Raw genomic sequence first — 144,179 nt, forward strand, 5'->3', positions numbered from 1 at the left:
GTTCTGGGATTTGTTGATAGATGTATGATTAGGGATTTGCATTTATTGATGTTTAATTGGTCTTCGCTTTCATTTCCAAATTTTCCTTGTGGATGGTTGACAGTCCACCACCTCTTTTGGTTTTCCTGTTTGCTTGGATGCATTTGAAGGTATTGTGTAGGCAGTTATTGAGGGTGATCTTGTAGTTGTCATCTAGCCATGTTTTTGGTTATGAAAAGGATGTCGATGTCTCTGTCACTTAAGATGTTGCAGATTTCGGTGGCATGTTTGGACATTGATCTTGCGTTAATTAGATTGCAGTGGATTCTTTTGGTGTGATTTGGTTTATTTGTTGTTCTTGGTTTTGATTTGTGGGTGTTCAGTTGGGGTGTTTTTAGGTTGATCCCGATTGGTTGAGGTTCTGTGAAGGCGGCTTTGTTGAATCAGTCTGTGAGATTGATAATTGGGTTGCTGAATTCTATTGCTTCATCATCTCTTGTCATTTGATGTGGGTATCGATAGTGCCGTTCTGTTCTTGTGATGTAGGGAGAAAGGGGGTTGGCCTCATCCCATTTTCTTCTTGGGTCCACTCTTCTTTTGCTCCGTTGTTGGGGGGGGGGGGTCTTTATCCATCTGGAAATGTCAGTGTCATTGAAGTATTTAGGTTCTTTGGATGGTGTGAGGTACGGTGTAAGGTATAGGGATTTTTCTCTTACAATGTTTGTTCTGTTGATAGTATTGTTTGGCGGGGTGTGTTCTGTATTGAAGGCGTTTTCTGCTAGGAGCAGTTGAGCGTGTGGATCCGTATTATACCGTGTTCCTTTCTCTTTGTCGCGTCCAATTCTGCGTCTGGGCATTATGAAAGAGAAGACTGGCAAGAGAATACTAGGGGGAATGGGAGAAGAACAAAATTTGATGCAAATATAATAGGGATTGGATTGTTCTGTTTTTCAGTCATCTGTCTTCTCCTCCTCTTCTGGATCCTTATCTATACGAGTATACATGATGATGATGATGATGGCAGGGAAACACGCACCAAAAGAAGTATATCTAGTGTAGAGGTATTTTGCAGCGCTATTGAGGAGGGAGGGGACCTTGTATCTGAAAATGTAAGGCATAAAGAGATGAATAGGGTGGGGTGAGGAAGCACTAATGGCACATGCTATGTGTGCTCACTCATCCCACACCTCGCAGGGACACCAAAACAATTCCTGCCACAAGCGGTGACAGTAGAGGAAGGGGGATGTCTCATGCATATGTTCCCTGTCCAAAACAAGGGGGCTGTTCCAAGGGCACACCGTAGAAGTAAAATGGATGGATGGATGAGGGGGAGGAGATGTACGCAGATAGTGATATCCAACTACAAAGCATAGCCCAGGGGAAAACTACCAGGCACATAATATTAGAATATAACACTGAAGGGGATGTAATGAAGGCATGGTATCAAGAATAGACAGACACAAGTGACCCACGTTCAAGGGTTTTTATTAAACTGTATATATGGGTTGGAAAAAAGCCTAATCTAAACCTAAATCTAAGATTGGAGCAAGCTACGAACATCAAATAATAATAAGGCAGTCCTAGTGGCATCTTGTCAAAATAAATAGGGCCTAAACTAAGAAAAACCTATTGCTAATCCTTATGCTAAATACAAAAAAAGAGTGTGGGGTAAGGTTCACAAGAAAGAAAGAAGTGTTCACAAATGATAAATCAGGAAGTGGTAACCAGGGTTCTCACTTCCCCACGTTTTGAGCATTGGACAAAGCTGGACTCCTGAGCAGAGCACACGCTCAAGCCCTCCCAGCATGAGACAACAGTTCCACTTTCAGATATCGGGCCCATCAGTGTTTAAGTCTCTTTTAGTCCCTTGCCTTCGAGGGCCTGTTGAATTGAAAACAATTAACAAAAGTCCCTCCTGCTTGTATGTTGGGTGATGTCTTTTCACCCCTGGATCGCCCTCTTCGGGGCTCAGACCCTTGTGGACTGTTTGCCTCTCTCCATCGTGTTCACTACAGCTTTTCAACACAATCTCCTCTGTAATGTTCATGAATCGTGATGTGTTTTTAAACAGTTCACTGTGGACATCCCTATGCTGGGTTCACTCTTGTCGAAACACTATTTACTGGTATTTCAGACTCTGCCCCCTTTTCATCGACATCCCTCCACTGGGTTCACTCTTGCCAACTTTTGCAATTCACACAGTGCGGGATTAACTTCCCTTACCTTCACCTTCATTTGCCGGTCAAATACTTTTGAATGTACAGAGGATTTTACTAGACCCCCGTATGACCACTTTAACCCTCTTCTCACACCGTTCCCAAGGCCTTCTCGTAACAGTAGTTTTAATTATAGGATAATTGCACAGAGTTTCTCAAAAGAACACCCACGTGGCGTCTAACTCCTCTGTAACTGGTTTTCCCCTCTTGTATCAAAACAACAGTTCTTTGTACTTTCTTCAATTAGCTGCTTGCTACTTTTCAACACAGTTTGGTTTCTTATCTGCTCTCTCCTTGACTCACCGGCTGTGATGAAACGCTTGGCTTTTCTTCTATCTGAAGTCCAGGCCGGTACCACGGTGGCAAGCGTCTCTCCTCGGCTTGGTTATCAGTGGAGAAGGGCCCTGTGTACTGTTGACATCTGCTGCAACACATGCTGCTTATTGTTTGCAGTCTTATGATTCCTTCTGTGGAGGTTTCACGGGCCTTGGTAGGAAAGGGCAAGGTCGCTCCTCTCCTTGTCACCCTCTCGGTTCGTGCCGTCTTTCTCCTCCTCTTGAACTGTGTGCTGAGTTAGCTCTGTCATCATGTGGTCTTCCTTGCTCGTATTGTGCTCTTGTGCTCCCCCTTTTATCTCTGTGGGGAAGGGAAAGGGCCGTCAGGTGTGTGTGGTCCTCTTCAATTGCTTCCTTTGCCTGACCCTTGTGTTGGGACAGGCAGGTAACGGCTTTGGTGTTTGTCCGTTGTCTTTCGTGTTGTGCGGAGTGTTCATCTCTGAAAAGGAGCGGGGTAGAGTTTCTGAGCTTCCTATATAGCAGGATGGGGAAAAGGTATTAGAAGAAGGGGGATACAGCATCTTGCATGTCCCACTTCCACTCCCTGAGGACCATCCCCTCCAGGTGATCCTCCCTCATTAGTACATCCCCAGGAACTGGATACAATAGTGATGGCAGTGTCCTGGCCACCTGGGTGACAGATCCCCGGGGACTAGTCAGGGAGACACCTTCAGGGTTCTCACAGGGCGCAGAGGGGAAAACAGGTGGTCGCTGCCCACAAGACGATATTTCATAAGAATTCAACAGCACACGATATACTATGGTGCCACACCAGACCCTTCATGTGAATACAAGGCTCAATATACCACAATGGAAAATGGAAAGCAAAATGATACAATTTCGCGCAGAAGGGCTGCTGGGGTTTCAAGAGAGGGTGGTGAAGAAATGCAGGCGAATATGGGATGCCAATATACATGCTTTAACATGGATAGTTCATCCCATGCCTTCATCCTCTGTGGTGGCATCACAATCTTTCTTTCACAACATTCCTCCTCGGCCTCTTCTGTGGTGTAGTCCTCCAATCCTCCTGGTAAAGAAGACAGGCTGTTGTACGCCTTGGGCAGGAAGATGTATGCCAATTCAGCACGCTAACTGAGGATGCCAACACCAATGCTTTATTGGCTGCAGCGCCCTACGCCTTTGGAAGGAGCTCGCTGATTTTCAGGATTTCTTGCTGCAAGACAAGCAGGAGTCATTGCCCAGGACACAGGACCTCCTGCAGGGCTCCACCCACCATCAGGACACTGTAGCAATTAGAATGTACTACATGGAGTGAGAGATGCGGTGTGGCCCAGGTTCGAGCTGATTTGTGGCAGTCGCTGAAGAGGTCGCTTTCGGCTTTCACCTGTGAGTGCTGGCTGATTTGTTAACAAGGGCGGAAAAGGCGGGTAAGAAGTGCAGGGGAATACACGCATTTAAAACCCAGTAATATACAGGAGATCGGAGAGCATTGTTGGCCGCAGTTTGCCGCGGTCGGAAGCAGATGGAAAGCCGGTAAGCTCTCTGCAAAGCTTTATCTTGCTGGCTAAAACAGAAGTGACCCGTGACAAGGCGGTGGCTCTGAGTAATCTAATAAGAAGTGACCCGTGACAAGGCGGTGGCTCAAAGTAATCTAATAGTAATCATCAACTATTTATTCTCGTCTTTGAGCCTGTTGTAAACATAAAACTGTGGCGCTTCTGAAGTAGGGAACGGCTGCTTCATAGTGACCCGGCTGACTCCTCATTTGAATTTTGATTTGGTAATAGACTAAGAGAAGCTCTTTTACCAATTTGGAGCATTGCACTCAACAGCGTTTTACTACCTTGCACTGTACGTACGATCTGTGCAGTGGAGCCAAGGGCAAAAAGATGCAGATAATATATGAGAAAGCGCATATGTTGACAAGCTTAATAAACATGGCAACGGAAATTCATTTGCCCCTTTCTCCAGGGGAAGGAACGTCATGCAGTTTGGTTGCTGGTGCTCAAGCATTAAAGATACGCTAAGTAAATATTTCAAAAAAAGGCGGGAGAAACGGGAAACCAAATATGTCAAAAATCATAGCATTTTTTAACCCAATACAAACATTTCACATTAAAGGTTCTCTTGCGAAATCCAGTTCACCTGTAATATTAGAAGAACTTGTGCCAAGCCCGCCTATGTGTTGCCCGCCATCGGATGACATCTTGCTGAGTGTTCCAGACTATGAGGGTTCACTATCCGAGAATGACTCTCTTGGCAACACCCCTATATTAATGAATATGTCTACCCATGGCGCATATTCATCTATAACTCCTAATTCTTCAACACCAGGACCAGTGCCGCCTAGAAGATTGGCCACCTTGTTGAAAAAAATGGATAGCAAAATTTGTGAGCAAGCAAATGAGGGTCTTCTGACTGAAATAAGTCAGGTCCTTGTGTCCCGGTATCTTTATGTGAAGGGTTGAAATCGGAGTCCAGAATTTCATCGACCTTATCGGAATCGCTGTTGTTTAAATTTGAATGTGGTGCATTAAAAAATAGGTTAAAGGAATTTTCGGGCTGCAATCCTGACCCTCCCCAAGTTGATTCTGGTTTATTAAGTAACCATGAGTCAATTCAAAATGGACTCAAAACGATTCAAATGAGAAGGAATATGGAAGTGATAGAACAAGATGTCGACGTTTTGGGGGGAGACGTGGATGAAACCCTAACGCCACAGGAGCTTGATATCCAGGGTCAGCCGGAGGACCTTTCTTCCATGGTACCACCAAGCCTAAACCACTCCGAGCTTTGCTCACAGTTATAATCTGATCCTTGCCAAATGAAAATCTGCAATGGAATAACAGGGGACCACAATGACCAAAATGATGAGGATATTATTTGTTTCGACCCTGTGAGCTCAACTGATCAGACATCGCAGAGATGTAGAGCGAATACTAGAGATGCAAATAGAACAGATACAGCGCCAACACAAAAATAATCTAAAAATAAAGCAAGGGGAAAGGCCTCAGAAAAGCCATCATGTAAGTTCCTTCAGAATCTGGTTAATCAGCCTTCAGTTGCCATGATTCTTAAAAAGCTGGTTGTGGGGGAAAGGAGCCCAAACTGCATATGGCTCACAAACTGGGGATCCGCAATAGAACCGGAAATATTGACTGAATTTCCAATAGTCCCAACGGCAATGCTGACAATGACAGAATCACAAACTGACTTGCCTGATGTTTGTACAACATCAGAAAACATCAGGCATGAGCCTGCTGGGAAAACAAGCACACATCTAGGACTAAGCAATAACTCTGACATAAACAATAACATCTGTGCTGACAGGCTAGTAGTCCCTACTATTCTACATTCTGCCCCTTTCTTAGCCCACATCAGGTTGGTGCAGTTCAACAGGGTCGTATTCCCTGTGTTTTGAGATTTGCAATTGCTGCCACATCAAAGCAAGGTACATTAATCATGAATCAGCCAGTAACATTCCGAGATGTCAATACCAATTTTGAAGGTCGATCTCCTCCTGGACCAATAGAGGGTCAAATAACTCAAAGTTCACGATTATTTCAGAGTTTTCTGAGAAACTCTAAAGGCCCAGAAAAGGCACATCAATGGGAGCCCCATAACATCTCCAACACTCATAGATCAAATAGCCAAGTGGCTTGAAACGAAGGAGTGTCACTTTCAATACCGGGCCTGTATAAGATTGTGTTTGAGACCTATGAATCGCAAATACTGAATAGCTCAAACATCATGCATCTTATGAGAGAAATCCCTAATCTTCGGGCCTTGCCTTCAATGATACAAATATAATTGATTTTTATTGATTTGCCATCATGTACATATAACTCTCAAGTGGTTATTGACATTATACTGAGAGAAGGCAACTCTTTGAAGCAACTTGGTTTTGATGTGTCACTTTATTTGGGTGGGAGAATAGAAATAATTAACTGAACAATGACTCAGAGCCACTCCCAAGGGAGATCTTGGTATCCACAGACTGCAGGCGTCACTTGGGTAGAGGAGTTTCCCTCATAACAAACAATTCAGTTAATGTTACCCCAAATTACATTTGGTCTTGGTTAAATGGGGCCTTTCTTCATTCTGGAAGTCGTAGCCTGACTTGAAAGCCCTCTCATTTCTGTCTTGGAATTCTAGGGGCCATCGTAAGGTACCATCCTAAGGTATTAGCCAATAGTGAGTTAGGCAAACTCTTTCAAAAATATTTTCTTGTTTGACCTTCAAGAAGTGTGGCCAATGGAAAAACCGTAATTTGATGACTCAGTATCCCACTTCCAAGCATCTCTAAAAGGTACATGTGGCAGTCTTACAGGGGGTTTGCTCACATTGAATAAGTCTTGTCTGGGGATATTAATTGTAAGTATGGCTCAGGTTTTAAGAGGTTTTTTAGCGTCTCATATTAAAGTGAAGGAAGGGAGATTAGAACATGATTTTATATTTATAAATGTGCATTTGCACAATGGGATTTCTGAGTTGGATGAAACATTGGACAAATTGACTCATTTTGTAAATGGCTGGTGTAACAAATTTCAAAGCCATGAAACACTTGTGTATAGGCGCGTTATAAATTCCATATCAAATCATATCATATATGTGGCTCGCCAATTGACTTATGTGACTTCAATGCTCACTGTAAAGGTTTCGACCCAGCCACAACTGTTATTCAAAAGAGGGGTAATTCGAATAAGGGACTGGGAAATGGAGCAAAATGGGTGTGAGCTCTTAAAGGCTTGGGCCTAAAAATGTTAAATCATTCGGTTGTTGGTGACATCCCCCATAATTATACGCAGAGTAATGATATCTCATTTACTACCACTGACTATATATTTACTCCAGAGTGGGTATTCAATTTATTTATGTAATCGTCTGAAAGTGGTACAAACTAAGTTAAGTGATCATTGTCTGCTGCTTGCAGAAATAGATCTCGGGGACCCAAATGTAAGCATGGATGGGCTGAAAGAACTTGTGGTTAACTTGAAATACAACAAAATCTCTTGAAATCCCAGACATATTGACCGCGTCAATGACGCAATATCACAATACTTAGCAGAATCCTAGTTGCAATGGAAAATCAATACCTTCCCAGTCGATACATTCAAACCATTTATACACAGTTTCCTAAACTCTAGTTTGGTTAATTTTTCTACGAATAACTGGTTTAAATCTAAACATACTCATGTTTTCGACCAAGATGTTACTGACAGAAAACGTGAAATGAGAAATCAATCTAAAATTCCCCCAAAAAAGGAAGGAACAGCTGCTGTCAATTATGCTGGTTGAATCGGAAGAGTGAAAACCTATCTAAAAAACAGTTTGAGGGGGCACAGAACATTGTTGTAACAAAAATATGCAGAAACTATGCTTTAGTTACTGAGAAGCAAACTTTCCTCTGTATTCTGGAGAATGATAAATATTTATGGTACAACTTAGACTGAATTAAAAAAGGTATTCAGTGTCAGCATCAGATTGGGTATCCCATTAATCAAGCGTATTTGCAGTTAATACTCTGGAAGTTGTTGAAATGCCCCTCGACCTGAATTTTGGGGTTCCGATCTATCACATTCTAGTAAATCAGAAGGTTGTAGAAGAAATTCATGGTAAGATTAGCTCTTCTCGAGCTTCTGGTCCTGATAGGATCTTCAATTGACTGTTTAAAGGGGCAATAAGGGAGTGGTTGGTTATTTTAATTGAGCAGATTTTAGGAACTAATCAGTTTCCTGAATCATGGAAGGCAGCGCACATAGTACCAATATACAAAAAGGGCCCAAGGTGCGACACAAAGAATTACAGACCAATATCTATATTGGATGCAGATACTAACGTTTTTGCTGCCCTTATTTTTGGTCATCAAGAGTCATGGGCAACACAGACTGGTAGACTTCAAAAATGGCTGACAGGCTTTCGTAAACATATGAATACGGTGTAGTGTTGCAGCCTGGTGTTGAACATCTAAGTCTATTTTTACTGTCACTATCGACTTGTCTACCGCCTTTGATGTAGTAGATAGAAAATTGCTCTTGAAGAAATTACAAAGATGGGGTCTTCTGGGAGGTCTATTGCGTATACAAATCAGTCTTCATGAAGGAACAGTAGTTCAGGTAAGGTTAAATGCTGATGAGGGGTTATCAACAAAATGTTCAACATCTAAGGGCATCATACAGAGGTGCATTCCTGCCCCCTGTCTGTTTAATTTATATGTTTTAATAAAGGAGATGGCCCTCCAGGATTTGATTCAACTGTCTCTAGCGGGGCTTGTTTACTGTACAGAATTTCCGAGGATCCTCTTCCCAACAGGAAGCTTGGTCAGTAGGCTCCTGAAAGCTTTACCCTGGCTCATCTCCGTTTGTTAGAAGATACTTTAAAGATCATTCAGGCATCCCGCCAAACTTGCTCGCAGGCTTAGTGCAAGAGCAAGTAACTCTGTGTTTGCTACTGGTCCTTGTAAAAGGAGACTCACTCAGTAAAAGGCAGCATGGGCTACGCTCTTTCTTTCATTTTGCGCATGGCAGAGTCAGGTATTGTTATTGCAGTGGAGTCCTGTCATAGATATCTAGCCTCTATAGTTGCATCTAGAAATACCCAGGATCACTCTTCTCTGTTTCAACCTTGTTATGCAAAGGCACTTTGAAGGGCTACTGTGCTAAGACCCCACAATAACTGCGAGACCTCAATAAAGTTCTTTCAGCTGTTGCCCATAAACCTTTAAAGCCTTTAGCCACAGCATACATGAATTTAGTCACTTGGAAGGTGGCCTTCTTGTTGGCAGTGACTTCAACTAGAAGAATAAGCAAGATTCAGACACTGGCACAGTGATAGCAAAAAAGTAGTGGAACTGTGATTCTGGAAGAGAACAGAGTAGGTAGTAAGGAAGCAGCGTGTAACATATTTTTCAAGGGTTGCAGTCATGCTGGTTGACAGCCAATTGAGTTGTTCTAACTTCACAAAGAACAGTTCTCAAATGGTAAAAATGGTTACAAAAAGTAGTGGAGTTGTTAACAGTAAAAAATAAAAGTAGTGGAACACCGCTCCTGAGCGTTCCGTTTGACTACTGCACCGGCCTGGTCAGAACCCTGTACGCTCTTCCACTAGGCTAAGGTTGTCTTTAGGACTAATACTAAGGCCGTGCCTAAAATAGTCTCTTCTTTCCACATCAACTAGGAATTTCGGCTGCCCTTCTTTTTTCCCGAACCCACAGTATGTGGCTGAGAAGGTTCAGCATAGTCTGGATGCCCGGAGAGCCTTGAAATTCTATGTTTAGAGAATGAAAGACTTTAGGATGGATGTCAGTTTTTTGGTGGCGTTTGGAGGGACACACCAGGAACCAAGGCTTCCATAGCTTACTGGATAATGGCCTTCATTATAGAGGCTTATGTTTGCTGATGCAAACCTGCCTCTAAGGCTATTCATGCGCATACAGTCGGGGCAAAGGCGCCCTCTGTAGCGCTACCATGTAAATATGGCAGAAATCTGAGCAGTCCATCTGGTTCAGGAGTCTCCCTTTCCGCTGATTTGGGAAAAATGATGTTATTCAGATAACAACATAAAAAAATTCACTATGTCAGGGGGCGGAGAGGTCCACCATCAAGACATGTGACCAAAGTCACTGAAAGGGGACTATGAGTTTGTACCGCCTCCACTCTACCTGAAAACCCAATTCGTTGAATCCCACCCACGAGTTCCTGCACCAATCAGCGCTCCCATGTCGAATCCTGGTACCCTGAATATGCTTCGCTATCTGTTCCTTCACCCCACATACTTATATCCCCCTGCTCCACATACTCCATGCCCCCTTCCAAACCTCTCCCCCACCTCTGCCTGCGACCACGAGGACTCCACTACCTGCACCTCCTACCAGCCTTCTCCCAGCGTGATACATGTCCCTAACCTTGCTCCTCTGCCCCACCACCCATTCATTGCTTACCTCATCACCTCTGCTCCCCGTTCCTCTTCCTTGCTGTGTACTGTAAACATTAGTCATAGAAATCCGACCCTCCTTTTTATGACTGTGTTCGCTGAACATAGGGTTCCGCGGGCCATGTTTCTGGCCACTCATGTTCGCAGGGGATGGGTTTGGTGAATCCATCTTTGCAGAATATGTATAAATTCACTGAAGGGTATGGCATCAAAGAACAATTACTTATCCTCAATGAGTCCAAAAACACCAGAGCAGACACAATGATGAGGGGGGGAAATCGGTGTATAAGAAATTTGCAGATGGAAAAAGCTTCCTGATTAAAGCCAAATACCAAAGTAATTTTGGACCCTCAAAGTCTGCGATTACATGTCAGTTGGAAGTTTTGGCTAGGTTGTATTAGTCCACAAACTCCTGCAACTATTCAAGTGCATCAGGTTGCTATAAAGTCAATAGAATAAATAGCAAGCAATTTTATTACAAGATGTTGCACCACGAAATCACAAACCAAATTAGTCAAGGACAAATTTGTTTTTGCATTTCGGTACTGGTTCTACACTGGCATAAATGAAAGAAATGTGAGAAAAGGGGGAATACTTACGCTAACATTTATTTACTGATGACATTTCCAGATATGCAGAATTGTGAATCAGCAGCTATTCTATTTCAAGAAGCCGATTCAGATATGATTGCAAAGTACTACACATTTGCGTGAATTTATAGAGCAAACCCACATGGAGAAAGGATCTGATGCTCCCAAAGTTAGTTTTCATGGGGGTACACAACCACCATTAAGCAACAGGATATACATACAGGCTAAAAAAATGGATTTTAAAAGTGAAGGTATCTTACTTAGATATCATGAGGTCCACAAGAAAAGTAAAAATTATGGTCTGTGCATCAATATTAATAGAACACCAGAATATGTGTTAGAGGTGATCAGAAATGGTTTACTAGTAGTTGGATAGTTTTGGGGAACAGATGAAAATTATATCCAAAAACATGGTGTGTGTGTAATATCTTGAATAAGGAACAGTATATACTGTATTCCAGCTACAAAACTTGGCATATTAACTTCCTTTAGCAGAGAGAGATTAGCCCTAATCCTGAAAGGTATCATTTCCCAGGCTTCACGAAGGAGTTGAGTGAAAGATTCAATATAGACCACAATGAGAATGGGTGAAGGGTTTCATCCCTGCTGAGTCGCATGGGTGATAGGAAATTCTGTCAAAATTGGATTATTTAAAAAAATGAGTATGATGAATTCCTGTGGCTTTCTCATCTGATCCATGTATACCCACAGGCATTCCCTGCTGACCGCATCACAAGAAGTCTGAGCATGAATAAAGTTTTGACCCAGCGATGACACTTGTTAATGAGCAACATAAAAACTGGATAATGCAGGTTAGTGAGATAGACCATACTCTTGCTGTATATGAACATATCTTCAGATGCTTTAAGGACGCTATACCCTGAGCTAGACGAGAAGACAAGATAGATTTCTGCTGTTGCGGTTACTGGTGATATGGGACAATCCTGGGGGACATCCAGGTTTTAATCGCCAACCTTGTTTTGTCGAATTGAGGCTTTAAGAGTTTGAATGTTGAAAGCGTTGAAAAAAAAGAAAATAAACTGCAGTGTGAAACCTAGGCATTTTCTCCCCACTTAAGGACTCTCAAACTTAGGTGTGTTTTTCTCATGTCTAAAATTGCATTGTGATAGTATTTAAAAAGAAAAACTGCATTGTGAAACCTAGGCCTTTTCTCCCCACTTCAGCACTCTCAAACTTAGGTGTGTTTTTCTCCTGTTTTAAAATGGCATTGTGAAAGTAGGCCGTTCTGCGAGTGCTCCTAGCTAAGCACCCGCCTAGCAAACCTTCTACCATTATCTAAACCCTGTATATTGTCCAGTTGTCAACCTGTCTCAGCTCTCTCTCTCGTCTGCTTGCTCCCTGCCTGTGTCCTTCCCTAGTGTTCTCCCCCTTCCATCCCCACTGCCTCCTCTTCTCTCTTCTCCCTACTCTATGGTGCTCTCTGTCTCTCCCATCTTTTCTAACTGATTCTCTATCAACTATCCTGCTCTCCTCACTAAAACTGGTAAGAAGAAGTTTAAAAAGGACATCCTGGACTCCAACCCAGGCCTCTCTATCGCTGACACCTATACCAGTGCCTCCTCCAGGCAAACTTTCACCGACATCCTCTTTGTCTTTCCCTCGCCGGACCTATGGACGCTACATATGGCCTCTGTGCTCTCTCCCTTCTCCTCCTCTCCCATTAATGGTGGCACCCGGTGGGAGGCCCTCTTGGACTTCTTCCACTCCTCTAAGGTCATCATTAATGTTTACTTGAATGGTAATGTCTTGGTCCAAGGCCCTCAAGCCAACATTCTCTTCTTTGATAGACGCTTCCCGTGCCTCATCAATTTCCATTCTTCTCCTGCTGTCCCCTCTCTCCCCTCCACATCTTCCTTGCCTCCCCCTCCTGTCTCCTCCTTGTACACCTTGCCCTCTCCTCCTTCCTCTTCTGCCCCCGCTTGGGCTGCTTCTACACCTCCGCCGGGCGTACCTCTGATTTGTACCCCTCCCCAGAAGTCTTTCAAGGATGGCAACATTCTCCATATTGCCACTCTCAACTCTCGCTCTGCTGTCAAAAACTCCTCTGACATCTACCGTCTCCTGGAAGAACTTGTCCTTGATGTCCTTGGTCTCACCGAGACATGGTTTACGGCGAGCTCTGTCACAAGCTTTGACACTCTCCTCCCTGATGGCTACAAGATCCTCTCCGTGCCCAGATCCAACCATTCCGGAGGAGGTGTACCCCTGATCTTCCCTGAGTGGATTCCTGTCTCTGTCATTCCTAAACAAGCATACTCCTCTTTCGAATGCCTCGTCTGCAGTCTCTCTCCTTCTCTCCTGGCCATTCCTTCACTGTGGCTACCATCTATCGGCCACCTGGTCAGATCTCTTCCTTCCTCTCTGAGTGGGCGGAACTCTCCACTTCCCTCCTGGTCTCGACCACTCAACTCCTCCTTCTCAGAGACTTTAACATCCACGTGGATGCTTCCTGTCGTTCCTCTGGACTCTTTCGTGACCTCTGCGACTCTCTCTCACTCTCTATTCTCCCCTTCGGCCCAACTCACTCCGCCGGGCACACTCTGGACGTTCTTATCTCTTCAGACCTTCCCCTTTCGATCCCTCTCACCACTCCTCTCTCCTGAAGTGATCACTTTCTCCTTTACTCCCATCTCACCCTCTCTACCCCTCAGGCCAAGCCAACTCCAGCACTACCACCTTCCTTCTCGGTCATCCGACCCATGAAGCGTGTGTCAGTTGAGGCTTTCGCCGCCACTTTCTCACGCCCTCCTCCACCCTTGGCTGACTCACACCCTGACACATCCATTTCCATCCTCCACTCTGCTATATCTGACACTCTCGATGCTCTTGCCCCTGTCATGGGGATTCATTTGAAGCCCAAAGACAAGTGCAACTCTTGGTATGACTCAGTCTTCGTCACCCTTAAACGCAAGCGCATGTGGCTGAGAGGAAATGGCGTGCTGCCGGTACATCCTCTGACAAACTGGCCTGCCGCCTGCTCCACAGACAATACCGGCTCTCTGTCTGCACCAAGAAGAGTGCTCACATCCAAACCCGCGTCTCTGCGGCTACTAACAGCTCGGCGGAACTCTTTAAAATCTTCAAGGAGCTGGCCATTCCTGCTGCAGTCTCCACCTCACCTGTCCCCTCCCTGGCCCTATGCACGGCCCTGGCTTCTCATTTCATCTCTAAAACTCAGGACATCCTGTCCTCTCTCTCTTCCTCTCCCCTCCTCCCCCTACTCCCTGCTCTTCCTCTGGCCCTACTTCGGCCACCTCTCCTCCCTCCTTCTCTGCCCTTCCGCTGTTCTCCTCAGACAAGGTTTCTAGACAAGTCCGATCTATGAAAGTCTCGTCAAAACAGGTTCACCCCTGTTCCTCCAAAACCATCAAGGACCACATCGACACCCTGGCTCCTGCTCTGGCTGATTTCTGCAACCACTTCTTCACCATTGGCGTCTTCCCCACCCCCCAAAGCACTCCCTTCTGCACCCTCTACATAAGAAACCCTCTGCCGACCCATCCAATCTCCATCACTCCTTTCGTAGGCAAACTCCTGGAAAAGCTGGCCATCTCCCAGCTTATTCTTCACTCTGAATCTGTTGGCTGCCTCCATGACCACCAGTCTGGCTTCAGAGCTACCAGAAGCACGAAACTGCTCTCCTGAACATCCGTGAAGACCTGCTCTCCAACCTTGACTCCAACACCCCCTGTGTCCTCATCTTACTTGACCTCCCTTTTGCCTTTGACACAGTCAACCATGCCATCCTGCTCAATCGTGTCCATGAAAACCTGTGCATCACAGATCAGGCCCAGGCTTGGCTGACCTCCTTCCTCTCTGATCAACCCTCCCAGGTCTAACTTGGGTCCTTCCTCTCCTCTATCTTTATCTCTACCTGTGGTGTTCCCCAGGGGTCTAACCTCTCTCTGTGGTTGTTCAACCAATATCTGGCACTTCTTGCCCACCGCATTGCCGCTCTCTGCCCCAACTTTCAGTGCTATGCGGATGACACTCAACTCACTTTCAGGCTCCCTTCTGCCACCTTTTCCCCATCACTCATCTCTGACTGTCCATCCAAGAGTGGTGTGCCACCAATGATCTCTGTCTTAATGCCAGTAAGACTGAGATTCTCCTCATCGGCACACATGCCCCTTCCTTTCCTGTCTCTCTCTGGCCAGCCTCACTTGGCCCTCTTCCTTCTCCCACCTGTGAGGCGAAAAACCTCGGGGTCATCTTCGACTCCACCCTTTCCTTCTCTCCTCATATCTCCGATGTATCTAAGAAGTCACACTACCAGCTGCACCTCCTCAGAGGTATTCTTCCTTTCCTCTACTTCCCCCAGAAGTTCACTGTCTCCAGAGCTCTGGTTCTCTCTAGGCTGGACTACTGCAACAGCCTCTTTCTAAATCTGCCTGCCTCTACTCTCTGCCCTCTGCAACTCATCCAAAACAGGACTGCAAGACTTGTCCTTGGCCTTAAGTCTAGGGATCGTATCTCTCCAAGACTGAAATCTCTCCACTGGCTCCCTGTGGCGGCGAGGATTAAGTTCAAAACCCTCTGCATTGTCCACAAGACCTTCTGGGGCCTGGGGCCTCAATACCTTCAACTCTCTCTTCCTAAATATCTTCCTTCTCAAGCTCTTCGCTCGTCCGCCTCCAACTCCCTCAGGGTTAGCCGCTTCTCCAAGCAGCGAGTTGGCAGTAGATCTCTTTCTTCTGCTGGGGCCTCCCTCTGGAACAGCCTCCCTGCCTCACTGAAACTTGAGGAGAGCCATCTCCGGTTCCGGAAGCACCCCAAGACCTTCCTCTTTGCTTCTGCATTCTCTCCTCCTCTCCCCTGCTGATCTCCTGGCTGAATCTGATACTGCACTGGTTACCTGGCTACCCTCTGATCTCGGGCCCAGGTCCTCTCCCTGCCAGTCGCACACCGCACTGCCTCCTTGGCAACCTTTGCACTCTGGGAATGTTTCTGTATCCCTACAGCCCCTACTAGCACTTGACACCTGTTACCTGCACTTACCCTTGCACTTGCCACCAGTTGGCTGCACATTTTATTCTATTTATTTTCTATATTTATTTCACTGTCATCCTATGTACTGCACTGCCCCCTCACCTTCCCCCTGCACTTGCGTGATCTCAATGTCACCTGGCCTAGTAGGATCGCTATCTTTGTCTTCCCTCTGTTTCCCCTCCCTTGCCTCGTGGCGCCTGAAACACTTGTGTATTTGCGCGTTATAAATGCCATATCATATCATATCATATCATAATGTGTGGAATTTCTTATAAACCTCACAGGGGGTCTTATTGGCTCGGTATTACCCAAGTCGACCGCAGATGATTTGCCCAAGGTCGATTTGACTGAATTTAGGGAGGTTTTTTTTACCACAAATATATGTGGAGGGTGGGTTCGGGTTAATAAATAATATAGGGGCTTTAGCGCTGGGGGCGGTGGGGGGAATTCCCCCGCATATATTTGCAGTCAAAACAACCATACAAAAAAACTCCATCAAATCGACCACAAGCAAATAAATGTGGTCCAACAACCCCAATCCATCATCCCCAAAGGTCTTTCCTATCAGAGGTCACTGTAAAGCAAAAAGTTAATGTTTGCCAGAGATAACATTGAAACGAGCTTGAGCCATAGGATATTCATGGCGCATGCATGTGTAGTTTACAATTTGAAGTATGCCTGAGAAGTATTTTATGGCCAAAATGGGCAAAACCTGTCTTCATGATCAAATGGATAGTGCGCCCCGATTGTGTTTCGCAAGTCTGTAATGGTTGAATGGCACCAATTTAATTCCTGAATTTATTATTTCTTTAGCTGGGTACATTTTATGAATAGATTTTAATTCAGCAGAAGTTGGGGCTAGCTAGGTTAGTAGGCTTTTGGAAGAATTGTTTTATTCATGTTGCATATGAATGCTATTGTTGCATTGCAAGCAAATGCCGCCATTCACAGGCCATATCTCGTTAGTTGGATTTCTTTGCATCTATTCAGTGAGATGCTGCCAGGCTATACGTAACTGGGCTGAAATAATGAACATCTGAGAAGATTCCTCCATGGCTGCCACTGCACGCCTCAAAGAACTGTTTGCTGTGCAATAATTTGCCGGGTCTGGAAAATCAGTCTCAGCAGGAGTTGACTGTCTGGAGATGACCTGCACAAGCTCACAGACTTGAAGCATCTCGAGCTAACAAAGATGAGTCATGTTGTGCTATATTTTGGGGAAGTGGCATTTGTCCAATAGAGACATTTTGGATAAGTTAACGCTGTTTTTGAATTCTAAGCAATCAATATTGGAATGTATGTATTCCCTGAAGGAAAATTACAATTGAACTTTATTTTTATCTAAATGGGAAAAAAGTAGCCTTTTTAATTTTCCCTTGATTGAAAGACTGATGAGAGGCCTACAGGTACATAAAAGAAATGTAAACCAATTCTCAACTCTCACGAAACGTCCCTGCTCTCACAGAGTCCCAGTCGCTCTATTTGAATGCTGGGAATACCAATATCATTCCGGTAAACTACCTTGTCTTTCATTGCAATATTCAGGTGTAGTGCAGATCAAGAATTAGAAAGCTGTGACACTGTCACATCGTGCTTAAGATCATTTGTGTGCTTTGGGGATTAACAAAACGGTTAAAGAGTATCTTGGAGGCACTGAACAATTATACACTGAACTATTATACACCAGGTACGATTCATCTAAGAGCAGAACTAAGATGGGGGATCAGTGGTACTGAACAATATTCAGAAATTACTAGGAAGATATTACTAGAAGAATTATCTTCTAACAGTCTATTTGAAGGTAATGTTAAACCTTCTCCAAAGCAAGAGTGAATGTAACAAAGAACAAGATGGTGTGGGGCTAAAACATTTGATGCACTTGTGACTGAGAGGATGACGAGTTGTCTAATCTTTTAGCTATAGCTATATCACAATCACTATTTATACAATCTATTAATACAAAATCCACATAATCACATTCTAAAACAATTGTTATGTAAAAAACATCAGTCCAAACAATTTATCAAATATATAATTTCTATACAATTCATTAAAACTGTACAAAACTCAATTTATCAAGAAACCTTTGCCACTGCTATTGTAAGAGAGGGATTCCGCCCACTGAACAACATTGCCCACCATGTTTCAGACTTCAGTGCAGTATGATTCGTTAAAAATCGATCAAATACCAAAGCCCTTCTCTCAGACAAGGAATTACAATTAAGTAAAATAAGTCTTATTGCTTCCAGTTCAGGCATGTGGTTACAAAAGTGACATCCTCTGTTTCCATCTCCCATTTCGATCTAGACTCCTGTACCTCACATGTAGGCAGAAGGTTTAGACGCATCTTTAATGTAACTATCATTAAGGTCTGATCTGGAAATTCTAATAAGTAAGGTGGTAGTTGATTAAAGGCCTTAGTTTCATTACTAAAGATTGGGAAAGCCCTATATTTCGTACATTTATTTTATTTATTGTTTGCATTTTTAAAGCGCTCACACAGCTTGGGGGCATTGAGGTGCTGTTACAGGAATATGTCTCTTAGTTGCGTATTTATAACACGCTTGATAAGCGCGGACCCGGGGATCGAACCTGTGTTGCTTCGTGTGGTCTTGTTTCTTTGGCGAGCATGTTGCACGTGAGCTATCCTCCCAGGACGCTCTAACGTAGTTATCCAGTCTTTTCTCCAAAGTTATTTTCATCTCCTGTGGATTCACAATGAGAGAGTCTTTAGTTGAGAATCCAGATCACTAATTATCTGAAGGCATTCATTTTTCCATTCCACCAAAACCCAGTCTGTACTCATACTTAAGGCCTTCCCAACAGTGGCAAAAAAGGAGTAATCTGCCATCAAGGACTTTCATAGTAACATTAATTGTTTCTAGTAAACCATTGTTTTCAGACATAATAACAATCCGAGTTCATATAGGATTCATTCTATCAGGGTACTCTTCGGGAGGCCCAATACTTTTTTCCGATAAAGCCCTTGCAAAAGTTTGCACTTGGTATATATGTTAGCCATATATATTTCAGATCCATAAGTTATTATCGGTACAATTTTTACCTTATACAATTGTACACTAGTAAAATGGTAAATTTTCCCCAAATTTCAACAAGATGCACAAACCCTGAGAGGCTAGAGACTCCACCCTTAATCTGAGAAATGTAGCATTTTTATTATCTTTTGGGCCAGGGATGTGACCTAGCAGTTCGGGCTGGACTGCCCCTTTTGGGTTGGGGCCAAGCCTGATTTGCATATGGTCTTTCCCCTTCTGTAATGGTTTGGCAGGCGAAGAACGATGGTCTGGAGGGTTGCCCCGAGCAATGCCAGTCGTTAAGATTCAGTCTAAACCTTCCAGCCATCACCTCTTTGTTTTTGCTTTGTCACCCCGAGTGGGACGGGTATGCCCAGACGTGGGTCCCGTGCCTACTGGGCCTAAAGACCCAAGCTACTCCTCACTGATGAGCCCCAACAAGGGCGAAACATGTTTGGGGATGCTTGCGGTCTCGTGCAGAAGGGATGTGACCTAGCAGTTCGGGCTGGACTGCCCCTTTTGGTTTGGGGCCTGCCTGATTTGCATATGGTCTTTCCCCTTCTGTAATGGCTTGGCAGGCGAAGAACGATAGTCTGGAGAGTTGGCCCGAGCAATGCCAGTGGTTAAGATTCAGTCTAAACCTTCCAATCATCACCTCTTTGTTTTTGCAGTGTTGATGTACAATATTTAGATATATTTGACACAATGTAGTATACTAGAATAACAAATCCTGACCTTTTCGAAATTTAAAAGCGTTGCTCAGAAACAGCCTGTACCGTAGGGATCAGTCCATAATGTAATAAATATTAGTATATAAGATAATGTATTGAAATGTGCAGTACATCTCAGCATTCAACAAATGTCACCTTGTGCACAATGAAGGATGTGACTTATTCCCTAAAAATATAACATGTAATGTCTTTGACGATAATTTTAGAAAATTATAGCGATTTTGCACATTTCAATATATGTCTTTGACAACTTAGTTTGTGTAACAATATATCAAGAATAGCAATGGCATTTTTGTCATTCAAGGTACATTCAGTCAGCTATTTGTGATCTCATCTTTGATGTCCTGGGTGTTAGTCTTAGCAATGCACGTAGATGGCGCGAGTTATGGTTGCTTAGCTTACTATAATGGGGGAATGTTCAGTGGTGTTTGGTTGCACTGTGAAGTATAACTTTCCTTTAGTGATTTTTTTTTACTGAATGTACATATATATATATATATGGCAAGGAAGGAAAAGAAAGGGGCTAAACAAGTGATGTCGTCATTGATGTGTCATTGACATTTGAGATGACTTCTTTCATGGTCTGGGTGTTAGTGTTAGCAGTTCACACAGGGGTGGTGGCAGGGTTGGGGGCTTAGTCTACCATAACTGTTGAATTTCAGGGGTTTTTCGGTTTTAATTTGAAGCATAAAGGGGAGGTGGAAAGTAATTTTTTTAGTGAAGTTTACAGGTTTTTGTTAGGGCAACTTAACCATAACGTCCCCTTAAAAAAGTTTTTTTGTAGTGAATTGTACAGGTTTTTGGAAAGGGGAACTTAAGCATGACATTGTGGCAATGAAGTTGTTGTGCAGATTATACACTGTAATCATATGATTTTGAGAGATATGTAGTGTACGTACTTGACATACATTTAACATAGAACATACAGAACCCCTTCCCTATTGATATTGGAAAGGGACGGACTGAGCACCTGTTTGCGGACGGGGCGGACAGAATCAACATTACCCAAAGAGACGTGGGGTCGCTGAAAATGTACTTTTGTCTTACACAAAAAGTGTGCAACGTAGAAGAAGGACATAAAGGTATTATAAGTAGTAATAAGTTAATATGGAAACCCGAAGCTGGGAAAAGAAAACAACACATTTAATAACCATGTAGAATGAAGTGGATGGTAAAAAAAAGGATGCCTCCAGCGTAATCACTTCACAGAAACTCGGGCAGCATGGAACGACAGTGGACGGTTGCAGTAAGACGAAGGGAGATTACAGCAAAAGAGTGAGTGCAGGTAATTTTTTTTTATATGGGTGTGGTTTTATTGGTTGTAGGTCAACTGGTCAAATCTAAATGGTCGACAGGACAAATGGTCGACACCAAAAGGTCGACAGGTCAAATGATCGTATTTTTCTTTTTTTTTTCACTTTTTTTTTTTTTGGGGGGGGGGTCCCCCCTAAACCCCTTTTTTTTGCTAAAAACCCCCTTTTTTCCCTAAACGAAAACCTAAAAAATATATACAACAACCATTTGACTAGTCACCGTTTTATTTTGGTATGTGGTGCAGAAATAATAATTTCTTTCTGTTGTTTTGACTCAGAAATGGCTAGTACTTTGGAGTGGCTGGAGGAGTATTTCCCACATGGGGAAATGTCTGAAGACAGCAACAATAATGGTACATATTGCTCTGCATATGGAAAATAGTGACCAGTGTTTTATAGGCATTTAACTTATGTATTTTTTTTTCAACAGACCAGGAAAAAACGAGACAGAAGAAGACAGGATAAAAAGGATAGAGCAGAAAATGGACATATTGAACGAGAATTTTAAAAGTTTACGGGAGTTTGTGGAGGACTGTGTGAGTGGAAAAGTTTGTTACCATTGCCCCACCTGCAGCTGCCCTGCTTCTCCATTCCCTAGTGACCCATCCCCAAACCTTCAAGAGGAAAAAAGACGTTTTGACGAAATATCCATCCCTTCTTCCCCTCACAAATCTTTTCCTCATAACCAGCCCATGTTGAATCCTAATTCCCCCATATTTGTTTCAGTGTCCGCTTCCCCCGCTATTTCTTTAGAATGATGTGTGTGTGTGTTTTAAATGTTTTTGTACAGTAGTTGTAGAGAAAGAGTTTGTGTTTAAATTTTTTTTTTTAAAAGACATAAAATGTTCGCGAACAGCTCGCCTGTTCGACCTATCCGCAAGGAATGGAATGTGGGTGCTGTAAAGGCAGTACACCTACCCTTACCAATGTTAAGTAAGATGGATTTGATGTTTGACTGCACCATCTGTTGAAATTGTGCGTACATAAACAGAAAGGGGTGTCCAAAGGATATTATACCTTGCTGTACCGCTTGGAAACGAGATGATACATGTTCGTAGAACACACCAGATGTCTGGAATGGGTGTAAATGAGCAAAATGGGAGTGTGTGAAGGACAGTATAGCTGTATCGGGCACAGCCAAAATGATGCCATCCGTAGAACAGGCGCGGTGGCCGGCAAGTTCGTAGGCAAACAAAATGGAGTTGTCCTAAGGACACTGGAACTGTCCGTACAGTGAACATAGCATGCGTGTACATGTGCAGTACAAACGTAAGTATAGCGAACATCGCGCCTGTCCCTAACTGTCCATCTCACTTGAGAACCTTGAGAACTTGAGAATTACTTTGAGAACCCGAACACTGTCCTTAGGACACTTGCGCGCATGCGCACGTTTGATTCTTTGCATTTGCTGTCCAGGGGACTTTCATTACTGGCGCAGATGTGTTGAGGACGTCATCATGTGACCGTACCCATGCTGACTGTGGGGACTAATTTGCGTGGTTGGTGTGCTTCAGCAACAGTACAAAAGAACTTCTATACACAAGGCAAAGTATTGTAGAGTGTAAAAATGTAATTTCACACATCCCAGACAATAGCTGACCTCAGGACTTGCTGTGTAAAATTTTTGTACCACTGTGTAGGGATGAAGACGGTCACGAGGCACACCCCTCCACCCCTACAAATGGCCACACCCCCGAGCACATCTTCATTGTCCTTCTAGCTATAGCAGATTGAGGTGTACTGCCTTTACTACTGTAGTGACCAAAAGGAAACTAATCGGTATGGCTTCCATGTCTGCTGTTGGGTCATTAGCCTCTGCACCACCCCCAAACCCGCCACCACCACCACCTTCCCAAGGGCCTGCAGAGAGATATATGGGTGAGGATGTAGAGAACGAGGAAGAAGAGGAGGAAGAGAATGAAGTGGAGGAACTTCGCACTAGGAGCACTCGGCGGGAGTAGTGGGTGTGGCGGTTGTTTTCTGTTTATGGGAATGTACCAACCTATTGAAGTGTAACCAGTGCGAGGTGGTGCTGAGTCGCGGGAGACAGTGCAAGGTGGTGCCATGTGAAGAGCGTAGTCGATTGAGTTCCTCCACAGCATCCTCCCACCACAAGAGACACTCCTGTGGGGGAGCGCCTCCCTCCGGCTGCCTCACAAGCCATTCGCAATGCTATTGACCCTTACCTTTCAAAGCTGACAGTAGTGTGCACGTATTGTGATGCAGTACTCTGCAGGGGGGAGAGTTTTCGAAGTGCTTTTGAGGCTGCAGTCACAGAGCACCAGAAGATCTGCTCCTTACCTAAATAAAGCTCACCCTAAATCTTTCGCTGTTCATTTGTCCTTTCTTATACCCGTGGCTGGTGTCCCTTCTTTACCCTCCTTTGGCCTCTTCTCTTAGTGTGCCGTGTGCTGTTAAGCAATAAATGTAAAAACAACAACAATTACAGAAAAGGCTCTTTTCAGAGCCGCCTTTCTCAGTATAACAATAGAACTATGAAGTGACGGTCATAGACCCCCGCGGAGTTCTGAAAAAGTTTGCAGACAGTCGTAGGGGAAAAAAGGGAGGGTGCAAGCGGAGCAAACACAATGAAGTGTACGCTGGGAGTAAGTGGCAGCTCTGAAAAGAGCCTTTCGGTGGTGTGTTGTGCGGGTCAAAAACTGTGGATTGGTGAAAACGGATTGTCAGATAGTTTAGTGTGATTGCAAAAGAGGTTGCAATGCATTTTGTACATTGCAAAGAAAAATCTTATTGCCAGCATATGTGAGGTGGACTCCATCTCTGCGGAAAATGAAAGTGCTGCGAAATAAAATGTTTTCATTGTGGAAAGAGGACATGCCAACACCTCTTAAAAAGGCACACACAACCTTATTCACATTGCGTCTCGCTTTCTCCATTTGTGGACCAAACGCAGAAGAACGCAGCCATATTTGTCTTTGGGCAATACAGGGAAAAAGTATTTGACAATTTGGAAACATGTCCATGAGCTTCGCGAGTCCTTCCTTCATTGCAAATTGCAAAGAAATTCCAGATACATGGCCTAAACTGTTTCCTCCGCAATGAATGATCAGTATATTTGGAGGACGCTCTGTCAGTAAAGTAACACAGAGAGGTACCAGGTCCAGCCATCTCATGCCACGCACGCCATGCCAGTGCACTTCCACATGAGGAAATCCGAGATTTGGAGATAAACTGCAGCTTTCTGCATGCACCTTCAACCAATGTATCCATGAGTCTCCCAAAATCCAGATAATCTGTTTTCGCGCATGGAAAGCCATGGCTGTGTGGTCTCCTGTTAGGGAGAAGCCGGTCTTACTAAAGTACGTCGGTCAGAACACACCTTCTGAACTTTATGGACCAATCCCTAGCTCCGCTCATTCTCATTTACATGCGTCTCCACCCCTGAATCCCCGTTGGTGATATGTGCTGGCTACAAACTACCGCCATGTTCGCGGACATGTACAGGATCAGAGCGTGACGACGGTACATTAAAGTACTATTCCTCTGTTTCCCCTTTAAGGTAGGGTCTGAAAAGAGCCGTTTTTTTTTCTTGGCCAGATACCATACATACATCTGGTATTTTATGTATTTTTTTGTATTTTTTGTCCTTGCTTTACTCTTGCAAACATTACAGAACCTTCTCTAAAGCAAGCCTTACGTTCCAAAAGAACATCGCATTTCCCAAGGAAGATAGCGCAACACCATCTCCTTCAAAGTAATCCACATTGCTTGGAGCAATGTTATTGTGGCAGCAAAAAAACATAAAAACATACCAGCTCGTAGCATGAATGCACGCATGCCGCGATTGATGATACACATCCCGATACTTTGATCAGGACAGAAAACAGAATTGTTGTTCCATTGTACTCTAGGGACTAAAGCAGAAAAAATTACTTTCGTTGTTGGGAAGATGGTCATGAGTGCTTCAAACAACTGTGCCAAATCTGCCAACAAAGTACGTGAAGTCACGTATCCCAAATGGCAAGCACCGGAGTCCAAAATTACCACATGAAGAGCAGTCATTGTACGCATGTCTCTACAAACTTGCAGAATTGCCGCAGCATTGGCATCAGTGTCAGCGTCCACACCACCTCCACTCCTCTCACATCGAAATGGTGTGCCACATGCCTACTCTCGGCATAGTGTTGTAAGCCTTGCACAAAAATGTCTCCAAGCATCAAAACCCTGACCCTCTCCACCTCTGCCATCTTCAGTGTGCGCACTGTCTTTTGACACAAAAGAGTCATCTGAACATCTGATTGGCTGATCCCTACAGTCGCCTTTCCATGCAGGATTTGCTGTAGAAACCCGTATGTGATATGCCCTACCAGCTGACAAGAGTTACCTACGTGCGGCACGTAACTCTTACCCAGTCCTTGCACCCTTTCTACAGCAGTACCAAAGCGAGTCCCTCATTGGACACAACTAAGCAGTCGCACAATCATCCACCAATCACATTGAACATCGCTAATTTTAACTCTGTCATCAAAATTGCGCACTTCAAAATTACTGTCGATGATTCTGAATGGAAGTCGCATATCATTGCAAAGCACCTACGTCACAAGCTACTGTGCAAATATTGCGAATTTCTACGTACAGCTCTATGCATGTGCACATGCATGAGTATAGAGAACAGGTATGTCTATTTTAATCAGAGAACATGTGGAACCCTTATGATTTAATTTAGAAAAAATAATGCTGCTAAATGTCCATAGGGAATACATAACAACGCTCCCCCTTTAAAGTGCAAGATGTCTGATTTGTCATTCAGAAATCGCACAACTGCTTACTGTCGTCCGCATAACCTGTACATACGTTGCAAGCATGCCTATTTAGGGCAGAACTCAATTTTGTATGTGAAAATGTCAGAGTTCTGTACTCTGTACGGCCTACAGTAATGCTACTTGCAATGTGATCGTATGAGAATACAAAGCGCTCCCGATTGCGGTGGTGACATTTCCTTCTGAGGGTCTCCCGATTTTTCGGCATTGTGCTTTTAATATACAAGTAGAAAATGTTTACCCATCTAGTACTGTGCCCTATCGCTTACAAACCTCTCTCCTATGCATAGTACACTTTGTAAACAACAAGGCATTTCCATACCCTTCAAAGTTTTAGCTATTTTGAAGGACTTTCAAGTACCATATTGCAAGTACCATGCAAAGACTGCACAGAGTGAAGTGAAATGTACACTGGGTTGAAATATGAAAGTTGAATGCTCTGACGAAAGAAGCACAATTAATGGGTGTTGTATCATCATTGCTGCAAACACACAAAGTAATTGAGTTTGTTTTTTTGAATCGCAGTGAAGACTACTCTCCTGAGAATCAACAGCATCTACACTGCAGACGACATATTCGAAGAAACCTGCTCATCTTGTACAAAAAAGTAAGTACAGTACAACCTTTATATTGTAATTACTCCTCAAAGAGGCTGCGTGGGTCATTTGTTTTTTTTGGGCACCTAAGCAAGCATTGATTTGTAAACCATTCTACCTACAAATATCCATTTATCGAACAAAGAATAACAGGCAGAATGGCTGACAAATCCCTGTGTGTTGGGTACTCAAATAACATACGTAATCCTTAGAAGGTTAGATTATGAAAAGAAGTTGCTGTAGCAAGTTTTTGGCATTTCGGTTATTAATAATGGTTCTCGCCACAAGTAGGCCACTTTGCACTCTCATCTGAAGCACATTGTAGTAGTATACAAACAGTAAAGTAGCCTGACCAAAGCATTGCAAGCGTTCAATGCAAGTTAACACACCATGACACAGAGCTTCCCCATCAGATTCATGCACACATGCACACTGCACATGTACATTGGACAACAGACCAAAGTATATATTTTTTCTCAACAGGCACCAAAGAATGCCTACCAAAAAGCAACTCCGTAGAAAGGAACGCAGAAGTAGAGCAAATAAAAATAAAGGTGCCCAATGTAAGCCTCCACCTGTTGTAGAGTTTGTAGAGAATGTTGGTTCAAACCAGCTAATGCAGTTGGGTAACAAAATAAAGGAAGTCTCAACTACCGAAACTGTACCTCCTCCATCAAAAAGTGTCACAAAACACAAAAATGTTGTCAAAAAAACACCTATCAGTACAGCTAATAATGCTCCTAATAATCCTGATAGTGTAAGAAGAACCCATAGTAAAAAAAGTATTTTAGCAAAAATGTTTCGTCACAGAGTCCTTCAGAATCTACTAAGAAGAGGACCGAAATCATCCTCACCCCTTAAAACCTACCGTAGAAAGTTAATCCTACAAGCTCTCGTGGACAGTGCAATCCTTCTCAAAAGGAAGTTGTTCATATTAGTGTTAAATAGGATGAAAGCACTAACAAAACTAAGTACCAAACTACAAAAGAAACTCAGCAATGAACGGAATGCGAACAAAAATCATTTCTTACATGTTTGTGGTGATGAATGAAGTCACACAACAACCACAGAGCCATATTTTAATGAAGAAGCATACAAACAAAATCAAACAAACACAATTGCCATCCATAGCAGTGGACGAGGGTATGAGAAAATCAATACTACCATTATGGAACAAGAAACACTGCTTACAAAACTATCCCCTGAAAACTCAGAATTACATCTCCATTCAGCAGAACCACACCGTCCAGTATACAAATGGCCATGCACATCAATGTGTGCCATTCCAAACAAAGCTTTCAAATCTTTACGTCAGATCCTCAATCAATATGTAATAGGCAAAGACAAAAGTAAAATGAAAGTGCTGCAAAATATGGATATTTGTCCAGTGCGGAAGGACACAGGCCCAGAAATGCAGGCTAATGACTGTCCTTTTAATCCTATTTGCAAAAGTACCTTCCATGATATCAAAAGAATATCAATACATCATTCCAATGTAAGAAATTTAGGGGGTAATTCATGGAATATTTGCGCCGAAAAAAACGGGATTTGTGCGCCATTCTGCCTGCAAATCCCTGTTACCAAATGGGGATTTGCAGGCAGAATGGCGCACAAATCCTGTTTTTTTCGGTGCAAATAATCCATGAATTACCCCTTAAGTGTATAAAATATACTAGCAAAAAGTCCAGCTTCAGAATTAAGCAATTTAAATACCACTCTTCTGCATGGTACACCCAAATACTTACAATAAGAAATTGACCGTATTCAGAAAAACTATTTTGGAAGTGAGAGCTACTTACAAAATGCAACAGTTTTAGAGCATAGTAGCAACAATTCTGCACCTAACAACCTTCTATTACACACATACAGAAAAGAAATAGTAACATTTTAATAGTCATCGGCTGAAGTACCTAACCATGTGTGTGTGTGTTGCCGCAGAACGTTTTACAAAAGGAACACAAAAAATGTGGACATATCATACAAAATAGAAGACAATGAAGACTCTCACAGGGTAATTCATAGAATTTCGCACAAAAGTGGCGCACGCGGTTGGCGCACAGTGTGCGCGTGCGAATGTCTGCGCCAGCCGCGTGCGCTAAAATCGATATCCGCGCACAGCGTATTCATGGATTTCAGCCTCCAAAACCAGCCGTGGCGCAGAGTGGCGCAGCGACCCTGCAGCTGCGCCAGTTACGCCCCTAAGAACGCCCTCGTGCAAGGAAAAGCCATCAAAATTCCCAATTCATTGCAGAGGGCTGCGATAACCCTGGACCAGTATACAGGGCTGCCAAACAGCAAACGGCGAGCGGGGAACGTGTATTACTGGGGTGCGCGGGAAGTTCCACACGCGATTTCAGCAGGGTACGTGTATTTCTGGGGTGCGGGGAAGTTCAACACGCGATTACAGCAGGGTACGTGTATTATAGGGGTGCGCGGGAAGTTCCACACGCGATTCCAGCAGGGTACGTGTATTTCTGGGGTGCAGGGAATTTTACTCGCGATTTCAGCAGGGTACCAGTATTACTGGGGTGCGCGGGAAGTTCCACACGCGATTTCAGCAGGGTACGTGTATTTCTGGGGTGCGGGGGAAGTTACACACGCGATTTCAGCAGGGTACATGTATTTCTGGGGTGCGGGGAAGTTTAACACGCGATTTCAGCAGGGTAGGTGTCTTACTGGTGTGCGCGGGAAGTTACACACGCGATTTCAGCAGGGTACGTGCATTTCTGGGGTGCGGGGAAGTTTGACACGTGATTTCAGCAGGGCATGTGTATTACAGGGGTGCGCGGGAAGTTACACACGCGATTTCAGCAGGGTATGTCTATTTCTGGGGTACGGGGAAGTTCAACACGCGATTACAGCAGGGTACGGGTATAACAGGGGTGCAGGGAAGTTTTACACGCGATTTCAGCAGGGTACGTGTATTTCTAGGGTGCGGGGAACTTTTACACGCGATTTCAGCAGGGTACGTGTATTTCTAGGGTGCGGGGAACTTTTACACGCAATTTCAGCAGGGTATGTCTATTTCTGGGGTACGGGGAAGTTCAACACGCGATTACAGCAGGGTACGAGTATAACAGGGGTGCGCGGGAAGTTCCACACGCGATTCCAGCAGGGTATGTGTATTTCTGGGGTGCAGGGAAGTTTTACACGCGATTTCAGCAGGGTACGTGTATTTCTAGGGTGCAGGGAACTTTTACACGCGATTTCAGCAGGGTACCTGTATTATTGGGGTGCGCGGGAAGTTACACACGCGATTTCTGCAGGGTATGTGTATTTCTGGGGTGCGGGGAAGTTTAACACGCGATTTCAGCAGGGTAGGTGTCTTACTGGTGTGCGCGGGAAGTTACACACGCGATTTCAGCAGGGTATGTGTATTTCTGGGGTGCGGGGAAGTTCAACACGCGATTACAGCAGGGTATGTGTATTACAGGGGTGCGCGGGAAGTCCCACAGGCGATTCCAGCAGGGTACGTGTATTTCTGGGGTGTGGGGAAGTTTTACATGCTATTTCAGCAGGGTACCTGTATTACTGGGGTGCGCGGGAAGTTCCACACGCGATTTCAGCAGGGTACGTGTATTTCTGGGGTGCGTGGAAGTGTAACACGCGATCACACAAGGGTGCCTGTATTACTGGGGTGCGCAGGAAGTTCCACACGCGATTTCAGCAGGGTGCGTGTATTACTGGGGTGCGCGGGAAGTTCCACACGCGATTTCAGCAGGGTGCGTGTATTACTGGGGTGCGAGGGAAGTTCCACACGCGATAGGCCCTATGCGAGTGGGGTACGTGTATTTCGGGGGTGCAGGGGAGTCCAACACGTGAATTGGCAGTGTGGGTCCTCCCAGGTGTTCCGTCTACACCCTCCACTGCCCCTGCAGGCAGACCACACCACAGGGGACTACCCTGCACCCCTGGTCATGTCCCGCAGGCAGCCCATCCACCATGGGCATGCCCCCCCAGCCAAGCCACATGTCACCTTGCACTAGTGATCACCAACGCATTACCCCCTTGCACCCCCACCCCCCAGCAGTGCAGGGCACCTGCCAGCAGGCCCCCACTCATGTCCCCTTGCACCCCCACCCCCAGCACTGAGGGTCACCTGCCAGCAGGCCCCCACTCATGTCCCCTTGCACACCCACCCCCCAGCAGTGCGGGGCACCTGCCAGCAGGCCCCCACTCATGTACCACTCATGTCCCCTTGCACCCCCACCCCCCAGCAGTCAGGGGCACCTGGCAGCAGGCCCCCACTCATGTCCCCTTGCAGCACCACCCCCCAGCAGTGCAGGGCACCTGCCAGCAGGCCCCCACTCATGTCCCACTCATGTCCCCCTGCACCCCCACCCCCCAGCAGTGCAGGGCACCTGCCAGCAGGCCCCCACTCATGTCCAACTCATGTTCCTTTGCACCCCCACCCCCCAGCAGTGCAGGGCACCTGCCAGCAGGCCCCCACTCATGTCCCCTTGCACCCCCACCCCCCAGCAGTGAGGGTCACCTGCCAGCAGGCCCCCACTCATGTCCCCTTGCACACCCACCCCCCAGCAGTGCGGGTCACCTGCCAGCAGGCCCCCACTCATGTACCACTCATGTCCCCTTGCACCCCCACCCCCCAGCAGCCAGGGGCACCTGGCAGCAGGCCCCCACTCATGTCCCCTTGCAGCGCCACCCCCCAGCAGTGCAGGGCACCTGCCAGCAGGCCCCCACTCATGTATCACTCATGTCCCCTTGCACACCCACCCCCCAGCAGTCAGGGGCACCTGCCAGCAGGCCCCCACTCATGTTCCCTTGCACATCCACCCCCCAGCAGTGTGGGGCACCTGCCAACAGGCCCCCACTCATGTCCCCTTGCACCCCCAGCACTGAGGGGCACCTGCCAGCAGGCCCCCACTCATGTCCCCTTGCACCCCCACCCCCCAGCACTGAGGGGCACCTGGCAGCAGGCCCCCACTCATGTCCCACTCATGTACCCTTGCACCCCCACCCCCCAGCAGTGTGGGGCACCTGCCAGCAGGCCCCCACTCATGTCCCACTCATGTCCCCTTGCACCCCCACTCCCCAGCAGTGCAGGGCACCTGCCAGCAGGCCCCCACTCATGTCCCCTTGCACCCCCACCCCCCAGCACTGAGGGTCACCTGCCAGCAGGCCTCCACTCATGTCCCCTTGCACACCCACCCCCCCAGCAGTGCGGGGCACCTGCCAGCAGGCCCCCACTCATGTCCCCTTGGACCCCCACGCCCCAGCACTGGGGGGCACCTGCCAGCAGGCCCCCACTCATGTCCCACTCATGTCCCCTTGGACCCTCACCCCCGAGCACTGAGGGGCACCTGCCAACAGGCCCCGACACATGTCCCCTGCACCCCCACCCCCCAGCAGTGCGGGGCACCTGCCTGCAGGCCCTGACACATGTCCCCCAGCCAACACGTCATCACAATCTAGATCCCTGGCCCTTATGGCCAGCCTCCACATGCCAAAGACCCACCCAAGTATTGCATCCACCCACATAGAAAAGCCAATTACATGATACAACCCGAATGGCAAGTATGTAAATGAACACATGTCCGTCACACACACACAATGGGTGCAAGTGAATCTCAAAACCTATATCATGACATGCATGAAACCAATGAGATAATACCACACATCGAAGTTTGAAGAAAAAATGTATTAAAAGCAACATGAATGGAATTCAAATCAAACAAACGACAATGGAAATTAAAAAAGAAAAGCTGCATGTCCGTAAAATAATGAAAAACAACTAATCATAATCCAAAGGAAAGCTGTCCAAAGTCACAGTTCCAAAGATGAAATCCAAGGGAAAAACAAAAGTGAAAACCATTGCTCCATGAGGAAATCCAAAAAAACAAAAAGTAGAATCCAACAGTTAAATATACAGATGAACAATCCAGGGTCCATGATCCCAACTGAAGAAATGAAACCTATCAATAACTACTACCTAATAAAAAAACTATATACAAAAATGTGGTCCATTGTCCAAAAGGTCCAAAATAAAGAAAAAACCAAAGGAAACCTAATACTAACCAAATAACTATTTACAAGGGCAGCGGGCAAGTCCAACGGCTCACATGTTAATGTTACAGGCCAGGGCATCATCGAACTCCTGCTCGATCTTCCGGAGGCGGTCCTCTTCCATGGCCCAGAGGGTTCGCAGGGACGATGACAACTGGAACTCCAGGTCCCTGCGAATGGCCTCGAGGCACTCGGCCCGCCTCAGGGCCCTACGCATGGAGTTTTCCGCCCTGACCATCATGAGCCGTTCCTCTTCCGCCCGCTGCCGCTCTGCATCTATCGCATGGCCCAACCGCTGCCACACGGAAGACACTTCCCGTCCAGGGTCCTCCTGCCCTCCGGCCGATGCCTGCCCCTCCGATGTTGATGGCCCGAGCCATCATTGCTCCCACCTACAGCCTGCTCCTGCTGCTGCTGCTGCTGCTGTCCATGTGCCCTGTCCGATGGTGCCTTCACATCCTCCATCTGCTGGTCTCCAATTGTGGTGTCCACCCCTGCTGGACCGCCAACTCCCGACTGTGGCAGGGATGGGATCTCCACCAAGCTGGCTGTGTTGGTCAGGCCAGGTCCACAGGTGGCCCTGGTGGAATCTGGGCCGGAAGACGATGTGGAGAACGACCGGCGCATAGCCTCCACAGAGGAGGAGAGGTCCGCCAGAGTGCGCGTCACATGTACGAAACCCTCCAACCAGGGCCCCTCCCAGCAGTGCCACGTCACGACGCTGCTCTTCATGATGGCGTGAGTTCTCCGCCCAGGAAGAACGCACTTCATCACGAATGACACGGGTGCGCAACGCGACACCCACCAGGACGGATCCCATACGGTCGCGGGACCCCTCGCCCGCAGGTAGTAGAGAGGCAGGTGATATGGCACTCTCCCCTACCTGCGGACAGACCTGGGACGGGGCCTCCCTGCTGGTGCATGATGGTGCAGTCACAGGGTCAAGGACAGTGACATGCACAGGCCCCTCCGCGGTGACCTGTGCTGCCTCCTGACCCTGGCCCTGGACTGCACCACTTGCACCAGTGGTACTACCCCCACCAGGCCCCATGTGCGGCTCAGTAGCGGGCTCCTCCTCCTCTGTGGAGACCACCAACCTGGATGTCTCCACACCGTCTGCCGCCATTGGAAGCCCCTGTGGGGGCTCACCCGGCCCTTCCGCCACAGCCATTGAGGCAGACGCAGCACCAGCCCCCTGGCTCCCGGATGATGGTAATTCCTGGGAGGGTGGCTGGGCCTTGCGTCGCCGCCCAGTGGAGGCATCCCAGCTGCTTGGCTCCACAGCGCCGTCTCCGCCCTCTTCTTCACTTGACGCTGCGTAGAGGGAGACATAGAACACAAGCATCAGGGTACAGTACAAAATACCATAGACAGGAAGCAATAACACATGAGTGGCACTGTCAAATGTCACTTCCATCCTGTCATTCCACAACACATGGGTGAATGCACACAACACACATGCAGAAACAGTCCGGGCGCCTGCAATCAACATCAACATCCATGTAGAAGGGCCCCTGTAAACCAAGATGTTGCCTTCAAAGTCACATGCATCCATGGCGTTTCAAAGTCACACACACACTTCTCAGGCACACACACACACACACACACATGTGCACCATACATGTAGATGACATCAGCACCCATTCCTCACCCCCCCTCCATGTCCAGCAACAGAGACAGCCATGCATTCATGTGTGCATTCCACATAGAGCTCCCCATGTTGCTTTAAAACACATGCACCAACCATGTGGCTCACACATAACTGGTCTCACATGCATGAACATGATGTCCCTGCACACACACATCCATACATGGCCTATGTCACACATACAGGCAAGCATCAGACTACCAGCACACTGCAACATGCACTGTCTCACACAGCAATGCTTGGCCACTTACTGCTCAACTCCAGACGGGCCTGCCTCCGAAGGATCTGGGCGTGGAGCGCTGGGCCTACGCGTTCCAGGACCCTCATCTGGATGGCACTCTGGCGTGCCTGGCCCCCCTCCGCGAGGCGCCGGGCCTTGTGGAGGGTCCTGGACCTGAAGTCCTCCCAGCGCTTCTTGACGTGCTTCATGTCGCGGGTTGCCACCCCCTCCACGTTGATGGCAACCACTACGTCGTCCCAGATCCTCTCCCATCCTTCCTTGTTGGCGCGTGATGTTCCAAAGAGAGCATCATAATGCCCGAGGACATGCTCCACCAGGACACCAACTTCGGTGGCAGTGAAGCTGGTGGCCCTCTGCCTCTCTGGCTGGGGGTTGCCAGTGGTGCCAGATGGTGTAGTGCCCAACATGGCAACCGCAGAGGCAGGAGTGGGTGGGCAACTGGGTCCTGGGGCTGGGGCTGTGGAGCGATGGAATCCCAGTCGGGAGTCTTCTGTTCCAGCAGGGGTGGACACAGCAACTGGACCACTGCAGATGGCTGACGTGCAGGCACCAAATAGCAGGGCACGTGGGCAGCAGGCAGACAGGCAGCAGCAGATGGCTGGTGGGAGCGTGCTCGGGGATCTGGGGGGCAGGAAAATGGCCTTCTGGGCAGGAGCGTGGTCTTCCGTGTGTGTACGCATGGCCAGCTTGATATAGAGTGATTTGGCACGTGAAAATCTTGCACGTCAGCGTGTAATTCGAGGAAAGGCCCTTAGCGCGTAAGTGCGTCAGCACACGTACGCAAAATAATTGGACCAAAGGCCCTTAGCGCGTAAGCGCGTCAGCACACGTACGCGATATCATTGGACCAAAGGCCCTTAGCGCGTAGGCGCGTCTGTGACGTATTGTGCACGGGCATTGACCTTTCGTGTGTAAAACTTGCCGCGCACCCCTGAAATTCACATATTCCCTCGACCAGGTGCGTGTGAAACTTCACGCGAACCCCAAGAATACACATATCCTGCTGAAATCGCGGATGAAACTTCACGCGAACCCCAGGAATACACATACCCTGCTCGCTCGCACAGGGCCAATATTCCTGGGGTTCGCGTGAAGTTTCACACGCGATAGGCCATGTGCGAGTGGGGTACGTGTATTTCAGGGGTTCGCGTGAAGTTTCACACGCGATAGGCCATGTTCGAGTGGGGTACGTGCATTACTGGTGTTCGCGGGAAGTTTCACCCGCGATAGGCCCTGTGCGAGTGGGGTACGTGTATTTCAGGGGTTCGCGGGAAGTTTCACACGCGATTTAGCTTTCAGAGCAGGGTACGTGAATTGGCAGTTTAGGTCCTCCCAGGTGTTCCCTCTACACCCTCCATGGCCCCTGCAGGCAGACCACACCACAGGAGACTACCACGCACCCCTGGTCAAGTCCCGCAGGCAGCCCATCCACCATGGCCATGCACCCCAGAAAAGCCACCTGTCCGCTTGCACCACTGATCAACAAGTCATGTCCCCCTGCACCCCCACCCCCCAGCAGTGCAGGGCACCTGCCAGCAGGCCCCCCCTCATGTCCCCTCGCACCCCCACCCTCAGCAGTGTGGGGCACCTGCCAGCACGCCCCCACTCATGTCCCACTCATGTCCCCTTGCACCTCCACTCCCCAGCAGTGTGGGGCACCTGCCAGCAGGCCCCCACTCATGTCCCATTCATGTCTCCTTGCACCCCCACCCCCAGCAGTGCGGGGCACCTGCCAGCAGGCCCCCACTCATGTCCCACTCATGTCCCCTTGCACCACCACCCCCCAGCAGTGCGGGGCACCTGCCAGCAGGCCCCCACTCATGTCCCACTCATGTCCCCTTGCACCCCCACCCCCCAGCAGTGCAGGGCACCTGCCAGCAGGCCCCCCCTCATGTCCCCTCGCACCCCCACCCTCAGCAGTGTGGGGCACCTGCCAGCACGCCCCCACTCATGTCCCACTCATGTCCCCTTGCACCCCCACACCCTAGCAGTGCGGGGCACCTGCCAGCAGGCCCCCACTCATGTCCCACTCATGTCCCCTTGCACCCCCACCCCACAGCAGTGCGGGGCACCTACCAGCAGGCCCCCACTCATGTCCCCTTGCACCCCCATCCCCCAGCAGTGTGGGGCACCTGTCAGCAGGCCCCCACTCATGTCCCCTTGCACCCCCACCCCACAGTAGTGTGGGGCACCTGCCAGCAGGCCCCCACTCATGTCCCACTCATGTCCCCTTGCACCCCCACCCCCCAGCAGTGCCGGGCACCTGCCAGCAGGCCCCCACTCATGTCCCCTTGCACCCCCACGCCCCAGCAGTTCGGGGCACCTGCCAGCAGGCCCCCACATGTCCCACTCATGTCCCCTTGCACCCCCACCCCCCAGCAGTGTGGGGCACCTGCCAGCAGGCCCCCCCTCATGTCCCACTCATGTCCCCCAGCACCCCTACCTCCCAGCAGTGCAGGGCACCTGCCAGCAGGCCCCGACACATGTCCCCCAGCCAACACGTCATCACAATCTAGATCCCTGGCCCTTATGGCCAGCCTCCACATGCCAAAGACCCACCCAAGTATTGCATCCACCCACATAGAAATGCCAATTTCATGATACAACCCCAATGGCAAGTATGTAAATGAACACATGTCCATCACACACACACAATGGGTGCAAGTGAATGTCAAAACCCATATCATGACACGCATGAAACCAATGAGATAATACCACACATCGAAGTATGAAGAAAAAAATTGTATTAAAAGCAACATGAATGGAATTAAAAACAAACAAACGAAAATGGAAATTAAAAACGAAAAGCTGCATGTCCGTAAAATAATGAAAAACAACAAATCATAATCCAAAGGAAAGGTGTCCAAAGTCACAGTTCAAAAAATCAAATCCAAGGGAAAAACAAAAGTGAAAACCATTGCTCCATGGGTAAATAAAATAATAAAAAAGATGAATCCAATAGTGAACTTTATACAGAAGAACAATCCAGGGTCCATGATCCCAACTGAAGAAATGAAACCTAGCAAAAATACTACCTAATAAAAAAACTATATACAGAAAGGTGGTGCATTGTCCAAGCGCAACCAAAATAAAGAAAAAACCAAAGGAAACCTAACACTATCTAACTATTTACAAGGGCAACGGGCAAGTCCAACGGCTCACATGTTGATGTTCCGGGCCAGGGCATCATCAAACTCCTGCTCAATCTCCCGGAGGCGGTCCTCTTCCATGGCCCCGAGGGTTTGCAGGGACGATGACATCTGGAACTCCAGGTCCCTGCGAATGTCCTCGAGGCACTCGGCCCGCCTCAGGGCCCTACGCATGGAGTTCTCCGCCCTGACCATCGTGAGCCGTGCCTCTTCCGCCCGCTGCCGCTCCGCATCTATCGCATGGCCCAACCGCTGCCACACGGAAGACATTTCCCGTCCAGGGTCCTCCTGCCCTCTGGCCGATGCCTGCCCCTCCGATGATGAAGGCCCCGAGCCATCATGGCTCCCACTTTGTTGCTGCTGCTGCTGTGCCGCTGCCTGTGCCCTGGCTCCTGCTGCCTGCACATCCTCCTCCAGCTGGGGTGCAGTTGTTGAGGTGCCCACCCCTGCTGGACGTCCGACTCCCGACTGTGGCAGGGATGTGTCCTCCACCAGCCTGGCCGCAAGGTCAGAGGCAGCTCCACAGGGCACCCAGGTGACACATGGGTGGGAAGATGGCACGGAGGACGACTGGCGCATAGCGGGTTCAGTTGAGGAGGGGGTCGGAACAAGGTCCACAAAACGGAGGAATCCGGCCATGGTGAGCTGTCCCAGTGGGTCAACGCGGTCAACGAGCCAAGTGAGAAGATGTGCAGTCTCCTCATGAAAAGACTGCAGGTCAGCTCGCATGGCACGTTGACGCAACGCCACCCCACCCAGGACAGGCTCAACCCGGTGCCGGATAGCCGCATTCGCAGGGAGAGGAAGGCCAGTTGGTGTAAGCCAATCCCCTCCCTGAGAACGGGTCTGGACGTAGGTATCCCTGCTGGTGCAAGATGATGCAGTCACAGGATCGGGGACAGGATTACACACAGGCACCTACGCGGCGGCAACAAAAGTGAAAACCATTGCTCCATGGGTAAATAAAATAATAAAAAGATGAATCCAATAGTGAACTTTATACAGAAGAACAATCCAGGGTCCATGATCCCAACTGAAGAAATGAAACCTAGCAAAAATACTACCTAATAAAAAAACTATATACAGAAAGGTGGTGCATTGTCCAAGCGCAACCAAAATAAAGAAAAAACCAAAGGAAACCTAACACTATCTAACTATTTACAAGGGCAACGGGCAAGTCCAACGGCTCACATGTTGATGTTCCGGGCCAGGGCATCATCAAACTCCTGCTCAATCTCCCGGAGGCGGTCCTCTTCCATGGCCCCGAGGGTTTGCAGGGACGATGACATCTGGAACTCCAGGTCCCTGCGAATGTCCTCGAGGCACTCGGCCCGCCTCAGGGCCCTACGCATGGAGTTCTCCGCCCTGACCATCGTGAGCCGTGCCTCTTCCGCCCGCTGCCGCTCCGCATCTATCGCATGGCCCAACCGCTGCCACACGGAAGACATTTCCCGTCCAGGGTCCTCCTGCCCTCCGGCCGATGCCTGCCCCTCCGATGATGAAGGCCCCGAGCCATCATGGCTCCCACTTTGTTGCTGCTGCTGCTGTGCCGCTGCCTGTGCCCTGGCTCCTGCTGCCTGCACATCCTCCTCCAGCTGGGGTGCAGTTGTTGAGGTGCCCACCCCTGCTGGACGTCCGACTCCCGACTGTGGCAGGGATGTGTCCTCCACCAGCCTGGCCGCAAGGTCAGAGGCAGCTCCACAGGGCACCCAGATGACACATGGGTGGGAAGATGGCACGGAGGACGACTGGCGCATAGCGGGTTCAGTTGAGGAGGGGGTCGGAACAAGGTCCACAAAACGGAGGAATCAGGCCATGGTGAGCTGTCCCAGTGGGTCAACGCGGTCAACGAGCCAAGTGAGAAGATGTGCAGTCTCCTCATGAAAAGACTGCAGGTCAGCTCGCATGGCACGTTGACGCAACGCCACCCCACCCAGGACAGGCTCAACCCGGTGCCGGATAGCCGCATCCGCAGGGAGAGGAAGGCCAGTTGGTGTAAGCCAATCCCCTCCCTGAGAACGGGTCTGGACGTAGGTATCCCTGCTGGTGCAAGATGATGCAGTCACAGGATCGGGGACAGGATTACACACAGGCACCTACGCGGCGGCCTGTGCTGCCTCCTGTCCCTGCCCCTGCACTGCACCACTAGCACCAGTGGAATCCCCACCTCCAGACCCCGTCTCTGTCCCTTGCCCGGCCTCCTCCTCCACCAAACCCCCCACCAACCTGGATGACTCCGTGCCATCTTCCTCCGTTGGGCCCTGTGGGGTCTCAGCTGCCCCTTCAGCTGCCGAGGAGTCCAACTCCAACCTGCGCCTTTTGGACCTCCCCTAGGCAGCTGCGACCTGGGACGTGGCACCGGACTCCTCACTCCCCGACGAGATGACAACCTGGGAGGGGAGCCGGGCCTTGCGTCTCCGGCTGGCGGTGCGATCCCTGCCGCTGTGCTCCACAGCACCTTCTCCGCCCTCTTCATCAGTTGACGCTGCAGACAGAGAGAGATAGGAGACAGGCATCAGGGCACTGTACAATGGACTCATACACACATGACAGTTGTACATGAGTGGCATTGTCAAACTTCAGACATGGCATCACAATCCCCAACACACATGTCATTGCAACTCACACACATGAGCTATTCCACAGCCATATTGCAACAGCCAGCACCATCCATACACATACAAACAGCATGAGCAGCCAAAGGTGAGCCAGACATCACATGAAACACAGGGAGTGCACTAGACATGCACACACGCCACCACAAGTACATGCATGTATACAGCTCCGCCAACTGTCGCAGTGATCAGATTGGCATCCATGTCACATCTGGCAATCAGTCTTCTACATATCAGTCTCACATGCATCCATGTTGCATCACTGTTGCACCCATGTCAAATACACACACATGCACATGTACACGGTGCAGATACATGCAGCTGGAACCAACATCCATGTGTGACACCACAACCATGCCAACTTACATACACAGTAATCAAAACATGTGTGCTCACACATCTGCATTTGGCCTGCATGCTTACCCACACATACACCATCCATGTGTCTCACACATGAAAGGACTTGCATGTGTCAGCCTCACAGCCCTGTACATACACATCCATACATGGCCCTACAAAACCACATGTAAAACCTGCACACTACTGGCACACCACCACACGCACAGCTTCCAATCAGTATGCATGTACACTTACCGCTTGACTCCAGACGGGTCTGCCTCTCAAGGACCTGGACGTGGAGCGCTGGGCGTATGCGTTCCAGGACCCTCATCTGATGTTCCGACAGGTGGCCACGGCGCCCCTTAGCATCCGCTGCCTTCAAGAGGCGCCGGGCCTTGTTGAGGGTCCTGGACCTGAAGTCCTCCCAGCGCTTCTTGACATGTTGGAAGTCGCGGACTGCCACCCCCTCCGCGTTGATGGCAGTCACGATGTCCGTCCAGATCCGAGCCCGTCCTTCCTTGTCGGCGGCTGACCTTCCGAAGAGTGCATCATACTGCCCCAGGACTTGCTCCACCAGGACACCAACTTCGGTGGCAGTGAAGCTGGTGGCCCTCTGCCTCTCTGGCTGGGGGTTGCCAGTGGTGCCAGATGGTGTAGTGCCCGACATGGCAACCCCAGAGGCAGGTGTCGGTCGGCAACTGGGTCCTGGGGCTGGGCTGTGGAGCGATGGAATAGCAGTCGGGAGTCTTTGGTTCCAGCAGGGGTGGTCACAGCAACAGCACCCCGGGCTGACGTGCAGGCAGCAAATGGCAGGGCACGTGGGTAGCAGGCAATCAGGCAGCAGCAGATGGCAGGTGGCAGGTGGGAGCGTGATCGGGGCTCTGGGGGGCAGTAATTCGGCCTTCTGGGCAGGAGCGTGGTCTTCCGTGTGCGAACGCGTGGCCAGCTTGATACGGAGTGATTTGGCACATGAAAATCTAGCACGTCAGCGTGTAATTTGAGGAAAGGCCCTTAGCGTGTAAGTGCATCAGCACGCGTACGTGATTTCATTGGACGAAAGGCCCTTAGCGCGTAAGCGCGTCTGTGACGTGCGCGCGTGGGCGTTTCCCTGAACCCGGGTGCATATTACACGTCCAAGAACTGCACGTCCGAGTGTCAGCTCGTGTAATTGGAGGTTAGGGCCTTCGCGCGTATACGCGGAAGTGACGTTGGACGTGTGGGCCGGTTCAAAAGGTATGTGTAGGACGTAATTTCCTTGTACGTGCTTTTCGTGGAGAGCGAGTGGGTGAATTCTGTACTTCTTGTCAGTTCACACGCGATTTACTTCACAGCGTTTCTAGCTCGTCCTGTTACCTCTGACAGCTTTTTTCTGATTTTCTGTTGGGCCTGTTTCCTCAAACAGCGTTCACTTCTTCTTTTGTCCTATCTCCTCAGACAGTGTACAATTCTTCTTTTGGCGGGGGTGTTGCCAACGCGCACACGCGTGTATTTTTCATGCTCATTTTCCAGGCAGACGGTGAGTGGTGCACGTATTTACCAACTGTGCTTGCCCCGTGTGTCGCTTACCCTTTCAGAGGTCATTGTAGACTGCGTGTAACACACGTACATTCATTTTTGTGTTTCTGGGTGCCACAGCGTAGTGCAGGTTCATTTTTCCATGCACGTGGTCTACGAGGGGTTGCGTGCACGTTATTTTTTGTTTTTGGGGTGCCTGTGCGTTGCATGACTTGTCATCTTTCCCCAGTGGTCACATACAGCCTTGCTAGAGCACTAGGGTACAAATTCCATCTAGTACCCTACCCCTTTGACCCCCAATTGCCCAGGACAATAGTTTACTGCAACTCCCATACGCACAACAACATCAGTGCCATGGTTGGGAGGCGACCAAGCGGTAAGGGAGGCAAAGGTGGCCGAGCCTCAAGATGTGGCCGTGGTGGGCGCGGTAGGGGACGTGGCCGGGATTTGCAGGGTACCCCTAACCCCCCATGTATGGAGGACCAGTCAGGGACACCCATGCCCCCCCCCATAGTTGAGGGAAACGTGGCTGACACCATCTCTGCTCAACCCTTGTTGGACCGGCCCATTGTGGCACCTGACCTGGCAGAGGGTGACTCACAGGCTGACTTCCAGGTCGCCAAGTCTAGGCCACGTGTGGCGGTGCAAGTTGGTGTCACCAGGCCACGTGGATCAGGGGCAGCTATGTCATCTGCTGCCCCGAGTAGGCAGGGTGGGGAGGCTGCAGGGGCAGCTGCAGCTCCATCCACCCCAGCTCCGACTCTCCGAGCCAGGGCAGTGTTGGTCCCAGTCCATCTTACTAACGTTACCCCTGACTATGTAACACTTCAGCCAATGCCTGCACCAAGTCCCATGCTCAGTGTGCATTCCCACACTCCAACCACCCAGTCCACCGGTGCTCTTGCCCCTAGTGGCCAGAGCGGCGTAGGCCACTCAGGATCCCCACCACCTTCCAAAAAAAAAGAGGAAGAGTGCTCGTCCACTACAGGCTGATACCCCAGACACGGCTACGCAGTCCGGCACGCAAAGGAAGCCTAGCTTCAATGATGCCGAACGTGATGCACTTGTGCAGTATGTGTCCGCACATGACAGCGAAATGTTGATCACTTCAGGGTGCAAGACCACACCTGCTCAACGTCAGGCACACTGGCAGACCGTCGCGGACATCATAAGTGCCCTTGGATTAGTGAGGCGCACAGCTGGTGAGTGCTACAAGCGCTGGAATGACCTTAAGCGCAGGGCAAAGAAAAAGCTGGCCTCAAGTCATGCCGCTACTCTGGTGACTGGACGTGGGTCTCCACAAGAGGACATTGAACTCACTGTACATGAGTCTGTTGCTGGGGCCTACGTCACAGAGGAACAGATGCAAGGTGTGGGAGAACTGCCAGATTACGAGGCATTGTCCGGTGAGTGCACATGCATGTGTGTGTGATCCATGTGTATGTTGTGTGTGTGAGGGGTTCTGATTGAGTGCCAGGTGAGGGTGTGTGTGCCTGAGTGGTTTGGGTCACCCATGTGCTTCATCCAAAACATTCTGCACCCCTGGATTTGGGTATTACAGTATCCCTTCTGCCCACAGTAGAAATTTTTGTGCAACATCACGCCAGTTGCCCTTGAAGTGGCATCTTGCAACAACATTGTTCCGTATTTCTCATTGTTCATTCAGGCTGATTGTTTCGATCCCCCCCATTTTCACTATGCATTTCTCTGCCCTATTATCAAACGATATGTGACATGCCTATGGTACATGCCATCTGTGTGATGGCATGTGTCATGTATGTGGATTGGACATGCCACTCACAGGCCAATGTGTGATGGCTCTGCTAGCCAGCATGCAGCTAATCTGTTGCTCTTCCATCTTGGTGTCATCGGTGTCTGACATTTTCCTCCCCTCCAAACTCAGTGACAGTGCATGCATGGGAGGGTTATAGTCATGTGGGACATGTGTCAATCAAGTACTGGTTCTGTAGCTTGTGAGGCCTAATTGTGTGCCATGGTGCTAATGCATGTTTCCATTTTTTGTCTTTCATGTTTCTGCAGGGGATGACACACTTGATGCTGTTGAGAGTGAGGAGATGGTGCAGACCCAGGAGGGATCTCAGGCACGACCGGGCACCAGTGGGGGACGGGGTGTGGTGGTGGGTGAGAACCCACTCTTGCTGCAGACCGTTCTCTCCAGGGGTGTCTCTGGGTGAACCTCCTCACACCTCTATTCAGGTGTTGATTCGGATGATGAGACCTATGTGGCTTTGCAGGTAGGTGTTTCTGGAAGGGATTCTGTTCTGTCCGACCGACCTGCACCAGGGGTACAGCCCACTACGGGGATGTCAGTGTTGGTAGGTCAGCCTTTGGTGGTTACGGATGCAGGGCCATGCTCCGCAACATCTGATCCTGTTTCTGGGCCAGCAGATCAGAGGGGGAATGCAGTCCTGCAGCATCAGGCAGTGCCGACACAGCAAGGCACAGTTCGCCTTGCCCCAGACAGGTGTGGTGCCCACCATTGCGGTGGCCGTACACCACCAGGCAATACCACATGGGAGAAATCCATATACGGTATGGCAAACCAACAGGCAGCAGCATCTGAGATGATGGCTCAAGCTATGGAGAGGGTGGCGTCCAACAGGGACAGACGGGCGGCCCTGGACACTCTGCGGGAAGCCATTTCTTTAGAGTCCCAGGGCCCGAGGGAAGCCCTGAGGGTAGAAGTCCATCACCTCAGGCAGACTCTTGTGGACCTTGAGGCTTCCACTGTCACGAGGACAGAACTGCTGCTGGAGCGGGTCACACGTACGCTCTCAGCAGAGATGCAGGCAACTCGGGAGGAGGTCCGGGCATCACGTCAGGTGGCGCATGGGGATCTCTGCACCATATTCCTCCAGAACGAGATCTTCCACACCCGCATGCTTGCTGCCATGGAGGACCCGACTAGGGCACACCAACAGCCTCCTGTGGCGGCAGCAGCTCAGAGTGATGAGAGCGACCAAAGTGATTCTGAATCTCTCACAATAGCGTAGCCATGCAGGCCATGAGCCCATGGAGGTGTTTTTTTTTCCGCAACATCCACACAGGTGGCTGTTGATGTGCACCCTGTCCTCGGACCTCCTGGTAGGCCGCCCCCACCCGCCATTGCCCCAGACATGGCCATTTTTGATTTTTGATTTTTTGTTTTTTGAGTTTTTATTACAGTGTGTTGCCTTGTGTGGCTCCCGTGGGCATCCACTGTATTCCGGCTGGCACATGCAGGCTTGTCCTGAGTTTGGGTTAGATGCTTGGGTTCATGAGACACATACCCCTCCTGCTTCCCGTTTCCATGGGCTTGCAAAGGGTGTGCCCAAGTGACAGTGACTTACACAGTGACGTTGGACTTCCATGACATGTGTGGGCAGTCTGTAGTCAATACTGTGTATACATTCCTAGTGCATATTGTTGTAGTATTGTACACTGCATGGTGTATTGATGTGTGCTTGTGCATCCATGTCTCCCTCCTAATTTGCGGGTCCATTCCTCATGTCTTCACAAGACCGTCTACTTTGGAGATGGAGTTCATGTTGTAAGCAGTGCACTTCCAGATTTGCGTGGCACCAACACTGTACAGTTGGAAGTGGTCGATGTGCTAGCATCACCAGGTTGTAAGACTACGTATCCTTTAACTTAATACTGTCATGTGAATGCTATGTTTGGGGTTGGCTAGCTGCATTGTATTGTGGTAAGTCTTTGGTCATGTGTGTTGTCAGTTCTACCTTAATGGGAGCATATTGTGTGTGGCCATTTTCCATTCGGGACACTGTACTTTGTGACACTTATGTCATGTTTTGGGGATTGCTTTGTTTGCTCTCACATAGCATGACATGCCATGGTGTGTTGGGTGGCGGTGCTGGGGAGGTGTTGGGTGACATGGCACTGTTGTCATGTTGTATCTCGCAAGGGGGTAATGATTTTAGCAGCATAGAAGTGTGCCTTTTGATGACACAGCATTAGTGGTGTTTGTGTAGGTAGGGATGCACACAATGGAACAATTCCAGGTGAACAATCTCAGGCTGGTATGGTTGTGACAGTTGACTGTCACTTGACTCATCATCATTGATAGTCAGCTGGTATGTGCCAGGGCTGTGTGCACTCCACAGGGGTGTGATTTTAGGTGAAGTAATTAGCCACCAGCTGCGTACGAGCTGCCTCACCCCGTGCCCTTTCCCCTCCGCCTCCCATGCGCAGCAGGCGTGCATGTGGTTGGGGATGTGGGGACACCACCATGTCCACGGGCAGGCCCCGGGGTGTTGCAACGTTGTGCAGGACACATGCTGCCACTATGATCCTGCACACTACTGGGGGGGGAGCGTATAACAGCTGCCCGCCAGAACGGTCAAGGGAGCGAAAGCGTGACTTGAGCACTCCGAATGTGCGCTCCACTATGCCCCGGGTTGCAATATGGGCTGTGTTGTATCTTACCTCGGGTGGCGTGGTGGGGTTCCGAATTGGTGTCATCATGTGGGTGCTCAGAGGGTAGGCACTGTCCCCTGGGGAGGTGGTGATAGGTATCATTAGTGGGTTTGTGACATTACTCAGTATCTGACATGCATGCATGTGCTGTGGCATTTATACTCACTGATCAGCCATGTATCGCCATGCCGCCCAGCTTCTAGGTCCCGGTTTAGGGTTGACATTCTGTAAATGAAACTGTCATGGGTGGACCCTGGATAGTTGGCATATACTGAGTTTATGATTCCCTTGGCATCACATACTACCTGGACGTTGATGGAATGCCAGTGCTTGCGGTTTCTATAGATGTGCTCAGATGCCCTGGGGGGACGTAGAGCCACATGGGTGCAGTCAATGGCACCTAGCACTTTGGGGAAGTGTGCCACCCCGTAAAAATCCTGGACGACAGCCTGCCTTTCTGCAGGTGTTCTGGGCAGGTATATGTGCCTGCGTACTGATGGGCGTGCAGTCATGATGGCCAAGACCTGGTGTAGGCAGCGTGACTGCATGGCCTGTGACACCCCCCCCCACTATGGCACTTGTCCGCTGAAATGATCCAGTGGCCAAGAAGTGCAGTACATTAAGGACCTTCTCCAGGGGGCTGAGTGCTTGGGAGCAGAGGGTGGGTGATGTGAGGTCATCCTCCCACTCACTGACCAGGTCGAGTATTATGTGAGGTGGAAACCTGTACCTCCCATACACGTGGTCATCAGGCATCCCAAAAAGGCTGGTTCTGGATGTAAAAATTCTGGCCCTGACTATCCTCCTCCTGCGGTATCCCACGGCCACTGCTGCTAGGAACGGTATATTCATCCTGGCGTCTGAGCTTGTTTGTTGTTTGCGTGCACTTTTATGCTGCGCGGCGTACGCCTACTTCCTGCTGGCGTACGTGTTTCCAGATTAGCGCGTCTTTTTTGGCGTGTGGGTGTTCCATGCATTTACCTCCTGTACTGCCCACCACAGTAATACACGCATCCCGCTTGCCCAGGCCCAATCGCGTGTAAAACTTCCCGCAAACCCCTGAAGTACACGTACCCCGCTCGCCCAGGCCAAATAGCTTGTAAAACTTCCCGCAAGCCCCTGAAGTACACGTACCCCGCTCGCCCAGGCCCAATCATGTGTAAAACTTCCCACGAGCCCCTGAAGTACACGTACCCCGCTCGCCCAGGCCCAATCGCGTGTAAAACTTCCTGCGAGCCCCTGAAGTACACGTACCCCGCTCACCCAGGCACAATCACGTGTAAAACTTCCCACGAACCCCTGAAGTACACGTACCCCGCTCGCCCAGGCACAATCGCGTGTGAAACTTCCCGCGAGCCCCTGAAGTACACGTACCTCGCTCGCCCAGGCACAATCGCGTGTGAAACTTCCCGCGAGCCCCTGAAGTACACGTACCTCGCTCGCCCAGGCACAATCGCATGTAAAACTTCCCGCAAGCCCCTGAAGTACACGTACCCCACTCGCACAGGCACAATCGCGTGTGAAACTTCCCGTGTACCCCCGAAATACATGCTATTTTTGACACAGCGGGTGTCCGTGTTTGTCGCGTACCCCTTTGCACGTCATTTGTCCTAGAGGGCCACAGTATGGGACATTCATCAGAGCTGTATATATGGCTTTTTGTTAGCACACATTTTTAATGCGCAGGGACGCTACCGCCTGCCTTCGTGTGGCGGACATGTGTTGATGTACATAGTTGACTTTTGGTTTGTGTCATGGGATCGCCATTTCACTGCTGCGGGGTGGGGGTGCAAGGGGACATGAGTGGGACATGAGTGGGGGCCTGCTGGCAGGTGCCCCTCAGTGCTGGGGGTGGGTGTGCAAGGGGACATGAGTGGGGGCCTGCTGGCAGGTGCCCTGCACTTCTGGGGGGTGGGGTTGCAAGGGGACATGAGTGGGACATGAGTGGGGGCCTGCTGGCAGGTGCCCCTCAGTGCTGGGGGGTGGGTGTGCAAGGGGACATGAGTGGGGGCCTGCTGGCAGGTGCCCCTCAGTGCTGGGGGGGTGGGTGTGCAAGGGGACATGAGTGGGGGCCTGCTGGCAGGTGCCCTGCACTGCTGGGGGGTGGGGGTGCAAGGGGACATGAGTGGGACCCTGCTGGCAGGTGCCCTGCACTGCTGGGGGGTGGGGGTGCAAGGGGACATGAGTGGGACATGAGTGGGGGCCTGCTGGCAGGGGCCCTGCACTGCTGGGGGTGGGGGTGCAAGGGGACATGAGTGGGGGCCTGCTGGCAGGTGCCCCTCAGTGCTGGGGGTTGGGTGTGCAAGGGGACATGAGTGGGGGCCTGCTGGCAGGTGCCCTGCACTGCTGGGGGGTGGGTGTGCAAGGGGACACGAGTGGGGGCCTTCTGGCAGATGCCCTGCACTGCTGGGGGGTGGGGGTGCAAGGGGAAACGAATGGGGGCCTGCTGGCAGGTGCCCTGCACTGCTGGGGGGTGGTGGTGCAAGGGGACATGAGTGGGACATGAGTGGGGGCCTGCTGGTAGGTGCCCTGCACTGCTGGGGGGTGGGGGTGCAAGGGGACATGAGTGGGACATGAGTGGGGGCCTGCTGGCAGGTGCCCTGCACGGCTGGGGGTGGGAGTGCAAGGGGACATGAGTGGGGGCCTGCTAGCAGGTGCCCTGCACTGCTGGGGGGTGGGGGTGCAAGGGGACATGAGTGGGGGCCTGCTGGCTGGTGCCCTGCACTGCTGGGGGTGGGGGTACAAGGGGACATGAGCGGGGGACTGCTGGCAGGTGCCCTGCACTGCTGGGGGATGGGGGTGCTGGGGGACATGAGTGGGGGCCTGCTGGTAGGTGCCCTGCACTGCTGGGGGGTGGGGGTGCAAGGGGACATGAGTGGGACATGAGTGGGGGCCTGCTGGCAGGTGCCCTGCACTGCTGGGGGTGGGAGTGCAAGGGGACATGTGTGGGGGCCTGCTGGCAGGTGCCCTGCACTGCTGGGGGGTGGGGGTGCAAGGGGACATGAGTAGGGGCCTGCTGGCTGGTGCCCTGCACTGCTGGGGGTGGGGGTGCAAGGGGACATGAGTGGGGGACTGCTGGTAGGTGCCCTGCACTGCTGGGGGGTGGGGGTGCTGGGGGACATGAGTGGGGGCCTGCTGGCAGGTGCCCCTCAATGCTGGGGCGTGGGTGTGCCAGGGGACATGAGTGGGGGCCTACTGGCAGGTACCCCTCAGTGCTGGTGGGTGGGGGTGCTGGGGAACATGAGTGGGGGCCTGCTGGCAGGTGCCCTGCACTGCTGGGGGGTGGGAGTGCTGGGGGACATGAGTGGGGGCCTTCTGGCAGGTGCCCCTCAGTGCTGGGGGGTGGGTGTGCAAGGGGACATGAGTGGGGGCCTGCTGGCAGGTGCCCCTCAGTGCTGGGGGGTGGGTGTGCAAGGGGACACAAGTGGGGGCCTGCTGGCAGGTGCCCCTCAGTGCTGGGGGCTGGGGGTGCTGGGGGACATGAGTGGGGGCCTGCTGGCAGGTGCCCCTCAGTGCTGGGGGGTGGGTGTGCAAGGGGACATGAGTGGGGGCCTGCTGGCAGGTGCCCCTCAGTGCTGGTGGGTGGGGGTCCTGGGGGACATGAGTGGGGGCCTGCTGGCAGGTACCCTGCACTGCTGGGGGGTGGGGGGTGCTGGCGGACATGAGTGGGGGCCTGCTGGCAGGTGCCCTGAGTGCTGGGAGGTGGGTGTGCAAGGGGACATGAGTGGGGGCCTACTGGCAGGTGCCCCTCAGTGCTGCGGGGTGGGTGTACAAGGGGACACGAGTGGGGGCCTGCTGGCAGGTGCCCTGCACTGCTGTGGGGTGGGTGGGCAAGGGGACACGAGTGGGACATGAGTGGGGGCCTGCTGGCAGGTGCCCTGCACTGCTGGGGGGTGGGGGTGCAAGGGGACATGAGTGGGACATGAGTGGGGGCCTGCTGGCAGATGCCCCTCAGTGCTGGGCGGTGGGTGTGCAAGGGGACATGAGTGGGGGCCTGCTGGCAGGTGCCATGCACTGCTGGGGGGTGGGGGTGGAGGGGGTCATGCGTTGGTGATCAGTAGTGCAGGCTGACATGTGGCTTGCCTGGGGGGCATGCCCATGGTGGATGGGCTGCCTGCGGGACATGACCAGGGGTGCAGGGTAGTCCTCTGTGGTGTGGGCTGCCTGCAGGGGCCGTGGAGGGTCTAGAGGGAACACCTGGGAGGACCCACACTGCCAATTCACGTGTAGGACTCCCCTGCACGCCAGATATACACGTACCCCACTCGCACAGGGCCTGTCGCGTGTGAAACTTCCCACACCCCCCGAAATACACGTACCCTGCTTGCCCAAGGCCAATCGCGTGTGAAACTTACCGCGCACCCCAGATTTACACGTACCCAGGCCAATCACGTGTGCAACTTCACGCGAACCCCAGGAATACCTGCACCCCACTCGCACAGGGCCTATCGTGTGTGAAACTTCCCGCGAACCCCAGATTTACACGCACCCCGCTCGCCCAAGGCCAATCGCGTGTGAAACTTCCTGCGTACCCCTGGAATACACGTATCCCACTCCCCCAGGCACGATCGCGTGTAAAACTTCCCACGCACACCCGAAATACACGCACAAGCTAATTTTTCACACAGCGGGTGTTGCTGTTTGTCACGTACCCCTTTGCACATCATTTGTCTTAGGGGGTCACAGTATGGGACATTCATCAGAGCTGTATATTCGTGCTTTTTGTTAGCGCACATTTTTCCAGCGCAGGGACGCTACTGCCTGCCTTCGTGTGGTGGACGGGTTTGGGTCTGTGCGCGTCTTTGCCCGTGCGCTGGTTTGCCCTATTCGATTCCATGAATACGTGTTGTAGGCGAGCGTGTGGGCGTTCCGCGCACTTGCCTCCTGTACTTCCCCCGTGATGCCCACATTTTCACGAGTTGTTCCCCATTCCGAGTGTTACACTCCGTGTTCCGCCTACTTTTGTTATGTGCGCTGCACTATGTGCGCTCTCGCTGTGGCCTTAGCGCACGCCGTTAGATGACCTGTGCGCCGGCGTGCGGCGCGCACTTTTTCAGCGCACATCCCTGATTTTACTCGCGCACGGACTTCCATGACTAGATGTGTGCTGGTTTCCCTGCGATATTCGCACTTGCACTGCGATTTTCGCTCTTTCACTGCGAATCGCACGTTTTCGTACGCTTGCGCCGAAATTTTCGGCACACATTAATTCCATGAATCGGCCTGTCAATGGTTTGAATTAGCTTTGTACCTTTTAGCTGAAAACAAATATGAACTAACTGAATGCCTAATATGTTGCAGTTACTGTACTGCAAAATTAGACAACAACCACACTCCTTCACGTGCTATTACAAATAATTTGGAATTGTTTCCATTACCAAAAATCCTGCAACAGCTCAATTTGTATGACAGCATAATAATTCAAACAGTTCACCCATTTGAAGCAATTATACGCCTTCATCCAAAAAAAGAAAAATTACCTCCCTCTGAATTGGTGAAAGACATTTGTGGCAAAGTAGTTTATTTGCCATTAGATCTAACGGAAAATGTACACACTCTAGGAGTGGATCGTTCAATAGAGCATTCTTTAATAGTCTTGGTAAATGGAGTACCAACAAAGGACAAAAAAAATTGGCAACAATTAGTGGAATTACACAAAGTTAGACAAGCATTGCAATATCTAAAAGACAATAATGAGTACTACAAGGAAATAAATATTGATGAAAGTTTAAGGGAAACAACTGAAATAATTCAAGAGCCATCAGAAACTGGACAATTCGAACTTCTGGATCCAGCTGCAGTATCCACTCTTTTGGACCATTGCACAATTCATCCATTGCATTCCAATGAAAGCATAGATGATGCACTAGAAACTTACCAAATGTGTCAAACCAAAGGGTCACCAATGAGTATTTGGGGAAAAAATATAGAAGCATGTGCTTTTCCACTGCTATTTCCTACTGGCAAAGGTGGAAGATACGATGATAGACCCACTCAGATTGGGGCATCAGAATACCGCTCATTACGAATGTATTCGCAATATCCATGATTTAGACAAAATGTGGAATACATATTCCACCTACTCTATGAAAGTGAATTAGCAACACTGTTATGGAGTTGCACACATTCTTAAATCTGGAACCCACTTTCAAAATATTCAAGCTACACATTTAATACAAAAATTACAGGAAAAAGATGAGGTTTTACGGTCAAGTATAACAAATTTGTTTGCAAACATGCGTGGTACAAAGGAATACTGGTTCAGACGGCACGGAGACGTGCGTTACATGATCAGAAACCTTGGACCACCAACTTGGTTTGTTACGCTAAGTTGTGCATAATATGCATGGGAAGATTTACATGAGTTCCTACGCATAGCAAACAGCAACAAAAACAACATAGATATATTTACACCTGGAGAACTTTGCTCTCTAGATCCAGTTAATGTCTCAAGATATTTCCATCATCGTTTCATTGCCATGCTACACTTGATTTGCAATAAAACTGTTCCTCCCTTTGGAGAAGTGCAGCACTTCTTTTGGAGAAAAGAATATCAAGCGAGAGGAGCACCACATATTCACATGCTGTTATGGATCAAAGGTGCACCGAAATTTGGGCACGACAGTGATAGGACTGTTTTGCAGTTTATCCAAAAATATGTCACATGTGAAATCCCTTCACAACAGACACATAATGAGCTGCATGGCCAGATTTTAGAATTTCAAAGACACAAATGTGGCAAATATTGTTGCAGCAAATACAAAAACAAAGGTAAATACTACACCAAATGCCGCTTTGGTTTCCATAGACCAGTTACAGAAACAGGTGAAGTAAACAACTTCATGTCTTCAGTTCGACATAGTGTTAAAGGTAAATCACCTAAAAACACGTATTACATAAAAAGAAGGGAAGAATCAAAATATATCAATGATTACAATGCAATCATTGCCCTCTTATGGAATGCAAACATAGTTGTGCAGTACATTGCAGACAATTCAACTGCTGTTGCACGATATGTTACAGCCTATTTAACAAAAGTAGAAAAACAGAGCTTCAAGACCTCTGGGATGAACTCGCATTAGACAAAACATTATCACAGAAATTGTACAGCCTAGGCATAAAAATGCTCTCTCATAGAGAATGTGGGGCCTATGAAGCAGCAGATCGTTTAACCGGCACTGCTTTGTATGGAAAATCAGACAACATAGTATGGCTCAGTCTTGGTCCTGCAAAATCTAGAAAAAGAGTGCTAAAATCATATGAGGTCATAGAAACAATTGCCAGAAATGATCCCAACAGCCAAGACATTCTAAAAAACAATTTACTGGACACATACTATCCGAACAGGAGTACCACTCTGGAAAGCATGTGTCTATACCACATAGCTCAAAACTTTGCATACAAAAATAATGTAAAACCCGGTGAAAGCAAATGTAGATATAGAGTGACCGATTGTGAAGGGAGCTTAGTGAAACTTACCAAACGAAACTTAATTAATCATGTAAAATTGTCATTAAAAACTCCTCAACAGAAAGAACTATATTACATGTCTCTGTTACAACTTTTCAAACCATGGAGAAAAGAGGAAGACATACTAGATAATTATGACTGCTATGAAGATGCTTTCAAAGCAAATGAAAGCACTATCACCGATGTGAACTTTACGCAGTACAAAACAATGTTACACAATGAGCAGCAACAGGAAGAAGAACTTCAGGCCCAACTAGATAAGGACTCTTCTAACAGTAGTCAACCTTCTGTAACAGGAAGTCAAGAAACTCAAGGACAACCACTAATAGCAAATGAGGCTGAAGTAGCTATGGCAGAAGTAGAAAACACCATGTATCAGTATCAAGAAGATACAAAAGACTTAACTGTACAACAAGCAAAACTTAACAACGATCAGCGCACCATTTTTGAAGACGTAACAAAACAAATTGTACATGGTGCACAACACGAAAATAAAGAATGTACCTGTCAAAATTACAAACCTATACTGCTGTACGTCAGTAGTGAAGCTGGTGTTACGCTCACCTGGTATACACAGGGACGCCACCGAGCTGGGTTACTTGCTGGTATTCTTCTCAGCTTTGCCCTGATGTGGTCTGTGGGGAAGGTTCTGCCTGAAAATACAGGAGGACTGTGTTCAAGACTGACCGACTGGGGTAAGTATCCTCCCTCCACCCCCCTATGCTTTCAGTCCCTCTGGCGCCCTCTCCTCACCTTGTGGTAGAATTAGGCATGCTCTCAGTCCTGCCTTCTTTGAAAGGGCACGTTGTCTTTCATGGGCGAGTGCGGTCCAGTTACTTCACTGACGCCGGCCCGTTTGATACTGTTCAGGTAGGTCTTATTGCTGTTCTTTAGTTTTGTTGCTATCCTGCATGCCTTTCTTTGATTAAAATGTCTCTTTTTTCTCTGTTAGGTATGCGGAGCTTCAGCGCGGCAAACTGGCTTGGTTGAGCCCCGCTGGTAAATGATGGCACATTAAGAGCGCTATGATGCGGTACGTAAGCGCTATGCGCAGCGCCGCAAAGTCTTGCCTTTGCTAACCTGTGTTTTCCTTCCTTGTATGTCGCAGTGTTCTTCAGCGCGAGTGGAATGTCTGGAGTGGTGCCAGCTGAGAGGCGACCAGCCAGGTAAGCCTTTTGAGCAGTTTGTAATTTGTAAATGTCTCTACAGCTTTCTTTAATGTTGCCTCTATCTTCCTCTTTCAGGTCATTCTGTCCAGGAGGCGTGCAGATTCGAGGAAGCTGTTCTCAGTAGCTGCGAGTGTTTAAAGATGAAGACTGCAGGTAAGATGCTGCTGCTAATGATGTTCCTTTTGTCTCCTTGCAGGTTCTGCTTCTCCGAGGTTCGAGGGAATAGCTGGACACGGTGAGCGTCACGTTGCAAGCTGCAAAGTAACACGAAGCATGTTCTGCAGTTAGGGTGTGGTTTATATAGCCCAGGTAAAGTAGTACCAGGGAAAGTAGTTCCAGGCCTGCCACACCCAAAACACTAGACCGCATAGCTTGGTTCTTAGAGAACCATGCTATATGGATGCCTCCATGTTGGCTGACAATACAATAAAGTAGTTCCCAAGCACATTGTTGTTCATGGTGTATGAGCGGACTGGCCCCATGAGGGCTTTTGAAGAGGATGCCAGGCTCTAGAGGCCCGAGTCCTGACTCCACCTGGCCAATGGGTTTGCCAGAGGGGGTTTTGGGCGAGGGTCGTGACAGCTGGATCAGGGAAAACATTCTTAATCAAAATCATCAGCAAGTTCCTTCAAAAATTGACAAACAACAAACTGTCAGCTGTTGTAACGGCCCCCACAGGTTTAGCTGCCTACAACATAGGCGGTGTGACTTTACACTGATTACTACTGCTTCCAGTAGACCATCAAAATAAATTAGACTACTACAAATTTTCTGCAGAAGCTGCAATGGAATTACGTAGAGTATTGAAACAAATGAAAATGCTACTGATAGATGAAGTGAGCATGGTTTCCAACCTAATGTTTGCTTTGATTCATCTTAGATTGCAAGAAGTACTTAAAAATAATAACAAAGAACTCTTTGCAGGGAAACACATTATCGTTTTCGGAGATCTTCTACAATTGACACCATGTGAAAGGTGAACCGATTTTTAAAACCTTAGGCCACAAACTCTGCCGGAAAACTGTTGGTAGCATAGGCAATGTTAACCTTTGGCAACATTTCTAATGCAGAGAATTAACTGAGAACATGCGGCAATCTGCAGATCGCACTTATGCCAACATTTTAAAAAGTATTAGGTTTGGTGTATTATCGCAAGAAGCACAAGTTGTATTGAAAAACCGGTATATACATGCACTTTATGGCGATAATGCATGTGCAACTAATGTTATGGAACAAATAGCGCACACAAATGTCAATTGTATGGCCTTAATGCCAACTCTTGCAAGCTGTTTCAAATTCAATGAAACAATGTTAAAGAAAGAAATGCAACCAATAATAGAAATTAGCGCCACAGACAAACTAGACGTACATGGTATGACAGTACCCATGTGTGAGCAAGCCACAACAAGACTAAATAGTTTAGAAAATTCAATCTCCAACACAGCTGGGTTGGAAAAAATATTGAAATTATCCTTAAATTGTAGAGTAATGTTTAAATGTAACCTTTATGCAGAGCAAGGGCTAGTTAATGGAGCACTGGGCACAGTGGTTGGCTTTCAATAATACCCACGTGATAGCAACATTCAGTTTGTAAATATTTGCTTTGATAAAGTTTCAGAAGTGAAAAGGATAGGGCGCTCAATTGCTCGATTTCTTCTCTTCAAAGACATGTATGTACGTAGAGAGCAATTTTCTCTAACTCTTGCATATGCAGTTACCATTCATAAATCCCAAGGTCTTACCCTAGACAAAGCATTGATAGATATAGGAAACAGAGTGTTTAAGGAAGGCATGAGCTACGTAGCATTATCACGCTTACGTACACTTGACGGTCTATTGCTAATAAACTTTGATTCAAGTAAAGTCAAAGCTGATATTCCTTGCATTCTAGAATACAATAGATTGCGTTCACTGTACACCCCTCATCTGAAACAATACCCTGTTCCAGATAAAGTGAAACGTGGTAAAAGAAAAGTAAATGAAACAGAAATGCAACAGAACTCAACAGCAAATTCTGCAAAAAAAAAGAAAAGAAGCTAAAGTTTCATCAATTGCCGCAAACATAGAACAACCTATTAGGAAATGTAAACCAGGGACGTCGGCAAAGAAGCAACAGAAAAACCGAAAAATGCACTCAGATACAGAACTTGCTGGGCCATTCAAATTTGCAAATTAAAGTGGGGTAAGTTGCTATGCAAATGTAGCAATGAATATTCTATTTCAATTGCCACCAATTGTTAACAATATTTACCTGCACAGTACAGACCAATTGTGTTTGAAATGTTAGTGCTGCATACAAATGCAACAAGCAATCCTGACAACACATACAGTGTTCATGGAGTAAGGCAACAATTGGACGACTGTGCTGGAATGGTGAGATTCACTATGAACTCACAAGAAGATCCACAAGAATTTCTAATGTACAAAAGCATACCTGTAAATGAAATCTTCCAAATTTTGTACGTGTGGAAACATACATGCACTCTCTGTAGCAAAGTGATACAGGAAGAAATCCCAAATGAGCGATTTGTGTATATTTCCATACCGAATTGTGAGAGCATTCCATTTCACCAACTTGTACAAAATGCAAACCATGGCAGATTATGTAGTATTTGCAATTGCTCCACCTTACTGATACAATCACATAGTGCCTACATAATACTTATGCTTCTACGTTATAATGCAGATGGCACCAAAAAAAACTGCAAACTGACTGGATTCACACACGGTCAAGGGTCACTTGGAAACAAAACTTTTACAACAGTAGAAATAATCTACCATGCAGGAGCTACAACCAATGCAGGTCACTACACTGCATACATTAAAAAGAATTCTGGATGGTTTGAATGTAATGATAGCACCATTACTCTAAAGCAGATATTGCCAGCTAACCTAACAAATGCGTATTTAATGTTCTTAAAGCCAAAATTTACGAAATAATGTGTACTTCAAGATTGTCAACAAATTATGTGAAAGACTACAAACAGTTAGAATACGCCCAGAGGTATCTAACTACCCAACAGGATGGAAGAATGACACAAATAAATGATTATCACAGATCGTTGGAAACAAATGCACAGGTAGAATACGCCTACATGTATCTAACTGTTGTTAAAAATCGGCAGGAAGGCAACAAACAAAACATTAATGGGAAAGATGAAGGAAACAGGATATAACAACGACACAAATGAATGAGCATCACAAATCTGTAGGAACAAATGCACAGTTAGAATATGCCTACAGGTATCTAATTGTTGTTAAAAATGGGCAGGAAGGCAACAAACATAACATTGATCAGAAAGATAAAGGAAACACTCAAAGGAAACAAGGAAGTAGTTAGTACCATAGGAAACAAAGGTTTTTTTTAATCCGTCAAGGATTTTTTTTTCCCAGACCCAAGGATTAGAAAAGCAAACACAGAAACTGAGCGCAATGCACAGTACACTGGTTTGTAAACTAAATTTGAGGGTAAAAAAAAAAAAGGTTAACCGTCTATTATGCAATGTAGTACATTTTCAAAAAATGCAAACACTAACACACCGTTTTCTTTCATCACAGAAATGGAAAAAGTGATACTTTCGCCAAGTACGATAGCCACTTAAAAAATGTATGTGGATTCTGAACAAAGTAAGGAGTAAGTATATTGGCAGTCAATTTCTACACATGGGAATCTACACGTCTAATCTATGGTACTAATATGCTGCAGTGCCTGTAGGCTGGCCCTTGCATCTTCGGTGAGTAACCTACCATGTACGCCTTACGACCAAGGTACAAGGAGTATAGTTCCTATCCACAAACATCGCTGCATATCAAAACCATGGTCCTTGTAAATTAGCTACTTATAAATTTACTTTTCAGACCATCGTCTGCAGCCAGGAAGCTAAGACACTAGGGCGTCAACACAACTGGCGCATTACACCACACCCATATTGACTTGTAACTCCACTGCTTATGACTTCAGTCTTGGGTGCATGGGCCTTGGCCATGCACCCAAGAGTGCAGGGTCTCTCCACAAACACCTCAGTGATGTGTGGTAGTGGCGGTTTTTCTAAAGGTGTGATGTCCTTCAGTGCTTCTGGCCAGAGGCTTCACTCCTAGCTGTATGTCCATAGATCTTACATGGGATGGGTGTGCAGTGGCTTGCACGTCTAGTACTTATAACTTTGTTCTTGGGTGCATGGCCTCTGGCAATGCACCCAAGACTGGACGTACTCCCCACTACTTGCCAATCGAAACGCAATACTACGGGTGTATGCATGGGTGGCACATGCAACAGTGGTTGTGGCCAGGGCCTAGAGTTTTGGAAGTAAGGCCTTCGGCCTTCCATGGCGGCGTACTGATGAATTAAATAACCTTAGGAAAAAGTATAGCAATTACGGCATGCTGTCAATTTCAAGGTTCCCTAACACCACACGTGTCCTTACAACAGTAACAACTTAGGCAAAAGTATAGCAATTACGGCATGGTGTCAATTTCAATATTCCCTAACACCACACGTGTCCTTACAACTGTAATAACTTCCCCATGCACGGGCTGAAATACTGGCCTTATTGGACCCCTCATTTTCTGTGCATACAAGAAGGCCATACAACATACCACATTAAGAAGATCACTCCACACAACTTGCCAATCGAAACGCAATGCTACGGGTGTATGCATGGGTGGCACATGCTACGGTGGTTGTGTCCAGGGCCTAGAGTTTTGGAAGTAAGGCCTTCGGCCTTTGGCCGACGGCCATACATCCAAGATTCTAGGCCCTGGCCACAACCACCGTAGCATGTGCCACCCATGACGACGTACTGATGAATTCAATAACCATAGGATGCATCCAAGACTCTAGGCCCTGGCCACAACCACTGTAGCATGTGCCACCCATGGCGGCTTACTGATGAATTCAATAACCTTAGGAAAAAGTATAGCAATTATGGCATGCTGTCAATTTCAATGTTCCCTAACACCACACGTGTCCTTACAACTGTAACAACTCCCCCGTGCACTGCACGGGCTGAAATACTGGCCTTATTGGACCCCTCATTTTCTGTGCCTACAAGGAGGCCATAGAACATACGTCATTAAGAAAGTATAAGTGTATTATTGGGTGCATGGCCTTTGGCCATGCACCCAAGAGTGCAGGGTCTCCCCACAACCACCTCCGTGATGTGTGGTAGTGGGGGTTATTCTATAGGTGTGTTATCCTTCAGTGCTTCTGCCCAGAGGCTTCACTCCTAGCTGTATGTTTGTAGATCTTACATGGGATGGGTGTGCAGTGGCTTCCATGTCTATCACTTTGTTCTTGGGTGCAAGACTGCACGCACTCCCCACAACTTGACAATCAAACCGCAACACTACGTGTGTATGCATGGGTGGCACATGCGGCAGTGGTTGTGGCTAGGGCCTACAGTCTTGGAAGTAAGGCCTTCGGCCGACGCCCATGCATCCAATACTCTAGGCCCTGGCCACAACCACTGTAGCATTTGACACCCATGACGGCGTACTAATGAATATAATAATAGCCATCGGAAAAAATAATGCATTCACGCCATGTTGTCAATTTCAATGTTGCCTACCAATACGCGTGTGCTTTCAACAGTTACAAGTTTCCTGTCCACTGCATGGACTGAAGTGCTACCGTTATTACACCCCACATTTACTGTGCGTACAAGGTGTCCATAGAAATTACATCATGAAGACCGACTCCCAGAACAAATGCATTGATCACCCATGTCTTACTGTCTGAACCTTTCCCAATGCTCTGTGACACAGCAAAATAGTTTCATGAATAGAGCATGTGTACGCTGGTTGTTGCTCCGTTTTCAGCGGATCCAAGATGTCGGGCGCATCCAAACAATCTGACGCAGAACACGTCTCACAGCAGCCAATGGGCAGAGATGTTGCGTGTCCGTGGTCATGACGCCAGCCCCTTAGCCAATCGGTATCTTGTTCGTGGACCGAACAGGGAAGTGTGACCGCGGAGCGGACATAGATATCACTAATTTTTTCAGACCTACTTTTTGATAATTATAAAGAAAAATACTGCACGGATGGTCACCAAATTTACAAAAGCACACTTTCTGGACCAAGCCCCTGTACCTGCCGCAAATTTTGTCAAAATCCATCCAGCGGTTTGACCTGTAGCCATGCGCAAAGTTTTTCCCCCATTCAGTCTATGGGGAAAAAAGACGTTTTGGGACCCCCCCTATAACTTTTGCCCCTCTGCACCAAACATCTCCAAACATCTCCAAACATCTCCAAACTTTGCAAAACAATTCAGAGTGTCCCTTATACTTTCTTTGCAGAGTTTGGTGAGGATTCGTCCAGGGGGAGCGAAGTTATAAGCCACCCAAAAAGTGCTGTTCCTATGGAAACAGCAACTTAACCATAACTAATATATATATATATATATATATATATATATATATATATATATATATATATATATATATATATGTGTGTGTGTGTATTTTTAAAGAGTAAATATGGAGTACAAAATGCATAGTTTGTATTTCCATGTTAAGCCAATACAATTCAAATGACAAATGAGATTGAAAATCCAACATGGCCGCCTGTAATGGACAACCAGTGCACAATGAATGAGAAGTCTAGTGTTTTTTGAGCAGAGGAAGGGCTTACATAGAAACAGAAAACTGGTTAAATAGAAAGTACTCATTGTGTCATTAACAATCTGACGAAGCCCGGGTGAAACGCGTTATTATGTGTTCACGTGTGTTCTCTCAATTGGCCACCTACAAATGAATAAAGGACTATTACTACGGTGACAATGTGGATTTGTGGTGTGGTTCTTGGATTGGAAATGGAGGAGTGCCGCTGTAAACTGCTCAATTGCAGTTTTGTTTTCTTTCCAGATATATATATATATATACACAAAGAAGATGGATTGGAAACCAATCCGAGTCACATCGGCACTCCGGCTGTATTCACGACGGAAAACTGAATATCTCCAAAAAATCCACAGGCAGTCTTAGTGTACCGTGCAGTTAAAGTGTCCTTTATTAGTTAAAATACATGGACAAGGAAGACAGCAGCAGTCTTTGATGCAAAGGAAGAACAACGTGTTTCACCCTACTCGGGCTTTGTCTGATATATATATATATATAATTTGTAAAGGATTTCATCCACCACATACCATTTATACTTCAGCTTCTTGTGTAGATGTTTAGAGGCTATAACCATTATGTTTGATTTGACTGCATTAACCAACAGATTATTTTCTACAGAATATGCTTGCATGGCGTATAAAGATCTTTGGAGGCCCACCAGTGTTCTATCGATCATAAACAAGTCATCAGCATAGAATAACCATTCATTCCCCAGGCCCCCTATTCTTGGGGGATCCATTGCTTCTCCAAAATCTGAGGCTAACAGATTCAATAAAGCAGGGGCTAATATGCACCCCCTGTTTCACTCCTCTGTAGGTCGGGATATTCTTGGACAGTTTACCTTCTTAATTTAATATCACATACATTACGGTATTCATATCAAGCTTTATAATCATTTGCAACAGACCTTCCGGGCATCCCCAATTTCTAATTTCAAACCACAAGCGTGATCTGTTGGCACTGTCAAATGCAACAGCACAATATATGCAGGATACATAGATAGGATAAACCTCGGTCAACGCTTTCTTTTTCAGATAATTTAACGGGAACCCATGCCCCTTCACTTATCCTGCCCGATTCCTGTCAAACCGTCTAACTATTCATATGCACGTATTAAGCTACTCAATAATAGGGCGGCAGAAAGTTTACCTGGTGTGTTTTTTATAATGGTTCTAAATACTGATGCTAATAATATATTTCCATTGAAGGATTATTTTAATTATATAACACCAGTATAGTAGCTGGAATACCATACGGCCTTGAGATATTCACAGACACCGAGACATCTTGCCTGACGGCTTTGGAAGCAAAGCTGTGGCATGGAGCTCTGGGACTGCCTAAATGTACTCCCATTGAAGCAATTCGAAGCAAACTAGGCTTTACTGGACTAACCACACATTACAAGATTAATAGTGCTGTATTTCTTGTAAAAAATGAAAATGGAAGAAGGCAATGCTGATTCAATATATGGCAACTTTAAATTGATTTTCAAAAATGTTTCTTGTAAATCCGCACTTGGGGTTTGGAGAAAAGACTTCTATTTCTACATGAAAGACATTGGTTATGTGATAGATTGCACAACACACACTACAATTGCAACCAGAGAAATAAAAGAAAAGGCCTATGTTTGGGATCGTTATAACAACTTTGTCTGGTTATTCTCAAAAAGCTTGTACAGGAGATAGGTTTTCCAGGCCTTCCCTTAGAGAGTTTCCCTTGCCAATTGAAAAATATACGTAATGGGAAAGTACTACGCTTTGTATTACTGTTATGCCTCAACCTACTCCCTAGAACGGGAGCGTGGCATGAGATACCGTTTGAAGAACGTCGGTGTAGACTGGGTAAAGAAGCAATCAAGACTCCCAGGCATCTCCTGATGGAATGCACCGCTATTAAATCTTTGCTCTATAGAGGATATAGGAAGATAAGTTTCCCTTTGGAAATAATTAGCTCTGACCAGACATGGGCATATTTTGTACTCCGGTAGTTGCTTGATACTTAGCTACACAATGTATTACATCTGGATTGAAGTGGACAAATTATTGGCGCCTTGAAACACTACTGTAGAGGTGGAACCAAGTACCCCCACGCAAAGCTCCTCCCCTCTTGCCTATATGTTGGGAGCAAGAGTGTGAGACATGTGCACTACCAGTAAGAATAACAAAGAGAATCCTGGAAGTAAGATTCCCATTGAGAAAGCCATACATGCATACATGACAATATGATGGCCATTTTAAAGAAATCCCAGAGGAAGTGTGAAAACTGAGCAAAAGTGAAGACTGGTGACGTCATGAAAAGCAGAGCTGACGCACACAGAAGAGATGCAGAGACGAGAGAACATATTCTACAAGCTCTAAAGAGAAGGTGTTAAAGATGAGCAACATTTCGGGCTCGAGATGCAGATGCTCATACTACAGAAATAATGAAGAAGATATAAAGTCATTTTGATGCAGTAACGCAAGTAGACAAAGTATTCTTAAAGGCTAGCTATGTAGTGAATAGATTGCGGCGATGTGCCAAAGTATATAGATAGGAAATGTAAGGACTATGGATGATTCCACAACGCCCTTTAGCAGAGCTGGATCACGTGAGCAGAAATACTTTTTGAGGGTGTCTCAGTTAGAAATCGAAAACTTAACCATGGAGGTAAATCAAAGAAAGGCTTGGTTGGATCAACACCAAGAAGTCAAGGCCACTGTGGGCCTGGATGTGTGTACAAACAATTCCAGAACGTGTGAAAAGAACAAACCTTCTGCCTTAGGTGAGGGGCGGGAACAGTGGAGACATCAGAGGTTCATCAAATAATTGTATTTTAAATGCGCTAAGACTTGAAACATGGTCTACAGTCACGTGGTCAGGTGAAAATAGATACTATGATGAGCTGTATCAAAACCAAGAAGACAGAGTATGCTATACTCCCTCGTATTCTCCAGCACAGATAACATTTCCAAGGCTGAGTTCAAAGCCCTAATTGACTAGTAGACTGCAAGGGTGATGATGGGTGCCAGGGCTAAGTTGGTTGGAAGCTATGGTTATGACCAGTCCACCAGCACCTGTGTGCCAGTCTGTGTGCTGCTTGCGTAGGTGGAATATTACAGTTGGGTACAAGGGTGCCAACCAATCATAGAGGGACACGTAATAGAGAGCCCTATAGTTTGTATAACCAATGGGACATTGTGTATTCCATGATGTTTGTAGAAACCTACACTTGAAGAGGGCCTAGTTGCCCCACCTGATATTAGACACCCAATCACCTTCCCTGACAAGTATGGAACGTATACCTAGATGTTCCCTGTAAGCCTATCATCATCACACTTAGGATTTTGTAGTTTGCAACGTAGATTGACGTCAATAGTGATGGGTTTTTAGCATATAACCTGCTTTTTTTATGTGTTGCATTGAGCGTGAAGATCGAGCGAAAGCGTTGATGTTCGTTGTAACTCCCTGTGTTAGATAATTTATATTAAAACAGTCACACTTTGCCAACTTCCTGAGTAAGTTTTGATTATTGATGTTTGAGTAATATTCTGCATCTCCATCTGTCTCTAAGTATAGCTGCCTCGTCGGACACCCCAGTTCACGTGGTAGCAGAGCTGATGGTTAAAAATCTATCGATCTAGTAAGCTTTGGGGTCCTGGAAATATCAGACGTCCTCCGCCATTTAACTGGAAGAACGTGAGGCTCCCTGTAGATAGCGGCCGTTAGTTTAAAAACCTTGCAAGTGCAGGTGGGACGGGTCCCTCGTTTTCAAACTAAATCCCTTCCCTACATCTACAGGAAGCTGAGCGGACTGAAGGCTGAAGCGACTGGTTTGCGGAGGAGACGATCCCGAGGGTCGGAAGTCGAAAACGTGAATGGTCAGTAGGCTGATTGAGGTGGCAAATTGAATGAGCACTGAGTGGGGAAGAGTGATAACGGGGATAGAGCAACAGAGGGATGGTTGTGGTATTTTATTATTTATTTAAAGACAAGGAGGGTCATAGTGTGAGACGATGAGCATCATCGTTTAAGGTATATAGACGAGGAGCGATCTATATAGAAAGCCTGTTAACCTACGTCAAGAGCGTTTAGAAGGAGCTCGTCCTAAAGTGCAAAGTGGACATATATAGGCTACGAACGGTCAAGGCATCATTAAAGAGGACAGCTCATACTCCATCAGAGTCATTTTTAGGGGCAGATATAGTCACGAGGAGCGTGGACTAACGTATATGTGGGCCGCCCAGTCTGTCAAGTATTGTATGTCTGAATATTGTATATGATATATGTGACAAAGAAATTAAATATTGAGAAACAAGAAAATAAATAGACTATAGTGGAAACAATAAGATTTGAAATTGTATTATTTATTTATTAGTTAACTAATAATCTTCAGTGAATAGGTAGATTCAAGTAAAACGTGATAGAGAGGCTTGGAGTGGAGACGATGGTACACGCTCATATTGTATTCTTTTTCTGGAAACTATTTATTTGTGTGAAATAACGGTAAGTAGTGATAGTAAATTGTGATGACGTAAGTCATGATGGAGGATATTACTCCGCTTATACACTCGTGCAGACAGCTGCCGAAACACACACCCAAGCTTAAACAACACAGTGCAGAATGGGTTAAGGGTACGGCAGATAAAATGTTCATGCCATGACCCAAAGTGGGATCACTGTCCAAAGCGGTCCTGCAACATATGACGACATATTTGCATGCAGCATATACGGGCAAAAAGTTAGAAAAAAGGTTAGCGAGCTTAGAGGTCTGGAAAATGTACCAGGAAGAAAGGGAAGACCCGCCTCCTGAGGACTAGATGCTTAATCAGTGATAAGAGGGGGGTGAAGAGACATCTGCTCCCCCTACTGCGCATGAAGTAAATGGCAATAGTATAAAAGATGAAGGATTATATCCTTTGAGAGAGTTCAAGGCAGCGACGGGGTATAGTAACCCAACGTATAAGTAACCAGCATGTAGCAGTGATAAGAGTCACAAAAACACTCCAGAAAGAGATGTGATTCCTAAAGTCCCATGGGACAAGGAAAGAAGTGACCAACCAGGCATGTCTCTAGTAAAAGAGAGAGAAATAAAAAGATGGAAAAGAAAGAAAGACAAAGCTGACGAGGTAGCGCTCATTCAAAATGAATGGATGGGCGGTCAGATATTGCTTGCTCAAACTTGATGGAAAGAGCATTGAGGAAGTAAGACAAAAGGAAGATCAGGACAAGCAAGATAGAAAAGATGACGAAAGAGAGAAACGATTGAAAGAGGACAAGGCTAAAAGAAAGAGTAGACGGAGAAGGGAACAACTGTATCAAGATGAGCAGTTAAAAAAAAGAAAGAGCAGAGGAGCAAAGAAAGTATGACAATAGAAAAAGAGCAATCGAAGAACGAGATAACCTAGAAAAGAAAAAGGAGGAAGAAGAAGAACAGAAGTTAAAGGATAGAAGGATACAAAGACAGAGATGAATAAGTACGTAGGGAAAACGGGAGAAAAGAGGTGAAAAGACAAGAAGAGGAAAGGGTAAGAGAGGAAGCAAGGAAACGAAGAGAGCTTGACGTGGAAATAGAACGTAAGAGAAGACAAAGGGCACGCGACATTGATCGCATAGAGAAAGAGTTAATGGATCCTAATCCAGCAGTAGCGTGGGGGGAAATAGAAGAATTCTTCCCGACACATGAACCAATACCAGGTCAGTCTAGAGCAAATCTAGAAGATGATTTTGATATAAGAAGCATTGGGGAGAAAATTAATAAGGTTTATCATGACATGAGGACCAAAAGTGAATAAAAAAATAAATGAAAAATCGATTGATTTGAAAATACACAATCGCAAGGTAAAGAGAAAGGTTTGTTTATCCTCGAGCATAGAGCTTCATCTTTGGACAGGTTGACTCTGAATAGAGATGAGAAAGAGGCAAGTAACACGAATTGGGGACAAAATATGTCAGACAAAGATAGAGAAACCTACTGTGGGGAGGAGGGAACTAATGTATATGGTTCTGAAGGGTGCTCTCGGATAGAGAGAGAAGTAAGATGGTCAGATCTAGACCTACCTAAATCTTGAGCATCAGCACCTCTTGTGCCACTAGATCGACCTAAAGGACGGTGCCATAGTGTGAGGGGGGGACTCGCCACCTTATGTGAGTAGACTAAGGTCATTACCGGGAAGAAGACGGTGCAGAACTATTGTACCTGCTCTGGACAGACAGACGATGGGGGATGAATGTGAATTTGGGATCTCACAATTCTGATTGTTGGAGAAAGGAGGGGTCAGACCATAGTATATTCCTTGACCCCAGATGGATAAGGATTATTTAAGGTGTAAACTCCCGAGTTTGATGTCGTGTCCCGGAAAATGGATCTATGAATTAGAGAAAATGACAGGAGGAAATACATTAGCAATAGTGGACATTAAGGGTCTTCTAAAAGCTATACTTGGGCAGAGAGCTGATGACGTTGGTCGAGGGCAGGATACGCATGTGTCACTGCTCAGAACACTGCTCACGACGGAGCACTGTTTAATAATTGTAGAGCGGCAGTCTGGAAAGTGCTTTGAGTACAGTATCCAGACATGTCAGACATGGGAGCTATAATGGCATGCAAGATGCAGGAAGGGGAGGATCCATTGATTTATATTCAGAATTTACAAGAGCAATGTAGCATGGAAACACATTGCCGTGGGGGAAATCTATACCTGTATTCTATCATATATTATGTCAAGGGCTGACAGACAAGGTGCAGAGACAGCTCAAGGAATTGGTGGATATGGAGGGAAAACCTTGGCCAGAAATACAGTTGACGATAGCGCATCATTGCCGTTTGTTACAAGAGAAAAGCCAAAAGAAAGAAGAAGGTAGGAATCTTGAGGAGGCTAAGTTGGTACAGAAGAAGCTATCAAAGTATGCTATAGAAGGGGCAATGTTAAATAGTGGAGAAGGGCAGGGTGAATAACCAACAGCAGTTTGATCAAGGAGGGAATGGATTTATACCACCAGGTAGAGGAAACTTCTGCGGAACAGGAGGTTTCCAGAACAATCAAGGGAACTTCCAGAATAACCAAGGTGGGTTTCAGCCTATACAGAATGATAATCAAGGCATGCAGGGAGGACAAATTAGAAAGTTCCCTCCTGTATGTTGGACATGTGGAATGACAGTGCATATAGCACAAAGATGTAGGAGCCAAGGATATGTACAGAATGGGCAGTTCTCAAGAGAATACAACAGGCTTTGCAACCACAGCAAGCACCATTAGTCCACCACCAGGGCAGTCACAGCATGTACCCATGCAAATACAGCAAAGCACAAACACAGCACAGTTACTGACTCCTAGGATAGGGGATGTCACTGTTGATGGAGAGAATCCCTTCATGGGCACAGGAATAAGCACGTAACCGCAATATGACAGCTCAATTGGTGACTTGATGTGTTCAGTACTATCAGTAACGCCAAATCCTCAAGAGGAACCAAGGGTTGACGTCACGATTGGAGGCAGATCTTTTTCTTTTTTAGTAGACATGGGTGCAACTCGCTCATGTATACGAGAGGGAACATTTTTACTCTCAGGAAATGCCATGAATGCTCAAGGTTTCACAGAAGCTACAAGTAGAGTTCCTCTTACTGAAGAATTACCAGTCTCTATAGGAGAATGTGATATGTCTGTACCGTTGTTGTATTCAAAGCAGACACCAGTTAATACACTGGGTCGAGATTTAATTACAAAGCTGAATTTGGCGATTTCATTTACTGATAAAGGCATAGTGTGTTCAACACCAGAGATACATTTTTTAAATGTGAGTGAATTCATCATGGTGTTTACAGTGCAAATAGCCATACGAGGAGTACCGTTAGAGCCAGAGGTGTTTCATTATGGGGTACGTATTCTGTTAAAATGGCTGCCTGGATTAGTAGGTAAGACCATGAGAATACCTGATGAGTTTCTCTTCAGACCAGAGATCCCTATGGACGAAGAATGGGGACAGATTTTTCATTTAGAACTACAAGCAGCTATGCTCATAGGATCTGGCTACGCTCATAGGATTTGATGACAATGGCAGATCATGGAGCACAGTAATCGCTATCGTAGAAGGTTTTAAATTAACCTACATCACAGATGAGGACATGTTTAAAGATGACCCATCTGATGATGAAGTGGTGTTCGAGATGAGCATTACATATTGGGTTGGATCAGAAAAACATGAGATCCCGCATAGAATGATGATAGTGAGACAGCGTCTTGCATTTCTTTGTGAAGACATTGCGAAAGTGCCAGTTTCTTTATGGACTACGAGCCCCTATGACATAGGCCTATTTAAAGGTGTTGGAGTATGTGAGAAGAAGAGTACAGACGTGATTCAGTTCAGCTAATGGTTATTTTAGCTGAGAAAGGATATAAAGTGGATAAAGAAAAATTGCAGTATTGCCAAGAGGAGGTGTAATACATAGGCCAGTTAATTTTGCATGAAGGAAAGAAGGTTACACCTGAAAGGGGTGAGGCCATTTTCAAGACAGCGAAACCACACAGTAAAGCATATGCAGCACGTTTTGGGACTATGCAATTATGTGAGGGCATGGGTATTTCATTATAGTTCATACACAAGGCCATTGTTGCAGGCCCAGAAAAAGACTGAAGTAAGTCAGGAAAAGATTGTATGCACTGAGGAAATGGAGGAAGAGTTTCATGAGTTGATAAAGGCAATTTGCACAGCTCCAGTTTTGGGGATCCCAAATTATTCTGAGGAATTCTTTTTATTCTCGCACACAAGTGGAACAGTTATAACGACAGTACTCATGCAGAGAACTACGTTGAGGTACAAGCCTTTAGCGTATTAAGCTGACCATCCCTGGTCAGCCCTCTGCCCGGCAGCCCCTCGGCTAAGGGCCCCTAAGCAAAGTGCAGCTCCTACTTGGCGGTTCCCTGAAAGTGTCTGCAGGTGTCCGGAGGGGACGCCAGCTGCCAGTCACCTAACTTTCGATTGCCCTGCCTACCCCCTTCCACATGCATGCGGTTCTTTCCACCGTGTGTTTACATGCGACTGTCTGAGTACCTTAAAAAAATTGCATCGTGAAACCTAGGCCTTTCTCCCTCTATTCAGGATTCTCAAACTTAGGTGGTTTTCCACCGTGTGTTTACATGTGACTGTCTGAGTACCTTAAAAAATTGCAACGTGAAACCTAGGCCTTTCTCCCTCTATTCAGGATTCTCAAACGTAGGTGATTTTCCACTGTGTGTTTACATGTGACTGTCTGATTACCTTAAAAATCGCATTGTGAAACCTTGGCCTTTCTCTCTCTATTCAGGATTCTCAAACTTAGATGTGTCTTCCCTCCTGTCTTAAATGTGCATTTTGTGAACTCTTTAATCCTGAGTGTCGTCTTGTCCGGTTGCTCAAGCTGATTGCCTCACGCTGTCCTGTCTGCCCGTTCTAGTTGTCCTTTCTAGTGTCTCCCCCTCTCCCTTCCACCTCTCCCCTCTCCCACCTACTCTATGGTACGCTCTTTCTCTCCTATCTTTTCCAACTGCTTCTCTATTGACTATCCTGCTCTCCTCACCAGATCTGGTAGGAAGAAGTTTAAAAAGGACATCCTGGTCTCCAACCCAGGCCTCCCTATCACTGACACCTACACCAGTGCCTCCTCCAAGGAAACTCTCACCGACATCCTCTTTGTCGTTCCTTCGCCAGACCTATGGACCCTTCATATGGTCTCTGTGCTCTCTCCTTTCTCTTCCTCTACCATTAATGGTGGCACCCGGTGGGACGCCCTCCTGGCCTCCTTCCATTCCTCTAAGGTCATCATTAATGTTTACGCTAATGGGACTGTCTTGGTCCAAGGTCCCCAGGCCAACCTTCACCTCTTTGATAGACGCTTTCCGCGCCTCATCAACTTCCTTTCTTCTCCTGCTGTCCCCTGTCCCCTTTCTGTGACTACCTCGCCTCCCCCTTCTGCCTCTTCCTCGGCTACCTTGCCTTCTGCTTCCCTCTCTGCCCTCTCATGGGCTCGTTCTACACCTCTGAAGGGCGTACGTCTGATTTGTACCCCTCCCCGGAAGTCCATCAAGGATGGCAACCTTCTCCATATTGCCACTCTAAACTCTCGCTCTGCTGTCAAACACTCCTCTGATATCTGCTGCCTTCTTGAAGAACTTGACCTTGATGTCCTCGGTCCCACTGAGACATGGTTCACTGCCAGCTCTATCAGTATCTTTGACACGCTCCTACCTGATGGCTACAAGATCCTCTCTGCACCCAGGTCCAACCGCTCTGGCGGGGGTGTAGCCCTGATCTTCCCCAAGTGGATTCCTGCCTCTGTCACTCCTATGCAGGTCTACTCCTCTTTTGAATGCCTCATCTGCAGATTCTCTCTCTCCCCTAGCCACTCCCTTACTGTGGCTACTATCTATCTGCCGCCTGGTCAGATCTCCTCCTTCCTCTCTGAGTGGGCGGACCTCTCCTCCTCGCTCCTGACCTCAACCACTCAACTCCTCCTTCTTGGGGACTTCAACATCCACCTGGATGCCTCCTGTCCTTCCTCTGAACTCTTTTGCGACCTCTGCGACTCTCTCTCACACTATTCTCTCCTCTGGCGCAACTCACTCTGCAGGGCACACTCTGGATGTTCTGATCTCCTCAGACCTTCCCCTCTCTGTTCCTCTCTCCACTCCTCTCTCCTGGAGTGATCACTGTCTCCTCTCCTCCCACCTCACCCTCCTTACCCCTCAGGGCAAGCCACTTCCATCACTGCCACCCACCTTCTCGGTCATCTGACCCATGAAGCGTGTGTCAGCTGAGGCTTTTGCGCGCAACCTTCTCCCCTCCCCCTTTGGCTGACTCTCACCCTGACACAGCCCTCTCCTCGCTCCACTCTGCTATATCTGATGCTCTTGATATCCTTGCCCCTGTCATGAGAATCCGCCTGAAGCCCAAAGCCAAGTGCAACTCCTGGTACGACTCAGACCTCGTCGTGCAGGGTGGCCGAGAGGAAATGGTGTGCTTCTGTACATCCTCTGACAAACTGGCAAGCCGCCTGCTCCAAAGGCAATACCGGCTCTCTGTCCTAACTAAGAAGAGAGCTCATATCCAAGCCCGTGTCTCTGCGGCATCTAACAACTCAGCTGAACTCTTTAAAATCTGTAAGGACTGGCCAATCCTGCCACAGTCTCTACCTCTCCGTTCCCTTCCCTGGCCCTCTGCATGGCACTGGCATCTCACTTCATCTCTAAAACTTAGTACATCCTGTCCTCACTCTCCTCCTATCCTCTCCCTCCCCCTACTCCCTGCTCTTCCTCTGGCCCTTTTGCAGCCACATCTCCTCCTTCCTTCTCTGCCTTTCCCCTGTTCTCTAGACAAGTCTGATCTATGAAAGTCTTGTCGAAACAGGTTCACCCCTGTTCCTCCAAAACTATCAAGGACAACATCGACTCCCTGGCTCCTGCCCTGGCTGATTTCTGCAGTCACTCCTTCACCACTGGAGTCTTCCCATCCCCCCTGAAGCACTCCCTTGTGCAACTTCTTCTTAAGAAACCCTCTGCTGACCCCTCCTGCCCGGCTTACTATCGCCCAATCTCCATCACGCCCTTCCTGGGCAAGCTCCTGGAGAAACTGGTGATCTCTCAGCTTAATCTCCACACTGAATCTGTTGGTTGTCTTCATGACCATCAGTCTGGCTTCAGACCTGCCAGAAGCACGGAAACTGCTCTCCTGAACATCTGTGAAGACCTGCTCTCCGACCTTGACTCTAACACCCCCTGCGTCCTCATCCTCCTTGATCCTTCTTCTGCCTTTGACACTGTCAACCATTCCATCCTGCTCAACCGTTTCTGTGATAAGCTGGGTATCACTGGTCAGGCTCTGGTGTGGCTGACTTCTTTCCTCTCCGACTGACCCTCCCAGGTCCAACTTGGGTCCTTCCTCTCCACTATCTTATTCTCTACCTGTGGTGTCCCCCAGGGGTCTAACCTCTCTCCCTGGCTGTTCAGCCAATAGCTGGCACTCCTTGCCCACTGTATCGCCACTCTCTACCTCAACTTTCTGTACTATGCGGATGACACCCAGCTCATTTTCAGGCTACCCTCAGCCTCCTCCTCTCCTTCCATCATCTCTGACTGTCTGTCTGCTATCCAGGAGTGGTGTGCCGCCAATGACCTCTGCCTTAATGCCATTAAGACTGAGATTCTCCTCATCTGCACACCCACTCCCTCCTTCCCTGTAGCTCTCTGGCCGGCCTCTCTTGGCCCTCTTCCTGCTCCCACCTGCAAGGCTAAAAACCTTGGGGTCATCTTCGACTTCACACTCTCCTTCTCTTCTCACATCTCTGACGTCTCTAAGAAGTCACACTACAAGCTGCACCTCCTCAGAGGTATTCTTCCTTTCCTCTCCTTCCCCCAGAAGCTCACTGTCTCCAGAGCTCTGGTTCTCTCGAGGCTGGACTATTGTAACAGCCTCTTTCTAAATCTGCCTGCTTCTACTCTCCGCCCTCTGCAACTTATCCAGAACAGGACTGCGAGACTTGTCCTTGACCTCAAGCCCAGGGATCGTATCCCTCCAGGACTGAAATATCTGCACTGGCTCCCAGTGGCTGTGAGGATTAAGTTCAAAACCCTCTGCATTGTTCACAAGGCCTTCGGGGGCCTGGGGCCTCAATACCTTCAACTCTCTCTTCCTAAATATATTCCCTCTTGAGCTCTTCGCTCATCCGCCTCCTACTCCCTCAGGGTCAGTCGCTTCTCCAAGCAACGAGTTGGTGGTAGATCTCTTTTTTCGGCTGGTGCCTCACTCTGGAACAGCCTCCCTACCTCCCTTAAACTTGAGGAGAACCATCTCCGGTTCCGCAAGCACCTCACAACCTTTCTCTTTGCTTCAGCTTTTTCTCCTCCTCTCCTCTGCTAACTTCCTGGCTGTAACAGGAACTGCACTGGCTACCTGGACACCCTCTGATCTTGGGCCCAGGTCCTGCCCCCACCAGCGTCACACACCTTCACTGCCCACCTGGCACCCCCCATACTTGGGGACTGTTTCTGTATCCACACAGTCCCCCTGCCTGCCCTTGACACCTGATGCCCGCACTTACCCATGCACTTGCCACATACTGGCCATTTACTTACTTATTGTTATCATCTTTTCCCATGTACTGCACTGTCCCTGCCCCCTTCCCACGCACTTGCGCGATCTGAATGACACCTGGCCCAGTAGGATCGTTGTCCATCCTCCCTTTGTTCCCCTCCCTTGCCTCGTCGCGCCTTGAAACACTTGTGTATAGGCGCGTTATGAATGCCATATCATATATCATATCATACAGTGGGATTTTGGACCCAGTAAAGAGGGGTCACTTCCCCTGCGAACAATCTTTGGCAGCCGCTGGGTTCACTATTGAGAAGTTGACTAGCATAGTAATGGGATGTTCCATGCAGATGTTTGTTGAACATGCATTATTTGCTGTTTTGGAAAAACTTCTGCTTATGAGGTGGTCATATCAAATCCGACAATTAAAATAGTCAGATGTAAAACAGTGAATCCTGCCACGTTCTTAGCTGAACCACTGGTAGAAGACGAGCCTGCACATGATTGCTTGAATTATGAGTAATTTGTTGATGAGATTCTGAGAGTGAAGGAAAATGCTCTGACAACTGGAGAGAACCTCTTTATTGATGGTTCATCACGGATCGATCAAACTGATGGGCAAAGATATTCAGGTGCCGCTGTGGTAAGACACATGGCTAACGGGGAATTCAAAGTAATGACAAGCACACGTCTACCATCTCACTTTTCAGCACAAGCCGCAGAATTGGTGGCGCTGATTGTCACACTCGAGAACCATGCATACAAAGAAGTAACCGTGTACAGTGACTCCTTCTATGTGACGTCGACAGTACATGCAGGGTTAGCCCATTCGAAAAAAGGAACAACATACCACCTTATTGGACAGACTTATTAAAGCACTACAGCTTCCAGTAGCCATTCCGATCATTAAATGTGCAGCTCATACTAAGAGAGCAGACTTTATTTCACGCTGAAACCAAGCTGTAGACGAAGAAGCAAAACAAGTTGCATATTCAAAGGATATTATGAGCTTTAATACACCTGATGGAATGAAAGAATGGTGGTGATGATGATTATAATGAAAGTTTTCATAATTTGTTGAAGACACAGTTAATGGAAGTTCAGGGTGAAGCACCACAGATGAGAAAGATATATGGAAACGGAGGGGGTGTTCTTTATCCCCTTCCAAAACATTGTGGCGACTGGAAAGCACTGGTAAACCGGTGATGCCTGTAGCCTTATTAAGGGTGGTGTTGGAATAGCTACACTACCCTGCACATGTCACTAGGGAAAGCCTTGCAGCAACTATTGCAGAGGAAAGGTTTGTACCACATTTGTTTGAACACGTTGCATTTTATGTAGTAAATTGCATTGTATGTCAAAGGTTTACTGCTGTGCACACGCTGCGAAAAGTCAGAGGAGTTATATCACGACCCAATGGTCCTTTTCAGCATTTACATATTGATTATGCTGACATGCTGGAAGTCTGTAATGGCTATAGATATGTGATAGTGGGGGTGTGCCCCTTCTCAAGGTGGGTTGAAGCTGGCCCATTGTGGGATGTTTCAACCCACTAGTCCAGGCCCTGCAACATTCCTGTGTGCTGCTTGCATCAGGAACATCAGAATGGCCGCTGGAGAGCATTTTGCTTGCTAAAAATCATCCAGAAGTGTGCAGGAAAAATCTGAAAAATAGGCCGCCATCCACTTTTGCCTATGTCAGTGGTAACGCAGGAGACCACTGCCAAAACCCATCACTTGGCTGCCCACAGAGCAAGCCTGATTGCAAAAGAAACACAGAGCTGTGTGAAAATCAAAACCTCCTTGTTGGGTGTTAAACATTCTTCTACTTGAAGAATCCACACAAATATAATGAAGATGGTTGCTGGGAAGAAATCTGTCAAAAATGGGTGTAATACCGTTACTCGCCTCTGTCAGACGCTGGCGATTTCTAAATCTGACAGGAGAAACTGTGTCTCAAAAGCTAAATATGCCAAAGAAGGGATTTCCATCAAATGCAATATAGGGTACCACACATTGATTTTCATGTTGAAAAAGACTGGAATTGAAGATATGTTTGCTTATTTTAAATGTGTAACTGTCATTTTGCACAAGGGACAATGTTAAAATGGACTATAAGGTAACCTGATTCAGCTAAACTTCCAAGAGGTTTCCCACACTGAGCTTCAAACACATTCCACACCTCCTCCCTAAACAAAGGAATCTTTTCTCCTGTGCTCTGCTGAGGATCTGACAGGCAAGTATGAAAGGAAATGAGAGGGGCACTCTGGCATGTGGCTCTGGGAAAGAGACAATGGAGTCGGGTGTGACTGACAACAACTGCCCTGGCAGGAAGACAAGCCATGTGACTCTCTGACTCAGCCAAGCTTTGGAGGCGGGCCAGACTGAAAATGTGGATTTGAAATTGGACTAAATATATGTTTAAGGAAAAGATTGTAAAATATTGTACGGAACTGACAAAAATATGAAACTTAGAGATTATTAAAATGAAAAATTCACTCACAGTTTAAAACTAATCTGGAATCTGTGAGACATTCAGAGACTGAAACACAACATTCTTAATATTGTAGCTATTGTGATTATGCTAGGAACATGAAAAATTACAGGAATATGCCCAGAGGGTATGTGCATGTATGTATAAAAAATCGTACAGATCCAGAAATGTGTAACCAACCAAAGGCGTGAAAAATTGTCATTTATGAACCAGAACTCGTAGGAAGATACGATCTTGACAGAAACGTACCTTGGGCAATCTGTGATGTGTATATGTATTATATATTTATAAGTTGTGCATATTGAAAATATGTTTTTTGGGAAAAATAGATTTTCTGGGTAAAAGCAAAGGGGAGGTTTTTCCCTAGATTGTAAATGGCAGCATCACTCTGACCCATGATGACACATCATGACACACTGTTCCTTTCTCCAATCAGGGGACAGGGAAGTCTCTGACCTATCAGATCCTTCGAGGGTTGGGCATAGACAATCAGCCTCCCCACCCACTTTGGAAAATAGATAAATAGGGACTGTTGAGGACCCAGAAGGACACACACTTTCACTCATCAACTGATCCACTGGCAAAGCACCCTGCAGGAAGATCCAGACTCCAGAACCTAGATCCAGACTCTAGAACCTAGATGCAGACTCCAGAACTCTGAAGCAGAAAGGCCAACCCAAAAAGTTGAGCCCTTTTCAGCAGGCCTTTAAAATCTAGCAACCTGATTTAACCCCTAAACTTCCACGGGGCCTAATCCATTCAACAGCCTGGCTGAGCTGTTTGCTGCTTCTGGTCAACAACCTTTGCTAGAACCCAAGATCTAGATCAGTCCAGCAGAGCTGTAACCCAGAACCCATCAGATCAAGTCCAAGAGGCCGTGCAGACCAGAGTGCCTTGCTGAGAGCAGAGTCCCGGTGCCCTGATCTGATCCTGTCCGGTGGCGAGAGAAGTCCAAACCCTTGACCAGATCTTTGACGGGTCCATTCCATTTTAAACCAGAGTTGTGAGTATTTAGCGTAGAACTGTCCATAGTCATCTCTTAGTTTAAAGTAATCCATCCAACCCATTCCAACATATCCAGACTGCATTGTAGAATCTCTTTTGTCCATTCTGAATCCTTTCTCATCCATCAAATCCTGTGATAATTGTTAGTGTAAGCCAACCTGTTTGCAATTCAAAGTGCAATTTCATTTGAAATCTTGACCCTTTTTGAGAAAAAACAATCTTTACTAAAACCTCTGTAACTTTTGAACCGTATGTGCTATGAACGAAATTTAAATGTAATTTTGAAGCTAACATCCTCAGCTTTCAAACAAACCCGAAACGACATTCCTTATAGTTTTTCCGTAATCGCGTTTCCCGCACGTGGAAAAGTTGCCGCGAATTTGCATTTGGCTCTATTTCATTCTATGTAAAACAGCTATTTCTTGATTTCAACTTCTGAATTTAATTTTCCATCTGCTAACCATTCAACAATCATTGCTAGTGTTGACCTGAACCAATCCAAAGCAACTGTCACTAGTTCTGAATCTCATTTAGCGAATTCAAATCATTTTAGCATTTTTCCCATCCAATTCAAACCACATTTAAAAGCAATTGACCTGTTTTAAAATCATACCTGTTCTCTCTAAGCTTGCTGGGGGAATTGGGATTGAACTGCATTGTTGATTGTTATTCCTGAAACCTGTGTGCCCTCATTCCATCTCTTCATATTGCGTAATGGGGGGGGAAATTGAGTAATATCAGGGGGAAAGAGTGATCACCTTGTCTTTGATTGAATTCATATCAAGTTTTATTTCTGTGTTGTATTCTTTCCTATCATTGCATTTCCTTGAACCATACAAAGTATTCTCTGCCACATTATTCTTCCTATTCCTACTCCTAATTGATTAAAGAGATTGTTGATATTGTCATATTACTCATTGCTGACCATTGCATAAATATTCATAAGTGTGATATTCAGATATTATTCATATTCATAAAAGTTTGATATATATTGTGCAATTCCTCAAATAAATCTTTTAATTTGCAAAACAAACCTATTCCTTGGTTCAGTGAGACCGGGGGGATTCAAAGAGAGAGGGGTTATATAAGGGTAAATCATCCAGAATTAAAAGAACTTTTGACATAAAAATATATAAATAAGGGTTTCCATTGGGCATCCCATACTAGGCATTGACTTAGTTGGAGTGCTGGATTGAAATCACTTACACCATGCACACATCCAGACGCCACTTCCGCTGCGAATTTCTTAATTAGAGAAGTATTTCCTAGATGGGCAATATGTGAAGTATTAAGATCAGATAATTGGTCCACATTTTGTGAATGAAGTATTCGAGCAGATCAGCTTATTGCTCAGTATAAAGCAGATGTTTTCTTTGGCTTATCACCTGCAAGCCACCAGAATCTGTGAGAGACTCAACGGCCTGCTTAAAGAGAGGATAGGCAAGCTTAAGTTAACATTGAAAAAAGGATGGCTACATTGCCTGCCTTTTGCATTATATGCGGTGATGAATCAACCAGGCTCTGACCATCATTTTATGCCCCATGAACTAGTAACAGGAAGGCAAATGAGAATGCCTCTCACTCCTCCATCGAGGACTAGAAGTGATGCCCAGTCAACAGCAGAATTGTTAGCAGAAGAGCTGTGTGCGTACTCAACATGTATGACTACAAGTATCTCTGTCATTTCAGACCAAGTCAAATGGACGGGGTGTCGGTCTCAGAACAGAGATGAAGACCATACAGCAACCGTATCAAATGAACTTCTACTGCCAAAGCTTTTTCCCGGAGATCAGGTTCTGATCCAGAACTATGTTCGCAAATGGCATCAACCCAGGTTTAATGGTCCCTTCACGACATTTGCTCCCTGTGAACGATGGCGATGCAACTTTGCTTTACATGTCAGTTTCCAGGTGTTTAGAAAGTAGCAGGTTTGAACAACTGTGTTCACAGGACTGCAGAATTCATTGTGGGTTCGATGGACCACTAAATGTGTTTCTTTTGAAGTGCCTGGGGGACTATATGCAGACATACTCTGCGTTTAATCAGGGTGAGGAAAGCGTTTCTCTTAAAGAGAAAATCATAATTTTCAATGTTGTATATTTTGGTCCGGGTAGGGAAAACTTTGGGCTCTCTCACTTGGGTAGGAAGGACTTTCCTACTACCTTGTTTCTTTTTCCTAGGATTTTGGATAGGTATTAACTTCATTCGGTGTGTGTGTTCTGATGTTTTAGTGTGCTGGGGCAAGCTGGGACTCCGGGACTGGTCTATGGGGAGGTCACGTGACTGTTCTTTGCTAGATGTTGGGGACCAAGCTAGCCACTCTTCCTGATCATGTTGGGGTCTTCCTCAAGGCCGCCAGCACGGACTGAAAAATAGCTATTGGCACTCCAAGAGTATGATGTGTGTAGCACACCACTAAATTCCAGGGAATATTTTAACATTGGTCGCTTATACATTTAAAGCGGTGGGTTTTCTGTGCGTTAATCTCACCATTTCACTTCTACCTATATCCATGAATGACATGTTTGTGAAAAAAAGGTATATATGAAAAAAAACGCTGACTGACCCGGTTTCGCGTGCCTGAACAAAAATGTAGGTGTTTCATGAATTTAGTATCGCTTGGCGTACAGCCTTTGACGGGCTGTGCCTGTTTCTTAATGAGGGGATTGTTGTTGGGCAGAGGGAGGAAAGGAGGAGTGTTATTTGTGCTCCGCAAGCTACACACCTGATGCTCATATTTCATGTGAAGTGTGTTCATTTGTATGTGCAAACCTTGTGCCAATCGTACGTCTTGTCCTTTTCACGGTGTACGTGATCCCTGTCATGGGGCGGCTGCTTAGATGGGAGTTTCTGATATCAGGGTCTACTATGTTTTCATTTTGTTGAAGAAAATAAAATAGGAAACAATACTTGCTTGACAAGTGGGCAGTTTCCCACGTGGTGCTTTCTCATTCATTTGTTGTTACTGCAAACAACTCACTAGTGAGACCTCTGATTGAAATCTCAGGAGGACTGGTGGAAGTTATTCCCCGTAGCCAAGGGCTGTGAGCTCAGTCTAACGTGCACTTGGAGAAGAACTAACACTGAGCACTCCCCAGTTCTATGTGTTTGGGCATTACAGTAGGCAACTGGTAGAGTTTTGCGCCTACAGTACAACGTTGCATTGCAAGGATTTAATTACACAGCCAAGTTCATTGGGCACCTTTTGTACACCCTGCCCCTCTTGGGGCATAGACCCTTTGGGTTTGAGCCAGTCAGGCTTACTTTGAGTTGTTTAACGTAGTGTGGTTTGTCCTTGGTTTGTGGCGTTTTTGTCTATGTGTGACTTTGTGTCCTAGTGGTAGACTACAGCTGCCAGAGGTTTCTCAGGGTATTGACATACTAAAGCTAATTTTTCACCTCCAGTTGACAAACATTGGGGCGGTTGAAGGTACCTGATTCAGAATAAACTGTAACTGTATACTGTAGGGTATTTTGTGGAGATTTGGGGCCTGACGGTATTTTATTACCGCCGAAAAATAACTTAGCAATAATCACTCTTTGTATTCATATTTGGCCATGTGCAACAATAATACAATGGACATGCATTATTTCAGCACCCAGACCTGCATATTTGGTATACGTGGTTGGTGGTATTTTGGTGAGCATAATTCCCTTGTTTTATTTGTGGCCCCAATGTCCAGAATCCCTTATCTTTGCTTAGATTTTTCGTGTGATCACTAGAGAGACCTCAGACCTGCATTCTAGGAATACCACATTTTCCAGTGATAGTGTTGGTGTGCCACCATGGGCGAACTCACTGACTTATTTACGACAGAGAGCTATATATGGTAGTCTTGTGGTAATTTCCACTACCTTATATACGGTAGGGAGCTATGTTCAGAGAGTCTCTCTTCCCGTTGGCTCATGTACCTCCAACGAGCTATGCTACAGTCACTCACAATTATTCATACTGATTCTGACATGCACACATCTGTCTTAAAATGACCATTGCACTGTTTAAAAATCTCCCCACATCATCAGCATTGTAATGGTAAACAATAAATACACCACCCGTCTGTTTTCAAATATTTTTCTGTATTATAAAAGTTGTATTTAAACACGATCTCATTCTTTACAGAAATAAAATGGTACAGTCAAAGCATTGTCTGTGACACACTGCAAAGAGAGTGGCGGAGAACAGAACTCAAATTGCAACATTAGCACTTGATTAAGACACGCACAGGAATTTCCTTTTTCTACACTGACTGCATATTTTCGTGCACACTCAGCTCACACAGTTATGTAATTACCTTATCTGTTCAGAGTTTTCTTCAGATGTTCTCTTTCTAAATGTGGCTCCCTTGAAGATTAACCCCAGTAAAAGGATCGCCTTTCTTTCTCAAACCGGGGTCATTGCCTGGAATTCTCAGCTTTTGCAGATAGGAATGCCTCCAACCAGGAAAAGGTCTTCCTCCCAGCTCTGCCAAATCTTGACTGTAGCAGGACGCAGGAATCTGCATTCAGTCAGGAGTCCCACAGCCAGGTCTTCTCCCCAGTAGTGCAGAAAAATGTCTGCCTTTCTTTTTCCCCGATACTGCCCACTAAAACTTTCATCTCAGCCCTCTGTATGACGTGTCCCAATGAAATCCATCATCTCTCATCCTCCTACTCTCAACAATAGCTTCGCTTATACATTTGCAATTGTTGCAAATCTGACTTCCTTCTTCCTGCAGTTACTGTGCACAAAAACACGGAGAAGCAGGCAGAGAAGAAAAAAAAAATCTGCACACACATTTAAATGGCTTTCAGAGTATGCCTAATTCTGCAGTGGAGAACACATTTTATTAGTGGGTTATGTTAAATAAGGTTTTATTAGTCAGGTTAATGGTTAATAGGTTAGCTGTTAATTTTCAAATGTGTCTCTCGCACCATAGGCATTTCAGGTGAAAAATAGTGTGCATTTTTAAATGAGCACGTGTGCTTTTAACTGTAAAAATAGATTTGCATCTTATATGTTAAAATCGTTTTTGACTGAATAGCCTCTCTTTCCTTGTTAATCTGGTAACCCATATAGCAATGCACCGCACCCTTGTGGTGGTGCTGCAAAAAAAAATGTGCTACTTGTGCAGTAGTGCTGTACTCTGTGCTGTAACATGCCAAATATCCTTACATATACCCTCCTTTTGTTTTCAGAACTTGGCTATAATCCAAGCCAATTCCTAAAAACAACTTGTTCTTTTTTTTTTTTTTTACAATATAGCAATCCAACAAAATGAATATTCATGTGCATCAATGAAAATTTGCAATCAACATTTCATCTGAGTCCATCAGTTCATAAAATGTTCCACATTTGCCTTCTCAGTTGAAGTGGCATTACTTTATATTTAGATTTTCCAAGTCCATTAAAAACAAAGAAATAAAACAACTAACTAAAACAAATAATTAATATAACAAATTAAATAAATAATTAAAATAATAAATACGTGGAACTCCATATGTCAGTATTCTTGTCCGCTTCTGATATGTCCCGACCAGCGATGTTATTCGGTTCATTCGAGTACTCTTTCATCTTGGCAATCTTGAATCCACAGTAGTCATCTCTTTTGGCATTCCGGTTATTTTGTCTTCACCTCCACCTGGAGGCAGGCATCTTTTGGTCTTCATCCAGGGGACTCCAGGACTCCATCGTCTCCCGTGGCCTCTGGTCCCGGAACCTCCGATCAAATAATGTTAGTTTTCTAAATCAAATAGAAAAGAAACAGATTAAGTACATATCACAATACTAATTTCCACCTTTTGCCAAAAATAAAACATGCTTGGTAAAAATATTTCGTTTATATATATTTTTTTTTTTTTCTGTTTTTTTCTGAAATCAAATACAAGTTAAAAGAAAACAAGCATATATAAAACAGCATTCAATATTTAATACACTTTCTCTCTGCACACCAACCACGAGCTTCCGTTATATGTGCATTTATTTATTTATTTATTTATTTATTTATTTATATTTTTACATATATTACAGTGTTTATGTACCATCATAACAATCAACTTTTTAACTTATTTGTCACTGCCTCCTGATTGTACCCATTTATTTTCTCTTTTTGTGTTCAAGGGACTTTATCTGTTTCTACATGCTCAAGCCGCCTGATCTCATGTCTGGGATGGCATGGTTTGATTTGATTTACATGGACAAACTGCTCTATTGCTGTTTCACCTTCATTTTTCAAAATTTTATACACTACAGGAGAGACCTTATCTATAATTCGAAATGGCCCCTGTCAGGCTGCTAGAAATTTAGAATTTTTCTGTTTACTTTTTCCAAAATGAAACTTGTACACCTGATCCCCTACACTGTATTCCTTTGCTGATGTCTTTTTATCATAATATGACTTTGCACTGTCAGCAGCTCTTTCCAGATTTCTCTGCAAAAAAGCAAATGCATGTTGCAAATGCCTCCTCAGTTCATCAATATATTCATGAACTGTGGATGCACTCACAAGAGTTTGCTCATGTGTTCTGTATAGTAGGTGTTGTGGTAACACCATTTTCCTACCTGTTAAGACCTCATGGGGGCTAACACCTGTTGCTTTGGCAGGAGTCGATCTGATTGCCATCAAAACCAATGGTAAACGCAAATCCCAGCTGGAACCTGCTTCTGCCACAAATTTCTTTAAAATATCCACAACAGACCTATTGCTTCTTTCAACTGTACCTGAAGACGCCGCCCGATATGCAATATGTAGTTTCCTTTTCACACCTAGTATTTGCCATACCTTACTCATTAGAGTACTTGTGAAATGACTTCCTCTGTCTGACTCAATTATTTGTGGCAACCCAAACCTTGAGAACACATGGTTCACCAGCAATGTGGCTGCTGTTTGCGCACTACAATCTGGTGCAGGAATGCACTCAATCCACTTTGACATCAAACATACCACACTCAAAATATAACGGTGTCCCCTGCTCGACCTTTTTAAAGGACCTACATAGTCTATTTGCAAATCTGACCATGGGAGAGTTAGGCCTCTTTTCATCAATGGTGCTCTATGCATTGGTGAAGCAGGTTTAAATTGGGCGCATACTAGACATCCTCTAGTATATAATTCCACATCTTGGGACATATGTGGCCAGTAAGCATAATCTTTTAGTATTTCTAATGTTTTTTGTGAACCTCTATGGCCTGCAGTTATGGCATCATGTGCATGGTGTAGCATTAGTCCTCTGAATGAAAGGGGTACTACCCACTGTATTTGCCCTGTAATCTAATTCGTGTTTTGTTCTTTAATAACACCCTCAACTCTTCTTTTCCCATACAATCATTTTCTGTTAAAGGATTTTGTTCAGGATCTATCAAATGATTATAATAGATTCCCAAAATTTGATCATTCTTTTGTGCCTCAATCAAATCTTGGTCTGGCGTGTCATGACTCCACTGCACCACCGGTTGATCTACCTCTTTTAGTGCTTTAGAACGTGTCACTGCATCAATTTGTATTTCACCCATTAAATAATCAATATGTAGCAATTCTCCCATCACAGCCCCAATCTTAGCCAGATGGTCTGCCTTATCATTTCCCTCCTTATCCTCTCCTGGTGTTTTTAAATGCCCACAAATTTTTCTCCAGTATATTGTTAAATTATTTTCTGACACCAATTTGTCTATGGCTTGTATCATTTTTCCATGTTTAAGTGGCTTTTTGTTGTATGTAACCATGCCTCTTGCTTTCCAACCAGGCAAATACTCCACAAAGCTATTCCGTGCATAGTCAGAATCAGTCACCAGGACAATTTCACTGAACTTTTCATCAACTGCAGTAGCAATTGCTTTATAAATGGCTGCCAATTCCGCCACCTGACTGCTCCTATCCCCAATCCTCATCCCTATACTGGGGACGCCTTCACATTTCAACCAGACATTTCCTATTCCTGCCACTAACTGTTTATTACTGTCATTTTCAATGTGAAAAGCACAACCATCCACATATACAGTTGGCAAATCCTTGCATGTTTTTTCATCAAAAGCTTTGTGTGGTGATTGTTCAAATTCCTGCAAACTAGTTTCCACTTCCATTTCATTTGGTATTTGTTCAGCTGCACAGTCATGTAAGTCAGCTAACCCTTGAGCAATTGGGCTCTTTTTATTTTGTCCATATCTCACTTCTACGGGAAAACCTTGCAATGCCAGCGTCCATGAAGTGATTCTGGATTGCGCTAGATTGCCTGATCTAATCCTTTTACTCTCTAAAAATTGCAAAGGTTGATGATTTGTTTCAATAATCACCTTTTCTCCCTGAACAATGGGGCGGAAATGTTGTAGCGCCCACACAGTGGTTAATAGGGCCTTTTCACATTCATTAAATTTCATTTCAACTTGGGAAAATGCCTTACTTGCATATGCAATGGTTTTGTGATTCAAATCGTGTTTTTGTGATAACACTGCTGACATACAATGTTCAGAAAAACCTATTTCTATAAAGAAATCCCTGTCCTTTATGGGGTATGCTAAACATGGTGCCTTTACAAGACATTCCTTCAATCTAGCCACTGCATCAGACTGCTCTCTTTCCCATCTCCAGGGAGTATTTAGTTTAAGCAGTTTAGTCAATGGTTGAGTGATTTCTGCATAATTCTCAATGAACTTTCTGTTATAGCCTGTCATCCCTAATAAACTTTTTACTCCTTTCACATTTTTGGGATCTTTTAATCTTTGTATGGCCTCTATTTTCTTCCTTTGTGGATTTAGCCCACGTTCAGTCACTTCATGCCCTAGAAAGTTCACTTTTTTCTTGCACCATTGTGCTTTTTGCAAAGATACTTTGGCGCCTGCTTTCTGCAATTGGCCAAGTACATGTCTTATTTCATCAAAATGGCTTTTCAGGCTTTCATTTTTTATCAGGACATCATCCACATAAACTATTGTTCCTCTTTCCGCTGCATCCGGCATGGCCTTTCTCAAAAATATGCCAAATTCACTCCCACTATTGATGTACCCGAACGGAGCTCTAAGCCAGGCATATTGAGTCCTGTCAAATGTAAAGGAAAATAAGTGTTGTATCTCCTCTGCCAATGGCACACACCAATATCCAGATGTGAGATCTAACGTGGTAAATACATTTGAACCATGTATCTGAGCTAGGCCCTGATCAATGAATGGTAGTGGCCATCTAGATACTGGTACTCTTTTATTTAACTCTCTTAAGTCTGCACACAGCCGCCATTGACCATTTGGCTTTAACACACCTAAAATAGGCGTATTGGATGTGCTATGAATGGGCCTGATTATTCCCCGTGATTCCAAATTTTTAATAATCTCTGCCAATGATTCTAAACATGCCAGCGGTAGTCTATACTGGCGTACAAACACTGGATTTCTGCTACAACCTTCTGGTAGTGTGGCCACATGTAAATCAGTTAAACCACAATCATAAGCATCTTTTGCAAATACATCCTTAAACTCCATAAATATTTCCCTCAGGTCGTCTCTATCCTTATCGCTGTCACATGCATCCGCTAAGGAGATCTGCTCTTCTACCATTCTGGAAAATTCTGGAAACTCTTCTGGTAAAGGAATCTCAGCGCTTTCCTCTAACTGTGTGGCTGTGTCTTTTTGTAGAGCTGACACTTTTAAATATTTTGGCATATCAGCTTCCACTTCAATGGGCTGATTTCCTGTTTCATTTTCATTTAAATTAAATATTATGCAATCCTCTTGATGGCAGCACACTGTCTCATTTGAATCATAAGGATACACAGAATGAATTTTAAATATTCCTTTGGGCTGAGAGTCCAGGTGTTCTGGCAATTCGCCCTTGGCATCTACATATTTTTCAGGAATATTCCCAATCACCATGTTATTTAAATCTGCCGTATAATGTGATTTTTGTATGGCTATTCCTAATGGGAAGTTTTCCTCTAAATGAATATCCTGACAACCTTTATTATTTACCATGATTTTTACAGATCCCTCACCAATGTCTACCAATGGAATGTATTCATAATCCAGGCCTTGCTGTTTTATGGATTCATTCAGGCATACAAATGCATCAGAGCCTTTCATCTGCTGCCCATTTTTGCATTTCAGTGTTATTGCAAACTGTTTTGTAAATGCAGGAATAATAGTATCTTTCCTTATTTGTAATTCGATGGCATAAGGAACCAGTTGTGCACAATGATAAGCCCTTCTTTTGTCTTCAAACTCAGGTGCCGGACCACCTAGGCGTGACCATATTTTTTGATTAAGGAAATCTAACACCATACACATTCTGTGCATGATGTCATTGCCCATGTAAAATTCATTTTGTGCTCCACTCACTGTCCATACATTATGGTAAATTGTTTTCTGCCCAATGCTAATTTTAAGCATGCATCTGCCTGCAATTCGGTTTTCAAAGTCTGGACTGTCCAACCCAGAAACATATTGGTTTTTAATCCTAAATTTCGGGATTTCTTCCCTCTCCATAATTTTTTGCAACAATTTCTCATTAATGAAACTCCTTTCATGTCCAAGCGCTAAAGTGGCTTTTATTGTTTTAAGATAATCATTTATACCAACATGAACCCATGGTTGCTCATCTTCCATGTGTATTTCTGCCAGAGTGGTAATGTGTTTTTCTGAATCTTTTTTAGGAATAATATTCTGTTTGCATGTTTTCTCTTTTAAATAGAAACGTAATGTGTGCTCATCTATGGCAGTCTGCCAATCTTTCCTTGGGTCCAAGTATATTTGTACAGGTAGTTTTTCATTGTCGCTCTGCATTTTGTCTTGACACATTAATATAACAGTGACACTAGGTATGCAGCTATTCTGGAGATATACCTCCACAGCATCATTTGTTTTGGCAACGGTGTGACATTCATTTATATTGCTGTTTTGTGATTTTAGTTTCTTAGGCCTCAATGGTTTTTTGGTTAAGGACCACAGCACTCCATTCACCCCATCTATGAGAGGAGACAATCTTTTCAGGCAATCTGTCCCCATCAGAAATGGAATTTCACAAATAGATGTGATCAATACCTCTTGTTTCATTCTGTGCTTTCCTATTTTTATGTCAACCTCAGTTACACCTATGATGGGCACCTCCTCCCCATTAAAGTTATGCACTGGGCCTTGATTTTCCTTCACTGTGATCTGACTCTGTGGAGGCCTCCCTTCATTGATACTCTTTACCAGCTCCTTGAACATAATTGTGGCCTGTGCGCCAGTGTCAATCATAGCAAAGGTGTGGCATTTTTCTTCTACAGTGATGGGTGCATAATATCTGTCCTCAACTTCCTCTAATACACATAAGAAGTGTGAATTCTTACTGAGTTCAGGGCTCACCTTTCTCAGATCTTTCTCACTTTTGGCTAAGCACATTGGTAAATGGAAAGACATTTTTCCCTCCTTTTCACCCATTTCTGCGCGAGAGACTTTATTCATTTCCCCATGATCAGAGGTTTTTTGGAGTGTGGCCACTGTTCGCCCATCCATCTGGGTAACATCAGAGACCACATTACAATCCTCCAACTGAACATGTGTAATAACATCATTCAGCAATTTGTCATTTTTTAATTCTGTGTGTTTGTAATCATTTAGTGTCATATCAGCCCTTGCAGCCTCTTCAAGAATATGTGGCTCAAAGAATTCTTCAGGTGATTGACTTGTACCCTCCTTGTGAGTATTTCCTTTTTCTGTCGGTGTTTGGTCATTGTTTTGCTTGCCCAGGGAAGGAGCTATGGCATCCCCACTTACTCCCTGTTCACTGGTATTCCCCATGCATGAGTCATTTTTCTTAAATCTGTTCCTTTGTTCTTTTGGAATTCCTAATGTTTCTTTTTCATTTGTGCAAATCTTTACTGTTTTATTTAGCTCTAAGTTAACCCGTACCTCTTTTTTAGAAGTATTTGCACTTTCTGTCACAATTTCATTTACTGGTACTTTCATTTTTAATCCATTAGGCATCTCAGAGTCGTTATGCAAAATTATATCAGAGCAATCTGTCATTTTGGCACTGCGATTATCATGAGTACTTAGTCACTTTTCGGAAGCCCCCCGGTCATTGCTATGGCCATCAGCCCCCTCTTTGGAAGGTTGTTTTTGCGCTGTATAGAGCTTTCCTATTTGCTCAGCTAACATTTTCACTTGGGCCTCAAGACACTGGAACCTTTCCATCTCTCTAGGATCCTCTTTCTGTGGCCTAGGTCGATATTGGTTGTTTTCCCCCTGATTGGATCTATTCTGATACCTCTCAGGTGATTGATGCCGGTTGGGATGGTTTCTGAACTCTTGATTCATTTGTGGAGGGGAGCGGGTTGCACCCATCCTTTGATTATAGTCCCCTGGTGGGGAATCATTGTACTGGCATGGATTGTAGTTCACGTTTTGCCTCATGTCCTGTCTCTCAGATTGTGGGTACTGGCCCCTATGTTGATTTCCATTATCAGTAAATCGATCCACATATCGGGCCTATCCTGATTACCATATATCATGGTGCTGGGATCAAACCTACTCTGTGTCCCCAATGACTGGTAGGGACCATCATTTCTTTGATCTTGATTTTGTCTCTGGTTATTGTTCATACCTGCCATATCAGGCCGATATCCTACCCGGGGTCTATCCCCTAAATATCTAGGGCTGATGTAGCTCTCTCTATTACTAGGATCATGTGTTTGGAACATTGGTACAGGAAATGGCGACCTTTGTTGATTACCCCTTTTTTCAGGTGTCACATTATTTTTACCTTGGCTTTGAGCAGACTCAAGGGACATTTTGGCTGACCTGATTTCCATTACTGTGGCTGAGGGTTCTTTAGATTTAGGCCTGGTATCTTTCATTTTATCACTTTCTCTACCCTGACAATAGAGTACCTCATATAGCTTTGTGCTTTGATGTACAATCCATTCAAGGGACTTGTCACGGTCAAATTCACGGACCAATTGGGATATGATGTCTTTTTGTAGCCCATAGAAGTATGCGGTTTTAAACTCATTGGAATTTGAGTCAAAAGATACATCAAAGCGAGAGAATGCTCTTTTTAAGTCTTGTAAAAATTGGCGAGGGGATGTATTAGGTCCAGCAGTAATTGTGTACGCGACTTTCTTTGCCTCCTGCAATGACTGAAAAGGAGAAAAATGACGCCTAATTTCTTTTTCAAACTCCAGCCATGTCATATTCTGCTGTTCATTTAATCCCCTTATGATGCTGGCCGTCGGGGCATCTAAAGTTAAATGAAAATATTGTCTGTACTGTTCCCTAGGTATCTGGAGTGCTTTAAAAATGTCATGCACCGCTTCTAAGTGATCCTCAATGCAGCATTCACCTCCCTTTTTAAATGGTTTGATCAGGGCTTTAATGGATTTCATTATTTTTATGGGGCTACTTGTTGCAATGCATGGAATTGCACTATTTTGTGATTCAATCCTGTTTTCAGGTGTATGAGATTGGTGGCTGCCCCCAATGGGAGTATCAAATCCCCCAAGGGCGCTGCAACCAAGTTCAGTCACCGGCCCAGTCACTGGGGCACTAGCTCTTTGGGCAGAGCTAGAATTCACCTCCACTCCATTGAATGTGGTACCCTGCCGCCTCTCCTGGGACCTGGGAATGCACATTTGCTGTTCTAAGTCCTTACACTTTTTAAGGAGTCTGTTGGCTTCATCATGCAAATAATTATTTTCATCACTCATTTTATTAATCACCTCCTGCATATCGCACATTTGCATTTGGCATTCATTGAACTCTTTATTTCTCTTGTCTCTTTCTTGAATCATTTTAATCATTTCTTGTTCTGCACTCTGGAGATCACCTTCTTTTTCGCAATGTTCTTTTTGTAAAATCTGCATTTCTGAAACAACCTCATCTTTATCCTGCCTAATGTGATCCACTAAGGCTTTTAAGTGTGCCAATTCTTGCTCACTATCTTCAAATTGTTTCTTGCTTTTGGATAACTGAGTATCAAAGTCTCTGCATTTTAATTGCATGTCTTTTTGGCATACATCCAATTCTGCTCTCAACATTTCCTGATTTTTACTTGCCCCCTCTAATTCAGTCTTTAACCTGTTAATTAGCTGAGTATCATTCTCTTGCATTCGCAGGGACTTGTTTAAAATAAACCATATTTTGCCGCATAGCCGTATTAAACAGTCTTTCTCTGCACTTTTATCGGCTGCATTCAATAATCTTGTAAGGCAGACCTGAATTATGCTGCCTTCTGCAAAAATATTGTCTAGTTTTTCTTTCTGCACCTCACCCTGAATGCGGTTACTCCATTCTAACGTGCTATTCGAAGACCAATTCCCATGTGCAAATAACTTTGCCTCTAAATATTGCACTAGATCTGAGAATGTGGTTTCCCTTTGTGACATTCTGAAATTCGTTTTTAGTGGCACACTGCCATTATAAAATGGGTTCCTTTTAATGTGCAAATGGCAGTGTGAGACACGCTTGCCACGCCCAGTAGGTACTCTATGATCACTTTCCCGGCCTGCAACGCACCATAAATATGTAGGGTATTTTGTGGAGATTTGGGGCCTGACGGTATTTTATTACCGCCGAAAAATAACTTAGCAATAATCACTCTTTGTATTCATATTTGGCCATGTGCAACAATAATACAATGGACATGCATTATTTCAGCACCCAGACCTGCATATTTGGTATACGTGGTTGGTGGTATTTTGGTGAGCATAATTCCCTTGTTTTATTTGTGGCCCCAATGTCCAGAATCCCTTATCTTTGCTTAGATTTTTCGTGTGATCACTAGAGAGACCTCAGACCTGCATTCTAGGAATACCACATTTTCCAGTGATAGTGTTGGTGTGCCACCATGGGCGAACTCACTGACTTATTTACGACAGAGAGCTATATATGGTAGTCTTGTGGTAATTTCCACTACCTTATATACGGTAGGGTGCTATGTTCAGAGAGTCTCTCTTCCCGTTGGCTCATGTACCTCCAACGAGCTATGCTACAGTCACTCACAATTATTCATACTGATTCTGACATGCACACATCTGTCTTAAAATGACCATTGCACTGTTTAAAAATCTCCCCGCATCATCAGCATTGTAATGGTAAACAATAAATACACCACCCGTCTGTTTTCAAATATTTTTCTGTATTATAAAAGTTGTATTTAAACACGATCTCATTCTTTACAGAAATAAAATGGTACAGTCAAAGCATTGTCTGTGACACACTGCAAAGAGAGTGGCGGAGAACAGAACTCAAATTGCAACATTAGCACTTGATTAAGACACGCACAGGAATTTCCTTTTTCTACACTGACTGCATATTTTCGTGCACACTCAGCTCACACAGTTATGTAATTACCTTATCTGTTCAGAGTTTTCTTCAGATGTTCTCTTTCTAAATGTGGCTCCCTTGAAGATTAACCCCAGTAAAAGGATCGCCTTTCTTTCTCAAACCGGGGTCATTGCCTGGAATTCTCAGCTTTTGCAGATAGGAATGCCTCCAACCAGGAAAAGGTCTTCCTCCCAGCTCTGCCAAATCTTGACTGTAGCAGGACGCAGGAATCTGCATTCAGTCAGGAGTCCCACAGCCAGGTCTTCTCCCCAGTAGTGCAGAAAAATGTCTGCCTTTCTTTTTCCCCGATACTGCCCACTAAAACTTTCATCTCAGCCCTCTGTATGACGTGTCCCAATTAAATCCATCATCTCTCATCCTCCTACTCTCAACAATAGCTTCGCTTATACATTTGCAATTGTTGCAAATCTGACTTCCTTCTTCCTGCAGTTACTGTGCACAAAAACACGGAGAAGCAGGCAGAGAAGAGAAGAAAAAAAAAATCTGCACACACATTTAAATGGCTTTCAGAGTATGCCTAATTCTGCAGTGGAGAACACATTTTATTAGTGGGTTATGTTAAATAAGGTTTTATTAGTCAGGTTAATGGTTAATAGGTTAGCTGTTAATTTTCAAATGTGTCTCTCGCACCATAGGCATTTCAGGTGAAAAATAGTGTGCATTTTTAAATGAGCACGTGTGCTTTTAACTGTAAAAATAGATTTGCATCTTATATGTTAAAATCGTTTTTGACTGAATAGCCTCTCTTTCCTTGTTAATCTGGTAACCCATATAGCAATGCACCGCACCCTTGTGGTGGTGCTGCAAAAAAAAATGTGCTACTTGTGCAGTAGTGCTGTACTCTGTGCTGTAACATGCCAAATATCCTTACAATACGTACGCCTTACTGACTGAATTCAAAAGTGTTTTTAAAGTGACATTATTGGGCTAACAGTTGCGTTGAGCTGGTGAGGGTCAGCCAGCGTTTAATAGGAACTGGAATAAAGGAAACTGCCAACCCTAAATGTTATGTTAGTGTATGTAATGTAATAATATGTATTTATTTATACTTATTTATTTTACAAGCATCTGGTACTAGGGTCATTTAGCCAAGCTTGAATTCAGTTGTTGCTCAATATATGTTGTTAGAAGATCAAAGGGCACTATTTATTTCTCCATCTGTGTCAAGCCTTTTTATGTAAATTGCCTATATTTATTGATATCTATGATATAAACAACACCTTGTTTCGGGGCTGCAAAGTCATTGAATGTGCCTTGCCTCTATTCATTCTCAGCGAGCAAATAAGGTTGTTCCAACCTCTATAGAGGCCACTGCCATATTTTCCTCCCATTGGTAAAGGAGTGTTGGGAGCTAACCCTACTACTCGCTCCCGGTGGAGGCATTATTACAGCTGCATAGGGACTAGGCTGGTGTTCATGGTCAGGAAAAAAATCCCTGGATTTCTCATTCACGCACATGTGCGCAGTGTGCCCATTTGTTTACTTACAGGTTGATGTTCAATCATAGATTCCCACAGGTGCTCCTCATACATTACTAATTAAGGGCATTATCACCTTACACTTTGGAGGCACTGCTGAGATACGGGGAAGCACACCAGTCTAATAGTGATCTCCTGTTTACCAGACATGAGTAGCAGTAATTTATATATTGGCTACTCTATCTCAAGTGGGGAATATGGCGCATGATTATGTGCTACATTGGGTGCATGCTGAAGGTCTTAAGCCTGAAGTTTGTTTCTTGGTAGGAGAGGCTCCCTTGCATATTACTACTGATATAGTCCTGGCTATGACTGGCCCTTTGGGACCCCTTGCTTGTTAGGTGAAAAGTGCGGGGTGCATTCCTGGTCAGGGCACCAAAATTTGATATGCTGTGTTATGGTTGCAATTCTCTTACGGGTAAAACCCTACCTTCTGAGATTCGAGGTCATTTGCCTGTCTGGTCTTTAGCCACTTGGCCCAGAATACCTCTGCACCCTGAACCTACGACGACCAAGGATGCCGTAGTCATTGTTGCTGCTGTGGCAGAGGCTGTTAGAATGGCAATGGAGTGGCAACCTACACCAATTTTGTTATTTTGGAACATGGAATTTATACCGGACTATGGCCATTTTCAGGAGAAAAACCTGTTCCAAAAGGAGAGGAGGACTAGGAGCTTTGGTCAGATCTCACTAATTTTAATGTTACAAGATGGGAAAGTGTTGGATCCGGAAAAGAGGCAGCAAGTAGTCTAGGCTCTAAGGGGGCCTGTACCTTGAGCTTTGTGCCCTGACCCTAATTCCCAGCAAGTAAGGGGAGCTTTGGAGGGAGCTTTTGGACTAGTGAACCAGGAGAGGATCTAATGATGAGGTTTAATGCACCACCTTGAAGCCGGAATGGAAACTGCTTAATAAGGATTGAACACATTTTACGCCTGGTCCACCAAAGAGGAGGGGTGAAAACTTCAAGATTGAACCATTGTCGATTGAAACAACTACTCAGAGGAGCTAAGGTAGCCGCTTTAACGTTACTGCAGTTGAGACTCCGAGAGAAGCTAGATAAACCCCCCTCCTATGAAGAACTGTTAAGGTCCATTAGTGCCCTAGAAGAGGAAACCGATGACATCCTTGTGCAGAGACCCGTACAAGGCCCGATCCCTACACCCAATCCTCCAACCTCCAAACAGAGGCAGATAGAAAAGCTACAGCAGCTGGTCATGAAGCTTCAAGTACAGCTGGCATCCCGGGAGAACCCATTGCCTAACCAGGAAAGGGGGGAGACACGCTTATCCACTATCCTGGAAACAGGAGAATCAGGTGTACTGGCTGGCACAAGAGCCCAGAGAATGTTCCTCACAGTCTTCTGCCAAATTATGCATGAGTAGCTGCTCGCCTTGATGCTCTTAAACCCACTCCAGCAAGGGCACTGATGGGAAACGCTCATGAGGCTCTAGAGCAGGAGCAACTGGAACCTTGTCAGCAGGAGTGAGCTCCACTAAAACCAATGCAGCCAGCTCAACAAGGATGCTGAATACTGCACTTACACCCATCAGAAATCAAACTAAGGCTCAGGTACGTCCAGCAGTTGACCATCTCTGTCAGTTTCAGGAACTCTGTAACACCAAGGCAGAGCTGCCAGCGAACTGCTGCAGGCGAAGAACTCAAGCACATACCCATTGTGACATCCCAGCTGGCCTCATTGAGCCCACCATGACCGTCCCAGTCAATCAAGAAGGCCAAAGAACCACATCATTATTGGACAGCAGCTCCCAGGACACAATAGTGTACGAACCTTACTATAGCCTGCATATTTCACATCTAACGTTGGAACCTCTAGAGGGGCTGAATCTGATGGGAGTTTGAGATGCTGCTTGTAGATACCTTGGATACGTCCTTGTAAAAATCCATCTAACACAAGAAGTGGCTGGAGTGAACACTACCTTGAACACCTTGGCATTGGTGTGCACCACGAAGAATAGGAATCCTGATGTGCCGCTGGTCATGGGCACAAACTCTGTACTGTTTGGTACGTTAGCTAAGCTGTTTACGGAGATGGCCAGCCCACAGTTTTCCCGAACTCTGAAGATGCACCCAGCCTGCCAACAGGCCTACCTCAAGAGAGCCATGGAGAAGCCTGATCGATTTGAAGGGCCCGTGAGAGACGTGACCACCACCAATCATGGTCAAGCTGGAATACCACCTGGCAAGACTGTGATGGTGCCTGGCTATGTAAGCCTCTGAGAACAGAACAGCTACAGAAGGTTGGTGATGGAGGCTCCCGAGGGTGAAGGCATGCCTGGTGGTCTGTTGGTACAGCACACTCTAGTACAATATATTAACACCTAGATGTGTGAGGGGGGGAGAAACCATAAGCAATCTCTCTATAAAGGTGGCCAACCTTTTATCGTACAAACAATAGTGCTTATGAGTATATGCAACTCTATTACAGGGTCCAGAACCACAACCACAAACTGTACCCAAAGTCAGTCAGGAGTCGGTCAATACTAGTTAATTTCGTCTCAATACATATTTTATTGTTATTATACACACAACAAATTCTATAAAGGATAAGTAAAAAATCATTCATATAAAACACAATTGGCAAAATACAGGTATGCAAAACAGTGTGCAAAGAACAGGTCATATTTAAAACAATCGTAGTAAAAAAGATTCTACAATCGGATCACCTAAAAAGTGCTGTGTGCTGTGCAAATGTCAATGTCTCAATCATTTGTGCATTCCATTCATACTATGTAAAAATCCTTTGCTTCATCTGCGATGAGATGAAGTGTCTTCAACCCAACATGTTTCTTTGCAAAAAGGATATTCTAACAATAGAGTGGAAATATTTCAGAGGTTATCCAGTTTTTAGTTGGTTTACAAACAATATTAGTCACTGTTAAACCTACAACAATTCATTTAAACCATACAGTGTTATGGATAAATAACAGTTAGCTGTAAACAACCATCAGTGTCATTATTGCGTCAGCATCTATGCCCTTGTCGAACTGACAGGAGTGATCTTCCCCTGTAACAAAGTAAAAAACAAACAAATGTGGGTGAATGACCATCAATTGTCAGAACACCCAGAGTCTAAATCTCAATACCAATTACTATAACCAATCTTAATTAGTCTTCAATCTATAGAGCCCAGTGTCGTTTTAATCCCACTGTCCTCCATATTTGCATGTCACCCAAAACTTGAAAAGCACCTGAGCCAGTCTTTGAAAGAGCCCATCTTGCAGAGGGTCATCTAGTGTCACCATTTTTTCAAAGGTGTGTGAACAGTTTCAGCAGTTCATAATAGTACAAACTTGTTTCCTTTTCCACAACTATTGTAAACATGCCTCACTGGGCACATTGTGCATACAGGTTTATACTTCAGCCATGCTCTCAAACCGAACCTTCACTATTTTCCTTACCTCTTTTATGCATGTTTTTTGTAATATCCGAGCATTCCGCCAGAAACAGAGTTATCCCGGTGTAGTAGATCCACAATTTATTGTGTGTTTTATCCTGTGATTAGACTATAGACCTGCTCCTAATGTTGAAATCAGACCCGGTCGTCGCATCAAATGCTTCCTGGTATACGGGAGTCACCTGCGTTCGGAGATAATAATACTTTCTATCACCATTGTATATCCTTTCGTCGTACAGCAACTTTCTACTTTATCTTATACTCCTAAATCCAATGGGTTGATTCCAAAGGGCAACTACAAAATTAGTATGGACAAGCTACACATGTAACTCATAATGAGTCGATATGTTAGCCTGCTATTTCGCTTTAGAATTATATCGGTAACAGATGTTTGCTAGAAGCCTATGTTGTGGAGTCCAATTCTATGGGTTGGTTATCCCGGTAAAGTTAACAGGTTTGCATACAGATTTGCGGTTGCCGTGGTGCTTAACTTGGAGCATATGGACAAGCTACTCATGTAACTCATAACGAATAACGAGTCGATATGTTAGCCTGCTATTTTGCTGTAGAATTGTATCGGTAACAGATGTTTGCTAGAAGCCTATGTTGTGGAGTCTAATTCTATTATCCCAGCAAAGTTAACAGGTTTTCACTCGGATTCGCGGTTGCCGTGGTGCTTAACTTGGAGCATATGGTCAGGCTTTAAAGTAACCGACACTATGGTATTGTACCTGTGATTGGGTGCGAATACCTCATCAAGTGTAGAGATGATGCCACTATGGTAGCCTAATGTGGTCTCTTCGTGGCAGGAGCTTTGCGGCTAGCGAGATTGTTTCAACTCGGAGCATCTGGTTGCAACAAGGGAAAAGGAGAGAGTGGATCTGATTGGTTTTGTGCCGAGATTTTTAATACAAGCGCAAAAAAGAAATTTCTGACTGGCTACGCTCGCGTTCAGAGTGTTGGCTTACCTTTCTTACTTTAATCTGTTTCAGTCCCGTAGGACAACTCTCATCACGTGTAGAAATGATGCCGCTACAGTAGCCTAGTATGGTCACGTCGTAGCCAGGACTTTGAGGATAGAAAAATCGTGTCAAAACCGAACATCCAATTATACCAAAAAGAAAGGGGAAAAAGGCGAATTCAATTAGTTCTTTACCAGAATTTCCAATGCTGTTGCAATATCTAAAGGCTATCTGCGCTCACGTTCCATATCTCGGCTTAACTTTGCTTCAATCTGTACAAGTCCCGTAGGGGCCACCGGAACTCGCAAGTCGACGGTGACGCATTCACGTAATCGCTCGTGTCATTTACTTTAAGAGCATTTTGGCGGCTGTTTTCATTGGTTGCCTTGCAGTGCCGGAGATTAGGGTCATCAATCCTTAAAGGGAAAGATGTCTATTAAACGCATTGGCCCATGGCCAGTGTCAAATCTCACTGAGTTGTCATCCTTCCCTTCAGATGTTGTGATGGCGGAAACCGCAGTGCCAAAACAAACAGCAGTTTACTGAACTGCAGCCGTGCTTTGCTCTTACTTCATAATGATCACCATGCCACCGGAGGTGTTTACTAGAATTCCGTATGTTAGGATGATTATATTATCACCTGTGCGCATGTTATTACACCCCTCAATAAGTGCAATGAGTTATAAGAATACAGCTAGTCTCGTCTCCAATCAAGTTTCTCATTTAGAACTGTTGGTGCACTATTCGTGAGAAAAATTAGATACTGTTCCTTTGCAACCAATGTCCTTTTGTCTCGATGACTGTCTCCACTTGATTGTAGCTTGTACACCCCTGACCACTTTAATTCATCTGGTCTATGTACCATCTCAAGGAAGAAAAAGGAGCGGACAGTTGTGGCACACCCTAGTAGTAGGGATATAGATAAGTCTCTAGGCTAATTATGACAAAGTTTTTAAGAAAGTAAAGGATAAATTTGAGGTGCAGAGGAGAGAGAAGCGACCTTGACACCTAGGTTGCACGAAATATTGAGAAACAGAATAAGTTCCCAAATTGGGAACTCACGTCCCCTGCACACTTTCTAGTATCTGCAATACCAGACCAACAGTTAAGGTGTTACTTAAACAGTGATTCAAATCTTATTTTAAAGAATCTATGTATTATAAAAATTCAGAAAGCCAAAATATTTAAGAAATAAATATTCAATCAGATGGGGACACAAGACCCAATCCTCATTTTATTCGTGATGTTGAAGCTGTGGAGGGCCCAACGCGTTTCGAGTGGTACAACACTCTTCATCAGGGGCAAATCAAAATTTCTAGGAAAAAATATATATACAGTATTTACATTAGATTATTTAAAAACGCACATATTTTTCTTAAATCCAAACATTGTAAATTGACCATTTCAACATCCAACAGTTAATGTTTGGTCTAAGGGCATTTTATTGGGCAAAATATTCATGGTTTAGAGAAATATAGTCATGTTAACCACTTGAGTATAATTATGCTTAAGTTAAAGTCAAACTAACAATGGGACATCATAGAACACCCCTTGTTAGTGGTAGTGAGCACAAGAACATGTAAAGATGAGTCTAGTGCGAGACCTGAGTGTCAAAAAAATAGTAGTGATTCCTTGTGATTTTTTCAATAAAGTTTCTTCAGAAGGAAAAAATCTCCGGATCAGGGATCCCGGGCATTCGGGAAATCAAGTTGCAAGGCTTGAGGGAAATACCTTATCTGTAAGAAGGGAGTGGGCATAAGAATCATCTAGCTCAAATTCTGATAATCAAAAAAGTGAAAAGGGCAGGATGAAAAAAGAAAAAAGAAAATTTACAAGTGTTAGCAGTGTTCCAGGACGATGTCCTAATTATAAGGGAGTTCCAACACAAAGAGGTTGTAGAAGGATGTACTTATAAACTGGGATGGAACCAGGGTTTGACCGGTGTGCTGGCCAAGAGACGGGCTCTAAGAGATGCCAATGTAAAGAAAAAAGAAAAAAGAAACAAAGAAGAAATGAAGGAAAGCTTCAGGATGAGAGAATTAAAGTAAATGAAACCGCCTGCATGGTGTTGGCTACACAAGGAATTGGGAAGATCTTACCTGCCACCGACAACGTTGCAACATGGAGACCGGAGAACAGGAAGTTGTCCGACTCCATTTGCGACGCCGTCGGAAATTATATTACGAGTAATTGCGTGACGTCATAATGCGCAACGTCACAGCAGTTATCCGAACCGCTGTAAAAACCATAAAAAGCTATAAAAGGAATAAAATGTGGCACTAAAGATGGGTGTACATAAAATACACATAGATTCGGAGATATTATTTTGAAATAGCTGACCGGGTCAGTTTATAACATGACGTCATCACTCCTGCGCGTGCATGACGCCATATGTAAACAAACCGTTGTCAGTGTCACGGGGTATCGGGAAGTAAAAATAAAGAAATAAGTTATGGAAGAACCTGGTTTATATTCAATGGTGAGTGGACTTGGTGAGAGATGGGCCCCAAGGTCGGAAGGAGCTAGGGGGTATACATTTAAGCGAGAGATAGGAGCTTAAGAGCATTGAAAACAAATGCTCGTAGAGACCATCATATTCTAGTGATCCTATGAAAGATGCCCATAGTTTTGAAATAGGACTGAAGAAAGCATTACATTTTTTATCCACAATGTTAGGCCGATACTATTTGCCATGTGACAGTAACCCGCGCAAGCGTCGATAGTGTCTCGTGAATACAGTACGGTATCCTGTTATGTCAGGATGTAGAAAAATGTAAGTGTTGCTGAGCATAAAGGAGGTCTGTAATAGATAAAGCTGGTATGCACAGGGTAAGGTAATACCTTAATCCAGGTACGGCCAAAAGGCAAAAAGGACCGAGGGGTCTCTCCTCAGGAGAACAATTGAGTAGGTGCTCGAAATGTACGTCACTAAGGTGTTAAAACCAATAGTTGGTATCTGCTTGCAGAATAAAAGTATGCTATGTCAGTGTGTAGAGGAATGTGAAGCGGAAAAAGGGATGTCGTCAATTCTAACAAATACTCATGTATGATATTCAGAGATGGTCAGTGGCGAGAGAATGTACAGCCTGGAAGTAAAAATCAGTGTGCACATAAGAAATGTAACTTCAATAGTACATTAAAAATATTGATAATCAATAATAGGCTAACCATTAGATGTGACATTATCAAACAGAGTTTTAAAAAAAAAAATAATATGATCCTTGGTATTCACCTGTTCAATAAACCAGGATACTTTTCTGCCCATACCTGGTGCACAGTCTGGTAGTTGGAGTGATGTAATTTTGTAAGTTACGTAAATGTAACGCATATCATCGGCTAACCTTAGTCGTAATGTTTTCAAGTCGGATTTAAAAAAACGGTATAAACGATTTTTGCTCCTCGGCATTCATCTATTTATCCAACAAGAATGTTTATCTGCCCAAAACCTGGTTCACAGTCTGATAGTCAAAGTTATGTAATTTCATCAATTGCATCCATGTACATAAACATGTCCTGTTTACAGAAAAGAGGCAGTGAGGACAGTGGCAAAATTAGTGTGTTAGTATTAGGTTTTAAATAAATGGACCCAAGTAGTAATCTTCATTCAGACCAAGAGGGGACATAGCATCAAGTCTATGTATCCAATACAGTTCCTTTTGCGCAAGTCATTTTGGTAAATCACCTCCTCTTGGGAGGGGATGGATCACTTCCAGTATTGCAAATCGCATCTGAGAGATGTTATGATTATTGTCCCTAAAATGCCAGAATACAGGTGATTTTAGGTTTTTTGTTCTGATCTGAGACTTATTTTAGGTCCATCTTTCTTTGGCTTTTCTACTGGTTTTCCCCACATAGTATTTACCACATGGGTATCTGATGGTATAAATTACATTTTTAGAGTCACAAGTGGCATAACTTTTCAGGGGGATCTTCTTGCCATTGTTTGGATGCCTGATGTGGTTCCCTTTTATAATGTTAGAGCAATGTTGACAGTTTAAGCAAGGGAAGGTCCCATTCTTCGTGAGTGTCCTCTGCATGGAGTTTTTGGGTCTTTCTGCTTTAATCAGAGTATCTCTGAAATTCCTCCCTCTTTTGTACGCAAACATTGGAGGAGCTGGAAAAGACGATTAAGGTTGGGGTCTGATTTGATCAGATCCCAATTCTTAGTGATGATCTTTTTTACTTGAAAAATCTGTGCCGAGTACCTCAATGTATATATGAGGTTAGATTTTGTCTGTGTTGGTTGTTTGTTTAGTAACACTTCACGAGGGTTAGATTCCGTCCTGGTTATGGCTTGTGTCACCACTTCTTCTGGGAATCCTCTTTCCAAAAATCTTGATCTCATAATGTCAAATTCTGTTTGGAGCCTTTCTGTGTTGGAAGTAATCCGTTTAGCGCGTAGAAGTTGACTGTAAGGAAGATTTTCCTTTAGACGTCTTGGGTGGAAGCTATTGAAGTGTAAGGAGTTGTTCACATCTGTTGGTTTCCTATACATAGAGGTCACTAGTTCCATATTTTTCCATTCCACCGTAACGTCTAGAAAGTTCACCTGTGGTCTTCCAATCTCTATGGTGAATTTTATTTGTGGATTGCATTGGTTGATGTAATGCCAAACGTCAGTCAACTCCTGTTCTGTGCCGTTCCAGATGCCAAAGACGTCATCAATGTGTCTTGTCCAACAATATATCTTGTTTTTCCAATGAGGGCGATCCAAGACATAGGTTTTCTCAAAGTAAAACATAAAGATGTTTGCGTATGAGGGGGCTACAGCCGAGCTCATAGACGTTCCCGAGATCTGTAGATAGCACTGGTCATTAAATCTGAAGTAATTGTTATATAGTATCAAATTAATTAGTTAAATTGCAAAGGTTTTCTGAATCTGAATTTCATCATGTCTTAGAAGAAACCATTCTAAGGCAGCTATGCCTTCGTCATGGGGAATCGAAGTGTATAGACTACTTACGTCCATGGAGAATATTAAGGGGTCTGTGAAGTTGATCCTCAAAGAATTAATTGTCTGGAGAAAGTGTGTAGTGTCTTTAAGGTACGTTGGTATTTTCTGTACCAAAGGTTGGAGTGCATTGTCCAGGTAAACAGCCAGAGGTTGGAAGATACTGTCAGTGCCAGCAACAATCGGTTGAAATGGAGGATCTTTGGTATTTTTTTGGATTTTTGGTAATCCATAGAACACCGGGATTATTGGATTAGTTTTAATTAGAAATTCTTTGGTTTTGTCCGATATCTAATCCATTGCGCTTGCTTTCTCAGCTGCCTGTTTAATAACAGTGCTTATGTTGTTTGTAGGGTCATTGTCCAAAGGAAGATAAGTCTGTCTGTCGTCCAGTAATTTAAGACAACCCGCGTTATATAGATTCGTGTCCATGAGTACTAGGGCTCCCCCTTTGTCAGCTTGTTTGATCGTTAGAGAATTATCATCTGCAAGATCCTTGACTATTTTAAGCTGATATCTCTGGATGTTTTGGTTATTAGAACATTCATATTTAATCTTCCTCAGATCTTGTGTGGTTTTTGTTTTGAATAGGTTGACGAGTGGATTATTAATTTGCGGGTGAACAGTGCTTTGATTCTTCATCTCTAGGTAGTCATATTCTTTAGCTGGAGTTATTTGTCCCAAGTTGTCAAAGAAGATCTTAAGCTCCATTTTATGTATTAGTTTAAATAAGTTGATTTCTTCTTCAAATAGGTTAGTTGAATTCGTTGGGATGAATGAGATCCCGAGGCTTAGTGTGTCAATTTGAGCTTTAGATAGCTGTCTGGAGGAAATGTTTATGATTAATGGTGAATCTAATTGTTCTTTTGGCGTGGTTTCCTTTTGCCCTCTTCTGGTCGGACGTCTCCTAACAAAAGGCTGCACTGGGGTTCGAGGGATTAGTATGTCTGTTGCCCTTGGTGTCGGTGCTGGACTGCCCGTAACTACGGGGTGCAGATGGGGTTAGCTAGGCTTGTACTGGGTTGCTCTTCTTGTTCCCCGCTTGTAATGTCGCTACTGTCGGTGTTGTTGTTAGAAGATGGTTTCTTAGGAACTCCAGATGGTCCAGGTCTAGGTTTGTAGTTACGTTAGTATTCTTGCCATGTATAGACTATCTCTCTGGCATAGTCTAACGTTTCTCTGCGGAATTTGCAAATTTTCCGCTGTTCAATGTCACGTTTGTAGCTATCAAGCTTACTATTAGTGTCCTCAAAGATAGTATGAAGTTCAGCTGCAGATTTCAGTTTCGTCAGTTGCGTGGATACTTCTTCAATCTCTTGATTGATTGTGTGAAGTTATTTTGCCAGTTCTTCTATGGTGAGAAGTATTAGATCTAGGGAGCATTTGTTCAAAATGTGTTCCCACCGTTTCACAAACTCTTTGTTTTCTTAACATAATGTCGGGCGGAGGTATACTCTAAGTCCTCTCGGAATTCTTTTAGCCTTATAATACTGCATTAAAGTAGTAGCATGAAGTTTTTGTGAAATTTCTCTACGGATAAGCCTTTCCAGTCGTTGGATGAGAATTTCTGGATTTTCTCTATTGGTAGCTTCAGCGCTGGTATTTTTAATTAAGCCTACGATGCTTTCAGCTTCTTCATCGGTGAAGGCTAAAGTGGTTGCAGCTTTATCTGTTAAGCTATTAATTTTAGAAAATGACATTTCAAAAAGGCCGGGGCGCTCTGGTCCAGGGTAAGGTGTCAACCCCTCACGGGGTAGAGAACATGGAAGAAAAAGGAGTGGACAGTTGTGGCACACCCTAGTAGTAAGGATATAGATAAGTCTCTAGGTTAATTATGACAACGTTTTTAAGAAAGTAAAGGAGTAAATTTGAGGTGCAGAGGAGAGAGAAGCGACCTTGACACCTAGGTTGCACGAAATATTGAGAAACAGAATAAGTTCCCAAATTGGGAACTCACGTCCCCTGCACACTTTCTAGTATCTGGAATACCAGACCAACAGTTAAGGTGTTACTTAAACAGTGATTCAAATCTTATTTTAAAGAATGTTTGTATTATAAAAATTCAGAAAGCCAAAATATTAAAGAAATAAACATTAAATCAAATGGGGTCACAAGAACCAATCTTCATTTTATTCATGATGTTGAAGCTGTGGAGGGCCCAACGCGTTTCGAGTGGTACAACACTCTTCATCAGGGGAAAATCAAAATTTCTAGGAAAAAATATATATACAGTATTTACATTAGATTATTTAAAAACGCACACATTTTTCTTAAATCCAAACATTGTAAATTGACCATTTCAACATCCAACAGTTAATGTTTGGTCTAAGGGCTTTTTTTTGGGCAAAATATCCATGGTTTAGAGAAATATAGTCATGTCAACCACTTTAGTATAAAAAAATCTCCGGTCAAACCCTGGTACCATCCCAGTTTATAAGTACATCCTTCTACAACCTCTTCATGTTGGAACTCCCTTATAATTAGGACATTGTCCTGGAACACTGCTAACACTTGTAAGTTTTTTTTTCTTTCTTTTTTCATCCCCTTTTCACTTTTTGGATTATCAGAATTTGAGCTAGACGATTCTTATGCCCACTCCCTTCTTACAGATAAGGTATTTCCCTCAAGCCTTGCAACTTGATTTCCCGAATGCCCGGGATCCCTGATCCAGAGATTTTTTCCTTCTGAAGAAACTTTATTGAAAAAATCACAAGGTTAGAATCACTACTATTTTTTTGACATTCAGGTCTCACACTAGACTCATTCTTTACATGTTCTTGTGTTCACTACCACTAACAAGGGGTGTTCTATGATGTCCCATTGTTACTTTGACTTTAACTTAAGCATAATTATACTAAAGTGGTTAACATGACTATATTTCTCTAAACCATGGATATTTTGCCCAAAAAAATATCCTTACACCAAACATTAACGGTTGGGTGTTGAAATGGTCCATTTACAATGTTTGGATTTAAGAAAAATGTGTGCGTTTTCAAATAATCTAATGTAAATACTGTATATATATTTTTTCCTAGAAATTTTGATTTTCCCCTGATGAAGAGTGTTGTACCACTCGAAACGTGTTGGGCCCTCCACAGCTTCAACATCACGAATAAAATGAAGATTGGTTCTTGTGACCCCATCTTATTTAATTTTTATTTCTTTAATATTTTGGCTTTCTTAATTTTTATAATACAAAGATTCTTTAAAATAAGATTTGAATCACTGTTTAAGTAACACCTTAACCGTTGGTCTGGTATTCCAGATACTAGAAGGTGTGCAGGGGACGTGATTTCCCAATTTGGGAACTTATTCTGTTTCTCAATATTTCGTGCAACCTAGGTGTCAAGGTCGCTTCTCTCTCCTCTGCACCTCAAATGTACTCCTTTACTTTCTTAAAAACGTTGTCATAATTAACCTAGAGACTTACCTATATCCTTACTACTAGGGTGTGCCACAACTGTCCACTCCTTTTTCTTCCATGTTCTCTACCCCGTGAGGGGTTGACACCTTACCCTGGACCAGAGCACCCCGGCCTTTTTGAAATGTCATTTTCTAAAATTAATAGCTTAACAGATAAAGCTGCAACCACTTTAGCCTTCACCGATGAAGAAGCTGAAAGGATTGTAGGCTTAATTAAAGATACCAGCCCTGAAGCTACCAATAGAGAAAATCCAGAAATTCTCATCCAACGACTGGAAAGGCTTATGCGTAGAGAAATTTCACAAAAAACTTCATGCTACTACTTTAATGCAGTATTACAAGGCTAAAAGAATTCCGAGAGGACCTCCGCCCGACATTATGTAAAGAAAACAAAGAGTTTGTGAAACGGTGGGAACACATTTTGAACAATTGCTCCCTAGATCTTATAATACTCACCATAGAAGAACTGGCAAAATCACTTCACACAATCAATCAAGAGATTGAATAAGTATCCACGCAACTGACGAAACTGAAATCTGCAGCTGAACTTCATACTATCTTAGAGGACACTAATAGTAAGCTTGATAGCTACAAACGTGACAATAAACAGCGGAAAATTTGCAAAGAGATAGTCTATACATGGCAAGAATACTAACGTAACTATAAACCTAGACCTGGAACATCTGGAGTTCCTAAGAAACCATCTTCTAACAACAACACCGACAGTAGCGACATTAGAAGCGGGGAACAAGAAGAGCAACCCAGTACAAGCCTAGCTAACCCCATCTCCACCCCCGTAGTTACGGGCAGTCCAGCACCGACACCAAGGGCAACAGACATATTAATTCCTCCAACACCAGTGCAGCCTTTTTTAGGAGACGTCCGACCAGAAGAGGACAAAAGAAAACCACGCCAAAAGAAGAATTAGATTCACCATTAATCATAAACATTTCCTCCAGACAGCTATCTAAAGCTCAAATTGACACACTAAGCCTCGGGATCTCATTCATCCCAACGAATTCAACTAACCTATTCGAAGAAGAAATCAACTTATTTAAGCTAATACGTAAAATGGAGCTTAAGATCTTCTTTGACAACTTGGGACAAATAACTCTAGCTAAAGAACATGACTACCTAGAGATGGAGAATCAAAGCACTTTTCACCCGCAAATTAATAATCCACTCGTCAACCTATTCAAAACAAAAACCACACGAGATCTGAGGAAGATTAAATATGAATGTTCTAATAACCAAAACATCCAGAGACATCAGCTTAAAATAATCAAGGATCTTGCAGATGATAATTCTCTAACGATCAAACAAGCTGACAAAGGGGGAGCCCTAGTACTCATGGACACAAATCTATATAACGCGGGTTATCTTAAATTACTGGACGACAGACAGACTTATCTTCCTTTGGACAATGACCCTAAAAACAACATAAGCACTGTTATTAAACAGGCAGTTGAGAAAGCAAGCGCAATGGATTGGATATCGGACAAAACCGAAGAATTTCTAATTAAAACTAATCCAATAATCCTGGTGTTCTATGGATTACCAAAAATCCACAAAAATTCCAAAGATCCTCCATTTCGACCGATTGTTGCTGGCACTGACAGTATCTTCCAACCTCTGGCTGTTTACCTGGACACTGTGCTCCAACATTTGGTACAGAAAATACCAACGTACCTTAAAGACACTACACACTTTCTCCAGACAATTAATTCTTTGAGGATCAACTTCACGGACCCCTTAATATTCTCCATGGACGTAAGTAGTCAATACACTTCGATTCCCCATGACTTCTAAGACATGATGAAATTCAGATTCAGAAAACCCTTGCAATTGAACTCATTGATTTGATACTAAATAACAATTACTTCAGATTTAAGGACCAGTACTATCAACAGATCTCGGGAACCTCTATGGGCTCGGCTGAAGCCCCCTCATACGCATGTTTGGGCCTGATTCATGGAAGTGTTTTATAATGGCGCAATCCCATTGGAAAACATTCCATGAATCAGGCCCTTTATGTTTTACTTTGAGAAAACCTATGTCTTGGATCACCCTCATTGGAAAAACAAGATATATTGTTGGACAAGATACACTAATGATGTCTTTGGCATCTGGAACGGCACAGAACAGGAGTTGATTGACTTTTGGCATTACATCAACCAATGCAATCCACAAATAAAATTCACCATAGAGATTGGAAGACCACAGGTGAACTTTCTAGATGTTACGGTGGAATGGAAAAATATGGAACTAGTGACATCTATCTATAGGAAACCAACGGATGTGAACAACTCCTTACACTTCAATAGCTTCCACCCAAGACATCTAAATGAAAATCTTCCTTACAGTCAACTTCTACGTGCTAAACTGATTACTTCCAACACAGAAAGGCTCCAAACGGAATTTGACATTATGAGATCAAAATTTTTGGAAAGAGGATTCCTGTCACGACCCTCGCCCAAAAACCCCTCTGGCAAACCCATTGGCCAGGTGGAGTCAGAACTCGGGCCTCTAGAGCCTGGCATCCTCTTCAAAAGCCCTCATGGGGCCATTCCTGGTGCCTATGGCGCCAGGCTCAAGTATTGTCAGCCAACATGGAGGCATCCACATAGCTTGGTTCCTAAGAACCAAGCTATGTGGTCTAGTGTTTTGGGTGTGGTAGCCTAGGGACTACTTTACCTGGACTATTTTGTTGCGGCTATTCAAACCACACCCGAGCAAGACAAGACGCTTCACGTTACTTTGCTGCTTGCAACGTGATGCTCACCATGTCCAGCTATTCCCTCGAACCTCAGAGAAGCAGAACCCGCAAGGAGACAAAAGGAACATCATTAGCAGCAGCATCTTACCTACAGTCTTCATCTTTAAACACTCGCAGCTACTGAGAACAACTTCCTCGAATCTGCATGCCTCCCCGACAGAACGACCTGAAAGAGGAAGATAGAGGCAACATTAAAGAAAGCAGTAGAGACATTTACAAATTACAAACTGCTCAAAAGGCTTACCTGGCTGGTCGCCTCTCGGCTGGCACCACTCCAGACATTCCACTCGCGCTGAAGAACACCGCAACCTACAAGGAAGGAAAACACAGGTTAGCAAAAGCAATACTTTGCAGTGCTGCGCATAGCGCTTACTTACCGCATCATAGCGCTCTTAATGCGCCATCATTTACCAGCGGGGCTCAACCAAGCCAGTTTGCTGCGCTGAAGCTCCGCATACCTAAGGGAGAAAAAAGAGACATTTTAAACTAAGAACGGCATGCAGGATAGCAACAAAACTAAAAAACAGCAATAAGACCTACCTGAACAATGTCAAACGGGCCGGCGTCAGTGAAGTAACTGGACCGCACTCGCCCATGAAAGACAACGCGCCCCTGCAAAAAAGGCAGGACAGAGAGCACGCCTAATTCTACCACAAGGTGGGGAGAGGGTGCCAGAGGGACTGAAATCATGCGGGGGTGGAGGGAGGATACTTCCCCCAGTCGGTCAGTCTTGAGCACAGTACTCCTGTATTTTCAGGCAGAACCTTCCCCGCAGACCACATCAGGGCAAAGCTGAGAAGCATACTAGCGAGTAACCCGGCTGGGTGGCGTCCCTGTGGATACCAGGTGAGCGTAACAATTCCCAGAAGAAGTGGTGACAAAAGCCATAACCAGGACGGAATCTAACCCTCATGAAGTGTTACTAAACAAACAACCAACACAGACAAAATCTAACCTCATATACACATTGAGGTACTCGGCACAGAGTTTTCAAGTACAAAAGATGATCACTAAGAATTGGGATCTGATCAAATCAGACCCCAACCTTAATCGTCTTTTTCCAGCTCCTCCAATGTTAGCGTACAAAAGAGGGAGGAATTTCAGAGATACTCTGATTAAAGCAGAAAGACCCAAAAAATCCACCCAGAGGACACTCACGAAGCAAAAGAATGGGACCTTCCCTTGCTTAAACTGTCAACATTGCTCTAACATTATAAAAGGGAACCACATCAGGCATCCAAACAATGGCAAGAAGATCCCCCTGAAAAGTTATGCCACTTGTGACTCTAAACATGTAATTTATACCATCAGATGCCCATGTGGTAAATACTATGTGGGGAAAACCAGTAGAAAAGCCAAGGAAAGATGGACTGAACATAAGTCTCAGATCAGAACAAAAAACCTAAAATCACCTGTATTACGGCTTTTTAGGGACAGTAATCATAACATCTCTCAGATGTGATTTGCAATACTGGAAGTGATCCATCCCCTCCCAAGGGGAGGTGATTTACCAAAATTACTTGCACAAAAGTAACTGTATTGGATACATAGACTTGATGCTATGTCCCCTCTTGGTCTGAATGAAGATTACTACTTGGGTCCATTTATTTAAAACCTAATACTAACACAATAATTTTGCCACTGTCCTCACTGCCTCTTCTCTGTAAACAAGACATGTTTTTTACATGGATGCAATTGATTAAATTGCATAACTTTGACTATCAGACTGTGAACCAGGTTTTGGGCAGATAAACATTCTTGTTGGATAAATAGATGAATACCAAGGAGCAAAAATCGGTTATACCGTTTTTTTAAATCCGACTTGAAAACATTACAACTAAGGTTAGCCGATGATATGCGTTACATTTATGTAACTTACAAAATGACATCACTCCAACTACCAGACTGGGAACCAGGTATGGCCAGAAAAGTATCCTGGTTTATTGAACAGGTGAATACCAAGGATCACATTATTATTATTTTTTTTTAACTCTGTTTGATAATGTCACATCTAATGGTTAGCCTATTATTTATTATCAATCTTTTTGTAATGTGCTAATGAAGTAACATTTCTTATGTGGACACTGATTTTTACATCCAGTATGTACATTCTCTCGCCACTGTCCATCTCTGAATATCATACATAAGTATTTGTTAGAATTGACGACATCCCTTTTTCCGCTTCACAGTCCTCTACACACTGACATAGCATACTTTTATTCTGCAAGCAGATACCAACTATTGGTTTTAACACCTTAGTGACGTACATTTAGAGCACCTACTCAATTGTTCTCCTGAGGAGAGACCCCTCAGTCCTTTTAGCCTTTTGGCCATACCTGGATTAAGGTATTAACTTACACTGTGCATACCAGCTTTATCTATTACAGACCTCCTTTATGCTCAGCAACACTTATTTTTTTCTACGTCCTGACATAACAGGATACCGTACTGTATTCATGAGACACTATCGACGCTCGCACGGGTTACTGTCACATGGCAAATAGTATCGGCCTAACATTATGGATAATAATTGTAATGCTTTCTTGAGTCCTATTTCGAAACTATGGGCATCTTTCATAGGATCACTAGCATAAGATGTTCTCTACGAGCATTCGTTTTCAATGTTCTTAAGCTTCTATCTCTCTCTTAAATTTATATCCCCTAGCTCCTTCCGACCTTGGGGCCCATCTCTCACCAAGTCCACTCACCATTGAATATAAACCAAGTTCTTCCATAACTTATTTGTTTATTTTTACTTCCCGATTCCCCGTGACACTGACACCGGTTTGTTTACATATGGTGTCATGCACGCGCAGGCGTGATGACGTCATGTTATAAACTGACCCGGTCAGCTATTTCAAAATAATATCTCCGAATCTATGTGTATTTTATGTACACCCATCTTTAGTGCCACATTTTATTCCTTTTATAGCTTTTTATGGTTTTTACAGCGGTTCAGATGACTGCTGTGACGTTGCACGCGCATGCACGTTATGACGTCACACAATTACTCGTAATATAATTTCCGACAGCGTTGCAAATGGAGTCGGACAACTTCCTGTTCTCCGGTCTCCATGTTGCAACGTTGTCGGTGGCAGGTAAGATCTTCCCAATTCCTTGTGTAGCCAGCACCATGCAGGCGGTTTCATTGACTTTAATTCTCTCATCCTGAAGCTTTTCTTCATTTCTTCTTTGTTTCTTTTTTCTTTTTTCTTTACATTGGCATCTCTTAGAGCCTGTCTCTTGGCCAGCACACCGGTCAAACCCTGGTACCATCCCAGTTTATAAGTACATCCTTCTACAACCTCTTTGTGTTGGAACTCCCTTATAATTAGGACATCGTCCTGGAACACTGCTAACACTTGTAAGTTTCTTTTTTCTTTTTTCATCCCCTTTTCACTTTTTGGATTATCAGAATTTGAGCTAGATGATTTTTATGCCCACTCCCTTCTTACAGATAAGGTATTTCCCTCAAGCCTTGCAAATTGATTTCCTGAAGATTTTTTTCTTCTGAAGAAAATTTATTGAAAAAATCACAAGGTTAGAATCACTACTATTTTTTGACATTCAGGTCTCGCACTAGACTCATTCTTTACATGTTCTTTTGTTCACTACCACTAACAAGGGGTGTTCTATGATGTCCCATTGTTACTGTGACTTTAATTTAAGCATAATTATACTAAAGTGGTTAACATGACTATATTTCTCTAAACCATGGATATTTTGCCCAAGAAAATGCCCTTAGACCAAACATTAACTGTTGGATGTTGAAATGGTCAATTTACAATGTTTGGATTTAAGAAAAATGTGTGCGTTTTCAAATAATCTAATGTAAATACTGTATATATATTTTTTCCTAGAAATTTTGATTTGCCCCTGATGAAGAGTGTTGTACCACTCGAAACGTGTTGGGCCCTCCACAGCTTCAACATCACGAATAAAATGAGGATTGGTTCTTGTGACCCCATCTGATTGAATGTTTATTTCTTTAATATTTTGGCTTTCTGAATTTTTATAATACAAAGATTCTTTAACATAAGATTTGAATCACTCTTTAAGTAACACCTTAACTGTTGGTCTGGTACTCCAGATACTAGAAAGTGTGCAGGGGACGTGAGTTCCAAATTTGGGAACTTATTCTGTTTCTCTATGTACCATCTCAATCCAGTGATCGACCAGAGGGGCATTAGGTGTGCAGTTCCTCAGGCAGCATCTGTGTTCACCTATCCTGATTTTGATTTTTCTTTCTGTTTTGCCAATGTATCATTTCTTGCACGGGCACCAAATGACGCATGTCACTATCATAGAATTACAGTGTGTGTGGTCATTTTGTCTCCAAAGTGTTGTGAGTCCTAAATCAATTGTTGTACTCTATGTATTGAATTGGCAGCATGTGCAGGAACCACATGGGTAATGTCCAATGATCTTTGGTAAACCCCACTGCTGGAGTAGCGTTGGTTGTTTTGTCGGTCGTAGACTTATGTCATTCCTCGTGATGAACTCTTTTAGGTTTTTACTGCATTTAAATGCTATGAAGGGTTTGTTTAATGGGTTTTCACTCTTTTCCAAGATGTTCCAATTTTTGGAGATTATTTTTTTAATGTTGTTGGAGAGATGACTGTAGTTATTAACAAATACTACTTTCTCATTTTTCTTGTTTCTTTCCAACCTCTGGTTCCTGTGTTCCAACAGGGCTTCCCTGTGATTGTTGTTAGCTCTCTTCAATGCTGGAGTGGTAATGTTTGCAGGGTAACCTTGTTCCTCTATGCGATCTTTCATCCTTAAGGCTTCTCTTTTGAATTCTTGTTGATTAGTGCTATTACGTTTCAAACAGAGAAACTGTCCCACTGCTAGGTTTTGTCTTACATGACGTGGGTCAAAAGCTTGAAAAATGCAATATTGATTTACGATCTGTGGGTTTGTTGAAGGGTTTCGCAAACAGACTTTTGAGTACAGGATCGACAGTGATGGAAATGTCAAGAAAACTTAATGTCGATGTACTTGTATTCGAGGTAAATTTAAAAAAAAACTGTCTTGTGTGTTGATCCACCTGCAAAACTCATGTAAATCATCTGCATTCCCGGTCCAGATCTGATAGAATGTCATCAATATATCTTCTCCATATTCTGATATGGGCAAAGAAAGGGTTGTTGAGGGTCATAATTTTCTGAATCTCAAATGCCTCCATATACAGATTGGCAATGCTGGGTGCTAAAGTAGCACCCATCGCAGTCCCTTGTACCTGCTTAAAGAAATCACTGTTGAAATGGAAATAGTTCTCAACTAGCGCCATTTCGGCACACCACAATATAAATGAAATTGGAGTGGATTTAACCTCATGGTCTCGTAATAGTTTGTCTTCTAGCATCTTGAGTGAGGCTCTCTGCGGGATGGTAGTATAAAGTACAATTACATCTAGACCTAATAGTATTTCAGTCTGTGGATCGAATGTGAGTCCTTCGATTTCCCTTATTATCTGGGTTGTATCTTGAACATATGATTCCATCCGTTTTACTAGACGTTGGAGAAAAGTGTCAGAAAAAACGTGACGGGGGTGCAAGTCCAGAGTTGATCCCTGACACTATGGGTCTACCGGGGGGGGGTTCCATAGATTTATGAATTTTGGGTAGTATGTAAAGTTTACTGTGGGATCACCGGTTTATCACTAATCAGAAAGTCTGCTTCTTTCTCTGTAATCCACTTTCTCTGTTTCGCTTTGGTCACTTTCTCAATGATAGTGTTCAAAAGTTTGTTTGTTGGATCTTCTTCCAATTGTTTGTAACAGTCCTAATCCAATAGTTGGCGATTGCATTCCCTGATGTAATCCGTCCTATTTAGGATAACTATTGCCCCTCCTTTGTCCGCTTTGCGTATCGTGATTTCTCTGTTGGTTAGAAGGATTTGCATTGCAGTGCTCTCATCATTACTCATATTGTGGAAATTAACTTGTTTTTTCATTTTTTTCTCAAGAATGTCAACATCATGCAGCACCCTCCTTTGGAAAATAGTGGCTTTAGGACTCTGTGCCGTTGTTGGTACACAGGATTTGGATTTATTTCTAAGGCCACTATGTCAACATCATGCAGCACCCTCCTTTGGAAAATAGTAGCTTCTGGACTCTGTGCCGTTGTTGGTACACAGGATTTGGATTTATTTCTAAGGCCACTATCGGAATTGTGGAGTTCTTCTTCTTTATCTTGAAAAAACTGTGCTAAGTGTATCTTTCTCATGAACTGGAAAAATTCCAGACGGAAAGAGAAGGGATTGTGTAGGTTGGTTGGTACATAGCCCATCCCTCAGTCCAGTACTTGTCGTTCTTTCTCTGTGGGATTATAGTTGGATAGGTTCACCACAATGCTCTCATGCTTCTTGCACCCAAGGTTCTATGTCCCATGATTCCGGGCCCATCTCTAAAAAAATCTTGTTGACCTCCTCTACCACTGTTTACTCATGGTCCTCTCCTGCCCGTACATCTTCCTCGTTTCCTTGTTTCTTTTCCCCTATTGTTGACGGTTGCCATAGCCGCAATTAGGTAATGCATCGCCATTTGAGGTTCCATCGCTCGAGCTAAAGGAAGTTGTTCTGAAGCTTAATTTTTCCTTGTTATAGTTTGCTCCATCAGGTTTGTCCATCTCAACTTGTTGTTTATTAGGATAATAGTCATCCTGTGTATATCGAAATGCTTTCTCGTGGCTGAAATTAGTTAAGTCATTATTCATCCATCGAATTCTATCTCTTAGAGTATCTTCTTTAAAAGTGTTCAGCTCCAAAAGGAGATTGTCCATTCTTTTTTTTAAAGATCCAGAAGTATCACTTTTTGGATTTCTTCTTCTAGTGTTTTGAGGTCCACAAGTATCTTTTCGGTCATTTCCGCTGCTGTATCAATAATTAAAATTATCCAGTCGCTGCCGCACTTGTTTGCTATGAAGCTCCATTGTAAAATAAATTGTTTGTTGTCTAGAAAAAGTCTTGGTTCAATGCGAACCGCTCACTTGAGGGAGCGTGCCTTTTTGCAGATATTCTAACATGATTGAATCATGTAGATCTGTCCAAATTAATCTCTTTTTTAATTGTGTCAACTCATCCAAGTTGGTGATATTGGTTGTCTCTGATGTGCCTCCCAGAGCTGATGCTTGCTCTAGCAATTTGGTAACATAGGCTTCATCATAACTTTTGCACCTCTCTAGCGCCATTCTAACTGGCGAAACCGTCTGATAAGAAACATGAAATGGCCCTATTGAACTAATCTCACACTCTAGTAACTGACAATGGCAAAGGACTGAAGAACATCAGAGTCCCTATCACAAACATTACCAAAAAGATCATAAACCTACCAGGGGGCCTGAATATTGCTCCGTTCTATCTCACTGACTTGGTAGCCCAGGCTAATGCAGCACAGAGCCCCCATCCTACCTTTGATGTCCAGAAACGTAACTTTGGAGACTCGCCTTCATCAGAATGAGAAAAAGAACATCTACAAAATCAGTTGTTGCTGCGAGCCAATGTATTTTCCACGCTCGAATCGGTTCTGGGTGAAGCTCGAGGAGTGTAGCACCACATCCGGCTGAATGATGACACTGCATTCCAAGAGAGGTCATAGAGATTAGTATCTGCTGATGTGGAGGACGTTCGTCAGCATCTTGAGGAACTGTTAAATGCTAGGATCATTCAAGAGTCCAGATGTCCCTATGCCTGGCCAATAGCGGTTGCCCGGACTAAGAATAACGATGTGCAGCTCTGCATCAACTAAAGGCGCCTGGACAGTATAACAGGTGCTGACCAGTATACCGCACCACGAGTAGACGAGGCCCTAGATTGTCTGGCCGGAAGGAAGTGGTTCTCGGTCCTTGATTTGAGAAGCGGATATTATCAGATTCCAATGTTGCCCGAAGACAAGGAAAAGACTGCTTTTATCTGCCCACTGGGATTTTATCAATTCACCTGTATGCCCCAAGAGATATCCAGAGCTCTAGACACTTTTCAGCAACTGATGGAATGAACTGTGGGTCATATGAATTTGTTGGAGGTACTGGTCTACCTAGATGATGTCATCGTGTTTGGAAAGACTTTGGAAGAGCATCATCAATGACCCTAAAGGTACTAGATCGACTCCAGCAGCAAGGCCTGAATGTGTCCTTAGAGAAGTGTCTGTTTTTCAGAACCAGCATGCAGTACATTGGCCATGTGGTATCAGTAGATGATGTTAGTGTGGACCCCGCTAAGATGGATGCCCTCATAAACTGGCCTATACCACAGAAACTTCGGGAGATAAGGAGTTTTCTGGGGTTTTGCAACTATTACAGAAGATTAATGCCAGGTTTTGCGAACATAGCCCGGCATCTCACTGACCTGACCAAAGGCTATCCTGCTTCACAGAAGACAGCGACTAGTGGGGGAAACAATGGCAAAGTCCTATATCATCTGAAATAAAATGTTGCTTTGCGGTGGAGTGAGCAGTGTGACTGAGCATTTGCCCAGTTGAAGAAGACCCTCTCAGAAGCACCTGTTCTGGCTTATGCAGATCCTCAAATGCCATACATTCTACACCTAGACACCAGTTATGACGGGTTGGGTGCCATATTTTATCAGGAACAGCAGGGTGTGGTCAGACCTGTGGCGTTCACCAGCCGACGATTGAACCCATCTGAGATTCACTACCCAACTCATAAACTGGAATTCCTGGCCCTCAAGTGGGCAGTGACCGAGAAACTGCATGGCTACCTCCATGGGGCTGAGTTCACTGTGAAAACTGATAACAATCCGTTAACCTATATCCTCAAATCTGCCAAATTGGATGCCATGGGTCACTGCTGGCTGGCAGGCTTGTCCGCTTACGTTTCCAGCTAGAGTATCGACCGTAAATTAACAATATTGACGCTGATGCCCTATCCCGGAGACCACCTTCCAGAGAGAGGGCTCTGTACATTCAGAAATGGCATCAGTGGCTACTGTGAAAGCTTTGTGCCTGAAGGAAACTTTCCGACAGGCTCAACCGACATGTCTTATCGACTGCCTAGTAAGGACAGCTACTGGAGTTTCCGTGGGTTACTGTGATGCCACCAGTCTGATGGCCCTAGAGTTACCCCATATGACCAGGGCCAAAATAAGACTAGAACAATTGAAGGACTCCGAAATACTTGAGGTGCTAAAAGCCAAAGACAATGGGGCCGAGGGACCACCAGAAAATCTCAGCATAACAAATCGACAGAATTACAACAAAGAATGGAAAACTCTAGTGTTGAAGGGAAGTGTTTTGTTCAAAGAGAGCCAGATTCAAGGGCGATTTATCCACCGACTCGAGCTGCCTTGCGCTCTCCATCCTGTGGCGCTACGAGTTCTGCATGATCAACATGGTCATTTGGGAGTTGAACGCACACTGGATCATATCCAAAGACATTTCTACTGGCCTCGATTGGGCTCCGAGGTGGAAGAATACTGCCGAACATGTGCCCGGTGCATCGCCAGGAAGACGCTCATCTGTCCGATTGCAGCACTGCAACACCTACAGAGCTCTGGACCGATGGATTTAGTCTGTGTTGACTTCCTGAGCCTCGAAGTGGACAGCACTGGAACCCAAAACATATTAGTGGTGACTGATCACTTTACCCGGTATGCCCAAGCATACCCAACAAAAGACCAGAAGGCTACCACGATAGCCAAAGTGCTGTGGGACAAATTCTTTGTGAACTATGGCTGGCCAGCATGGCTACATTCAGACCAAAGGCCTGACTTCGAATCTAAGCTGATAAAAGTACGTATGCAATTGATTGTGGTCCGGAAGACCAGGGCTTCCCTGTATGACCCTTAAGGTGATGCGCAAGCGGAGTGCTTCAATCGCACCCTGCTGAGCATATTGGGCATTCGGACAGAAAAAGAAAAATCTTGCTGGAGTCATCATGTCTCAACATTAGTCCATGCCTGTAACTATACAAAAAATGACAGCACAGGTTTCCCCCCGATATCAGCTTATGTTTGGGAGGGATGCCAGACTTCCTATAGACTTGTGTTTTGGGGTCTCTTCAGATGGCACCGGTGAGGAAAATGACTGTAAATATGTTAGACACCTTCAGGATCAGCTAAACCTGGCTTTTCAATTTGTTCAAGCAGCGGCTAAACACCATGGCGACGTAAACAAGAAAATATATGATGTCAAAGTAAAATTCCAAAACCTGCAACATGGGGACAGAGTGCTCATTCGGAGTTTGAGTAAAAGAGGGTAGAACAAGTTTGGAGATCGTTGGTAGTCACACCCCTACATCATTTTTATTGTAATACTTTATTTTTAGTTTTTCAACAAAAACAGAAACATACAAGGAGTCTGATCCACCCCGCCGCCGAACGAACATAATACTGTGTGCCTCAGCAATGCATGAGAAATTGGCATGACCCACCATTCCAGTGCTGAAAACCTGGCTCTTCCCCTAAAAACCAACCTGTACCAAATAACCCAGACTAACAGCAACCCAATGATACCAATCCAACAAACTACCTGATCCAAGAAATTGACAGCCAATAATCCCCAATATAATCTAGAAGGACAACCAGATTTAAACAAATAAAGTAGATCAAAGCAGTGAAATGGTTAATAAGAGTAAACCTTACGGAATCAGTAACGAGATTTAAACTCCTGAAATAGACAGAATGCATGACGAGTGAACAAAGTGAATAGCGTGGATGAAATAATTAGAATAAATGAAGCAGGTGAAGCAGATGCGCTGAGTGGATGAATGCATGAATGGAAGAACAGATAACTATATAGTTCTACGGAATGTGGAAATCGAATGAAAATGTAGATCGGATGAGTGTATAGAATGGATAAACATATTTAGCGGATGAGTGTGTTGAGCGGACGAGCGTGTAGCACGGATGAGTGCGTAAACACAGTGAAGCGAGTAGAACGCAGCAATACGTAAGCCTGATGAATGTGCAGAACGGATGAGCGTAAACCGATGAATGTGTAGAACAAATGAGTATGTGGAGCGGATGAGTATGTAGAGTGCACGAATGTGGATAGCAGATGAATACGGAAGAGCGGAGAGTGTGTAGATAGCCATAGCAGATGAATGTATAGAATGGTTGGGTCTATCGAGCTCATGAGTGTATAGAGCGAAATGAGGATATAGAGCGAAATAAGTGTATAGAGCAGAATGAGTGTATAAGGCGGAAGAGTGTATATGATGGATGTGTGTATAGGAAGGATGAGTGTATGGGGCGGATGTGTGTAAGGAGTGGATGTGTGTATGGAGCAGATGGGTGTATGGAGCGGATGATGTATGGAGCGGATGGTGTATGGAGCGGATGGTGTATGGAGTGGATAGTGTATGGAGCGGATGGGTGTATGGAGCGGATGGATGTATGGAGCGGATAGTGTATGGAGCGGATGGGTGTATGGAGCGGATGGAGTATGGAGCGGATGGGTGTATGGAGCGGATGTGTATGGAGCGGATGTTGTATGGAGCGGATGGGTGTATGGAGCAGAGGGTGTATGGAGCGGATGGGTGCATGGAGCGGATGGGTGTATGGAGCAGATGGGTGTATGGAGCGGATGGGTGTATGGAGCGGATGGGTGTATAGAGTGGATGGGTGTATGGAGCGCATGGGTATATGCAGCGCATGGGTGTATGGAGGGACTGGATGTATGGACCAGATGAGTATATAGAGAAGATGACCGTGCAGAGCAGATGAAGATATAGAACAGATGAGTGTATGAGATGAATATATAGAATAGGATATTGCTGCTGGATGCGTGAAAAACACGAGTACTTTAAGCGGATGAGTGCGGAGAGGGAATGAGTGCATGGAGCGGACGAGTGCGTGAAGCGGATGAGCGCGCAGAGGAGATGAGTGTGCAGAGGGAATGAGTGTGCAGAGGGAATGAGTGTGCAGAGGGGATGAGTGTGCAGAGGGGATGAGTGTGCAGAGGGGATGAGTATGCAGAGGGGATGAGTAAATGGAGCGGACGAGTGCGTGAAGCAGATGAGCACGCAGAGGGGATGAGTGTGCAGAGGGAATGAGTGCGCAGAGGGAATGAGTGTGCAGAGGGAAGGAGTGTGCAGAGGGAAAGAGTGTGCAGAGGGGATGAGTGCATGGAGCGGGCGAGTGCGTGAAGCGGATGAGTGTGCAGAGGGGATGAGTGTGCAGAGGGAATGAGTGTGCAGAGGGAATGAGTGTGCAGAGGGGATGAGTGTGCAGAGGGGATGAGTGTGCAGAGGGGATGAGTACATGGAGCAGACGAGTGAGTGAAGCGGATGAGCGCGCAGAGGGGATGAGTGTGCAGAGGGAATGAGTGTGCGGAGGGGATGAGTGTGCAGAGGGGATGAGTGTGCAGAGGGGATGAGTATGCAGAGGGGATGAGTGTGCAGAGGGGATGAGTACATGGAGCGGACGAGTGCGTGAAGCGGATGAGTGCGCAGAGGGGATGAGTGTGCAGAGGGAATGAGTGTGCAGAGGGAATGAGTGTGCAGAGGGAAAGAGTGTGCAGAGGGAAAGAGTGTGCAGAGGGGACGAGTGCATGGAGCGGACGAGTGCGTGAAGCGGATGAGTGTGCAGAGGGAATGAGTGTGCAGAGGGAATGAGTGTGCAGAGGGGATGAGTGTGCAGAGGGGATGAGTACATGGAGCGGATGAGTGTGTGAAGCGGATGAGCGCGCAGAGGGGATGAGTGTGCAGAGGGAAAGAGTGTGCAGAGGGAAAGAGTGTGCAGAGGGAAAGAGTGTGCAGAGGGGATGAGTGCATGGAGCGGACGAGTGCGTGAAGCGGATGAGTGTGCAGAGGGGATGAGTGTGCAGAGGGAATGAGTGTGCAGAGGGAATGAGTGTGCAGAGGGAATGAGTGTGCAGAGGGGATGAGTGTGCAGAGGGAGATGAGTGCACAGAGGGGGATGAGTGCGCACAGGGGGATGAGTGTGCAGAGGGGCATGAGTGTGCAGAGGGGATGAGTGCGCAGAGGGAATGAGTGCACAGAGGGGATGAGTGCGCAGAATGGGTGGATGCCTAGAGGGGTGGGTGCGTAGAGGAGGTGATTGCGTAGAGAAGGTGAGTGCATAGAGAGGGTGAGTGCGTAGAGAGGGTGAGTGCGTAGAAAGGGGGAGATCGTAGCGCGGATGAGTGCGTAAACCTCGGAGAAGCGAGTAGAATGCAAGAATGCGCAAACCAGACGAATATGCAGAACAGATGAGCGTAAACTGGATGAGTGTGTAGAACAGATGAATATGTGGAGCGGACAAGTATGTAGAGCCCACGAGTGTGGATAGTGGATGAATGCGGAAGTGCGGAGAGTGTGTAGATCGCCGGAGCAGATGAATGTACAGACCTGGCGAAGGTATAGAGCTCATGAGTGCATAGAGCACATGAGCGTATGGAGTAGATGAGCGTATGGAGTGGATGAGCGTATGGAGTGGATGAGCGTATGGAGTGGATGAGTGTATGGAGTGGATGAGAGTAGGGAGCGGATGAGAGTAGGGAACTGATGAGAGTAGGTAGTGGATGAGGGCAGGGAGCGGATAAGTGTAGGGAGCGGATGAGTGTAGGGAGCGGATGGAGCAGATGTGTTGATGGAGCTGATGAGTGTATGGAGTGGATGAGTGTATGGAGCAGATGAGTGTATGGAGCGGATGGGTGTGCACAAGAGTAAAAGCGTGGGGCGGACAAGAGAGCATGCGTGGGGCGGACAAGAGGGCATGCGTGGGACGGACAAGAAGGCATGCGTGGGGCGGAACAAGAGTGCATGTGCGGGACAGACTAGAGCGCGCGGGGCAGACAGGAGTATTGGACCGACTGGAGCGCATAGAATTGCATGACGTATATAGTATGGCTTATAATGCAGAGAGCGTTTAAAGAGCATATAACCCATCATATCACACCACCACACTTACTCTCTCCTTTACATCACCACTCAACTAGAACCCAGAGATACTATGACACCATTCGGTATAACTATTCTCATACCAACATCTGCCGCTCACTGCACATCATTCTAAGTAAACACTGCTGGTTTCACACCCCCCAGCCAGGCGTTCTCCTCAGGCCTAATGCAGCCACAGCTGTTCTGGATAAAACCTGCCAGAACGAACACATCCTGATCTCTTAAGCACCACACCTACCGCTAAGAAGCAGCTATTACATGAATAACGCACGAGCTGCACACATACCCGGTGCTCACATGCACCTTTGACTCTCTCTACTCTCTCTACTGATCTGAACTTCGGTTCCCAAGGGCGTTCAACCTACCAGCGCCTTCAGACCATACCAATGGTATATAAGGCGCTATATAAGTTAAAAAATAACATAACATAACATAACAACAGTGTTAATCGGCTGTTTTAATCAAATATTGTACATACGGATCCCAAACCTTCGGTGGTCGGGCATGTAGCGGCAAAGTTCGTACGAAATCAGTCCCTACATCATGGCAGTATGCAACATCCTGTAACCACCCCTGTACACTGGGTGGCCGTTGCCCAGGCCATGGCCACCCTCCTGTGAGCTACCACAAGCAGCAGCCCCGACAATCGTCTCATCCCCCGCTGCAAGGCCCTTGTGCATCCCAAAAGTACCATCACAGGGTCCGGCTCCAATCGTTCAACAATGATCAAGGAGACTTTCTCTAGTACCCTTGTCCAGAAGCCGGAGACCCATGGACATTCCCAGGCCAAATGGAGAAACCCTGCCGGGGAAAAGCCACACCTGGCACAGGTGGCTGGTACAGAAGGAAAATGCCTGTGGAGCTTGACCGGGGTGTGATAGACCTGATGTAGGAAGTTGAAGTGTATTAGCTTGAACTTGGAATGTAATGACACCTTCTGGGTTTGTCCCAACACATATGCCCAATCCTCGTCCACTACGGTCCGGCCCAGGGCCCTCTTCCACTGTCTTCTCGGCACCTCCACCTCCCACGGCATGTCTTACATAATGCTACTATATTTCCGCGAGACCAAGTGGGCCTCTCCCCGAGATTGGAACACCCCCTGCAATAGCGCCCACGTGGAGGGTTGTGTGGGAAAAGAAGGAAATAGTGCTTTAAGCACGTGCTGTACTTAAAAATAGAGAAAAACATCCAGAGCCGAGTCGCCCCGCCCCCCGCTCCCTCGACTGCTGAACAAAGAGAAACTCACCATTGACGAAGAAAATTCCCAAAGGTGACAATACCATGCTTGTCCACCCACTGAAGATAGATCCACTCACCCATTATAGCAAGCCCGGCCACATGTCGTAACAGGAGGAGGGGTGAGTACAGAGTAGAAACATCCAGCTTCCCCACAGGGAGGTCATTTAGGGGTCACCAGAGGTCGCAACTGCGACCTCTGATGTCTCCCTTATGACCTCTGTGGTAGCCTCCCTTGCGGCCTCTAAAAAAAAAAAAAGTTTTTTTTGTTTTTTTGTAATGCAAGCTCCTGGGCTGTGGCCAGCACCATGTGGCACTTTACTTCTGGAGTGGCTGGCTTTCTTGTTCAGGACCCTTAGAAAAAAGAAGAAAAATAAGAACAGGAGTGCCACAAGTCTAACACTTTCACAACTGACCCTAAATAAGAAAGAATAGGAATACCAAATAATGTGTCTTTCTGGAATTCTATATAATAATTGCTAGACTCATTAAAGGTTTATTTCAGGCACACTTCAGGGGTTGAGTCACTGATTTAGTCTGTTCTTAAACGCCTCAACTCAGCCTTTGATCCTTCTGAGGTCGATAAATGAATACCAACACAGGTTGGGTGATATTGGTTGTATATTTTTTCCATATTAAGCGCTTAAGCGTAAGTGCTATATAATAACACATCATTATCACTTGGTCATGGACGTCTGCTTGCATTCACAGTAATTTGGTAATATGGGCCTATACAAACTGATCTTAATGATACATATGGCGATCCATTCTTGTATGAAATGTACATCACATTATAGTGATATTGTAACCATATTTTTCGTAGTGTACAATGCTATGTGATGCAACTTCCTGTTTTGTCAGCGGGTGAAAGGTTGTGTTCCATCGCTTCCCACAATATCACTTCAGGGTGGGGTCAAATGATATCACTTCCTATGATGTCATCAGGGGGTCAAGGGTTGTGTGATGTCACTTCCGTTACCCCTGGCATTTTGGTGAAATGGCGTCTCTGCTTCCCCACAATCTTTTTCCAAACCCCACAGGTAATCTTGACAATGATCAGGGTGTTAGGCAATATTCGGGGCACCCTGAGGATCGTCGCATGCAACAGGTCTGGGGCGGTAAGTGCTCTCTCCACTTGTACATGCGGCCTCACAAAATGAGTGGCATACCAGTGCCTGAGAAGTTACTTACCCCTGGTAACATTCTTACGAGTGGATGTTCCTCCCACGTATTTCTCATCTTTGATATTCAATATCCAGTTTTAACTGGTTTGGCATTTGCTTTTTGGCAGAGAGCGCTGTGCGTCGATACTCTCGACTCGATGTCCCTCGAGGGCCTCCGTCTCGAGTATGATGTAATCTTAGGCATATATAGCACACGCAGCACCCGTTGGCTTCAGTTCTGTTTTTCCATGCCATTCTCCAGTAGAACTACCCGCATCAACACAGGTTTGACCATACTAGGCTCTGAAGGAGCAAAAGCTGTAATAGCATGGGAAATTCTACTGCGGGCTAAGCTGGGAGGGCATTCAGGAATACGTCAGAGGAACATCCAGTCAAAAGAACGTTACCAGGGGTAAGTAACTTGTTCTTCAAATGGATTGTGCCCTCCCACGTATTCCTCATCTTTGAAAGACTCCTGAAGCAGTGTTTGTTTTGGTGGAGGAGTAGGAATTTAGCTATTAATGGTTTCCACGAACAGAAAGGACAGCTTTTTCAAAGCTTCGATCCTGACTCAGGGAAGAATTAAGGCAATAATGTTTTGTGAAAGTGTGTATTGTAGAACACGTAGCTGCCTCACAAATGTTTTTAATAGTGATGCTTCTTTACAGAGCAGAAGAAGTAGCCATGCTCCTGGTGGAATGTGCCCTCAAGCCAGTGTGTCCCTTCAGAAATTGTATCACCAAAGGTATCTTAAAATATGAAGTTTCCTCAGACGAGCGCTTGAAGATGGATAGCACCGCCAAATAACCTTTAATGGTTCCAATCTGGAGCCCCAGATTGGCTAGGTACAGTAGAAAGGATAACACCTCCAGTGTTTTGCATAGCAAAGGGTCTACATTCTTGTCCCTGCACCAGCTGCAGAATTTGTTCCAACGGCAGCAGTACAACGGCTTTGTTGCTGGCCTTCTGGACGAAAGCAAAATCTCCATTACGTCATCTGGGAGCTGCCAATACTTGTATCACAGCCTCTCAGAAACCATGCGTGATGGCCGAGTGTCTTGACCTCTGGATGGAGATCCTGACCCTCCTCTCGTGACGGAACATCCTCTCTTTGTGGGAGATGCATTGGAGGGCAGATGGAAATGTCCAGAAGGTATGGGTACACCATCCTCCTGGCCCAATCCGGGGCAATTAGGATCATGTGTTTCCTGAACTTTCTCAACCTCCTGATCACGTGAGGAATGACTGGGACTGGAGGAAACACATACAGGAGTGGAAACTCCCAGTCCAACACAAACAAGTCTCCTAGAGCTCCTCTTGGCAGAAATTCCCTGGAGCAGTACAGTTCGCCCTTCCTATTGACACTAGTCACAAACAGGTCCACTTGAGGGGTTGCCCAAAGGGTGAAGATCTCTTGAAGGACTTCCTGAGCTAGTTCCCACTCATGGAAGACTGTGCTCTGCCTGCTCAGAGCGTCCGCCTCCATGTTTTCCTCTCTGGCTAGGTGAACGGCCGACAGGGAGATTCCTTCTTGAATTTCCCAGTACCAGAGCTGCATTGCCTCTCTGCACAGTGGTAGTGAGCCTACACCTCCTCTCTTGTTGAGGTAATACATATCCACTGTGTTGTCCATCATTATAATGACATTCTTTCCCCGAAAAGTGAGCAGAAAAGCCTTCAGCGCAAGTCTGATTGCTCTCCGCTCCAATAGATCGATGTGTAGTTTGTACTCCGATGGAGACGACCGCTGATTGTCAGATCGTTGCCATGGCCTCCCCACTCCATGAGTGAGGCTTCCGTCACTGCTGTTATCTCCAGCCATGGTTGGCAAAAGGGTTCTCCCTTCAGAATGTTGTCCTCGCAGGCCCACCACAGGAGATCCTGTACGACCCTGCTTGGAACCTGAAGTAGGTCTGACATATTGCCCGAGAATTGAGACCATTGTGTCCTGAGAGCCCATTGAAGGGATCTCATTCTCAGGAAAACCTCTGGCACCAGGAAAATGCAGGATGCCATGAGGCCGAGCAACCTCAAAGAATCAAAAGTTAGGAGATGCTGGGCACTCTGAAACTTGGAGACTATCTGCAGAATGTCTTGAGTCCTCACGTCTGGTGGCGAGCTCCTTCCCAATGATGTATCCAGTGCACCCCCAATGAACTGTAGCTTTTGAGATGGTGTCATATGGGACTTCTTGTAACTGAGGGAGAAGCCCAGACTGAGAAGAGAGTGGCAGGTGACGTTGAGATGATCTAGAACTTGTTTGGGACAACGTGCCCTGATCAGCCAATCATCCAGGTAGGGGTAGACGTGAATTCCCTTCTCCTGAGACTTGCTGCCACCACCGCCATCACTTTGGTGAAAACCCTTGCGGCGGAGGTCAGCCCAATCGCAGCACTCGCAACTGATAATGGGAACCGCCAACGGCGAACATCAGGTACTTCCTATGCTTGAGATGGATTGGCACATGGAAATAAGCATCCTGGAGGTCCAATGACACCATCCAATCATGGAGTTGGAGGGCCTGAAGGATCTGTGAAAGTGTGACCATCTTGAACTTGTCTTTCCTGAGGAACCTGTTCAAGTATCTCAAGTCCAAGATGGGTCTCTGTCCTACCTCCTTCTTGGGGATTAGGTGTAACGCTCACCTGGTATCCACGGGGACGTCACTCAGCCTGTTCTGACCTCTTACAACCTCAAACCCTTCCCTGGAGGCTATTTGACTGGAGACTGGGCCTGAAACACAGGATTGGTAGAGTTTAACTCCCCATTGTCTCTGTGTGCTTGAACCCCTTCTTCCCCGGGGTCCAACCCTTCCCTTTGATCCACAGCTCACCTTGTTTTCTTGGATAGTGTGCTCTCCGTCCTGCTTTCAGCGCAGGGGCGCGTTGATTGATGCAGGCTCGTTGCTGCCTAGTTACTTCACTGGCAAGAGTCCGACAGGTAAGTATAATGAGTCTTTTGAACAGTTCTCTAACTTCGTTCCTTTCCTTCCTTAGATGATAGCCGGCGTCCGGGGATGGCGGCGTGCTGCTGAGATGAGTAGCGCTGAAGGCGAGTGAGAGCGTGATGCGCGATGCACCCCTTTCGTATTTGCATTGAACTGAGTTATTTTTCTGTGTCCTTTAGGTGCTGCGACGTTTTCAGCATGGATGCCGGTTATGAAGAACAAATGCGGTGGGTAAGCGCAGTATGCGGCGTCTCTAGATGTTTCCACACTAACCTGGAGTGTCTTTTCCCTCTTGCAGATGGGTGAGAAGTTCCGGAGACAGAGTTCCCCCAGAGCGGCTGGGATTCAGGTAAACGTTTGAAGCTCGTACAGTATTTAAAAATAAGCGAAGATTTGCAGAATGCTTACTAATACCTTTTTTCTGTTCTTTTCCCTTTTCCTTAGGAAGCGGCGTGCCGGGATGGGAATGACACCGCCAAAGATGCCCGCAGAACAGAAGGAGCGATGAATGATGGGCAGAAGTGCCGCAAAGTAAGGCTGCTCCTAACGGTGTTCTTGTTCTTGCAGGAGCTGAGCGCAGAAGAAAGATGCAGGCCTACTGGAGACCAATCCGAACACAGTGAGTGTCACGCTGCAGGTGCAGAAAACGCAAAGCAATGTTTCTCAGCCTGGGTGTGGCTTAAATAGTCTCTGGGTATCCCAGGTGTCTTTGGGCTGAACCACACCCAAAAGACTACACCGCACATGCAGTTCTGGGAACCGAAATATGTGGGGCATCCATCTTGTTCCCATCAATGCACTACAAGTCCAATCCCCAATATTATCCTATGGGAGTGAGTGAGTCTGGTGCCACAAGCGCCAAGTCTGACTCCAAGTGGGTCTTTGGAGTGTTGGAGAGGCCCTTAAGGGCCATGTAGGTGATCGTGGCCTGGCTCCAGCCTGACATATTGGAGGGCTGGGGACATGAGGGGCAGGAATCATGACAGCACTCCCCCCCCAAAGCCCCTCTCAAGGTGGCTCTTCTGTCTGGTCCTGGTTTGGTTGGATGGTTTTGATGAAATCGTCTAAGCAAGCGAGGTGCATGGATGTACTCACAAGGTTCCCATGTCCTGTCTTGTGGACCATACCCCTTCCAGTCTACTAAGTAGTATAATTTAGATCTGACATACTTTGAATCTAGGATGTCCTTGACTTCGAATTCTGGCTCCTCGGCGACTACTACTAGCTGCGGTGGCGTTGCTACCTGGGTCCCAGGTTAAACAGGTTTAAGGAGAAACACGTGGAACACAGGATGAATCTGCATGTTTGACGGCAAAGCTAGTCTGACCGCCACAGGATTTATCACAGAGGTGACAGTGAATGGGCCCAGGTATCTTGGACGGAAAGTTCGGGCTCCTTTAATGGACACGTGTTTAGACGCCAGCCAGACTTTGTCTCCCACTTGGTAGTTGGGGGCCTTTGCTCTGTGTTGATCAGCAAACTTCTTTTGGCGATTCTTAGCTTGAAGTAGGTGTTCAGCTGCCCTTTTAAAGGTTTGATAAATGGTCGTGTGCAAGGTTTTGACGGCTGGCATTTCCAGGGTTGTAGGAACGTCCAACTCAGAAGTACGTGGGTGCCTGCCATACATGGTATAAAAGGGTGTCTGCCCAGTGCTGTTGTGTAGGGAATTATTATAAGCATATTCAGCTATCCATAATGGGTCGCACCAGCTTCCTTCAGCTTGGTGTAACATGCAACGCAGATACTGCTCGAGCGTCTGATTTGTCCTCTCAGTTTGACTATCCGTTTGGGGATGGTGACTGGTGGATAGCCAGATGTCGATCTGGGCCATAGAGCAGCATTTTCTCCAGAAGTTAGATACGAATTGAGTACCTCGGTCTGAGACCGAAACTGAAGGAAACCCATGGATGCCTTCAAGAAATACCTTTGCCAGAGTGGAAGCATTTGGGAGCCCCTTAAGAGGAATGAAATGTGCCATTTTTGAAAATAGGTCCACAACCACAAGAATAGTGTTAAACCCTTGACTGGGTGGTAAGTCAGTAATAAAATCGAGGGACTTGTGCCAGGGTGCTGGTGGGATTTCCAAAGGTTGTAATAGCCCAGCCGGTTTCTGCTTGGATGACTTGTTTTGAGCACACACTCCACAAGATAGGATGAATTGGATAATGTCTTTACGCCACGTGGACCACCAATAATTTCGTTTTACCTTGGCTAGGGTTTTAGCGATTCCGGGGTGGCCCTCGATCAAGGAATCATGATAACCAAACATGACTTGTTCTCGTAGTTCTTGGTTTGGTAAGAATAAACGATTCCTGAAGTAGGGCAACTGATCTTTTATCATGTAATGTTCCCCTTGTGCACTCCACGCTTGTAATTGCTCCGGACTCATCAGGTTTTGGATTTCTTCATGTAATTCTTTCTGAGTTATGGTTGCTGTGATTCCTAGGAGCTTGTCACTCGGGATGATTGCTATTGGGTCAGGGGTCTGATACCCTTGCTCTTCCACCCCCATACGGGAAAACGCATCGGCCTTCCCCTTTTTCACCCCTGGTCGAAATGTAATCACATCGTCATATTCAGCAAAAAAAGAGCCCAATGTAGTTGTCGTGAGGATTGGGCCTTTGCCGTTTTTAGGTACTGGAGGTTTCGGTGGTCAGTTATTACGGTGATTGTGTGTCTGGCACCCAAGAGGTAGTGCTGCCATGCCTTAAAGGCTGACTTAATGGCCAGGAGTTCTTTGGCTGTGATTGCGTAATTGAGTTCAGGGGGTGTGAATTTATGCGACCAGAAGGCAATAGGGTGTAACTGGCCCGTTTCGGGGTCCTTTTGTGAGAGGACGGCTCACATAGCCATGCTTGAGGTGTCCGTTTCCACCAGGCATGGGAGATCAGGGCGAGGGTGGCGTAAGATTGGGGCAGATGTGAATCTTGCTTTGAGTTCCTGGAAAGCTTCCTCGGCTTCTGTTGTCCACTGGAAGTTTTTGTTGCTTTTCCTTAGCAATGACGTGATGGGATGCACGATTTGCGAAAATCCTGGGATGAACCGGCGATAGAAGTTTGCAAAACCCAGCATACTTTGAACCCCATTGAATGAATTTGGGGATGGCCAGTTCAGGATAGCATCTACCTTGTGTACATCCATTCGGATTCCATTCGGGCTGAGAATAAAGCCCAGGAATTCCACCTCGGAGACGTGGAATGAGCACTTTTCGAGCTTGGCGTAGAGCTGGTGTTGACGGAGTTTCTCCAATACAGATTGGATGTGTTTAACGTGGTCCTGCTTTGATGCGGAATATACTAGGATATCGTCGATGTACAATAGAGCACAGATATCAATCAATTTCCGTAGGACATCGTTCATGAAGTATTGAAATGCAGCAGGCGCATTGCAAAGGCCAAACGGCATTACTTGATATTCGTACAAGCCGTATTTGGTGCGAAAAGCGGTTTTCCATTCGCCCCCCCTGTTTTACGCGAACAAGGTGATATGCCCCCCTCAGGTCTAGTTTTGTGTAGATTTGGGCATCTTTGACTTGATCAAGCAATTCAGGGATCAGTGGCAGGGGGTAGAGATTTTTTTATGGTAATCTGGTTCAGTGCGCTATAGTCGATGCACGTTCTCAAGTCCCCCTCCTTTTTCAGTACGAAGAATAGAGGACTGGCTGCTGGAGACTTCGAGGGACGGATGAACCCGTTGGCCAGGTATTGGTCAAGATAGGCCTTCAGGTGCTGGTTTTCTGGTTCTGTGAGTGCGTAAATTTGCCCACAAGGGATTTGTGCACCGGGTATCAGGTCGATTTGGCAATCGTATGGTCTATGCAGTGGCAGGGTATGTAACGCTCACCTGACTCCCACAGGGGCGCTGGCCTGGTTCGCGCTGCTGTGACCTCGTCTAAGGTGATGCGCAGGGTTCGGAAGACGGACTGGACCGGGCCCCAGATCTGGCTTGTCTGACTCACAGAAGTATCCTTCTGTAGGTTAGAATAGGGGGTTAACTGTCTGCAGGGTAATGCAATCGGCCTCCCACTTACCCCTCTCACCCTCCTCAAAACCCTTCTGTGCTTCCCCGTAGCGTCTCACCTTAGGGTCTGAAAGGACGAGCTCTCCATCCTGCTTCTGATGCAGGGGCGCGTTGGTATCCAGTTACGTCACTGGATTTTCGGATGGGTGAGAACCAAACTTGTTTGGCTTCCAGGTAAGTTTTTTCTATAAGTGGTTACCCTTGTGTCCATGCATTAATGTTCTAATGCTAGTGTCTTTTTCCCCATAGGGGCTGGGGTACGGAATGCCGGGGAACAGGCACCGACCCGAGGTGAGCGGTGAAATCCTTGTGGAAATCAGGTAAGTCTTTAATTAGTGTTTTGGTAATGTCTTTTCATTCACTCATTAACGCTGATGTCTTTTTCCCCTTAGGGGCCGGGGTCCGAAAATGCCTGGATGCGGCGCGGACCCGAAATGAAAAGGGAATGACCCAACAGGTAAGTCTTGACATGGAGTTTTAGCTTCCCTTTTCCCTTCTTTCTCTCACCTTTGTTCTTGTCTTTTTCTCCCTAGGCGCGGGGGCGCGACTGCGAATCCGGATGGTCGCTGCTGAACATGGAGGCGCCCTGTAAAGGTGAGTAGAATGCGGCGCTGCAGCGATCGATGCGATGTGCTTTTAAAAATAAATGTCTTCCTTTTCAGGATTGTCGGCGAAATGTCTCTGGGATGCAGATTTAGCAGGTGAGGCCTTTTCCTTCTTCTGTTCTCTTGTTCCCTTCCTTTGCAGGTGATTCAGGATGCTGGCAGGTGTGGCAGAAGTCAAGATGCAGGAGCAGACACGGTGAGCGTCCAGCTGCTAGATGCAGAACAACGCGAAGCACGTGTGGCTGATCGGGTGTGGTTTAAATAGCCTTGGAAGAAGTTCCTAGAATGTGTCCTTCCTCCAATCAGGTATGTATCCTTCCCCGACCACGCCCGGGTGGTAAATGAGTCCCACAGGTAAAGTAGTTCCTTTCAGGCCTCAAGGAGGCCGGGGTTCTGCAGCATGGTCTGCATCAGGTAAGTGCCCCCAAACACTTTCATAATGAGGCTGGCGCCTATGGCGCCAGGACTGACGTTTTGTAGGAGCCTGGCGCCATAGGCGCCAGGACGCTGTCCAAAGGGCCCCTATAAGGGGTTGCTGGGACCTTCCCCGGGGACTTGATGTCCGCTTTCGGGGACGCAGGGCCTGAGCCGGCTCCCCGGGAGCGGCCATCGTGACAGCACTCCCCCCCAAGGCCCCTCCCAAGGTTGTTCCCTCCGGGGGTTTTGGTTTGTTTGGGAAGAGTCGGTGGAATTTCCTGACTAATCAAGGTGCATGCACATGGTCACTGGGTTCCCACGACCTCTCCTGAGGTCCGTACCCCTTCCAATCAATTAGGTAGAAAAGCTTTGACCTAAACATTTTTGAATCTAAAATGTTCTTCACTTCGAATTCGGGTTCCCCATCTATTTGAATAGGTTCTGGAGGTTTGAGTAGTCGGGTTCCGGGTACCACTGGTTTCAGAAGTGACACATGAAAAACAGGGTGAATTCGCATATTAGCTGGTAAATCAAGTTTAACCGCTACTGGGTTAATTATTGCCGTAATAGAATAAGGTCCCAGATATTTTGGGTTAAAAGTTCGAGGCCCTTTGAGCGGTAAATGTCTGGTAGCTAACCACACTTGATCCCCAATCTGATACGGAGGTGCTTCACTCCGATGTAGGTCAGCATTCTCCTTGTATTTTCTCTTGGCTTGTTGTAAATGCGTGGTTGCCTCTTTGAAGGCTCGGGTAATGGTAGAATGCAGATGTTCTACTGTGGGCACTCCGAGGTTCTGAGGTGAGTCGAGGTTTGAGGTTCGAGGGTGATGTCCAAACAAGGTATAAAAAGGACTATGGCCAGTTCCAGAGTGTACCGAATTATTATATGCATATTCGGCTATCCAAAGAATGTCTTTCCAGTTGCTTTCAGATTGCTGTAACATACACCGTAAGTACTGCTCAAGGGTCTGATTTGTCCTCTCGGTCTGACCATCGGTCTGAGGGTGGTGACTGGTCGATAATCTTACGTCGATTTGTGCCATTTGACAACATTTGCGCCAGAAGTGGGAAATGAATTGGCTTCCCCGGTCAGAGATTAGTATAGATGGGAATCCATGTAGCCGAACAATATTTTCGAGGAATTCTTTGGCTAGGACAGAAGCTGAAGGTAAACCTTTCAAAGGAATGAAGTGGGCCATTTTGGAAAACAAATCCACAATTACCAGAATGGTATTGTATCCCGAACAAGGAGGCAAGTCCGTAATAAAATCCATTGATAGGGTGTGCCAGGGTGCTGGCGGTATGTCTAGAGGTTGAAGGAGACCGGCTGGTCTTTTCTTTTGACCTTTATTTTGGGCGCAAACACCACAGGACATCACAAAAGATTTAACATCTTTTCGCCAAGAGGGCCACCAGAATTTTCGTTTCACCTTTTCCATTGTCTTGGCAATACCAGGGTGTCCCTCTATTAATGTATCATGATAACCTGAAATAACTAGTTCGTGTAAATCCTTGTGCGGCAGGAATAAGCGTCCTTGGTAATAAGGTAAACCATTATCTATGGTAAAGTCTGATCCCTTTTGTATCCAATCCTGTAGGACTGTAGGGTCCAGGAGTTGTTTCACTCTGACTTGAATGTCTTCAAGCGTCTGTAACGAAGTCATGCCTAGAATTCTCTGTTCGGGAATTATTGGTACTGGTTCTGAGTTTGTATCAGATTCTCCCATTCCAATTCGGGATAAGGCGTCTGCTTTGCCGTTCTTGCAGCCAGGTCGATAGGTAATCACGAAATCAAATTCAGCGAAAAACAAAGCCCATTGGAGCTGCCGTGATGACTGAGCCTTGGCGGTTTTCAAATACTGTAAATTCCGGTGATCAGTGATCACCGTGATGGTATGTCGAGCGCCAAGCAGGTAATGCCGCCAGGCTTTAAAAGCAGACTTTATGGCTAACAGTTCTTTGTCAGTGATTGCGTAATTAACCTCTGGTGCCGAGAATTTTCTGGACCAAAATGCTACGGGATGCAGTTGGTTGGTTTCAGGATCTCTTTGAGACAGAACTGCTCCCATGGCTAGGCTGGATGCGTCAGTTTCGACGACATACGGGAGATCTGGACGTGGGTGTTTCAATATAGGTGCAGAGGTAAACTTAGCTTTTAAATCCTGGAAGGCCTGCTTGGCTTCTTCAGACCATTCAAAACGTTTATTTTTCCTCAAGAGCGCAGTAATGGGTTGTACTATGCGTGAAAATTCCGGGATAAACCTGCGATAGAAATTGGCAAAGCCGAGCATGCTTTGAACCCCTTTTACAGAGCTAGGTGATGGCCATTTGAGGATGGCATTCACTTTTCTTGAGTCCATTCGGACTCCTTTGGGTGTCAGGATGAAACCGAGAAACTCAACTTCTGTGGTATGGAAAACACATTTCTCCAGTTTAGCAAATAGTTTGTGTTGGCGCAGTTTTTCCAGAACTGCCCTAACGTGTTTTCTGTGATCAGATTCCGAAGAGGAGTACACTAGAATGTCATCGATATAGACGACAACACAAACATCGATGAGTTCCCGAAGGACATCATTCATGAAGAATTGGAAGGCAGCAGGCGCATTGCACAACCCGAAAGGCATTACCTGGTATTCGAATAATCCATATTTTGTACGGAAGGCTGTTTTCCATTCGTCGCCTTCTTTTACTCGCACCAGATGATAGGCCCCCCGGAGATCTAACTTAGTGTATATGCAAGCGTCCTTCACCTGGTCAAGGAGTTCAGGAATCAGAGGCAGAGGATAACGTTTTTTAACCGTTATCTGGTTCAATGCGCGGTAATCGATACAAGTTCTAAGGTCGCCTTCTTTTTTAGGCACGAAGAACAAAGCCGAGGATGCCGGGGACTTTGACGTGCGAATAAAACCATTGGCAAGGTATTGATCCAAATATTGTCTCAAATGCAGGTTCTCAGGTTCGGTAAGGGCATAAATCCTGCTACAAGGGGGTTGTGCATCGGGCACCAGATCGATTTGGCAATCGTACGATCGGTGAGGAGGTAACGTGTTGGCCTGTTCCTTTTGGAAGACGTCCTGAAAGTCCTGGTATTCCGGAGGTAATTGCATGGAGGCAGAGGTTACAGATGCTAGATTAATCTTCAGGTTTTCTGGGTAGCAGGTTTGTGCACAATCCGGGAAGGTTATTCTCTTAGCTCGCCAATCAATTCGAGGATTATGTGTCTCTAACCAAGGAATTCCAAGAATAACCTGAAACTGTGGAGCCTTGATTACATCAAACACAACTGCCTCCCGATGGCCGTCAGGACCAATAAGAGTCACCTCAGTAGTGGAATGTGTTACCGGTCCAGAGGCAATTTCAGTTCCATCGACTGTGGTGATGACATCTTTGCTGGTTTTAGGACGGAGAGGGAGGTTAATCCTAGAGACCAATTCACGATCCACATAGTTTCCAATAGCCCCACTATCGATGTATGCCTTTATTGCATGCAACCGCTTTGGCTTTTCTGGATCTACGAGAACCATTGGCACAATGAAATGCGAGGTCTGAGAGTTAGTTTTCAAGCTCGGCAAGCGGACCCCTACGCTTGTCGGGCTGAGTCATTTCCCGAAACAGAGTCTTCATGGTTTTTATCAGCGGCTCCTACCGCTTTTCGGGGCGATTTTGCCGGGCAATCTCTTAGAAAGTGTCCAGAGTTCCCACAATAAAGACATAATTTTAACTGCCGCCTCCTTTCACGTTCCTTTTGAGTTAAGGGTTCTTTAACCCCTCCAATTTGCATAGGCTCAGAGACATCAACTCCCTTGGGGTTAGCGTGGGTCTTGACCAACACCTGGGTCTCAAACCTGGACCGATCTGTTTTTCTGTTTTGAAGTCTGTGATCCAATTGGACCACTAAGTCTATATATTCTGTGCATTCTTGGGGCGGATTTACAACTTGGGCCAAGACATCTTTAAGTTCTCCGCGTAGGCCTCGATAAAATTACGTGACTCTTTTATCCTCTGGCCATCCCGTTTCCACAATTAGTCTATTGAAGGTTGCAATATAGGATAGGAGGTCCTGATTGCCCTGTCGCAGGGATAGGAGTTCGTCATCCAGAGCCTGCCCCTGAGAGTGTCGAGCAAATAACCTTTCCATGCTTGCTTGAAATCCTTGAAAATCACGGAGAATCGGGTCATCTTGAGTAACCAGTGGAACTGACCAATCGGCAGCGCAGCCGCTGAGATCTGACAATACAAAGGCTACTTTGGTCTGATCATTAGGGAAGGCCCAGGTCTGCATAGGAAGTGCAAACGACACTGATTCATGAATACGGCAAATCGTTTGGGGTCCCCAGCAAAGCGTTCAGGTGGGGCCAGCGGCATGTTTCCAGGTAGATTAATCTGCACAGGGTTACTGGGAACCACAGGAGCGGGGTTCCCTCCGGAACAGGGTAGAGGAGTTTGTCCAGCTTGACCTTGCAAAAGCTGTCTGGCCAGGTCATCAGTTCTTTCCTTTGATATTATTAATTCCCTCTTGAGGGCATTAGTCTCTTGACGAGCGGCATGTACTTTGGCCCGTAATTCCCCCAGTAATTGGGCCAACTGATCAGTCTCAGAAGTTTCCATAGCGCCTGGGTGGGAATTTGTAGGAAGGCTTCGCGTTCTGTAACGCTCACCTGACTCCCACGGGGGCGCTGGCCTGGTTCGCGCTGCTGTGACCTCGTCTAAGGTGATGCGCAGGGTTCGGAAGACGGACTGGACCGGGCCCCAGATCTGGCTTGTCTGACTTGCAGAAGTATCCTTCTGTAGGTGAGAATAGGGGGTTAACTGTCTGCGGGGTAATGCAATCGGCCTCCCACTTACCCCTCTCACCCTCCTCAAAACCCTTCTGTGCTTCCCCGTAGCGTCTCACCTTAGGGTCTGGAAGGACGAGCTCTCCATCCTGCTTCTGATGCAGGGGCGCGTTGGTATCCAGTTACGTCACTGGATTTTCGGATGGGTGAGAACCAAACTTGCTTGGCTTCCAGGTAAGTTTTTTCTATAAGTGGTTCCCCTTGTGTCCATGCATTAATGTTCTAATGCTAGTGTCTTTTTCCCCATAGGGGCCGGGGTACGGAATGCCGGGGAACAGGCACCGACCCGAGGTGAGCGGTGAAATCCTTGTGGAAATCAGGTAAGTCTTTAATTAGTGTTTTGGTAATGTCTTTTCATTCACACATTAACGCTGATGTCTTTTTCCCCTTAGGGGCCGGGGTCCAAAAATGCCTGGATGCAGCGCGGACCCAAAATGAAAAGGGAATGACCCAACAGGTAAGTCTTGACATGGAGTTTTAGCTTCCCTTTTCCCTTCTTTCTCTCACCTTTGTTCTTGTCTTTTTCTCCCTAGGCGCGGGGGCGCGACTGCGAATCCGGATGGTCGCTGCTGAACATGGAGGCACCCTGTAAAGGTGAGTAGAATGCGGCGCTACAGCGATCGATGCGATGTGCTTTTAAAAATAAATGTCTTCCTTTTCAGGATTGTCGGCGAAATGTCTCTGGGATGCAGATTTAGCAGGTGAGGCCTTTTCCTTCTTCTGTTCTCTTGTTCCCTTCCTTTGCAGGTGATTCAGGATGCTGGCAGGTGTGGCAGAAGTCAAGATGCAGGAGCAGACACGGTGAGCGTCCTTCTGCTAGATGCAGAACAACGCGAAGCACGTGTGGCTGATCGGGTGTGGTTTAAATAGCCTTGGAAGAAGTTCCTAGAATGTGTCCTTCCTCCAATCAGGTATGTATCCTTCCCCGACCACGCCCGGGTGGTAAATGAGTCCCACAGGTAAAGTAGTTCCTTTCAGGCCTCAAGGAGGCCGGGGTTCTGCAGCATGGTCTGCATCAGGTAAGTGCACCCAAACACTTTCATAATGAGCCTGGCGCCTATGGCGCCAGGACTGACGTTTTGTATGAGCCTGGCGCCATAGGCGCCAGGACGCTGTCCAAAGGGCCCCTATAAGGGGTTGCTGGGACCTTCCCCGGGGACTTGATGTCCACTTTCGGGGACGCAGGGCCTGAGCCGGCTCCCCGGGAGCGGGCATCGTGACAGGGTATTAGCCGGTTCTTTCTGAAAGACATCTTGAAAGTCCTGGTATTCACTTGGTAGGGTGCCGATTGCCACAGCTCCAAGCGTGGAGATTCTGGTGTCTATTGGTTGTTTCTCTTGGAGATAACGTGTGTGGGCGCAAGTCTTGGGAAAGGCCAATTCTTTTGCTTGCCAATCGATTCAAGGATTGTGAGCTACCAACCATGGCATTCCCGAAATCAACCAAAACTGTGGTGCCTTAATGAGGTCAAAAACGATAGATTATTGGTGTCAATCCTGGCACAGAATGGTCAAAGCTGCAGTGCATTGGGATACTGGACCAGAAGCTATTTCCGTGCCGTCGACAGTGGTAACAGTGTCAGTGGTGTCAGTGGTTGATTTAAGGCGTAACGGAAGCCCCATTTTTGCCGCAAGATCCTGTTCGATGTAATTCCCAATGGCTCCATTGTCTATGTACGCTCTTACTGCATGCATCCGAGATGGTTGTTGGTGATTGATCAAGACCACAAAATAGGAGGTCTGTAGTTCACTTTCTTCGCTTGACAAGTGGACCCCTACACTTGCCGGGCTGGGGAGTTTTCCGATTCCTTGATGGTATCTTCCTTGTCCGTGGCCCCTACCGTCCTCCTCAGTGGCTTCACAGGGCACTCTTTAAGGAAATGACCTGACCTTCCACAGTGCAGACATAACTGATGCGGTCTCCTTTTATCCCTTTCCGCTTTAGTCAAGGGGGATCTGACCCCCCTCCCCGATTTGCATTGGTTCTCCTGAACCTTCCGTTGTTCGGGCAGTATTGTCCTTTGAACGCACATACATAGGGCGAGGGTCCGGTCTGGTTCGATCTGCTCTTCGGTCCTGCAACCTACGATCCAGTTGAACAACAAGGTCAATGAATTCTGAGCAGTCTTTCGGGGGGTTCACTAATTGTGCGAGAACATCCTTGAGCTCCCCCCGCAACCCCTGATGAAATAACGTGGTTCTCTTCTCCACTGGTCATTCTGCTTCAACTACGAGTCTATTGAACGTGGCTATGTATGCTAATAGGTCTTGATTCCCTTGGCGTAGGGACAGAAGTTTGTTGTCTAATGCCTGCCCATGAGTACGACGGACGAACAGCTTTTCCATCTCCTGCTGAAAGCCCCTGAAGTCATGCAGCAAAGGATCGTCTTGGGCCACAAATGGTACAGACCAGTCTGCGGCGCTACCACTCAGGTAGGATAGCACAAAAGCGACCCGTGATTGGCCATTCGGAAAAGGCCCCTGGCCTGCAAAGGAAGTGCAGGCGGCACTGGTTCATGAACGTTGCAAACCTCTTGGGATTCCCCGTAAATCGTTCAGGCGGGGCCAAGGGAACTGCCCCAGGAAGGGTTATCTGAACAGGATTGGCTGATGGGGCTGGCATCGAGGGCACGCGTCCCGGCAATGGTGCATGCCCTGCTTGTGACTGGAGAGGTTGCCGGCTTAAATCATCAGTGCGTTCTTTGGCTACTATCAGCTCTCTCCTACGGGTGTTGGTCTCCTGCCTGGCTGCATGTACTTCGGAACGTAGCTGCCCCAACATGTGGGCTAACTGGTCAGTTTCTGATGTTTCCATGATGCCCAGGTGGATTTTGATGTGAGGCTTTGCGTTATGTAACGCTCACCTGGTATCTACGGAGACGTCACTCAGCCTGTTCTGACCTCTTACAACCTCGAACCCTTCCCTGGAGGCTATTTGACTGGAGACTGGGCCTGAAACACAGGATTGGTAGAGTTTAACTCCCCATTGTCTCTGTGTGCTTGAACCCTTTCTTCCCCGGGGTCCAACCCTTCCCTTTGATCCACAGCTCACCTTGTTTTCTTGGATAGTGTGCTCTCCTTCCTGCTTTCAGCGCAGGGGCGCATTGATTGATGCAGGCTCGTTGCTGCCTAGTTACTTCATTGGCAAGAGTCCGACAGGTAAGTATAATAAGTCTTTTGAACAGTTCTTTAACTTCGTTCCTTTCCTTCCTTAGATGATGGCCGGCATCCGGGGATGGCGGCGTGCTGCTGAGATGTGTAGCGCTGAAGGTGAGTGAGAGCGCGATGCGCGATGCACCCCTTTCGTATTTGCATTGAACTGAGTTCTTTTTCTGTGTCTTTTAGGTGCCGCAACGTTTTCAGCGTGGATGCCGGTTATGAAGAACAAATGCAGTGGGTAAGCGCAGTATGCAGCGCCTCTAGAAGTTTCCACGCTAACCTGGAGTGTCTTTTCCCTCTTGCAAATGGGTGAGAAGTTCCGGAGACAGAGTTCCCCCAGAGTGGCTGGGATTCAGGTAACTGTTTGAAGCTCGTACAGTATTTAAAAATAAGCAAAGATTTGCAGAATGCTTACTAATACCTTTTTTCTGTTCTTTTCCCTTTTCCTTAGGAAGCGGCGTGCCGGGATGGGAATGACACCACCGAAGATGCCCGCAGAACAGAAGGAGCGATGAATGATGGGCAGAAGCGCCGCAAGATAAGGCTGTTCCTAACGGTGTTCTTGTTCTTGCAGGTGCTGAGCGCAGAAGAAAGATGCAGGCCTACTGGAGACCGATCCAAACACGGTGAGTGTCACGCTGCAGGTGCAGAAAAAGCAAAGCATGTTTCTCAGCCTGGGTGTGGCTTAAATAGTCTCTGGGTATCCCAGGTGTCTTTGGGCTAAACCACACCCAAAAGACTAGACCACACATGCAGTTCTGGGAACCGAAATATGTGGGGGCATCCATCTTGTCCCCATCAATGCACTACAAGTCCAATCCCCAATGTTATCCTATGGGAGTGAGTGAATCTGGGGCCACAAGAGCCAAGTCTGACTCCAAGTGGGTCTTTGGAGGGATGGAGAGGCCCTTGAGGACCATGTAGGTGATCGTGGCCTGGCTCCAGCCTGACATCTTGGAGGGCTGGGGACATGAGGGGCAGGAATCATGACATTAGGAAATATGGAGAGTACCATCCTTTGTTCCTCTCCGCTACAGGTATTGGCTCAATAGCACCTCTCTCTAGTAGGGTCAACATTTCCTGAACAAGGAGCGGATATGGATCTTTCAAAGAATGGCTCCCAGTGGATGGTTCTGAGGTCTCTGAATGAATGGAACGCAGTAACCTTGGGCTATGTTTTCTAATGCAGAAGCATCCGAAGTAATGTTTCGCAATTCTTTCAGATGCTGAGACAGTCTGCCTCCTACTTCGGTGTCGTGAGTCAAGACCTCAGAGAGATTTAGAGGCAGCTTAAGCAGTGGCTGTTGGTAAAGATGTCCCTACTTCAGCGGCCTTTGCACCTCTCCCTCATCCACCATGAGGGAATCTTCTTTGGACCCTTTGATCAGCCATCCCTCTCGC

Source organism: Ambystoma mexicanum, chromosome 8 (genome assembly GCF_040938575.1).
Source record: "Ambystoma mexicanum isolate Mex_15411 chromosome 8, UKY_AmexF1_1, whole genome shotgun sequence".
NCBI classification, from domain to species: domain Eukaryota; kingdom Metazoa; phylum Chordata; class Amphibia; order Caudata; family Ambystomatidae; genus Ambystoma; species Ambystoma mexicanum.